The 135,201-nt window shown below is 50.3% G+C and overlaps 2 protein-coding genes across 11 annotated transcripts; one reads left to right on the forward strand and one right to left on the reverse strand.

Annotated features, from left to right (window-relative positions):
- The first annotated feature begins 57,891 nt into the window (after window positions 1-57,891).
- On the forward strand, window positions 57,892-109,434 carry LOC133386163 (tumor protein p63-regulated gene 1 protein-like). Of its 9 annotated transcripts, none has more exons than XM_061629765.1 (9): window positions 57,892-58,085; window positions 69,567-69,834; window positions 70,484-70,581; window positions 71,805-71,845; window positions 72,154-72,194; window positions 83,070-83,279; window positions 86,465-86,556; window positions 93,618-93,794; window positions 107,092-109,324. In XM_061629765.1, the coding sequence occupies exons 3-9, from the start codon at window positions 70,505-70,507 to the stop codon at window positions 107,168-107,170; spliced, it is 717 nt and encodes a 238-aa protein (XP_061485749.1). In that variant the 5' UTR covers window positions 57,892-58,085; window positions 69,567-69,834; window positions 70,484-70,504; the 3' UTR covers window positions 107,171-109,324. The 9 variants fall into 9 exon arrangements, with proteins under 9 accessions (XP_061485749.1, XP_061485750.1, XP_061485754.1 ...); XM_061629766.1 differs by having other exon boundaries at window positions 70,487-70,581; XM_061629770.1 differs by lacking the exon at window positions 107,092-109,324 and adding an exon at window positions 109,333-109,434 and having other exon boundaries at window positions 57,894-58,085.
- On the reverse strand, window positions 98,895-115,240 carry LOC133386162 (Golgi-associated RAB2 interactor protein 5A-like). 2 transcript variants are annotated; one of them, XM_061629764.1, is made up of 8 exons: window positions 115,185-115,240; window positions 113,842-114,293; window positions 110,412-110,569; window positions 108,495-108,664; window positions 108,128-108,395; window positions 105,008-105,051; window positions 104,795-104,892; window positions 98,895-99,583 (listed from the first exon to the last, which is right to left on the reverse strand). In XM_061629764.1, exons 2-7 carry the CDS (start codon window positions 114,272-114,274, stop codon window positions 104,853-104,855), a joined length of 1,113 nt encoding a protein of 370 aa, XP_061485748.1. In that variant the 5' UTR covers window positions 114,275-114,293; window positions 115,185-115,240; the 3' UTR covers window positions 98,895-99,583; window positions 104,795-104,852. The 2 variants fall into 2 exon arrangements, with proteins under 2 accessions (XP_061485748.1, XP_061485747.1); XM_061629763.1 differs by having other exon boundaries at window positions 114,883-115,224.
- Between the last annotated feature and the right edge of the window lie 19,961 nt (window positions 115,241-135,201).

The following is a 135,201-nucleotide window of genomic DNA, read 5'->3' on the forward strand; positions in this document are numbered from 1 at the left end:
GCCTGACTCACCGGAAGTCACCGTTCCGTGCTGTTTTACGTTGAAGAGTATTAAAGCCCGGAACGGGTAGCGGGACGTGGTTTTCGTGGGCGATTGGGGCCTTTCGGCGTGCCCCATGTTCCGTCGTGTGGGACTGGTGAATTTGGTGGGCCTGGCTGGCCGGGAAGTCGCCGTTCTGGGCTGTTTTACGTTGAGGAGTATTAGAGCCCGGAACGGGTAGCGGGATGTGGTTTTCGGGGACGATTGGGGCCTTACGGCATGCCCCGCGATCCGTCATGTGGGACTGGTGCATTTGGTGGGCCTGGCTGACCGGGAAGTCGCCGTTCCGGGCTGTTTTACGTTGAAGAGTATTAGAGCCAGGAACAGGTAGCGGGACGTGGTTTTCGGGGACGATTGGGAACTTACGGCGTGCCCAACATTCCGTCGTGTGGCACTGGTGAATTTGGTGGGCCTGGCTGGCTGGGAAGTCGCCGTTCCGGGCTGTTGTACTTTGAAGAGTATTAGAGCCCGGAACGGGTAGCGGGATGTGGTTTTCGGGGACGATTGGGGCCTTACGGCGTGCCCCGGGGTCCGTCGTTTGGGAATGGTGAATTTGGTGGGCCTGACTCACCGGGAAGTCGCCGTTCCGGGCTGTTTTACGTTGAAGAGTATTAGAGCCCGGAACGGGTAGCGGGATGTGATTTTCGGGGACGATTGGGGCCTCACGGCGTGCCCCGCGATCCGTCGTGTGGGACTGGTGAATTTGGTGCGCCTGACTCACCGGGAAGTCACCGCTCTGGGCTGTTTTACCGTGAAGAGTATTAGAGCCCGGAACGGGTAGCGGGATGTGGTTTTCGGGGATTATTGGGGCCTTATGTCGTGCCCCGCGATCCGTCGTGTGGGACTGGTGAATTTGGTGGGCCTGGCTGGCCAGGAAGTCGCCGTTCCGGGCTGTTTTACCGTGAAGAGTATTAGAGCCTGGAATGGGTAGCAGGACGTGGTTTTCGGGGACGATTGGGGCCTTACGGCATGCCCCGCGTTCCGTCATCTGGGTCTGGTGAATTTGGTGGGCCTGGCTGTCCGGGAAGTCGGCGTTCCGGGCTGTTTTACGTTGAAGAGTATTAGAGCCCGGAACGGGTAGCGGGACGTGGTTTTCGGGGACGATTGGGGGCTTACGGCGTGCCCCACGGTCCGTCGTGTGGGAATGGTGAATTTGGTGGGCCTGACTCACCGGGAAGTTGCCGTTCCGGGCTGTTTTACGTTGAAGAGTGTTAGAGCCCGGAACGGGTAGCGGGACGTGGTTTTCGGGGACGATTGGGCCTGACAGCTTGCCCCACGATCCGTCGTGTGGGACTGGTGAATTTGGTGGGCCTGACTCATCGGGAAGTCACCGTTCCGGGATGTTTTACCTTGAAGAGTATTAGAACCAGGAACGGGTAGCAGGACATTGTTTTCGGGGGCGATTGGGGCCTTACAGCGTGCCCCGTGTTCCGTCGTGTGGGACTGGTGAATTTGGTGGGCCTGGCTGGCCAGCAAGTTGACGTTCCGGGCTGTTTTACGTTGAAGAGTATTAGAGCCCGGAACGGGTAGCAGGACATGGTTTTCGGGGACGATTGGGGCCTTACAGCATGCGCCGCGATCCGTCGTGTGGGACTGGTGAATTTGGTGGGCCTGACTCAACGGGAAGTCGCCGTTCCGGGCTGTTTTAAGTTGAAGAGTATTAGAGCGCGGAACAGGTAGCGGGACGTGGTTTTCGGGGACGATTGGGGCCTTACGGTGTGCCCCGCGTTCTGTCGTGTGGGACTGGTGAATTTGGTGGGCCTGGCCGTCCGGGAAGTCGCCGTTCCGGGCTGTTTTACATTGAAGAGTATTAGAGCCAGGAACAGGTAGCGGGACGTGGTTTTCGGGGACGATTGGGGACTTACGGTGTGCCCAACATTCCGTCGTGTGGGACTGGTGAATTTGCTGGGCCTGGCTGGCTGGGAAGTCGCCGTTCCGGGCTGTTGTACATTGAAGAGTATTAGAGCCCTGAACGGGTAGCGGGATGTGGTTTTCGGGGACAATTGGGGTCTTACGGTGTGCCCCGCTTTCCGTTGTGTTGGACTGGCGAATTTGGTGGGCCTGACTCACCGGGAAGTCGCCATTCCGGGATGTTTTACGTTGAAGAGTATTAGAGCCCGGAACTGGTAGCAGGATGTGGTTTTCGTGGGCAATTGGGGGTTACGGCGTGCCCCGTGTTCCGTCGTGTGGGACTGGTGAATTTGGTGGTCCTGGCTGGCCAGGAAGTCGCCGTTCCGGGCTGTTTTACGTTGAAGAGTACTAGAGCCCGGAACGGGTAGCGGGACGTGGTTTGCGGGGACGATTGGGGCCTTACGGCGTGTCCCGCGATCCGTCATGTGGGAATGGTGAACTTGGTTGGCCTGACTCACCGGGAAGTCGCCGTTCCGGGGTGTTTCATGTTGAAGAGTGTTAGAGCCTGGAACGGGTAGCAGGACGTGGTTTTCGGGGACGATTGGGGCCTTACGGCATGCCCCGCGTTCCGTCGTCTGGGTCTGGTGAATTTGGTGGGCCTGGCTGGCCAGGAAGTCACCGTTCCGGGCTGTTTTACGTTGAAGAGTATTAGAGCCCGGAACGGGTAGCGGGACATGGTTTTCGGGAACGATTGGGGCCTTACGGCGTGCCCAACATTCCGTCGTGTGGGACTGGTGAATTTGGTGGGCCTGACTCACCGGGAAGTCACCGTTCCGGGCTGTTTTACGTTGAAGAGTATTAGAGCCTGGAACGGGTAGCAGGACGTGGTTTTCGGGGACGATTGGGGCCTTACGGCATGCCCCGCGTTCCGTCATCTGGGTCTGGTGAATTTGGTGGGCCTGGCTGGCCGGGAAGTCGGCGTTCCGGGCTGTTTTACGTTGAAGAGTATTAGAGCCAGGAACGGGTAGCGGGACGTGGTTTTCGGGGACGATTGGGGGCTTACGGCGTGCCCCACGATCCGTCGTTTGGGAATGGTGAATTTGGTGGGCCTGACTCACCGGGAAGTCGCCGTTCCGGGCTGTTTTACGTTGAAGAGTATTAGAGCCCGGAACGGGTAGCGGGATGTGATTTTCGGGGACGATTGGGGCCTCACGGCGTGCCCCGCGATCCGTCGTGTGGGACTGGTGAATTTGGTGCGCCTGACTCACCGGGAAGTCACCGCTCTGGGCTGTTTTACCGTGAAGAGTATTAGAGCCCGGAACGGGTAGCGGGATGTGGTTTTCGGGGATTATTGGGGCCTTATGTCGTGCCCCGCGATCCGTCGTGTGGGACTGGTGAATTTGGTGGGCCTGGCTGGCCAGGAAGTCGCCGTTCCGGGCTGTTTTACCGTGAAGAGTATTAGAGCCTGGAATGGGTAGCAGGACGTGGTTTTCGGGGACGATTGGGGCCTTACGGCATGCCCCGCGTTCCGTCATCTGGGTCTGGTGAATTTGGTGGGCCTGGCTGTCCGGGAAGTCGGCGTTCCGGGCTGTTTTACGTTGAAGAGTATTAGAGCCCGGAACGGGTAGCGGGACGTGGTTTTCGGGGACGATTGGGGGCTTACGGCGTGCCCCACGGTCCGTCGTGTGGGAATGGTGAATTTGGTGGGCCTGACTCACCGGGAAGTTGCCGTTCCGGGCTGTTTTACGTTGAAGAGTGTTAGAACCCGGAACGGGTAGCGGGACGTGGTTTTCGGGGACGATTGGGCCTGACAGCTTGCCCCACGATCCGTCGTGTGGGACTGGTGAATTTGGTGGGCCTGACTCATCGGGAAGTCACCGTTCCGGGATGTTTTACCTTGAAGAGTATTAGAACCAGGAACGGGTAGCAGGACATTGTTTTCGGGGGCGATTGGGGCCTTACAGCGTGCCCCGTGTTCCGTCGTGTGGGACTGGTGAATTTGGTGGGCCTGGCTGGCCAGCAAGTTGACGTTCCAGGCTGTTTTACGTTGAAGAGTATTAGAGCCCGGAACGGGTAGCAGGACATGGTTTTCGGGGACGATTGGGGCCTTACAGCATGCGCCGCGATCCGTCGTGTGGGACTGGTGAATTTGGTGGGCCTGACTCAACGGGAAGTCGCCGTTCCGGGCTGTTTTAAGTTGAAGAGTATTAGAGCGCGGAACAGGTAGCGGGACGTGGTTTTCGGGGACGATTGGGGCCTTACGGTGTGCCCCGCGTTCTGTCGTGTGGGACTGGTGAATTTGGTGGGCCTGGCCGGCCGGGAAGTCGCCGTTCCGGGCTGTTTTACGTTGAAGAGTATTAGAGCCAGGAACAGGTAGCGGGACGTGGTTTTCGGGGACGATTGGGGACTTACGGTGTGAACAACATTCCGTCGTGTGGGACTGGTGAATTTGCTGGGCCTGGCTGGCTGGGAAGTCGCCGTTCCGGGCTGTTGTACATTGAAGAGTATTAGAGCCCTGAACGGGTAGCGGGATGTGGTTTTCGGGGACAATTGGGGTCTTACGGTGTGCCCCGCTTTCCGTTGTGTTGGACTGGCGAATTTGGTGGGCCTGACTCACCGGGAAGTCGCCATTCCGGGATGTTTTACGTTGAAGAGTATTAGAGCCCGGAACTGGTAGCAGGATGTGGTTTTCGTGGGCAATTGGGGGTTACGGCGTGCCCCGTGTTCCGTCGTGTGGGACTGGTGAATTTGGTGGTCCTGGCTGGCCAGGAAGTCGCCGTTCCGGGCTGTTTTACGTTGAAGAGTACTAGAGCCCGGAACGGGTAGCGGGACGTGGTTTGCGGGGACGATTGGGGCCTTACGGCGTGTCCCGCGATCCGTCATGTGGGAATGGTGAACTTGGTTGGCCTGACTCACCGGGAAGTCGCCGTTCCGGGGTGTTTCATGTTGAAGAGTGTTAGAGCCTGGAACGGGTAGCAGGACGTGGTTTTCGGGGACGATTGGGGCCTTACGGCATGCCCCGCGTTCCGTCGTCTGGGTCTGGTGAATTTGGTGGGCCTGGCTGGCCAGGAAGTCACCGTTCCGGGCTGTTTTACGTTGAAGAGTATTAGAGCCCGGAACGGGTAGCGGGACATGGTTTTCGGGAACGATTGGGGCCTTACGGCGTGCCCAACATTCCGTCGTGTGGGACTGGTGAATTTGGTGGGCCTGACTCACCGGGAAGTCACCGTTCCGGGCTGTTTTACGTTGAAGAGTATTAGAGCCTGGAACGGGTAGCAGGACGTGGTTTTCGGGGACGATTGGGGCCTTACGGCATGCCCCGCGTTCCGTCATCTCGGTCTGGTGAATTTGGTGGGCCTGGCTGGCCGGGAAGTCGGCGTTCCGGGCTGTTTTACGTTGAAGAGTATTAGAGCCAGGAACGGGTAGCGGGACGTGGTTTTCGGGGACGATTGGGGGCTTACGGCGTGCCCCACGATCCGTCGTTTGGGAATGGTGAATTTGGTGGGCCTGACTCACCGGGAAGTCGCCGTTCCGGGCTGTTTTACGTTGAAGAGTATTAGAGCCCGGAACGGGTAGCGGGATGTGATTTTCGGGGACGATTGGGGCCTCACGGCGTGCCCCGCGATCCGTCGTGTGGGACTGGTGAATTTGGTGCGCCTGACTCACCGGGAAGTCACCGCTCTGGGCTGTTTTACCGTGAAGAGTATTAGAGCCCGGAACAGGTAGCGGGATGTGGTTTTCGGGGATTATTGGGGCCTTATGTCGTGCCCCGCGATCCGTCGTGTGGGACTGGTGAATTTGGTGGGCCTGGCTGGCCAGGAAGTCGCCGTTCCGGGCTGTTTTACCGTGAAGAGTATTAGAGCCTGGAATGGGTAGCAGGACGTGGTTTTCGGGGACGATTGGGGCCTTACGGCATGCCCCGCGTTCCGTCATCTGGGTCTGGTGAATTTGGTGGGCCTGACTCACCGGGAAGTCGCCGTTCCGGGCTGTTTTACGTTGAAGAGTGTTAGAGCCCGGAACGGGTAGCGGGACGTGGTTTTCGGGGACGATTGGGCCTGACAGCTTGCCCCACGATCCGTCGTGTGGGACTGGTGAATTTGGTGGGCCTGACTCATCGGGAAGTCACCGTTCCGGGATGTTTTACCTTGAAGAGTATTAGAACCAGGAACGGGTAGCAGGACATTGTTTTCGGGGGCGATTGGGGCCTTACAGCGTGCCCCGTGTTCCGTCGTGTGGGACTGGTGAATTTGGTGGGCCTGGCTGGCCAGCAAGTTGACGTTCCGGGCTGTTTTACGTTGAAGAGTATTAGAGCCCGTAACGGGTGGCAGGACATGGTTTTCAGGGACGATTGGGGCCTTACAGCATGCGCCACGATCCGTCGTGTGGGACTGGTGAATTTGGTGGGCCTGACTCACTGGGAAGTCACCGTTCCGGGCTGTTTTACGTTGAAGAGTATTAGAGCCTGGAACAGGTAGCTGGACGTGGTTTTCGGGGACGATTGGGGCCTTACAGCATGCCCCGCGATCCGTCGTGTGGGACTGGTGAATTTGGTGGGCCTGACTCAACGGGAAGTCGCCGTTCCGGGCTGTTTTAAGTTGAAGAGTATTAGAGCGCGGAACAGGTAGCGGGACGTGGTTTTCGGGGACGATTGGGGCCTTACGGCGTGCCCCGCCTTCTGTCGTGTGGGACTGGTGAATTTGGTGGGCCTGGCCGGCCGGGAAGTCGCCGTTCCGGGCTGTTTTACGTTGAAGAGTATTAGAGCCCGGAACGGGTAGCGGGACGTGGTTTTCGGGGGCGATTGGGGCCTTACGGCGTGCCCCGTGTTCCGTCGTGTGGGACTGGTGAATTTGGTGGGCCTGGCTGGCCAGGAAGTCGCCGTTCCGGTCTGTTTTACCGTGAAGAGAATTAGAGCCTGGAACGGGTAGCGGGACGTGGTTTTCGGGGACGATTGGGGTCATACGGCGTGCCCCGCGATCCGTCGTGTGGGACTGGTGAATTTGGTTGGCCTGACTCACCGGGAAGTCGCCGTTCCGGGCTGTTTCACGTTGAAGAGTATTAGAGCCTGGAACGGGTAGCAGGACGTGGTTTTCGGGGACGATTGGGGCCTTACGGCATGCCCCGCGTTCCGTCGTGTGGGACTGGTGAATTTGGTGGGCCTGGCTGGCCAGGAAGTCACCGTTCCGGGCTGTTTTACGTTGAAGAGTATTAGAGCCCGGAACGGGTAGCTGGACATGGTTTTCGGGGACGATTGGGGTCTTACGGCGTGCCCAACATTCTGTCATGTGGGACTGGTGAATTTGGTGGGCCTGACTCACCGGGAAGTCACCATTCCGGGCTGTTTTACGTTGAAGAGTATTAGAGCCCGGAACAGGTAGCTGGACGTGGTTTTCGGGGACGATTGGGGCCTTACAGCATGCCCCGCGATCCGTCGTGTGGGACTGGTGAATTTGGTGGGCCTGACTCAACGGGAAGTCGCCGTTCCGGGCTGTTTTAAGTTGAAGAGTATTAGAGCCCGGAACAGGTAGCGGGACGTTGTTTTCGGGGCCGATTGGGGACTTGCAGTGTGCCCAACATTCCGTCGTGTGGGACTGGTGAATTTGGTGGGCCTGACTCACCGGGAAGTCACCGTTCCGGGCTGTTTTAAGTTGAAGAGTATTAGAGCCCGGAACAGGTAGCGGGACGTTGTTTTCGGGGACGATTGGGGACTTACAGTGTGCCCAACATTCCGTCGTGTGGGACTGGTGAATTTGGTGGGCCTGGCTGGCTGGGAAGTCGCCGTTCCGGGCTGTTTTACATTGAAGAGTATTAGAGCCTGGAACGGGTAGCGGGACGTGGTTTTCTGGGGCGATTGGGGCCTTACAGTGTGCCCCGCGATCCGTCGTGTGGGACTGGTGAATTTGGTGGGACTGACTCACCGGGAAGTCGCCGTTCTGGGCTGTTTTACATTGAAGAGTATTCGAACCCGGAACGGGTAGCAGGACGTGGTTTTCGGGGCCGATTCGGGCCTTACGGCGTGCCCCGTTTTCTGTCGTGTGGGACTGGTAAATTTGGTGGACCTGACTCAACGGGAAGTCGCCGTTTCGGGCTGTTTTATGTTGAAGAGTATTAGAGCCCGGAACGGGTAGCGGGATGTGGTTTTCGGGGGCGATTTGGGCCTTACGGCGTGCCCCGCGATCCGTCGTGTGGGACTGGTGAATTTGGTGGGCCTGACTCACCGGGAAGTCACAGCTCCGGACTGTTTTACCTTGAAGAGTATTAGAACCCGGTACCGGTAGCGGGACGCAGTTTTCGGGGACGATTGGGGCCTTAGGGCGTGCCCCGCGTTCCGTCGTGTGGGACTGGTGAATTTGGTGGGCCTGGCTGGCCAGGAAGTCGCCGTTCCGGGCTGTTTTACGTTGAAGAATATTAGAGCCCGGAACGGGTAGCGGGATGTGGTTTTCGGGGACGATTGGGGTCTTACGGCGTGCCCCGCTTTCCGTCGTGTGGGACTGGTGAACTTGGTGGGCCTGACTCACCGGGAAGTCACCGTTCCGGACTGTTATACATTGCAGAGTATTAGAGCCAGGAACGGGTAGCGGGACGTGGTTTTCGGGGACGATTGGGGGCTTACGGCGTGCCCCACGATCCGTCGTGTGGGAATGGTGAATTTGGTGGGCCTGACTCACCAGGAAGTCGCCGTTCCGGGCTGTTTTACGTTGAAGAGTGTTAGAGCCCGGAACGGGTAGCGGGACGTGGTTTTCGGGGACGATTGGGCCTGACAGCTTGCCCCACGATCCGTCGTGTGGGACTGGTGAATTTGGTGGGCCTGACTCATCGGGAAGTCACCGTTCCGGGATGTTTTACCTTGAAGAGTATTAGAACCAGGAACGGGTAGCAGGACATTGTTTTCGGGGGCGATTGGGGCCTTACAGCGTGCCCCGTGTTCCGTCGTGTGGGACTGGTGAATTTGGTGGGCCTGGCTGGCCAGCAAGTTGACGTTCCGGGCTGTTTTACGTTGAAGAGTATTAGAGCCCGGAACGGGTAGCAGGACATGGTTTTCAGGGACGATTGGGGCCTTACAGCATGCGCCGCGATCCGTCGTGTGGGACTGGTGAATTTGGTGGGCCTGACTCAACGGGAAGTCGCCGTTCCGGGCTGTTTTAAGTTGAAGAGTATTAGAGCCCGGAACGGGTAGCGGGACGTGGTTTGCGGGGACGATTGGGGCCTTACGGCGTGTCCCGCGATCCGTCATGTGGGAATGGTGAACTTGGTTGGCCTGACTCACCGAGAAGTCGCCATTCCGGGATGTTTTACGTTGAAGAGTGTTAGAGCCTGGAACGGGTAGCAGGACGTGGTTTTCGGGGACGATTGGGGCCTTACGGCATGCCCCGCGTTCCGTCGTCTGGGTCTGGTGAATTTGGTGGGCCTGGCTGGCCAGGAAGTCACCGTTCCGGGCTGTTTTACGTTGAAGAGTATTAGAGCCCGGAACGGGTAGCGGGACATGGTTTTCGGGAACGATTGGGGCCTTACGGCGTGCCCAACATTCCGTCGTGTGGGACTGGTGAATTTGGTGGGCCTGACTCACTGGGAAGTCACCGTTCCGGGCTGTTTTACGTTGAAGAGTATTAGAGCCTGGAACAGGTAGCTGGACGTGGTTTTCGGGGACGATTGGGGCCTTACAGCATGCCCCGCGATCCGTCGTGTGGGACTGGTGAATTTGGTGGGCCTGACTCAACGGGAAGTCACCGTTCCGGGATGTTTTACGTTGAAGAGTATTAGAGCCCGGAACGGGTAGAGGGATGTGGTTTTCGGGGACAATTGGGGACTTACGGTGTGCCCAACATTCCGTCGTGTGGGACTGGTGAATTTGGTGGGCCTGGCTGGCTGGGAAGTCGCCGTTCCGGGCTGTTGTACGTTGAAGAGTATTAGAGCCCGGAACGGGTAGCGGGACATGGTTTTCGGGAACGATTGGGGCCTTACGGCGTGCCCAACATTCCGTCGTGTGGGACTGGTGAATTTGGTGGGCCTGACTCACTGGGAAGTCACCGTTCCGGGCTGTTTTACGTTGAAGAGTATTAGAGCCTGGAACAGGTAGCTGGACGTGGTTTTCGGGGACGATTGGGGCCTTACAGCATGCCCCGCGATCCGTCGTGTGGGACTGGTGAATTTGGTGGGCCTGACTCAACGGGAAGTCGCCGTTCCGGGCTGTTTTAAGTTGAAGAGTATTAGAGCGCGGAACAGGTAGCGGGACGTGGTTTTCGGGGACGATTGGGGCCTTACGGCGTGCCCCGCCTTCTGTCGTGTGGGACTGGTGAATTTGGTGGGCCTGGCCGGCCGGGAAGTCGCCGTTCCGGGCTGTTTTACGTTGAAGAGTATTAGAGCCCGGAACGGGTAGCGGGACGTGGTTTTCGGGGGCGATTGGGGCCTTACGGCGTGCCCCGTGTTCCGTCGTGTGGGACTGGTGAATTTGGTGGGCCTGACTCAACGGGAAGTCGCCGTTCCGGGCAGTTTTACATTGAAGAGTATTAGAACCCGGAACGGGTAGCAGGACGTGGTTTTCGGGGACGATTGGGGCCTTATGGCGTGTCCCGCGATCCCTCGTGTGGGACTGGTGAATTTGGTGGGCCTGGCTGGCCAGGAAGTCGCCGTTCCGGTCTGTTTTACCGTGAAGAGAATTAGAGCCTGGAACGGGTAGCGGGACGTGGTTTTCGGGGACGATTGGGGTCATACGGCGTGCCCCGCGATCCGTCGTGTGGGACTGGTGAATTTGGTTGGCCTGACTCACCGGGAAGTCGCCGTTCCGGGCTGTTTCACGTTGAAGAGTATTAGAGCCTGGAACGGGTAGCAGGACGTGGTTTTCGGGGACGATTGGGGCCTTACGGCATGCCCCGCGTTCCGTCGTGTGGGACTGGTGAATTTGGTGGGCCTGGCTGGCCAGGAAGTCACCGTTCCGGGCTGTTTTACGTTGAAGAGTATTAGAGCCCGGAACGGGTAGCTGGACATGGTTTTCGGGGACGATTGGGGTCTTACGGCGTGCCCAACATTCTGTCATGTGGGACTGGTGAATTTGGTGGGCCTGACTCACCGGGAAGTCACCATTCCTGGCTGTTTTACGTTGAAGAGTATTAGAGCCCGGAACAGGTAGCTGGACGTGGTTTTCGGGGACGATTGGGGCCTTACAGCATGCCCCGCGATCCGTCGTGTGGGACTGGTGAATTTGGTGGGCCTGACTCAACGGGAAGTCGCCGTTCCGGGCTGTTTTAAGTTGAAGAGTATTAGAGCGCGGAACAGGTAGCGGGACGTGGTTTTCGGGGACGATTGGGGCCTTAGGGTGTGCCCAGCGTTCTGTCGTGTGGGACTGGTGAATTTGGTGGGCCTGGCCGGCCGGGAAGTCGCCGTTCCGGGCTGTTTTACGTTGAAGAGTATTAGAGCCAGGAACAGGTAGCGGGACGTGGTTTTCGGGGACGATTGGGGACTTACGGTGTGCCCAACATTCCGTCGTGTGGGACTGGTGAATTTGGTGGGCCTGGCTGGCTGGGAAGTCGCCGTTCCGGGCTGTTGTACATTGAAGAGTATTAGAGCCCGGAACGGGTAGCGGGATGTGGTTTTAGGGGACAATTGGGGTCTTACGGTGTGCCCCGCTTTCCGTTGTGTTGGACTGGCGAATTTGGTGGGCCTGACTCACCGGGAAGTCGCCATTCCGGGATGTTTTACGTTGAAGAGTATTAGAGCCCGGAACGGGTAGCGGGACGTGGTTTGCGGGGACGATTGGGGCCTTACGGCGTGTCCCGCGATCCGTCATGTGGGAATGGTGAACTTGGTTGGCCTGACTCACCGAGAAGTCGCCATTCCGAGATGTTTTACGTTGAAGAGTGTTAGAGCCTGGAACGGGTAGCAGGACGTGGTTTTCGGGGACGATTGGGGCCTTACGGCATGCCCCGCGTTCCGTCGTCTGGGTCTGGTGAATTTGGTGGGCCTGGCTGGCCAGGAAGTCACCGTTCCGGGCTGTTTTACGTTGAAGAGTATTAGAGCCCGGAACGGGTAGCGGGACATGGTTTTCGGGAACGATTGGGGCCTTACGGCGTGCCCAACATTCCGTCGTGTGGGACTGGTGAATTTGGTGGGCCTGACTCACTGGGAAGTCACCGTTCCGGGCTGTTTTACGTTGAAGAGTATTAGAGCCTGGAACAGGTAGCTGGACGTGGTTTTCGGGGACGATTGGGGCCTTACAGCATGCCCCGCGATCCGTCGTGTGGGACTGGTGAATTTGGTGGGCCTGACTCAACGGGAAGTCGCCGTTCCGGGATGTTTTACGTTGAAGAGTATTAGAGCCCGGAACGGGTAGAGGGATGTGGTTTTCAGGGACAATTGGGGACTTACGGTGTGCCCAACATTCCATCGTGTGGGACTGGTGAATTTGGTGGGCCTGGCTGGCTGGGAAGTCGCCGTTCCGGGCTGTTGTACGTTGAAGAGTATTAGAGCCCGGAACGGGTAGCGGGACATGGTTTTCGGGAACGATTGGGGCCTTACGGCGTGCCCAACATTCCGTCGTGTGGGACTGGTGAATTTGGTGGGCCTGACTCACTGGGAAGTCACCGTTCCGGGCTGTTTTACGTTGAAGAGTATTAGAGCCTGGAACAGGTAGCAGGACATTGTTTTCGGGGACGATTGGGGTCATACGGCGTGTCCCGCGATCCCTCGTGTGGGACTGGTGAATTTGGTGGGCCTGGCTGGCCAGGAAGTCGCCGTTCCGGTCTGTTTTACCGTGAAGAGAATTAGAGCCTGGAACGGGTAGCGGGACGTGGTTTTCGGGGACGATTGGGGTCATACGGCGTGCCCCGCGATCCGTCGTGTGGGACTGGTGAATTTGGTTGGCCTGACTCACCGGGAAGTCGCCGTTCCGGGCTGTTTCACGTTGAAGAGTATTAGAGCCTGGAACGGGTAGCAGGACGTGGTTTTCGGGGACGATTGGGGCCTTACGGCATGCCCCGCGTTCCGTCGTGTGGGACTGGTGAATTTGGTGGGCCTGGCTGGCCAGGAAGTCACCGTTCCGGGCTGTTTTACGTTGAAGAGTATTAGAGCCCGGAACGGGTAGCTGGACATGGTTTTCGGGGACGATTGGGGTCTTACGGCGTGCCCAACATTCTGTCATGTGGGACTGGTGAATTTGGTGGGCCTGACTCACCGGGAAGTCACCATTCCTGGCTGTTTTACGTTGAAGAGTATTAGAGCCCGGAACAGGTAGCTGGACGTGGTTTTCGGGGACGATTGGGGCCTTACAGCATGCCCCGCGATCCGTCGTGTGGGACTGGTGAATTTGGTGGGCCTGACTCAACGGGAAGTCGCCGTTCCGGGCTGTTTTAAGTTGAAGAGTATTAGAGCCCGGAACAGGTAGCGGGACGTTGTTTTCGGGGCCGATTGGGGACTTGCAGTGTGCCCAACATTCCGTCGTGTGGGACTGGTGAATTTGGTGGGCCTGACTCACCGGGAAGTCACCGTTCCGGGCTGTTTTAAGTTGAAGAGTATTAGAGCCCAGAACAGGTAGCGGAACGTTGTTTTCGGGGACGATTGGGGACTTACAGTGTGCCCAACATTCCGTCGTGTGGGACTGGTGAATTTGGTGGGCCTGGCTGGCTGGGAAGTCGCCGTTCCGGGCTGTTTTACATTGAAGAGTATTAGAGCCTGGAACGGGTAGCGGGACGTGGTTTTCTGGGGCGATTGGGGCCTTACAGTGTGCCCCGCGATCCGTCGTGTGGGACTGGTGAATTTGGTGGGACTGACTCACCGGGAAGTCGCCGTTCTGGGCTGTTTTACATTGAAGAGTATTCGAACCCGGAACGGGTAGCAGGACGTGGTTTTCGGGGCCGATTCGGGCCTTACGGCGTGCCCCGTTTTCTGTCGTGTGGGACTGGTGAATTTGGTGGACCTGACTCAACGGGAAGTCGCCGTTTCGGGCTGTTTTATGTTGAAGAGTATTAGAGCCCGGAACGGGTAGCGGGATGTGGTTTTCGGGGGCGATTTGGGCCTTACGGCGTGCCCCGCGATCCGTCGTGTGGGACTGGTGAATTTGGTGGGCCTGACTCACCGGGAAGTCACAGCTCCGGACTGTTTTACCTTGAAGAGTATTAGAACCCGGTACCGGTAGCGGGACGCAGTTTTCGGGGACGATTGGGGCCTTAGGGCGTGCCCCGCGTTCCGTCGTGTGGGACTGGTGAATTTGGTGGGCCTGGCTGGCCAGGAAGTCGCCGTTCCGGGCTGTTTTACGTTGAAGAATATTAGAGCCCGGAACGGGTAGCGGGATGTGGTTTTCGGGGACGATTGGGGTCTTACGGCGTGCCCCGCTTTCCGTCGTGTGGGACTGGTGAACTTGGTGGGCCTGACTCACCGGGAAGTCGCCGTTCCGGACTGTTATACGTTGCAGAGTATTAGAGCCAGGAACGGGTAGCGGGACGTGGTTTTCGGGGACGATTGGGGGCTTACGGCGTGCCCCACGATCCGTCGTGTGGGAATGGTGAATTTGGTGGGCCTGACTCACCGGGAAGTCGCCGTTCCGGGCTGTTTTACGTTGAAGAGTGTTAGAGCCCGGAACGGGTAGCGGGACGTGGTTTTCGGGGACGATTGGGCCTGACAGCTTGCCCCACGATCCGTCGTGTGGGACTGGTGAATTTGGTGGGCCTGACTCATCGGGAAGTCACCGTTCCGGGATGTTTTACCTTGAAGAGTATTAGAACCAGGAACGGGTAGCAGGACATTGTTTTCGGGGGCGATTGGGGCCTTACAGCGTGCCCCGTGTTCCGTCGTGTGGGACTGGTGAATTTGGTGGGCCTGGCTGGCCAGCAAGTTGACGTTCCGGGCTGTTTTACGTTGAAGAGTATTAGAGCCCGGAACGGGTAGCAGGACATGGTTTTCAGGGACGATTGGGGCCTTACAGCATGCGCCGCGATCCGTCGTGTGGGACTGGTGAATTTGGTGGGCCTGACTCAACGGGAAGTCGCCGTTCCGGGCTGTTTTAAGTTGAAGAGTATTAGAGCGCGGAACAGGTAGCGGGACGTGGTTTTCGGGGACGATTGGGGCCTTACGGTGTGCCCCGCGTTCTGTCGTGTGGGACTGGTGAATTTGGTGGGCCTGGCTGGCTGGGAAGTCGCCGTTCCGGGCTGTTGTACGTTGAAGAGTATTAGAGCCCGGAACGGGTAGCGGGACATGGTTTTCGGGAACGATTGGGGCCTTACGGCGTGCCCAACATTCCGTCGTGTGGGACTGGTGAATTTGGTGGGCCTGACTCACTGGGAAGTCACCGTTCCGGGCTGTTTTACGTTGAAGAGTATTAGAGCCTGGAACAGGTAGCAGGACATTGTTTTCGGGGACGATTGGGGTCATACGGCGTGTCCCGCGATCCCTCGTGTGGGACTGGTGAATTTGGTGGGCCTGGCTGGCCAGGAAGTCGCCGTTCCGGTCTGTTTTACCGTGAAGAGAATTAGAGCCTGGAACGGGTAGCGGGACGTGGTTTTCGGGGACGATTGGGGTCATACGGCGTGCCCCGCGATCCGTCGTGTGGGACTGGTGAATTTGGTTGGCCTGACTCACCGGGAAGTCGCCGTTCCGGGCTGTTTCACGTTGAAGAGTATTAGAGCCTGGAACGGGTAGCAGGACGTGGTTTTCGGGGACGATTGGGGCCTTACGGCATGCCCCGCGTTCCGTCGTGTGGGACTGGTGAATTTGGTGGGCCTGGCTGGCCAGGAAGTCACCGTTCCGGGCTGTTTTACGTTGAAGAGTATTAGAGCCCGGAACGGGTAGCTGGACATGGTTTTCGGGGACGATTGGGGTCTTACGGCGTGCCCAACATTCTGTCATGTGGGACTGGTGAATTTGGTGGGCCTGACTCACCGGGAAGTCACCATTCCTGGCTGTTTTACGTTGAAGAGTATTAGAGCCCGGAACAGGTAGCTGGACGTGGTTTTCGGGGACGATTGGGGCCTTACAGCATGCCCCGCGATCCGTCGTGTGGGACTGGTGAATTTGGTGGGCCTGACTCAACGGGAAGTCGCCGTTCCGGGCTGTTTTAAGTTGAAGAGTATTAGAGCCCGGAACAGGTAGCGGGACGTTGTTTTCGGGGCCGATTGGGGACTTGCAGTGTGCCCAACATTCCGTCGTGTGGGACTGGTGAATTTGGTGGGCCTGACTCACCGGGAAGTCACCGTTCCGGGCTGTTTTAAGTTGAAGAGTATTAGAGCCCAGAACAGGTAGCGGAACGTTGTTTTCGGGGACGATTGGGGACTTACAGTGTGCCCAACATTCCGTCGTGTGGGACTGGTGAATTTGGTGGGCCTGGCTGGCTGGGAAGTCGCCGTTCCGGGCTGTTTTACATTGAAGAGTATTAGAGCCTGGAACGGGTAGCGGGACGTGGTTTTCTGGGGCGATTGGGGCCTTACAGTGTGCCCCGCGATCCGTCGTGTGGGACTGGTGAATTTGGTGGGACTGACTCACCGGGAAGTCGCCGTTCTGGGCTGTTTTACATTGAAGAGTATTCGAACCCGGAACGGGTAGCAGGACGTGGTTTTCGGGGCCGATTCGGGCCTTACGGCGTGCCCCGTTTTCTGTCGTGTGGGACTGGTGAATTTGGTGGACCTGACTCAACGGGAAGTCGCCGTTTCGGGCTGTTTTATGTTGAAGAGTATTAGAGCCCGGAACGGGTAGCGGGATGTGGTTTTCGGGGGCGATTTGGGCCTTACGGCGTGCCCCGCGATCCGTCGTGTGGGACTGGTGAATTTGGTGGGCCTGACTCACCGGGAAGTCACAGCTCCGGACTGTTTTACCTTGAAGAGTATTAGAACCCGGTACCGGTAGCGGGACGCAGTTTTCGGGGACGATTGGGGCCTTAGGGCGTGCCCCGCGTTCCGTCGTGTGGGACTGGTGAATTTGGTGGGCCTGGCTGGCCAGGAAGTCGCCGTTCCGGGCTGTTTTACGTTGAAGAATATTAGAGCCCGGAACGGGTAGCGGGATGTGGTTTTCGGGGACGATTGGGGTCTTACGGCGTGCCCCGCTTTCCGTCGTGTGGGACTGGTGAACTTGGTGGGCCTGACTCACCGGGAAGTCGCCGTTCCGGACTGTTATACGTTGCAGAGTATTAGAGCCAGGAACGGGTAGCGGGACGTGGTTTTCGGGGACGATTGGGGGCTTACGGCGTGCCCCACGATCCGTCGTGTGGGAATGGTGAATTTGGTGGGCCTGACTCACCGGGAAGTCGCCGTTCCGGGCTGTTTTACGTTGAAGAGTGTTAGAGCCCGGAACGGGTAGCGGGACGTGGTTTTCGGGGACGATTGGGCCTGACAGCTTGCCCCACGATCCGTCGTGTGGGACTGGTGAATTTGGTGGGCCTGACTCATCGGGAAGTCACCGTTCCGGGATGTTTTACCTTGAAGAGTATTAGAACCAGGAACGGGTAGCAGGACATTGTTTTCGGGGGCGATTGGGGCCTTACAGCGTGCCCCGTGTTCCGTCGTGTGGGACTGGTGAATTTGGTGGGCCTGGCTGGCCAGCAAGTTGACGTTCCGGGCTGTTTTACGTTGAAGAGTATTAGAGCCCGGAACGGGTAGCAGGACATGGTTTTCAGGGACGATTGGGGCCTTACAGCATGCGCCGCGATCCGTCGTGTGGGACTGGTGAATTTGGTGGGCCTGACTCAACGGGAAGTCGCCGTTCCGGGCTGTTTTAAGTTGAAGAGTATTAGAGCGCGGAACAGGTAGCGGGACGTGGTTTTCGGGGACGATTGGGGCCTTACGGTGTGCCCCGCGTTCTGTCGTGTGGGACTGGTGAATTTGGTGGGCCTGGCCGGCCGGGAAGTCGCCGTTCCGGGCTGTTTTACGTTGAAGAGTATTAGAGCCAGGAACAGGTAGCGGGACGTGGTTTTCGGGGACGATTGGGGACTTACGGTGTGCCCAACATTCCGTCGTGTGGGACTGGTGAATTTGGTGGGCCTGGCTGGCTGGGAAGTCGCCGTTCCGGGCTGTTGTACATTGAAGAGTATTAGAGCCCGGAACGGGTAGCGGGATGTGGTTTTCGGGGACAATTGGGGTCTTACGGTGTGCCCCGCTTTCCGTTGTGTTGGACTGGCGAATTTGGTGGGCCTGACTCACCGGGAAGTCGCCATTCCGGGATGTTTTACGTTGAAGAGTATTAGAGCCCGGAACGGGTAGCGGGACGTGGTTTGCGGGGACGATTGGGGCCTTACGGCGTGTCCCGCGATCCGTCATGTGGGAATGGTGAACTTGGTTGGCCTGACTCACCGAGAAGTCGCCGTTCCGGGGTGTTTCATGTTGAAGAGTGTTAGAGCCTGGAACGGGTAGCAGGACGTGGTTTTCGGGGACGATTGGGGCCTTACGGCATGCCCCGCGTTCCATCGTCTGGGTCTGGTGAATTTGGTGGGCCTGGCTGGCCAGGAAGTCACCGTTCCGGGCTGTTTTACGTTGAAGAGTATTAGAGCCCGGAACGGGTAGCGGGACATGGTTTTCGGGAACGATTGGGGCCTTACGGCGTGCCCAACATTCCGTCGTGTGGGACTGGTGAATTTGGTGGGCCTGACTCACTGGGAAGTCACCGTTCCGGGCTGTTTTACGTTGAAGAGTATTAGAGCCTGGAACAGGTAGCTGGACGTGGTTTTCGGGGACGATTGGGGCCTTACAGCATGCCCCGCGATCCGTCGTGTGGGACTGGTGAATTTGGTGGGCCTGACTCAACGGGAAGTCGCCGTTCCGGGATGTTTTACGTTGAAGAGTATTAGAGCCCGGAACGGGTAGAGGGATGTGGTTTTCGGGGACAATTGGGGACTTACGGTGTGCCCAACATTCCGTCGTGTGGGACTCGTGAATTTGGTGGGCCTGGCCGGCTGGGAAGTCGCCGTTCCGGGCTGTTGTACGTTGAAGAGTATTAGAGCCCGGAACGGGTAGAGGGATGTGGTTTTCGGGGACAATTGGGGTCTTACGGCGTGCCCCGCTTTCCGTTGTGTTGGACTGGCGAATTTGGTGGGCCTGACTCACCGGGAAGTCGCCGTTCCGGGATGTTTTACGTTGAAGAGTATTAGAGCCCGGAACGGGTAGCGGGACGTGGTTTTCGGGGGCGATTGGGGCCATACGGCGTGCCCCGTGTTCCGTCGTGTGGGACTGGTGAATTTGGTGGGCCTGACTCAACGGGAAGTTGCCGTTCCGGGCAGTTTTACATTGAAGAGTATTAGAACCCGGAACGGGTAGGAGGACGTGGTTTTCGGGGACGATTGGGGCCTTATGGCGTGTCCCGCGATCCGTCGTGTGGGACTGGCGAATTTGGTGGGCCTGACTCACCGGGAAGTCGCCATTCCGGGATGTTTTACGTTGAAGAGTATTAGAGCCCGGAACGGGTAGCGGGACGTGGTTTGCGGGGACGATTGGGGCCTTACGGCGTGTCCCGCGATCCGTCATGTGGGAATGGTGAACTTGGTTGGCCTGACTCACCGAGAAGTCGCCGTTCCGGGGTGTTTCATGTTGAAGAGTGTTAGAGCCTGGAACGGGTAGCAGGACGTGGTTTTCGGGGACGATTGGGGCCTTACGGCATGCCCCGCGTTCCGTCGTCTGGGTCTGGTGAATTTGGTGGGCCTGGCTGGCCAGGAAGTCACCGTTCCGGGCTGTTTTACGTTGAAGAGTATTAGAGCCCGGAACGGGTAGCGGGACATGGTTTTCGGGAACGATTGGGGCCTTACGGCGTGCCCAACATTCCGTCGTGTGGGACTGGTGAATTTGGTGGGCCTGACTCACTGGGAAGTCACCGTTCCGGGCTGTTTTACGTTGAAGAGTATTAGAGCCTGGAACAGGTAGCTGGACGTGGTTTTCGGGGACGATTGGGGCCTTACAGCATGCCCCGCGATCCGTCGTGTGGGACTGGTGAATTTGGTGGGCCTGACTCAACGGGAAGTCGCCGTTCCGGGATGTTTTACGTTGAAGAGTATTAGAGCCCGGAACGGGTAGAGGGATGTGGTTTTCGGGGACAATTGGGGACTTACGGTGTGCCCAACATTCCGTCGTGTGGGACTGGTGAATTTGGTGGGCCTGGCCGGCTGGGAAGTCGCCGTTCCGGGCTGTTGTACGTTGAAGAGTATTAGAGCCCGGTACGGGTAGAGGGATGTGGTTTTCGGGGACAATTGGGGTCTTACGGCGTGCCCCGCTTTCCGTTGTGTTGGACTGGCGAATTTGGTGGGCCTGACTCACCGGGAAGTCGCCGTTCCGGGATGTTTTACGTTGAAGAGTATTAGAGCCCGGAACGGGTAGCGGGACGTGGTTTTCGGGGGCGATTGGGGCCTTACGGCGTGCCCCGTGTTCCGTCGTGTGGGACTGGTGAATTTGGTGGGCCTGACTCAACGGGAAGTTGCCGTTCCGGGCAGTTTTACATTGAAGAGTATTAGAACCCGGAACGGGTAGCAGGACGTGGTTTTCGGGGACGATTGGGGCCTTATGGCGTGTCCCGCGATCCGTCGTGTGGGACTGGTGAATTTGGTGGGCCTGGCTGGCCAGGAAGTCGCTGTTCCGGTCTGTTTTACCGTGAAGAGAATTAGAGCCTGGAACGGGTAGCGGGACGTGGTTTTCGGGGACGATTGGGGTCATACGGCGTGCCCCGCGATCTGTCGTGTGGGACTGGTGAATTTGGTTGGCCTGACTCACCGGGAAGTCGCCGTTCCGGGCTGTTTCACGTTGAAGAGTATTAGAGCCTGGAACAGGTAGCAGGACGTGGTTTTCGGGGACGATTGGGGCCTTACGGCATGCCCCGCGTTCCGTCGTGTGGGACTGGTGAATTTGGTGGGCCTGGCTGGCCAGGAAGTCACCGTTCCGGGCTGTTTTACGTTGAAGAGTATTAGAGCCCGGAACGGGTAGCTGGACATGGTTTTCGGGGACGATTGGGGTCTTACGGCGTGCCCAACATTCTGTCATGTGGGACTGGTGAATTTGGTGGGCCTGACTCACCGGGAAGTCACCGTTCCGGGCTGTTTTACGTTGAAGAGTATTAGAGCCCGGAACAGGTAGCTGGACGTGGTTTTCGGGGACGATTGGGGCCTTACAGCATGCCCCGCGATCCGTCGTGTGGGACTGGTGAATTTGGTGGGCCTGACTCAACGGGAAGTCGCCGTTCCGGGCTGTTTTAAGTTGAAGAGTATTAGAGCCCGGAACAGGTAGCGGGACGTTGTTTTCGGGGCCGATTGGGGACTTGCAGTGTGCCCAACATTCCGTCGTGTGGGACTGGTGAATTTGGTGGGCCTGACTCACCGGGAAGTCACTGTTCCGGGCTGTTTTAAGTTGAAGAGTATTAGAGCCCGGAACAGGTAGCGGGACGTTGTTTTCGGGGACGATTGGGGACTTACAGTGTGCCCAACATTCCGTCGTGTGGGACTGGTGAATTTGGTGGGCCTGGCTGGCTGGGAAGTCGCCGTTCTGGGCTGTTTTACATTGAAGAGTATTAGAGCCTGGAACGGGTAGCGGGACGTGGTTTTCTGGGGCGATTGGGGCCTTACAGTGTGCCCCGCGATCCGTCGTGTGGGACTGGTGAATTTGGTGGGACTGACTCACCGGGAAGTCGCCGTTCTGGGCTGTTTTACATTGAAGAGTATTCGAACCCGGAACGGGTAGCAGGACGTGGTTTTCGGGGCCGATTCGGGCCTTACGGCGTGCCCCGTTTTCTGTCGTGTGGGACTGGTGAATTTGGTGGACCTGACTCAACGGGAAGTCGCCGTTTCGGGCTGTTTTATGTTGAAGAGTATTAGAGCCCGGAACGGGTAGCGGGATGTGGTTTTCGGGGGCGATTTGGGCCTTACGGCGTGCCCCGCGATCCGTCGTGTGGGACTGGTGAATTTGGTGGGCCTGACTCACCGGGAAGTCACAGCTCCGGACTGTTTTACCTTGAAGAGTATTAGAACCCGGTACCGGTAGCGGGACGCAGTTTTCGGGGACGATTGGGGCCTTAGGGCGTGCCCCGCGTTCCGTCGTGTGGGACTGGTGAATTTGGTGGGCCTGGCTGGCCAGGAAGTCGCCGTTCCGGGCTGTTTTACGTTGAAGAATATTAGAGCCCGGAACGGGTAGCGGGATGTGGTTTTCGGGGACGATTGGGGTCTTACGGCGTGCCCCGCTTTCCGTCGTGTGGGACTGGTGAATTTGGTGGGCCTGACTCACCGGGAAGTCGCCGTTCCGGACTGTTATACGTTGAAGAGTATTAGAGCCTGGAACGGGTAGAGGGACGTGTTTTTCGGGGGCGATTGGGGCCTTACGGCATGCCCCGCGTTCCGTCGTGTGGGACTGGTGAATTTGGTGGGCCTGGCTGGCGAGGAAGTCGCCGTTCCGGGCTGTTTTACGTTGAAGAGTACTAGAGCCCAGAACGGGTAGCGGGACGTGGTTTTCGGGGACGATTGGGGCCTTACGGCGTGCCCCGTGTTCCGTCGTGTGGGACTGGTGAATTTGGTGGGCCTGACTCACCGGGAAGTCACCGCTCCGGGCTGTTTTACCTTGAAGAGTATTAGAACCCGGAACGGGGAGCTGGACGTGGTTTTCGGGGGTGATTGGGGCCTTACGGCATGCCCCGCGTTCCGTCGTGTGGGACTGGTGAATTTGGTGGGCCTGGCTGGCCAGGAAGTCGCCGTTCCGGGCTGTTTTACGTTGAAGAATATTAGAGCCCGGAACGGGTAGCGGGATGTGGTTTTCGGGGACGATTGGGGTCTTATGGTGTGCCCCGCTTTCCGTCGTGTGGGACTGGTGAATTTGGTGGGCCGGACTCACCGGGAAGTCGCCGTTCCGGACTGTTATACGTTGAAGAGTATTAGAGCCTGGAACGGGTAGCGGGACGTGGTTTTCGGGGGCGATTGGGGCCTTACGGCATGCCCCGCGTTCCGTCGTGTGGGACTGGTGAATTTGGTGGGCCTGGCTGGCCAGGAAGTCGCCGTTCCGGGCTGTTTTACGTTGAAGAATATTAGAGCCCGGAACGGGTAGCGGGATGTGGTTTTCGGGGACGATTGGGGTCTTACGGCGTGCCCCGCTTTCCGTCGTGTGGGACTGGTGAATTTGGTGAGCCTGACTCACCGGGAAGTCGACGTTCCGGACTGTTATACGTTGAAGAGTATTAGAGCCTGGAACGGGTAGCGGGACATGGTTTTCTGGGGCGATTGGGGCCTTACAGTGTGCCCCGTGATCCGTCGTGTGGGACTGGTGAATTTGGTGGGCCTGACTCACCGGGAACTCACCGCTCTGGGCTGTTTTACCTTGAAGAGTATTAGAGCCCGGAACTGGTAGCGGGATTTGGTTTTCGGGCACGATTGGGGCCTTATGGCGTACCCCACGATCCGTCGTGTGGGACTGGTGAATTTGGTGGGCCTGGCTGGCCAGGAAGTCGCCGTTCCGGGCTGTCTTACTGTGAAGAGTATTAGAGCCTGGAACGGGTAGCGGGACGTGGTTTTCGGGGACGGTTGGGGCCTTACGGCGTGCCCCGCGATCCGTCGTGTGGGACTGGTGAATTTGGTGGGCCTGACTCACCGGGAAGTCGCCGTTCCGGGCTGTTTTATGTTGAAGAGTATTAGAGCCTGGAACGGGGAGCTGGACGTGGTTTTCGGGGGCGATTGGGGCCTTACGGCATGCCCCGCGTTCCGTCGTGTGGGACTGGTGAATTTGGTGGGCCTGGCTGGCCAGGAAGTCGCCGTTCCGGGCTGTTTTACGTTGAAGAATATAAGAGCCCAGAACGGGTAGCGGGATGTGGTTTTCGGGGACGATTGGGGTCTTACGGCGTGCCCCGCTTTCCGTCGTGTGGGACTGGTGAATTTGGTGGGCCTGACTCACCGGGAAGTCGCCATTCCGGGCTGTTTTATGTTGAAGAGTATTAGAGCCTGGAACGGGTAGCGGGACGTGGTTTTCTGGGGCGATTGGGACCTTACGGCGTGCCCCGCGATCCGTCGTGTGGGACTGGTGAATTTGGTGGGCCTGACTCAACGGGAAGTTACCGCTCCGGGCTGTTTTACGTTGAAGAATATTAGAGCCCAGAACGAGTTGCGGGATGTGGTTTTCGGGGACGATTGGGGTCTTACTGCGTGCCCCGCTTTCAGTCGTGTGGGTCTGGTGAATTTGGTGGGCCTGACTCAACGGGAAGTTGCCGTTTCGGGCTGTTTTATGTTGAAGAGTATTAGAACCCGGAACAGTTAGCAGGATGTGGTTTTCGGGGGCGATTGGGGCCTTACGGCATGCCCGGCAATCCGTCGTGTGGGACTGGTGAATTTGGTGGGCCTGACTCACCGGGAAGTCACCGTTCTGGGCTGTTTTACGTTGAAGAGTATTAGAGCCCGCAACGGGTAGTGGTACGTGGTTTTCGGGGATGATTGGGGCCTTATGGCGTGTCCCGCGATCCTTCGTGTGGGACTGGTGAATTTGGTGGGCCTGACTCAATGGAAAGTCGCCGTTGTGGGCTGTTTTACATTGAAGAGTATTAGAACCCGGAACGGGTAGCAGGACGTGGTTTTCTGGGGCAATTGGGGGCTTACGGCGTGCCCCGTGTTCCGTCGTGTGGGACTGGTGAATTTGGTGGGCCTATCTGGCCGGGAAGTCGCCGTTCTGGGCTGTTTTACGTTGAAGAGTACTAGAGCCCGGAACGGGTAGCGGGACGTGGTTTTCGGGGGCGATTGGGGCCTTATGGTGTGCCCCGCGATCCGTCGTGTGGGACTGGTGAATTTGGTGGGCCTGACTCAATGGGAAGTCGCCGTTCCGGGCTGTTTTAGGTTGAAGAATATTAGAGCCCGGAACGGGTAGTGTGACATGGTTTTCGGGGGCGATTGGGGCCTTACGGCGTGCCCCGCGTTCCGTTGTGTTGGACTGGTGAATTTGGTGGGCCTAGCTCGCCGGGAAGTCGCCGTTCCAGGCTCTTTTACGTTGAGGAGTATTTGAGCCCGGAACGGGTAGCGGTACATGGTTTTCGGGGACGATTGGGGCCTTACGGCGTGCCCCGCGATCCGTCGTGTGGGACTGGTGCATTTGGTGGGCCTGGCTGGCCGGCAAGTCGCCGTTCCGGGCTGTTTTACGTTGAAGTGTATTAGATCCCGGAACGGGTAGCAGGACGTGGTTTTCGGGGGCGATTCAGGCCTTACGTCGTGCCCAACGTTCCGTCGTGTGGGACTGGTGAATTTGGTGGGCCTGGCTGGACGGGAAGTCACCGTTCCGGGCTGTTTTACGTTGAAGAGTATTAGAGACTGGAACGGGTAGCGGTACGTGGTTTTCGGGGACGATTGGGGTCTTATGGCGTGTCCCGCGATCCGTCGTGTGGGACTGGTGAACTTGGTGGGCGTGGCTGGCTGGGAAGTCGCTGTTCCGGGCTGTTTTACGTTGAGGAGTATTAGAGCCCGGAACGGGTAGCGGGATGTGGTTTTCGGGGACGATTGGGGTCATATGGCGTGCCCCGCGATCCGTCGTGTGGGACTGGTGCATTTGGTGGGTCTGGCTGGCCGGGAAGTTGCCGTTCCGGGCTGTTTTACCTTGAAGAGTATTAGAGCCCGGAACGGGTAGCGTGACATGGTTTTCGGGGGCGATTGGGGCCTTACGGCGTGCCCCGCGTTCCGTTGTGTGGGACTGGTGAATTTGGTGGGCCTGGCTCGCCGGGAAGTCGCCGTTCCAGGCTGTTTTACATTGAGGAGTATTAGAGCCCGGAACGGGTAGTGGGATGTGGTTTTTGGGGACGATTGGGGCCTGACGGTGTGCCCCGCGATCTGTAGTGTGGGACTGGTGAATTTGGTGGGCCTGACTCACCGGGAAGTCGCCGTTCCGGGCTGTTTTACATTGAAGAGTATTTGAGCCCGGAACGGGTAGCGGGACGTGGTTTTCGGGGACGATTGGGGCCTTACGGTGTGCCCCGCGTTCTGTCGTGTGGGACTGGTGAATTTGGTGGGCCTGGCCGGCCGGGAAGTCGCCGTTCCGGGCTGTTTTACGTTGAAGAGTATTAGAGCCAGGAACAGGTAGCGGGACGTGGTTTTCGGGGACGATTGGGGACTTACGGTGTGCCCAACATTCCGTCGTGTGGGACTGGTGAATTTGGTGGGCCTGGCTGACTGGGAAGTCGCCGTTCCGGGCTGTTGTACATTGAAGAGTATTAGAGCCCGGAACGGGTAGCGGGATGTGGTTTTCGGGGACGATTGGGGTCTTACTGCGTGCCCCGCTTTCAGTCGTGTGGGTCTGGTGAATTTGGTGGGCCTGACTCAACGGGAAGTTGCCGTTTCGGGCTGTTTTATGTTGAAGAGTATTAGAACCTGGAACAGTTAGCAGGATGTGGTTTTCGGGGGCGATTGGGGCCTTACGGCATGCCCCGCAATCCGTCGTGTGGGACTGGTGAATTTGGTGGGCCTGACTCACCGGGAAGTCACCGTTCCGGGCTGTTTTACGTTGAAGAGTATTAGAGCCCGGAACGGGTAGCGGTACGTGGTTTTCGGGGATGATTGGGGCCTTATGGCGTGTCCCGCGATCCTTCGTGTGGGACTGGTGAATTTGGTGGGCCTGACTCAATGGAAAGTCGCCGTTGTGGGCTGTTTTACATTGAAGAGTATTAGAACCCGGAACGGGTAGCAGGACGTGGTTTTCGGGGGCAATTGGGGGCTTACGGCGTGCCCCGTGTTCCGTCGTGTGGGACTGGTGAATTTGGTGGGCCTATCTGGCCGGGAATTCGCCGTTCTGGGCTGTTTTACGTTGAAGAGTACTAGAGCCCGGAACGGGTAGCGGGACGTGGTTTTCGGGGGCGATTGGGGCCTTATGGTGTGCCCCGCGATCCGTCGTGTGGGACTGGTGAATTTGGTGGGCCTGACTCAATGGGAAGTCGCCGTTCCGGGCTGTTTTAGGTTGAAGAATATTAGAGCCCGGAACGGGTAGTGTGACATGGTTTTCGGGGGCGATTGGGGCCTTACGGCGTGCCCCGCGTTCCGTTGTGTTGGACTGGTGAATTTGGTGGGCCTAGCTCGCCGGGAAGTCGCCGTTCCAGGCTCTTTTACGTTGAGGAGTATTTGAGCCCGGAACGGGTAGCGGTACATGGTTTTCGGGGACGATTGGGGCCTTACGGCGTGCCCCGCGATCCGTCGTGTGGGACTGGTGCATTTGGTGGGCCTGGCTGGCCGGCAAGTCGCCGTTCCGGGCTGTTTTACGTTGAAGAGTATTAGATCCCGGAACGGGTAGCAGGACGTGGTTTTCGGGGGCGATTCGGGCCTTACGTCGTGCCCAACGTTCCGTCGTGTGGGACTGGTGAATTTGGTGGGCCTGGCTGGACGGGAAGTCACCGTTCCGGGCTGTTTTACGTTGAAGAGTATTAGAGACTGGAACGGGTAGCGGTACGTGGTTTTCGGGGACGATTGGGGTCTTATGGCGTGTCCCGCGATCCGTCGTGTGGGACTGGTGAACTTGGTGGGCGTGGCTGGCTGGGAAGTCGCTGTTCCGGGCTGTTTTACGTTGAGGAGTATTAGAGCCCGGAACGGGTAGCGGGATGTGGTTTTCGGGGACGATTGGGGTCATATGGCATGCCCTGCGATCCGTCGTGTGGGACTGGTGCATTTGGTGGGTCTGGCTGGCCGGGAAGTTGCCGTTCCGGGCTGTTTTACCTTGAAGAGTATTAGAGCCCGGAACGGGTAGCGTGACATGGTTTTCGGGGGCGATTGGGGCCTTACGGCGTGCCCCGCGTTCCGTTGTGTGGGACTGGTGAATTTGGTGGGCCTGGCTCGCCGGGAAGTCGCCGTTCCAGGCTGTTTTACATTGAGGAGTATTAGAGCCCGGAACGGGTAGTGGGATGTGGTTTTTGGGGACGATTGGGGCCTGACGGTGTGCCCCGCGATCTGTAGTGTGGGACTGGTGAATTTGGTGGGCCTGACTCACCGGGAAGTCGCCGTTCCGGGCTGTTTTACATTGAAGAGTATTTGAGCCCGGAACGGGTAGCGGGACGTGGTTTTCGGGGACGATTGGGGCCTTACGGTGTGCCCCGCGTTCTGTCGTGTGGGACTGGTGAATTTGGTGGGCCTGGCCGGCCGGGAAGTCGCCGTTCCGGGCTGTTTTACGTTGAAGAGTATTAGAGCCAGGAACAGGTAGCGGGACGTGGTTTTCGGGGACGATTGGGGACTTACGGTGTGCCCAACATTCCGTCGTGTGGGACTGGTGAATTTGGTGGGCCTGGCTGGCTGGGAAGTCGCCGTTCCGGGCTGTTGTACATTGAAGAGTATTAGAGCCCGGAACGGGTAGCGGGATGTGGTTTTCGGGGACAATTGGGGTCTTACGGTGTGCCCCGCTTTCCGTTGTGTTGGACTGGCGAATTTGGTGGGCCTGACTCACCGGGAAGTCGCCATTCCGGGATGTTTTACGTTGAAGAGTATTAGAGCCCGGAACGGGTAGCGGGACGTGGTTTGCGGGGACGATTGGGGCCTTACGGCGTGTCCCGCGATCCGTCATGTGGGAATGGTGAACTTGGTTGGCCTGACTCACCGAGAAGTCGCCGTTCCGGGGTGTTTCATGTTGAAGAGTGTTAGAGCCTGGAACGGGTAGCAGGACGTGGTTTTCGGGGACGATTGGGGCCTTACGGCATGCCCCGCGTTCCATCGTCTGGGTCTGGTGAATTTGGTGGGCCTGGCTGGCCAGGAAGTCACCGTTCCGGGCTGTTTTACGTTGAAGAGTATTAGAGCCCGGAACGGGTAGCGGGACATGGTTTTCGGGAACGATTGGGGCCTTACGGCGTGCCCAACATTCCGTCGTGTGGGACTGGTGAATTTGGTGGGCCTGACTCACTGGGAAGTCACCGTTCCGGGCTGTTTTACGTTGAAGAGTATTAGAGCCTGGAACAGGTAGCTGGACGTGGTTTTCGGGGACGATTGGGGCCTTACAGCATGCCCCGCGATCCGTCGTGTGGGACTGGTGAATTTGGTGGGCCTGACTCAACGGGAAGTCGCCGTTCCGGGATGTTTTACGTTGAAGAGTATTAGAGCCCGGAACGGGTAGAGGGATGTGGTTTTCGGGGACAATTGGGGACTTACGGTGTGCCCAACATTCCGTCGTGTGGGACTGGTGAATTTGGTGGGCCTGGCCGGCTGGGAAGTCGCCGTTCCGGGCTGTTGTACGTTGAAGAGTATTAGAGCCCGGAACGGGTAGAGGGATGTGGTTTTCGGGGACAATTGGGGTCTTACGGCGTGCCCCGCTTTCCGTTGTGTTGGACTGGCGAATTTGGTGGGCCTGACTCACCGGGAAGTCGCCGTTCCGGGATGTTTTACGTTGAAGAGTATTAGAGCCCGGAACGGGTAGCGGGACGTGGTTTTCGGGGGCGATTGGGGCCATACGGCGTGCCCCGTGTTCCGTCGTGTGGGACTGGTGAATTTGGTGGGCCTGACTCAACGGGAAGTTGCCGTTCCGGGCAGTTTTACATTGAAGAGTATTAGAACCCGGAACGGGTAGGAGGACGTGGTTTTCGGGGACGATTGGGGCCTTATGGCGTGTCCCGCGATCCGTCGTGTGGGACTGGCGAATTTGGTGGGCCTGACTCACCGGGAAGTCGCCATTCCGGGATGTTTTACGTTGAAGAGTATTAGAGCCCGGAACGGGTAGCGGGACGTGGTTTGCGGGGACGATTGGGGCCTTACGGCGTGTCCCGCGATCCGTCATGTGGGAATGGTGAACTTGGTTGGCCTGACTCACCGAGAAGTCGCCGTTCCGGGGTGTTTCATGTTGAAGAGTGTTAGAGCCTGGAACGGGTAGCAGGACGTGGTTTTCGGGGACGATTGGGGCCTTACGGCATGCCCCGCGTTCCGTCGTCTGGGTCTGGTGAATTTGGTGGGCCTGGCTGGCCAGGAAGTCACCGTTCCGGGCTGTTTTACGTTGAAGAGTATTAGAGCCCGGAACGGGTAGCGGGACATGGTTTTCGGGAACGATTGGGGCCTTACGGCGTGCCCAACATTCCGTCGTGTGGGACTGGTGAATTTGGTGGGCCTGACTCACTGGGAAGTCACCGTTCCGGGCTGTTTTACGTTGAAGAGTATTAGAGCCTGGAACAGGTAGCTGGACGTGGTTTTCGGGGACGATTGGGGCCTTACAGCATGCCCCGCGATCCGTCGTGTGGGACTGGTGAATTTGGTGGGCCTGACTCAACGGGAAGTCGCCGTTCCGGGATGTTTTACGTTGAAGAGTATTAGAGCCCGGAACGGGTAGAGGGATGTGGTTTTCGGGGACAATTGGGGACTTACGGTGTGCCCAACATTCCGTCGTGTGGGACTGGTGAATTTGGTGGGCCTGGCCGGCTGGGAAGTCGCCGTTCCGGGCTGTTGTACGTTGAAGAGTATTAGAGCCCGGAACGGGTAGAGGGATGTGGTTTTCGGGGACAATTGGGGTCTTACGGCGTGCCCCGCTTTCCGTTGTGTTGGACTGGCGAATTTGGTGGGCCTGACTCACCGGGAAGTCGCCGTTCCGGGATGTTTTACGTTGAAGAGTATTAGAGCCCGGAACGGGTAGCGGGACGTGGTTTTCGGGGGCGATTGGGGCCTTACGGCGTGCCCCGTGTTCCGTCGTGTGGGACTGGTGAATTTGGTGGGCCTGACTCAACGGGAAGTTGCCGTTCCGGGCAGTTTTACATTGAAGAGTATTAGAACCCGGAACGGGTAGCAGGACGTGGTTTTCGGGGACGATTGGGGCCTTATGGCGTGTCCCGCGATCCGTCGTGTGGGACTGGTGAATTTGGTGGGCCTGGCTGGCCAGGAAGTCGCTGTTCCGGTCTGTTTTACCGTGAAGAGAATTAGAGCCTGGAACGGGTAGCGGGACGTGGTTTTCGGGGACGATTGGGGTCATACGGCGTGCCCCGCGATCTGTCGTGTGGGACTGGTGAATTTGGTTGGCCTGACTCACCGGGAAGTCGCCGTTCCGGGCTGTTTCACGTTGAAGAGTATTAGAGCCTGGAACAGGTAGCAGGACGTGGTTTTCGGGGACGATTGGGGCCTTACGGCATGCCCCGCGTTCCGTCGTGTGGGACTGGTGAATTTGGTGGGCCTGGCTGGCCAGGAAGTCACCGTTCCGGGCTGTTTTACGTTGAAGAGTATTAGAGCCCGGAACGGGTAGCTGGACATGGTTTTCGGGGACGATTGGGGTCTTACGGCGTGCCCAACATTCTGTCATGTGGGACTGGTGAATTTGGTGGGCCTGACTCACCGGGAAGTCACCGTTCCGGGCTGTTTTACGTTGAAGAGTATTAGAGCCCGGAACAGGTAGCTGGACGTGGTTTTCGGGGACGATTGGGGCCTTACAGCATGCCCCGCGATCCGTCGTGTGGGACTGGTGAATTTGGTGGGCCTGACTCAACGGGAAGTCGCCGTTCCGGGCTGTTTTAAGTTGAAGAGTATTAGAGCCCGGAACAGGTAGCGGGACGTTGTTTTCGGGGCCGATTGGGGACTTGCAGTGTGCCCAACATTCCGTCGTGTGGGACTGGTGAATTTGGTGGGCCTGACTCACCGGGAAGTCACCGTTCCGGGCTGTTTTAAGTTGAAGAGTATTAGAGCCCGGAACAGGTAGCGGGACGTTGTTTTCGGGGACGATTGGGGACTTACAGTGTGCCCAACATTCCGTCGTGTGGGACTGGTGAATTTGGTGGGCCTGGCTGGCTGGGAAGTCGCCGTTCCGGGCTGTTTTACATTGAAGAGTATTAGAGCCTGGAACGGGTAGCGGGACGTGGTTTTCTGGGGCGATTGGGGCCTTACAGTGTGCCCCGCGATCCGTCGTGTGGGACTGGTGAATTTGGTGGGACTGACTCACCGGGAAGTCGCCGTTCTGGGCTGTTTTACATTGAAGAGTATTCGAACCCGGAACGGGTAGCAGGACGTGGTTTTCGGGGCCGATTCGGGCCTTACGGCGTGCCCCGTTTTCTGTCGTGTGGGACTGGTGAATTTGGTGGACCTGACTCAACGGGAAGTCGCCGTTTCGGGCTGTTTTATGTTGAAGAGTATTAGAGCCCGGAACGGGTAGCGGGATGTGGTTTTCGGGGGCGATTTGGGCCTTACGGCGTGCCCCGCGATCCGTCGTGTGGGACTGGTGAATTTGGTGGGCCTGACTCACCGGGAAGTCACAGCTCCGGACTGTTTTACCTTGAAGAGTATTAGAACCCGGTACCGGTAGCGGGACGCAGTTTTCGGGGACGATTGGGGCCTTAGGGCGTGCCCCGCGTTCCGTCGTGTGGGACTGGTGAATTTGGTGGGCCTGGCTGGCCAGGAAGTCGCCGTTCCGGGCTGTTTTACGTTGAAGAATATTAGAGCCCGGAACGGGTAGCGGGATGTGGTTTTCGGGGACGATTGGGGTCTTACGGCGTGCCCCGCTTTCCGTCGTGTGGGACTGGTGAATTTGGTGGGCCTGACTCACCGGGAAGTCGCCGTTCCGGACTGTTATACGTTGAAGAGTATTAGAGCCTGGAACGGGTAGAGGGACGTGTTTTTCGGGGGCGATTGGGGCCTTACGGCATGCCCCGCGTTCCGTCGTGTGGGACTGGTGAATTTGGTGGGCCTGGCTGGCGAGGAAGTCGCCGTTCCGGGCTGTTTTACGTTGAAGAGTACTAGAGCCCAGAACGGGTAGCGGGACGTGGTTTTCGGGGACGATTGGGGCCTTACGGCGTGCCCCGTGTTCCGTCGTGTGGGACTGGTGAATTTGGTGGGCCTGACTCACCGGGAAGTCACCGCTCCGGGCTGTTTTACCTTGAAGAGTATTAGAACCCGGAACGGGGAGCTGGACGTGGTTTTCGGGGGTGATTGGGGCCTTACGGCATGCCCCGCGTTCCGTCGTGTGGGACTGGTGAATTTGGTGGGCCTGGCTGGCCAGGAAGTCGCCGTTCCGGGCTGTTTTACGTTGAAGAATATTAGAGCCCGGAACGGGTAGCGGGATGTGGTTTTCGGGGACGATTGGGGTCTTATGGTGTGCCCCGCTTTCCGTCGTGTGGGACTGGTGAATTTGGTGGGCCGGACTCACCGGGAAGTCGCCGTTCCGGACTGTTATACGTTGAAGAGTATTAGAGCCTGGAACGGGTAGCGGGACGTGGTTTTCGGGGGCGATTGGGGCCTTACGGCATGCCCCGCGTTCCGTCGTGTGGGACTGGTGAATTTGGTGGGCCTGGCTGGCCAGGAAGTCGCCGTTCCGGGCTGTTTTACGTTGAAGAATATTAGAGCCCGGAACGGGTAGCGGGATGTGGTTTTCGGGGACGATTGGGGTCTTACGGCGTGCCCCGCTTTCCGTCGTGTGGGACTGGTGAATTTGGTGAGCCTGACTCACCGGGAAGTCGACGTTCCGGACTGTTATACGTTGAAGAGTATTAGAGCCTGGAACGGGTAGCGGGACGTGGTTTTCTGGGGCGATTGGGGCCTTACAGTGTGCCCCGTGATCCGTCGTGTGGGACTGGTGAATTTGGTGGGCCTGACTCACCGGGAACTCACCGCTCTGGGCTGTTTTACCTTGAAGAGTATTAGAGCCCCGAACTGGTAGCGGGATTTGGTTTTCGGGCACGATTGGGGCCTTATGGCGTACCCCACGATCCGTCGTGTGGGACTGGTGAATTTGGTGGGCCTGGCTGGCCAGGAAGTCGCCGTTCCGGGCTGTCTTACCGTGAAGAGTATTAGAGCCTGGAACGGGTAGCGGGACGTGGTTTTCGGGGACGGTTGGGGCCTTACGGCGTGCCCCGCGATCCGTCGTGTGGGACTGGTGAATTTGGTGGGCCTGACTCACCGGGAAGTCGCCGTTCCGGGCTGTTTTATGTTGAAGAGTATTAGAGCCTGGAACGGGGAGCTGGACGTGGTTTTCGGGGGCGATTGGGGCCTTACGGCATGCCCCGCGTTCCGTCGTGTGGGACTGGTGAATTTGGTGGGCCTGGCTGGCCAGGAAGTCGCCGTTCCGGGCTGTTTTACGTTGAAGAATATAAGAGCCCAGAACGGGTAGCGGGATGTGGTTTTCGGGGACGATTGGGGTCTTACGGCGTGCCCCGCTTTCCGTCGTGTGGGACTGGTGAATTTGGTGGGCCTGACTCACCGGGAAGTCGCCATTCCGGGCTGTTTTATGTTGAAGAGTATTAGAGCCTGGAACGGGTAGCGGGACGTGGTTTTCTGGGGCGATTGGGACCTTACGGCGTGCCCCGCGATCCGTCGTGTGGGACTGGTGAATTTGGTGGGCCTGACTCAACGGGAAGTTACCGCTCCGGGCTGTTTTACGTTGAAGAATATTAGAGCCCAGAACGAGTTGCGGGATGTGGTTTTCGGGGACGATTGGGGTCTTACTGCGTGCCCCGCTTTCAGTCGTGTGGGTCTGGTGAATTTGGTGGGCCTGACTCAACGGGAAGTTGCCGTTTCGGGCTGTTTTATGTTGAAGAGTATTAGAACCCGGAACACTTAGCAGGATGTGGTTTTCGGGGGCGATTGCGGCCTTACGGCATGCCCCGCAATCCGTCGTGTGGGACTGGTGAATTTGGTGGGCCTGACTCACCGGGAAGTCACCGTTCCGGGCTGTTTTACGTTGAAGAGTATTAGAGCCCGGAACGGGTAGCGGTACGTGGTTTTCGGGGATGATTGGGGCCTTATGGCGTGTCCCGCGATCCTTCGTGTGGGACTGGTGAATTTGGTGGGCCTGACTCAATGGAAAGTCGCCGTTGTGGGCTGTTTTACATTGAAGAGTATTAGAACCCGGAACGGGTAGCAGGACGTGGTTTTCGGGGGCAATTGGGGGCTTACGGCGTGCCCCGTGTTCCGTCGTGTGGGACTGGTGAATTTGGTGGGCCTATCTGGCCGGGAAGTCGCCGTTCTGGGCTGTTTTACGTTGAAGAGTACTAGAGCCCGGAACGGGTAGCGGGACGTGGTTTTCGGGGGCGATTGGGGCCTTATGGTGTGCCCCGCGATCCGTCGTGTGGGACTGGTGAATTTGGTGGGCCTGACTCAATGGGAAGTCGCCGTTCCGGGCTGTTTTAGGTTGAAGAATATTAGAGCCCGGAACGGGTAGTGTGACATGGTTTTCGGGGGCGATTGGGGCCTTACGGCGTGCCCCGCGTTCCGTTGTGTTGGACTGGTGAATTTGGTGGGCCTAGCTCGCCGGGAAGTCGCCGTTCCAGGCTCTTTTACGTTGAGGAGTATTTGAGCCCGGAACGGGTAGCGGTACATGGTTTTCGGGGACGATTGGGGCCTTACGGCGTGCCCCGCGATCCGTCGTGTGGGACTGGTGCATTTGGTGGGCCTGGCTGGCCGGCAAGTCGCCGTTCCGGGCTGTTTTACGTTGAAGAGTATTAGATCCCGGAACGGGTAGCAGGACGTGGTTTTCGGGGGCGATTCGGGCCTTACGTCGTGCCCAACGTTCCGTCGTGTGGGACTGGTGAATTTGGTGGGCCTGGCTGGACGGGAAGTCACCGTTCCGGGCTGTTTTACGTTGAAGAGTATTAGAGACTGGAACGGGTAGCGGTACGTGGTTTTCGGGGACGATTGGGGTCTTATGGCGTGTCCCGCGATCCGTCGTGTGGGACTGGTGAACTTGGTGGGCGTGGCTGGCTGGGAAGTCGCTGTTCCGGGCTGTTTTACGTTGAGGAGTATTAGAGCCCGGAACGGGTAGCGGGATGTGGTTTTCGGGGACGATTGGGGTCATATGGCGTGCCCCGCGATCCGTCGTGTGGGACTGGTGCATTTGGTGGGTCTGGCTGGCCGGGAAGTTGCCGTTCCGGGCTGTTTTACCTTGAAGAGTATTAGAGCCCGGAACGGGTAGCGTGACATGGTTTTCGGGGGCGATTGGGGCCTTACGGCGTGCCCCGCGTTCCGTTGTGTGGGACTGGTGAATTTGGTGGGCCTGGCTCGCCGGGAAGTCGCCGTTCCAGGCTGTTTTACATTGAGGAGTATTAGAGCCCGGAACGGGTAGTGGGATGTGGTTTTTGGGGACGATTGGGGCCTGACGGTGTGCCCCGCGATCTGTAGTGTGGGACTGGTGAATTTGGTGGGCCTGACTCACCGGGAAGTCGCCGTTCCGGGCTGTTTTACATTTAAGAGTATTTGAGCCCGGAACGGGTAGCGGGACGTGGTTTTCGGGGACGATTGGGGCCTTACGGAGTGCCCCGCGATCCGTCGTGTGGGACTGGTTAATTTGGTGGGCCTGGCTCTCCGGGAAGTCGCCGTTCCTGGCTGTTTTACGTTGAGGAGTATTAGAGCCCGGAACGGGTAGTGGGATGTGGTTTTCAGGGACGATTGGGGCCTGACGGTGTGCCCCGCGATCCGTAGTGTGGGACTGGTGAATTTGGTGGGCCTGACTCACCGGGAAGTCGCCGTTCCGGGCTGTTTTACGTTGAAGAGTATTTGAGCCCGGAACGGGTAGCGGGACGTGGTTTTCGGGGACGATTGGGGCCTTACGGCGTGCCCCGCGATCCGTCGTGTGGGACTGGTGAATTTGGTGGGCCTGACTCACCGGGAAGTCGCCGTTCCGGGCTGTTTTATGTTGAAGAGTATTAGAGCCCGGAACGGGTAGCGGGATGTGATTTTCGGGGACGATTGGGGCCTCACGGCGTGCCCCGCGATCCGTCGTGTGGGACTGGTGAATTTGGTGCGCCTGACTCACCGGAAGTCACCGCTCTGGGCTGTTTTACGTGAAGAGTATTAGAGCCCGGAACGGGTAGCGGGATGTGGTTTTCTGGGATTATTGGGGCCTTATGTCGTGCCCCGCGATCCGTCGTGTGGGACTGGTGAATTTGGTGGGCCTGGCTGGCCAGGAAGTCGCCGTTCCGGGCTGTTTTACCGTGAAGAGTATTAGAGCCTGGAACGGGTAGCAGGACGTGGTTTTCAGGGACGATTGGGGCCTTACGGCATGCCCCGCGTTCCGTCATCTGTGTCTGGTGAATTTGGTGGGCCTGGCTGGCCGGGAAGTCGGCGTTCCGGGCTGTTTTACGTTGAAGAGTATTAGAGCCCGGAACGGGTAGCGGGACGTGGTTTTCGGGGACGATTGGGGGCTTACGGCGTGCCCCACGATCCGTCGTGTGGGAATGGTGAATTTGGTGGGCCTGACTCACCGGGAAGTCGCCGTTCCGGGCTGTTTTACGTTGAAGAGTGTTAGAGCCCGGAACGGGTAGCGGGACGTGGTTTTCGGGGACGATTGGGCCTGACAGCTTGCCCCACGATCCGTCGTGTGGGACTGGTGAATTTGGTGGGCCTTACTCATCGGGAAGTCACCGTTCCGGGATGTTTTACCTTGAAGAGTATTAGAACCAGGAACGGGTAGCAGGACATTGTTTTCGGGGGCGATTGGGCCCTTACAGCGTGCCCCGTGTTCCGTCGTGTGGGACTGGTGAATTTGGTGGGCCTGGCTGGCCAGCAAGTTGACGTTCCGGGCTGTTTTACGTTGAAGAGTATTAGAGCCCGGAACGGGTAGCAGGACATGGTTTTCGGGGACGATTGGGGCCTTACAGCATGCGCCGCGATCCGTCGTGTGGGACTGGTGAATTTGGTGGGCCTGACTCAACGGGAAGTCGCCGTTCCGGGTTGTTTTAAGTTGAAGAGTATTAGAGCGCGGAACAGGTAGCGGGACGTGGTTTTCGGGGACGATTGGGGCCTTACGGTGTGCCCCGCGTTCTGTCGTGTGGGACTGGTGAATTTGGTGGGCCTGGCCAGCCGGGAAGTCGCCGTTCCGGGCTGTTTTACGTTAAAGAGTATTAGAGCCAGGAACAGGTAGCGGGACGTGGTTTTCGGGGACGATTGGGGACTTACGGTGTGCCCAACATTCCGTCGTGTGGGACTGGTGAATTTGGTGGTCCTGGCTGGCTGGGAAGTCGCCGTTCCGGGCTGTTGTACATTGAAGAGTATTAGAGCCCGGAACGGGTAGCGGGATGTGGTTTTCGGGGACAATTGGGGTCTTACGGTGTGCCCCGCTTTCCGTTGTGTTGGACTGGCGAATTTGGTGGGCCTGACTCACCGGGAAGTCGCCATTCCGGGATGTTTTACGTTGAAGAGTATTAGAGCCCGGAACTGGTAGCAGGATGTGGTTTTCGTGGGCAATTGGGGGTTACGGCGTGCCCCGTGTTCCGTCGTGTGGGACTGGTGAATTTGGTGGTCCTGGGTGGCCAGGAAGTCGCCGTTCCGGGCTGTTTTACGTTGAAGAGTACTAGAGCCCGGAACGGGTAGCGGGACGTGGTTTGCGGGGACGATTGGGGCCTTACGGCGTGTCCCGCGATCCGTCATGTGGGAATGGTGAACTTGGTTGGCCTGACTCAACGGGAAGTCGCCGTTCCGGGGTGTTTCATGTTGAAGAGTGTTAGAGCCTGGAACGGGTAGCAGGACGTGGTTTTCGGGGACGATTGGGGCCTTACGGCATGCCCCGCGTTCCGTCGTCTGGGTCTGGTGAATTTGGTGGGCCTGGCTGGCCAGGAAGTCACCGTTCCGGGCTGTTTTACGTTGAAGAGTATTAGAGCCCGGAACGGGTAGCGGGACATGGTTTTCGGGAACGATTGGGGCCTTACGGCGTGCCCAACATTCCGTCGTGTGGGACTGGTGAATTTGGTGGGCCTGACTCACCGGGAAGTCACCGTTCCGGGCTGTTTTACGTTGAAGAGTATTAGAGCCTGGAACGGGTAGCAGGACGGGGTTTTTGGGGACGATTGGGGCCTTACGGCATGCCCCGCGTTCCGTCATCTGGGTCTGGTGAATTTGGTGGGCCTGGCTGGCCGGGAAGTCGGCGTTCCGGGATGTTTTACCTTGGAGTATTAGAACCAGGAACGGGTAGCAGGACATTGTTTTCGGGGGCGATTGGGGCCTTACAGCGTGCCCCGTGTTCCGTCGTGTGGGACTGGTGAATTTGGTGGCCCTGGCTGGCCAGCAAGTTGACGTTCCGGGCTGTTTTACGTTGAAGAGTATTAGACCCCGGAACGGGTAGCGGGACATGGTTTTCGGGAACGATTGGGGCCTTACGGCGTGCCCAACATTCCGTCGTGTGGGACTGGTGAATTTGGTGGGCCTGACTCACCGGGAAGTCACCGTTCCGGGCTGTTTTACGTTGAAGAGTATTAAAGCCTGGAACAGGTAGCTGGACGTGGTTTTCGGGGACGATTGGGGCCTTACAGCATGCCCCGCGATCCGTCGTGTGGGACTGGTGAATTTGGTGGGCCTGACTCAACGGGAAGTCGCCGTTCCGGGCTGTTTTAAGTTGAAGAGTATTAGAGCGCGGAACAGGTAGCGGGACGTGGTTTTCGGGGACGATTGGGGCCTTACGGCGTGCCCCGCGTTCTGTCGTGTGGGACTGGTGAATTTGGTGGGCCTGGCCGGCCGGGAAGTCGCCGTTCCGGGCTGTTTTACGTTGAAGAGTATTAGAGCCAGGAACAGGTAGCGGGACGTGGTTTTCGGGGACGATTGGGGACTTACGGTGTGCCCAACATTCCGTCGTGTGGGACTGGTGAATTTGGTGGGCCTGGCTGGCTGGGAAGTCGCCGTTCCGGGCTGTTGTACGTTGAAGAGTATTAGAGCCCGGAACGGGTAGAGGGATGTGGTTTTCGGGGACAATTGGGGTCTTACGGCGTGCCCCGCTTTCCGTTGTGTTGGACTGGCGAATTTGGTGGGCCTGACTCACCGGAAAGTCGCCGTTCCGGGATGTTTTACGTTGAAGAGTATTAGAGCCCGGAACGGGTAGCGGGACGTGGTTTTCGGGGACGATTGGGGCCTTACGGCGTGCCCCGTGTTCCGTCGTGTGGGACTGGTGAATTTGGTGGGCCTGACTCAACGGGAAGTCGCCGTTCCGGGCAGTTTTACATTGAAGAGTATTAGAACCCGGAACGGGTAGCAGGACGTGGTTTTCGGGGACGATTGGGGCCTTATGGTGTGTCCCGCGATCCGTCGTGTGGGACTGGTGAATTTGGTGGGCCTGGCTGGCCAGGAAGTCGCCGTTCCGGTCTGTTTTACCGTGAAGAGAATTAGAGCCTGGAACGGGTAGCGGTACGTGGTTTTCGGGGACGATTGGGGTCATACGGTGTGCCCCGCGATCCGTCGTGTGGGACTGGTGAATTTGGTTGGCCTGACTCACCGGGAAGTCGCCGTTCCAGGCTGTTTCACGTTGAAGAGTATTAGAGCCTGGAACGGGTAGCAGGACGTGGTTTTCGGGGACGATTGGGGCCTTACGGCATGCCCCGCGTTCCGTCGTGTGGGACTGGTGAATTTGGTGGGCCTGGCTGGCCAGGAAGTCACCGTTCCGGGCTGTTTTATGTTGAAGAGTATTAGAGCCCGGAACGGGTAGCTGGACATGGTTTTCGTGGACGATTGGGGTCTTACGGCGTGCCCAACATTCTGTCATGTGGGACTGGTGAATTTGGTGGGCCTGACTCACCGGGAAGTCACCGTTCCGGGCTGTTTTACGTTGAAGAGTATTAGAGCCCGGAACAGGTAGCTGGACGTGGTTTTCGGGGACGATTGGGACCTTACAGCATGCCCCGCGATCCGTCGTGTGGGACTGGTGAATTTGGTGGGCCTGACTCAACGGGAAGTCGCCGTTCCGGGCTGTTTTAAGTTGAAGAGTATTAGAGCCCGGAACAGGTAGCGGGACGTTGTTTTCGGGGCCGATTGGGGACTTGCAGTGTGCCCAACGTTCCGTCGTGTGGGACTGGTGAATTTGGTGGGCCTGACTCACCGGGAAGTCACCATTCCGGGCTGTTTTAAGTTGAAGAGTATTAGAGCCCGGAACAGGTAGCGGGACGTTGTTTTCGGGGACGATTGGGGACTTGCAGTGTGCCCAACATTCCGTCGTGTGGGACTGGTGAATTTGGTGGGCCTGGCTGGCTGGGAAGTCGCCGTTCCGGGCTGTTTTACGTTGAAGAGTATTAGAGCCTGGAACGGGTAGCGGGACGTGGTTTTCTGGGGCGATTGGGGCCTTACAGTGTGCCCCGCGATCCGTCGTGTGGGACTGGTGAATTTGGTGGGACTGACTCACCGGGAAGTCGCCGTTCTGGGCTGTTTTACATTGAAGAGTATTCGAACCCGGAACGGGTAGCAGGACGTGATTTTCGGGGCCGATTCGGGCCTTACGGCGTGCCCCGTTTTCTGTCGTGTGGGACTGGTGAATTTGGTGGACCTGACTCAACGGGAAGTCGCCGTTCCGGGCTGTTTTATGTTGAAGAGTATTAGAGCCCGGAACGGGTAGCGGGATGTGGTTTTCGGGGGCGATTTGGGCCTTACGGCGTGCCCCGCGATCCGTCGTGTGGGACTGGTGAATTTGGTGGGCCTGACTCACCGGGAAGTCGCCGTTCTGGGCTGTTTTACATTGAAGAGTATTCGAACCCGGAACGGGTAGCAGGACGTGATTTTCGGGGCCGATTCGGGCCTTACGGCGTGCCCCGTTTTCTGTCGTGTGGGACTGGTGAATTTGGTGGACCTGACTCAACGGGAAGTCGCCGTTCCGGGCTGTTTTATGTTGAAGAGTATTAGAGCCCGGAACGGGTAGCGGGATGTGGTTTTCGGGGGCGATTTGGGCCTTACGGCGTGCCCCGCGATCCGTCGTGTGATACTGGTGAATTTGGTGGGCCTGACTCACCGGGAAGTCACAGCTCCGGACTGTTTTACCTTGAAGAGTATTAGAACCCGGTACCGGTAGCGGGACGCAGTTTTCGGGGACGATTGGGGCCTTAGGGCGTGCCCCGCGTTCCGTCGTGTGGGACTGGTGAATTTGGTGGGCCTGGCTGGCCAGGAAGTCGCCGTTCCGGGCTGTTTTACGTCGAAGAATATTAGAGCCCGGAACGGGTAGCGGGATGTGGTTTTCGGGGACGATTGGGGTCTTACGGCGTGCCCCGCTTTCCGTCGTGTGGGACTGGTGAATTTGGTGGGCCTGACTCACCGGGAAGTCGCCGTTCCGGACTGTTATACGTTGAAGAGTATTAGAGCCTGGAACGGGTAGAGGGACGTGTTTTTCGGGGGCGATTGGGGCCTTACGGCATGCCCCGCGTTCCGTCGTGTGGGACTGGTGAATTTGGTGGGCCTGGCTGGCGAGGAAGTCGCCGTTCCGGGCTGTTTTACGTTGAAGAGTACTAGAGCCCAGAACGGGTAGCGGGACGTGGTTTTCGGGGACGATTGGGGCCTTACGGCGTGCCCCGTGTTCCGTCGTGTGGGACTGGTGAATTTGGTGGGCCTGACTCACCGGGAAGTCACCGCTCCGGGCTGTTTTACCTTGAAGAGTATTAGAACCCGGAACGGGGAGCTGGACGTGGTTTTCGGGGGCGATTGGGGCCTTACGGCATGCCCCGCGTTCCATCGTGTGGGACTGGTGAATTTGGTGGGCCTGGCTGGCCAGGAAGTCGCCGTTCCGGGCTGTTTTACGTTGAAGAATATTAGAGCCCGGAACAGGTAGCGGGATGTGGTTTTCGGGGACGATTGGGGTCTTACGGCGTGCCCCGCTTTCCGTCGTGTGGGACTGGTGAATTTGGTGGGCCTGACTCACCGGGAAGTCGCCATTCCGGGCTGTTTTATGTTGAAGAGTATTAGAGCCTGGAACGGGTAGCGGGACGTGGTTTTCTGGGGCGATTGGGACCTTACGGCGTGCCCCGCGATCCGTCGTGTGGGACTGGTGAATTTGGTGGGCCTGACTCACCGGGAAGTCACCGCTCCGGGCTGTTTTACGTTGAAGAATATTAGAGCCCAGAACGAGTTGCGGGATGTGGTTTTCGGGGACGATTGGGGTCTTACTGCGTGCCCCGCTTTCATTCGTGTGGGTCTGGTGAATTTGGTGGGCCTGATTCAACGGGAAGTTGCCGTTCCGGGCTGTTTTATGTTGAAGAGTATTAGAACCCGGAACAGTTAGCAGGATGTGGTTTTCGGGGGCGATTGGGGCCTTATGGCGTGTCCCGCGATCCTTCGTGTGGGACTGATGAATTTGGGGGCCTGACTCAACGGGAAGTCGCCGTTCTGGGCTGTTTTACATTGAAGAGTATTAGAACCCGGAACGGGTAGCAGGACGTGGTTTTCGGGGGCAATTGGGGGCTTACGGCGTGCCCCGTGTTCCGTCGTGTGGGACTGGCGAATTTGGTGGGCCTGGCTGGCCGGGAAGTCGCCGTTCCGGGCTGTTTTACGTTGAAGAGTACTAGAGCCCGGAACGGGTAGCGGGACGTGGTTTTCGGGGGCGATTGGGGCCTTATGGGGTGCCCCGCGATCCGTCGTGTGGGACTGGTGAATTTGGTGGGCCTGACTCAATGGGAAGTCGCCGTTCCGGGCTGTTTTAGGTTGAAGAATATTAGAGCCCGGAACGGGTAGTGTGACATGGTTTTCGGGGGCGATTGGGGCCTTACGGCGTGCCCCGCGTTCCGTTGTGTTGGACTGGTGAATTTGGTGGGCCTAGCTCGCCGGGAAGTCGCCGTTCCAGGCTCTTTTACGTTGAGGAGTATTTGAGCCCGGAACGGGTAGCGGTACATGGTTTTCGGGGACGATTGGGGCCTTACGGCGTGCCCCGTGATCCGTCGTGTGGGACTGGTGCATTTGGTGGGCCTGGCTGGCCGGGAAGTCGCCGTTCCGGGCTGTTTTACGTTGAAGAGTATTAGAGCCCGGAACGGGTAGCAGGACGTGGTTTTCGGGGGCGATTCAGGCCTTACGTCGTGCCCAACGTTCCGTCGTGTGGGACTGGTGAATTTGGTGGGCCTGGCTGGCCAGGAAGTCACCATTCCGGGCTGTTTTACGTTGAAGAGTATTAGAGACTGGAACGGGTAGCGGTACGTGGTTTTCGGGGACGATTGGGGCCTTATGGCGTGTCCCGCGATCCGTCGTGTGGGACTGGTGAATTTGGTGGGCCTGGCTGGCTGGGAAGTCGCTGTTCCGGGCTGTTTTACGTTGAGGAGTATTAGAGCCCGGAACGGGTAGCGGGATGTGGTTTTCGGGGACGATTGGGGTCATATGGCGTGCCCCGCGATCCGTCGTGTGGGACTGGTGCATTTGGTGGGCCTGGCTGGCTGGGAAGTTGCCGTTCCCGGCTGTTTTACCTTGAAGAGTATTAGAGCCCGGAACGGGTAGCGTGACATGGTTTTCGGGGGCGATTGGGGCCTTACGGCGTGCCCCGCGTTCCGTTGTGTGGGACTGGTGAATTTGGTGGGCCTGGCTCGCCGGGAAGTCGCCGTTCCAGGCTGTTTTACATTGAGGAGTATTAGAGCCCGGAACGGGTAGTGGGATGTGGTTTTCGGGGACGATTGGGGCCTGACGGTGTGCCCCGCGATCCGTAGTGTGGGACTGGTGAATTTGGTGGGCCTGACTCACCGGGAAGTTGCCGTTCCGGGCTGTTTTACGTTGAAGAGTATTTGAGCCCGGAACGGGTAGCGGGACGTGGTTTTTGGGGACGATTGGGGCCTTACGGCATGCCCCGCGATCCGTCGTGTGGGACTGGTGAATTTGGTGGGCCTGGCTGTCCGGGAAGTCGCCGTTCTGGGCTGTTTTACGTTGAGGAGTATTAGAGCCCGGAACGGGTAGTGGGATGTGGTTTTCAGGGACGATTGGGGCCTGACGGTGTGCCCCGCGATCCGTAGTGTGGGACTGGTGAATTTGGTGGGCCTGACTCACCGGGAAGTCGCCGTTCCGGGCTGTTTTACGTTGAAGAGTATTTGAGCCCGGAACGGGTAGCGGGACGTGGTTTTCGGGGACGATTGGGGCCTTACGGCGTGCCCCGTGATCCGTCGTATGGGACTGGTGAATTTGGTGGGCCTGGCTGTCCGGGAAGTCGCCGTTCCGGGCTGTTTTACGTTGAAGAGTATTAGAGCCCGGAACGGGTAGCGGGACGTGGTTTTCGGGGACGATTGGGGCCTTATGGCGTGTCCCGCGATCCGTCGTGTGGAACTGGTGAATTTGGTGGGCCTGACTCAACAGGAAGTCGCCGTTCCGGGCTGTTTTACATTGAAGAGTATTAGAACCCGGAACGGGTAGCAGGACGTGGTTTTCGAGGGCAATTGGGCGCTTACGGCGTGCCCCGTGTTCCGTCGTGTGGGACTGGTGAATTTGGTGGGCCTGGCTGGCCAGGAAGTCGCCGTTCCGGGCTGTTTTACGTTGAAGAGTGCTAGAGCCCGGAACGGGTAGCAGGACGTGGTTTTCGGGGACGATTGGGGACTTACGGCGTGCCCCGCGATCCGTCATGTGGGAATGGTGAATTTGGTTGGCCTGACTCACCGGGAAGTCGCTGTTCCGGGCTGTTTCACGTTGTAGAGTATTAGAGCCTGGAACGGGTAGCAGGACGTGGTTTTTGGGGACGATTGGGGCCTTACGGCATGACCCGCGTTCCGTCGTCTGGGTCTGGTGAATTTGGTCGGCGTGGCTGGCCAGGAAGTTGCCGTTCCGGGCTGTTTTACGTTGAAGAGTATTAGAGCCCGGAACGGGTAGCGGGACATGGTTTTCGGGGACGATTGGGGTCTTACGGCGTGCCCAACATTCCGTCGTGTGGGACTGGTGAATTTGGTGGGACTGACCGGCCGGGAAGTCACGGTTCCGGGCTGTTTTACGTTGAAGAGTATTAGAGCCCGGAAGGGGTAGCGGTACGTGGTTTTCGGGGACGATTGGGGCCTTATGGTGTGTTCCGCGATCCGTCGTGTGGGACTGGTGAATTTGGTGGGCCTGACTCAACGGGAAGTCGCCGTTCCGGGCTGTTTTACATTGAAGAGTATTAGAACCCGGAACGGGTAGCAGGACGTGGTTTTCGGGGGCAATTGGGGGCTTACGGCGTGCCCGTGTTCCGTCGTGTGGGACTGGTGAATTTGGTGGGTCTGGCTGGCCAGGAAGTCGCCGTTCCGGGCTGTTTTACGATGAAGAGTACTAGAGCCCGGAACGGGTAGCGGGACGTGGTTTTCGGGGACGATTGGGGCCTGACGGTGTGCCCCGCGATCCGTAGTGTGGGACTGGTGAATTTGGTGGGCCTGACTCACCGGGAAGTTGCCGTTCCGGGCTGTTTTACATTGAAGAGTATTCGAACCCGGAACGGGTAGCAGGACGTGGTTTTCGGGGGCGATTCGGGCCTTACGTCGTGCCCAACGTTCCGTCGTGTGGGACTGGTGAATTTGGTGGGCCTGGCTCACCGGGAAGTCACCGCTCTGGGCTGTTTTACCTTGAAGAGTATTAGAGCCCGGAACGGGTAGCGGGATGTGGTTTTCGGGGACGATTGGGGCCTTATGGCGTGCCCCGCGATCCGTCGTGTGGGACTGGTGAATTTGGTGGGCCTGGCTGGCCAGGAAGTCGCCGTTCCGGGCTGTTTTACCATGAAGAGTATTAGAGCCTGGAACGGGTAGCGGGACGTGGTTTTCGGGGACGATTGGGGCCTTACGGCGTGCCCCGCGATCCGTCGTGTGGGACTGGTGAATTTGGTGGGCCTGACTCACCGGGAAGTCGCCGTTCCGGGCTGTTTCACGTTGAAGAGTATTAGAGCCCGGAACGGGTAGCGGGACGTGGTTTTTGGGGACGATTGGGGGCTTACGGCGTGCCCCGCGATCCGTCGTGTGGGACTGGTGAATTTGGTGGGCCTGGCTGGCCAGGAAGTCGCCGTTCCGGGCTGTTTTACGATGAAGAGTACTAGAGCCCGGAACGGGTAGCGGGATGTGGTTTTCGGGGACGATTGGGGCCTGACGGTGTGCCCCGCGATCCGTTGTGTGGGACTGGTGAATTTGGTGGGCCTGACTCACCGGGAAGTCGCCATTCCGGGCTGTTTTACATTGAAGAGTATTCGAACCCGGAACGGGTAGCAGGATGTGGTTTTCGGGGGCGATTCGGGCCTTACGTCGTGCCCAACTTTCCATCGTGTGGGACTGGTGAATTTGGTGGGCCTGGCTCACCGGGAAGTCACCGCTCTGGGCTGTTTTACCTTGAAGAGTATTAGAGCCCGGAACGGGTAGCGGGATGTGGTTTTCGGGGACGATTGGGGCCTTATGGCGTGCCCCGCGATCCGTCGTGTGGGACTGGTGAATTTGGTGGGCCTGGCTGGCCAGGAAGTCGCCGTTCCGGGCTGTTTTACCGTGAAGAGTATTAGAGCCTGGAACGGGTAGCGGGATGTGGTTTTCGGGGACGATTGGGGCCTTACGGCATGCCCCGCGATCCGTCGTGTGGAACTGGTGAATTTGGTGGGCCTGGCTGGCCAGGAAGTCGCCGTTCCGGGCTGTTTTACCGTGAAGAGTATTAGAGCCTGGAACGGGTAGCGGGACGTGGTTTTCGGGGACGATTGGGGCCTTACGGCGTGCCCCACGATCCGTCGTGTGGGACTGGTGAATTTGGTGGGCCTGACTCAACGGGAAGTCGCCGTTCCGGGCTGTTTTACGTTGAAGAGTATTAGTGCCTGGAACGGGTAGCGGGACGTGGTTTTCTGGGGCGATTGGGGCCTTACGGCGTGCCCCGCGATCCGTCGTGTGGGACTGGTGAATTTGGTGGGCCTGACTCACCGGGAAGTCACCGCTCTGGGCTGTTTTACCTTGAAGAGTATTAGAGCCCGGAACGGGTAGCGGGACGTGGTTTTCGGGGACGATTGGGGCCTTATGGCGTGCCCCGTGATCCGTCGTGTGGGACTGGTGAATTTGGTGGGCCTGGCTGGCCAGGAAGTCGCCGTTCCGGGCTGTTTTACCGTGAAGAGTATTAGAGCCTGGAACGGGTAGCGGGACGTGGTTTTCGGGGACGATTGGGGCCTTACGGCGTGCCCCGCGATCCGTCGTGTGGGACTGGTGAATTTGGTGGGCCTGGCTGGCCGGGAAGTCGCCGTTCCGGGCTGTTTTACATTGAAGAGTATTAGAGCCCGGAACGGGTTGCGGGACATGGTTTTCGGGGACGATTGGGGCCTTATGGGGTGCCCCGCGATCCGTCGTGTGGGAATGGTGAATTTGGTGGGCCTGACTCACCGGGAAGTCGCCGTTCTGGGCTGTTTTACATTGAAGAGTATTCGAACCCGGAACGGGTAGCAGGATGTGGTTTTCGGGGGCGATTCGGGCCTTACGTCGTGCCCAACGTTCCGTCGTGTGGGACTGGTGAATTTGGTGGGCCTGGCTTACCGGGAAGTCACCGCTCTGAGCTGTTTTACCTTGAAGAGTATTAGAGCCCGGAACGGGTAGTGGGATGTGGTTTTCGGGGACGATTGGGGCCTTATGGCGTGCCCCGCGATCCGGCGTGTGGGACTGGTGAATTTGGTGGGCCTGGCTGGCCAGGAAGTCGTCGTTCCGGGCTGTTTTACCGTGAAGAGTATTAGAGCCCGGAACGGGTAGCGGGACGTGGTTTTCGGGGACGATTGGGGCCTTACGGCGTGCCCCGCGATCCGTCGTGTGGGACTGGTGAATTTGGTGGGCCTGACTCACCGGAAAGTCGCCGTTCCGGGCTGTTTTACGTTGAAGAGTATTAGAGCCTGGAACGGGTAGCGGGACGTGGTTTTCTGGGGCGATTGGGGCCTTACGGCGTGCCCCGCGATCCGTCGTGTGGGACTGGTGAATTTGGCGGGCTTGACTCACCGGGAAGTCACCGCTGTGGGCTGTTTTACGTTGAAGAGTATTAGAGCCCGGAACGGGTAGCGGGACGTGGTTTTCGGGGACGATTGGGGCCTTACGGCGTGCCCCGCTATCCGTCGTGTGGGACTGGTGAATTTGGTGGGCCTGGCTGGCCGGGAAGTCGCCGTTCCGGGCTGTTTTACATTGAAGAGTATTAGAGCCCGGAACGGGTTGCGGGACGTGGTTTTCGGGGACGATTGGGGCCTTATGGGGTGCCCCGCGATCCGACATGTGGGAATGGTGAATTTGGTGGGCCTGACTCACCGGGAAGTCGCCGTTCTGGGCTGTTTTACATTGAAGAGTATTCGAACCCGGAACAGGTAGCGGGACATGGTTTTCGGGGGCAGCTGGGGCCTCACGGCGTGCCCCGCGTTCTGTCGTGTGAGACTGGTGAATTTGGTGGGCCTGGCTCGCCGGTAATTCACCGTTCCGGGCTGTTTTACGTTGAAGAGTATTAGAGCCCGGAACGGGCAGCACGACGTGGTTTTCGGGGGCGGTTGGGGCCTTACGGTGTGCCCCTTGTTCCGTCGTGTGTGACTGGTGAATTTGGTGGGCCTGGCTCACCAGGAAGTCGCCCTTCCAGGCTGTTTTACATTGAAGAGTATTAGAGCCCGGAACGGGTAGCGGGACGTGGTTTTCGGGGGCAGTTGGGGCCTTATGGCGTACCCCGCGTTCTGTCATGTGGGAGTGGTGAATTTGGTGGGCCTGGCTCACCGGGACGTTGCTGTTCTGGGCTGTTTTACGTTGAAGAGTATTAGAGCCCAGAACGGGTAGCGGGACATGGTTTTCGGGGACGGTTGTGGCCTTACCGCGTGACCCACATTCCGTCATGTGGGACTGTTGAATTTGGTGGGCCTGGCTTGCCGGGAAGTCACCGTTCCGGGCTGTTTAATGTTAAAGAGTATTAGAGCCCGTAACAGGTATCAGAATGTGGTTTTCGTGGACGTTTTGTGCCTTATTATGTGCCTCCCATGCGGTCATGTGTGACTCGTGAACTTGTTGGGTCTTGCTCGCTGGGAAGTCGCCGTTCTGGGCTATTTTACATTAAAGAGTATTAGAGACGGGAACGGGTATCGGAACGTGGTTTTCATTTACGTTTTGTGCCTTATTGCGTGCCTCACGTGCAGTCGTGTGGGACTGGTGAATTTGGTGGGTCTGGCTCGATGGGAAGTCACCATTCCGGGCTGTTTTTTGTTAAAGAGTATTAGAGCCCGGAACGGGTATGAGAATGTGGTTTTCGTGGACGTTTTGTGCCTTATTGCATGCCTTCCAGGCAGTCGTGTGCGACTGGTGAATTTGGTGGGTCTGGCTCGCTGGGTATTCGCCGTTCCGGCCTGTTTTACGTTAAAGAGTATTAGAGCCCGGAACGGGTATCAGAACGTGGTTTTCGGGGACGTTTTGTGCCTTATTATGTGCCTCCCATGTGGTCTTGTGGGACTGGTGAATTTGGTGGGACTGGCTCACTGGAAAGTCAGCGTTCCGTGCTGTTTTATGTTAAATAGTATTAGAGACCGGAACGGGTAGCGGGACGTGGTTTTCGGGGGTGGTTGGGGCCTTACGGCGTGCCCCGCGTTCTGTCGTGTGGGACTGGTGAATTTGGTGGGCCTGGCTGGCCAGGAAGTCCCCGTTCCGGGCTGTTTCACATTGAAGAGTATTAGAGCCCAGAACGGGTAGCAGGACGTGGTTTTCGGGGGCGGTTGGGGCCTTACGGCGTGCCCCGCATTCTATCATGTGGGACTGGTGAATTTGGTGGGCCTGGCTCACCGGGAAGTCACCGTTCCGGGCTATTTTACGTTGAAGAGTATTAGAGCCCGGAACTGGTAGCGGGACATGGTTTTAGGGGGCGGTTGGGGACTTACGGCATGCCCCGCGTTCCGTCGTGTGGGAGTGGTGAATTTGGTGGGCCTGGCTCACCGGAAAGTTGCTGTTCCGGGCTGTTTTATGTTGAAGAGTATTAGAGCCCGGAACGGGTAGCAGGACATAGTTTTCGGGGGCGGTTGGTGCCTTACGGCATGCCCCGCGTTCCATCGTGTGGGACTGGTGAATTTGGTGGGCCTGGCTGGCCGGGAAGTCCCCGTTCCGGGCTGTTTTATGTTGAAGAGATTTAGAGCCTGGAACTTGTAGCGGAACATGGTTTACGGGGGCACTTGGGACCTTACGGCGTGCCCCGCTTTCCGTCGTGTGGGACTGGTGAATTTGGTGGGCCTGGCTGGCCGGGAAGTCGCTGTTCCGGGCTGTTTTACGTTGAAGAGTCTTAGAGCCTGGAACGGGTACCGGGACATGGTTTTTGGGGGTGGTTGGGGCCTTACGGCGTACCCCGCGATCCGTCGTGTGGGACTGGTGAATTTTGTGGGCCTGCCTCACCGGGTGGTCACCGTTCTGTGCTGTTTTACGTTGAAGAGTATTAGAGCCCGGAACGGGTAGCGGGACGTGGTTTTCGGGGGCGGTTAGGGCCTTACCATGTGCCACGCGTTCCGTCGTGTGAGACTGGAGAATTTGGTGGGCCTGGCTCACCGGGAAGTCGCCATTCGGGGCTGTTTTACCTTGAAGAGTATTAGAGCCCGGAACGGGAACCGGGACGTGGTGTTCGGGGGCGGTTGGGGCCTTACGGCGTGCCTCACGTTCTGTCGTGTGGGAGTGGTGAATTTGGTGGGCCTGGCTCACCGGGAAGTCGCCGTTCTGGGATGTTTTACGTTGAAGAGTATTAGAGCCCGGAACAGGTAGCAGGACATGGTGTTCGGGGGCGGTTGTGGCCTTACGGCGTGCCCCGCTTTCCGTAGTGTGGGACTGGTGAATTTGGTGGGCCTGGCTCGCCAGGAAGTCGCCGTTCCGGGCTGTTTTACATTGAAGAGTATTGGAGCTCGGAACGCGTAGCGGGACGTGGTTTTAGGGGGTGGTTGGGGCCTTACAGCGTGCCCCGAGTTCCGTCGTGTGGGACTGGTGAATTTGGCGGGCCTGGCTCTTCGGGAAGTCGCCATTCCGGGCTGTTTTACGTTGAAGAGTATTAGAGCCCGGAATGGGTAGCGGTATGTGGTTTTCGGGGGCTGTTGTGGCCTTACGGTTTGCCCCGCGTTCCGTCATGTGGGAGTGGTGAATTTGGTGGGCCTGGCTCGCCGTGAAGTTGCCGTTCCGGGCTGTTTTACCTTGAAGAGTATTACAGCCCGGAACGGGTAGCGGGATGTGGGTTTCGGGGGCGGTTGGAGCCTCACGGTGTGCCCGGCATACCGTCGTGTGGGAGTGGTGAATTTGGTGGGCTTGGCTCACCGGGAAGTTGCCGTTCCGGGCTGTTTTACATTGAAGAGTATTAGAGCCCGGAACGGGTAGCGGGACGTGGTTTTCAGGGACGGTTGGGGCCTTACGGTGTGCCCCTCATTTCCTTCTTTCTTTTACCATTTTACGAGTTTCATCAGTCATCCATTGAGGTTTTTCTCTTTTTTACTAAAAGTATCATCTTTTTGCATTCTTCCCTGATAATGTCTCCAATCCATAGTTCTTCTGGTTCTCTATCAGATAAGTTTAAAGCCTCAAACCTGTTCCTTATTTGATCTTTATATTCTTCTCGGATGTTATTTAAATTGTATTTTGGCATTATAATTGCTTTGTTGGTCTTCTTTAGCTTTACTCTGATTTTCGATACGACCAGTTCATGATCTGTACCGCAGTCTGCTCCTGGTCTTGTTTTTGCAGAAAGTATGGAATTTCTCCACCTTCTGCTACCAGTTATATAATCAATTTGATTCCTGTATTGACCATTTGGTGATGTCCACGTGTACAGTGGCCTTTTCGGTTGCTCAAAAAATGTGTTTGCAAGAAACAAATTGCTGGCTTCACAGAATTCAGTAAGTCTTTCTTCCTGCTTCATTTCTATCTCCTAAGCCCCATTTCCCCATAATTCCTAGTTCTTCTCTGTTCCCTACTTTTGCATTCCAGTCCCCCATGATTATCAGCACATCTTGTTTTGGTATGTGATCAATTTCTTCCTGTACTGCTGCATAAAATCTCTCCAATTCCTCCTCTTCTGCGGTTGCTGTTGGAGCATAGACTTGTATGATGGTTATGTTAATGGGTTTCCTGTTTAATCTCATTGATATCAATCGCCCAGACTTTGCGTTATAGTTCTTAATTGCTTTTGGTATATCACTTCTCACTATTAAAGCAACCCCGTTTCTTCTTAATTTCTCATTTCCTGCATAAAATATTTGCCTGATTGAAAATGTCCCATTCCCGTCCATTAAAATTCACTCACACCAAGTATTGTAATGTTGATACGTTCCATTTCTTGCTTGACAATTTCTAATTTTCCCTGGTTCATGCTTCTCCCATTCCATGTTCCTATTGTGTGCGTCATACAAGTCCAAACTCTCCTTTTGCATCTGTGCACATCTGCCTCTGGGCTTCCATTCGGCTTTGACCCAGGGGCATAATTAGTCACAGCGCTACTCGTACTTGTCCATTGTTCTTCCCCAGTAGCTCACTGAGTGCCATCTGACCTGGGGGTCTCATCTTCAGGCACTATCCCGTATTGCATTTTGGATACTCTGTTCATAGGGTTTTCATGGTAAGAGGTATTCAGAGGTGGTTTACCATTGCCTTCCTCTGAGTTTGGATGCATCTTAGTCTGGTGTTTCAGCTTTGACCATTCCACCTTGGGTGACCCTGCTAGGAGTCTAGCCTCTTGGTCTAGACTCCTGATGGCATTGCTCTCAGCTTCTTCAACATTCTCAAACCCAGAGCTTGGAAAAGTTACTTTTTTAAACTACAACTCCCATCAGCCCAATCCAGTGGCCATGCTGGCTGGGGCTGATGGGAGTTGTAGTTCAAAAAAGTAACTTTTCCAAGCTCTGCACCCCCTCACCATGTTAAGGTGTGCATCCTAGAGGAGAAGGCTTGCTGTTATTTTTATTAATTTAGGAACTAATACCCTGCTTTTCAAAGCAAAAAAATCCTTCACAAACTAGCTTAACAATTTTAAACTAGCTATAAATACAGTAAAAATTCACTATCACAATCAATACAGTAAAAACAGATCATTTCCTTAAAAAAAAGTGAGCAAATTGCTACCAGTTACCATGTTAGTGGCCAATCCTATGCATGCACAATATGCTTTACTTCCAATAAACATGCTTAGATTTGCTCTGGATTTGTCATAGGGATAGGATTGCAGGTTCAAGGATGTGCTATGGTTTGACTTGAAGTCATTTCAATATAACCCTCTAGAACAAGGATGGGGAAACTACAACTCGGAGACTGCACGAGGGGCCCTCAGCCTAATTTCAGGTGGGGGGGAGTCCAGAGGCAGAGGAGGATGGAGCAATGAAAGGAGAGAGAAACCCTTTGCAAGCTATCAGTTCAAACCTCTGGCAAGAACTATCAGTCCCAGCCAACTTGGCATGGAGGGAGAGAAAAGGGGGTGTAAAAAAGTGTAAGGTGATGCGCATTGGGGCGATATATCTTCATTTCACATATATGTTCATGGGGTCTGAACTGGCAGTGACTGACCAGGAATGAGACCTTGGGGTAGTCGTGGATAGCTCGATGAAGATGTCGACCCAGTGTGCAGCAGCTGTGAAAAATGCAAATTCCATGCTACAGATCATTCGGAAAAGTGTTGCAAATTAAACTGCCGGTATCATAATGCCGTTATACAAACCTGCAGCTGCATTTGGAAACTTGTGTACAGTTCTGGTTGCCTCAGCTCAAAAAGGATATTGTAGAGTTGGAAAAGGACAACCAAAATGAACAAGGGGATGGAACGACTCTCCTGTGATGACAGGTTGCAGTATTGGGGGGGTTTTAGTTTAAAGAAAAGGCAAGGAAGAGGTGACATGACAGAAGTGCATAAAATTATGCATGGCATGGAGAAAGTGGAGATAAAAGTTTTTCTCCCTCTCTCATAATGCTAGAAGTGGTGAACATCCAATGAAGCTGAATGTTGGAAGATTCAGGACAGACAAAAGAAGGTGCTTCTTCACATAGCACATAGTTAAACAATGGAATTCGCTCCCACAAGAGGTAGTAATGGCCATCAACTTGGATGGTTTAAAAGGGGATTAGATTAATAGAGGATGAGATGATGGTGGTGGTGGTGGTGGTTACCCACCCTTCCCCAGTAGGTCCCAGGGTGGGTCACAATGATTTATTTATTATTTGATTTATATCCTGCCGTTCCTCCTGGCAGGAGGCCAGGTCGGCAGGTATTTTATAATAACATAAAATACATTATGAAAAACAGCTTAAAACGCTAGCTACAATTCTTGAAGGCTATATTTCCTTCAGTACCAGAGGCACCATGCCTGGATACTGGTCAGTGGTGACTGGTGGCTCCATGTCAGTAGGGCAGTGAAATCCACTCCAGGTTTTTAGTCTGAACTCTCAAGAAGCTGTCCAAGGTGCTGATCCATCAGCCAGACTTTTATGTTAGCCTAGTTTACACTTTTTTTTCTGGCTGATAGTAAATAACTGGGAATTCCTTCCTAAATTTGGGTACGAATTCCTAAGTGGTGCTACTGCTCAGTCTCTTTCTCCCCACAGCTATTTCTTTGTAGCTGTGAGAGGCTTGGGGGATTTCACCACTACTGAATGTCTGATAGACCAATCTTATCATATGCCTGATAGACTAATCTTATGCAGAGGTGTCTTTAAATTATTTGAAATTGGGGCCATTTAGGGGAAAGGCTGTGGCTCAGTGGTAGAGCATCCGCTTTAGGAAGCTGTCTTACGCTGAGTCATACCATTGATCCATCTAGCCCATTACTGTCTACGCTGACTGGCAGGGGCTCTCCTAGATTTCAGGCAGGGGTCTCTTCCAGCCCTCTCTGGAAATGCCATTGGGGATTGAGCCTGGGGCCTTCTGCCTGCATTCTGCTTTGCATGCAGAAGGTCTTTGGTTCAGCCCCTGGCATACCCAGGTAGGGCAGGGACAGACCCGTGCCTGAAACTTCTGCCAGTCAGTGTAGATAGTACTGACTGAGCTAGATGTACCCAATGGTCTGACTTGGTAGAAAGCAGCTTCCTGTGTTCCTAAGGGACTTAGAATGTGAACAACTCTATATGGCAATGGGTTGCAAAGCAATTAACCCATTAAGGAGAGATCAACTGCAAAACCTACATGTTTACTCAGAAGTAAGTTCCATTATGCCTAATCATATTCTGATTAGCAAGCTGGATGGAAGAACTATCAGGTGGATCCACAGTTGGCTCCAGAATTGTACTCAAAGAGTGCTTATCAATGGTTCCTTCTCAAACTGGGCGGAAGTAACGAGTGGGGTACCACAGGGCTTGGTCCTGGGCCTAGTGCTCTTCAACATTTTTGTTAAAGACTTGGATGAGGAGGTACAGAGCATGCTTATCAAATTTGCAGATGATACAAAATTGGGGGGCATAGCTAATACCGTGGGAGACAGAAAGAAAATTCAAAGGGACCTTGATAGGCTGGAGCATTGGGCTGAAAACAACAGAATGACATTCAACAGGGATAAATGCAAAGTTCTACACTTAGGAAAAAGAAACCAAATGCACAGTTATAAGATGGGGAATACTTGGCTCAGCAATATGACATGTGAGAAGGATCTTGGAATTGTTGTTGATCACAAGCTACATATGATCCAACAGTGTGATGTGGCTGCAAAAAAGGCAAACGCAATATTAGGCTGCATTAACAGAAGTATAGTTTCCAAATTGCATGAAGTACTAGTTCCCCTCTATTCAGCACTGGTTAGGCCTCATCTTGAATACTGCATACAGTTCTGGGCTCCACACTTCAAGAAGGATGCAGACAAACTGGAAAAGGTTCAGAGGAGGGCAACAAGGATGATTAGGGGACTGGAAACCAAGCCCTATGAGGAGAGACTGAAAGAACTGGGCATGTTTAGCCTGGAGAAGAGAAGACTGAGGGGAGATATGATAGCACTCTTCAAGTACATGAAAGGTTGTCACATTATAGAGGAGGGCCGGGATCTCTTCTCAATCGTCCCAGAGTGCAGGACACGGAATAATGGGCTCAAGTTGCAGGAAGCCAGATTTCGACTGGACATCAGGAAAAACTTCCTAACTCTTAGAGCCATACAACAATGGAACCAATCACCTAGAGAGATAGTGGGCTCTCCGACACTGGAGACATTCAAGAGGCATCTGGACAGCCATCTGTCGGGAATGCTTTGATTTGGATTCCTGCATTGAGCAGGAGGTTGGACTTGATGGCCTTATAGGCCTCTTCCAACTCTACTATTTTATGATTCTAATCAGGCGTAGTCCTTAGTGAACATGTTTAGGATTGCAGCCCTCGAGAGCCTTTGCTAACTGGTCTAGTGCAATGGCACATACGGACATAAGAAGAGGCCTGTTGGATCAGGCCAATGGTCCATTTAGTCCAGCATCCTCTACTCACAGTGGCCCACCAAGTTGCCCATGGCAAGCCCACAAGCAGGACCTGAGTGCAAAGAGCACTCTCCCCTCCTGTGGTTTCCAGCAACTGGTATTCAGAAGCATACTACCTCCGACCCTGAAGGGAGACCATAGCCATCATGGCTAGTAGCCATTGATAGTAGGGTTGCTTTTGAAGCCGTCCAAGTTGGGGCCATCACTGCCTCCTGTGGGAGCAAATTCCACAGTTTAACTCTGCGCTGCGTGAAGAAGGACTTTCTTTTGTCTGACCTGAATCCTCCAACATTCAGCTTCATTGGATGTCCATGAGTTCTGGTGTTATATGAGAGGAAGAAAAAACTTTTCTCTGACTACTTTCACTACGCCATGCATAATTTTATCCACTTCTGTCATGTCCCCTCTTACTCGCCTTTTCTCTAAACGAAAACCCTTTCTTGGAAGTCAGCCCCGATTATGTTTAGTGGGGTTTACTCTCTAGAGTACAGTACGTCTTTTTAGGATTGTAGTCTCAGAGGGCAACGCTCAGAAGTGAGTCCCAGAGTTCAGCTGAGCTTCCTCCCAAGCAAGCGTGTCTATAGGGCTGCAGCCTGTGTGTGTGATCAGGGAGGTCTCTGGCGCAAGCTAAAGCTCACGCAGCGCAGGGATTAAGAGTTCGGGATTACGCTCAGATTCAAATCCCTAGGCTGCTGCTTAACATCATTGGAAAGTGGTCTCAGCGTAAACTACCTCACAGGGTTGTTGTGAGGATAAAAAAGGAGAGGGAGGAAGAGCCACGTGTGTCACTTTGAACTCCTTGGCTCGGAGAGGCTGGAGGGGAGGGGAGATAATACATTAATGTCTTTTTCAATAGGGCGTTCATTGGTGGGCCTGGCAAGCTGCTGTTTCTCACCCTCAGCGCCCCTCATCCGGCATTAACCGCACAGATTTGCCCTGCAGAGTTGTAGACTAATGTTAAATGGGGAAAAGCACTCTGTGTATGGCCAAAGGCACTTTGGTTTCAACATTCCCCTCCCAAAGGGGAGGGCACCTTCTCTATATCTCACACTGTAGGCGCCCCTCCTCTCTGTTCCCGTCTCCTATTTAGGGGGGGTGGGGAAAACCAACCTCACAGGCTCTAAATTCCCCCTCCCCCTTTCCCGCTCCTCTTCTTTTCCGAGCGATGAATTCTGCGCTCTGCTCGCCTCCCCTTTCTCAAGCCGCCGCGATCGGTGACTCTGCTCTCGTTTGCCGGCTCTCACACCTACGCCGCCGCCGCTTGCTCGCGCATGTGCACTAAGATGGCGGCCGCTGCTGGAGGGCTGTAGGAGGCGGCTCTGCGGCGGAAGGAGCGACTCAAGGCTCTGCGGGAGCGCACCGGAGCGGCGGCCAGGCAGGTCGGTTGGGCGGGAAGCAGGGTTCGGGGCAAGGGAAAGGGCGGGAGGCTGAGAAGGCTCTTGGGTTTCCTCCGAGTGTGAAGGTGGTGGTGGGGCTTGTTGGGGGAGCGGCCAGCTGACGCCATCATCCTGACGTCATCCTCGCGTGGCGTAAGAACCGAAGAGGAGGCCTGGCGGGTCGGGCCCCGCAGAGGCCAGTTTGGGTGCCTCTTGGAATCTGCTTCCCTCCTCTGCCATCCGCTGCTCGGAGGTAGACTGCTCCTGTCCATGCACGTTCTGCGTCAGGGGCGAGGAACCTTCGGCCGTCCATCTGTTGCGTGCTAAACTACAACTCTCGTCAGCTCCAGCAAGCAAGGCCAACGGCCGGGGAGGGGATGGCAGTTGCATTTTAGCAACATGTGAAGAGCCAAAGGTTCTCCACATCTGCTCTAAAGGGAATGACCAGACACCATGAGTTAGAAAGGGGATTTTAATTGGACATTAAGAAGTTTATGGCGGCATGAGCTGTTCAGTGGGAAAGGTTTAATGTACAGAGTGCTGTGGGCGATAGTGGACTCTCATTCATTGGAGCTTTTAGAGTAGAGACTATATGGCCACCTAGCAAGAACAGATTTCCTGGACTGGCAAGGGGTTCGACTAGAACTCCCTCCCAGCTTTTAAGGTTCTGCATCTTCAAACTAGAAATGTTTTTTTAAAATCTTAAATTGAATGAGAATGCAAAAACCTTTGTATCTGCAAACCTCAGTTATGAGATTTGGGGTCTTGGAAGTGGGTATGCGAGTATGGGCGGGGGGCTTGGATCTGCTGGAATCTTCAGAAATGAGATCTAAAGTGTGGGGGTGGGGTGAGAAAGGTGTAAGAGCTTTTGGAGGTCTAGAGCAGCAGATTTGGAATTGAGGAGCACAAGGACAGGTTAAGAGGCCACAAGGCAAAGGATCTGAAGAGGCAGCAGGAATGTCTGTATGGGATTCTTTTGCTATGTATATGGTACCAAAAATGTTTTTTGATTATAAAATGCATACCATGCATTTGCTGGAGTGGGGCTGTGTAGCAGAAGGAATGGGGTTTGTGTTTGAAACCGGGGACTGAGTACTGTGGTGGAAAAGTTGAGGTCATATAGGTAGGAAGATGTGACAGCGTGGCTGATGGGGTATGCTTTTTGTGAAGTCTTTATTAAATACATTTAACAAAGTAAAACCATTCTCATATAACTAAACACAAACATTCATATTTTAAAGTAAAAAAATAAATGAAATGAAAAACTATGGAACTGTGTTATATTCCTTTTATTCTTTTTCCCTTTAAAGTGAAGGGAATATCCATAAAGAAGATGGATAAATTTTGTCCTGTAAACTGTTATTTCAGAACATAATAATGACCAGTGCCTCTTAAATAAAGCCTCTTAAATCTTTCGACTGCCTTGGTTTGTCTGTTCTCTGGCTAACCTGAATCTAGTCTTATTCTGGCACTGGGCAAATGCTTCATTCGCAGCACAACAGATAAATCTCTTTGTTTGCCCTTTTTTCCTTTTCTGAACTATGTCACTCTCAGCATTAATGCCATGTTACAAATTTTATCAAACCAATCCGGAATTAATGAAGCTCTTTACTTTTTCCATGCTTTTGCAATGTTTTTTTTTTTAATGTAGTTTGCTTTTGAGCTGATGGTGAATGGGGTCAAATGTGCAAAGTGCACAGAGTTATTGGAATGGTAGAAGATATCCTGAAGGGTTTAATGGGACTGGCTTTTGGGACTGTAAGATCTGGCAGCACCAGCGGGTGATAAGGATTCAAACGTTTGAAAGCTGGAGTGCAGGCCATAAGCGTCCTGGGACGTAGCTGAGTAGCTTGGTGTCTGTTAGGGACTGTCTTAAAACTGGGAGAGGTTGCAGACACCATATGCAGAAGGATGTGTCATGCATCTCTGGAGATTAACCACCGCTGTTTTTCATACTCCTTCTGAATGTTCTTTTGTTGGACCCCTAAGTTCTCCTCCCTTGCAGAAAGTAAGCTTAAGTACATACAGTTGAACATAGCACCTTCTCCATTTATTTTTCCCTTATCAAACAGGAATCTGCAAGCTCCTCAGGGCAGAAATAAATTACGGGACTTGTGTGTTTAGATAAAAAGTGGGCAATGTTTAGGTTGACAGGTAGTCAACTTGAGAATACCTTTAACTTTTAAGAAGGGATGTTGCCCTCATGGTTATGAAGATGAAACTTGATGTCCTCCATTCCTGAGAGCAATCTCCTTTATAATTTAACACACTGATATTTGTCCTGTTTTCACACATTCTAGCCAAATCTTGTTTTTAAAAAAAGAGTTCAAATTTGCATTTACTGCTAGGGGACTGTCTGCACAGCCCAAGGCAGGAAAAATGAGAGTGTAGTGTAGGGGCTAAGAGGCTGTGTTATGAACCAGACATCCTGGGTTCAAATCCCAAGTTGGCTCTGAACTGAGTAAGCAGCCTTGAGAAGGTCTGAGCATGCTCAGCCCCTGTCCCCAATATGGGGGTGATAATACTGATCAATACCTTACAAGGTGATAGTTTATAGATATCATTGGCGCAATGTGCATGGACCACTTTAAACATTCTATGTAAATGTTAAGTAGTATTTATTGGACATTTTCCTTATGATGGAAGGCTTAAGCATTTGGGACTTAACCTTGGCTGGGGGTATGCTTAATGATTATAAATGACGTTGAAAGGCAAAAAGAATATATTTGCTGTGAACCCAGCAGTGAAAATATTTGGCAGGAGGTTCAATTGACATTGAAGAATACAGCTGTTAGTTCCTTTAACAAGAATGTGCCAGATTCATGATCTGTCAGAGGCTGTTCATGTAGAGGGAAGCCTCTGTGTTTAGAACACTTTTGAAAATGAGTTAATAGGCACTAACAAGAGCCAGCTATTTCCATTGTTTTGTTACCTGTGTTGGGAGCATCTGGCCACCTACTGTTAGAATATTAGGCTAGAAAATATTAGGCAGTCCATATTCGTGATTTGAATGCTTTCTCCAGATCTCAGGGCATATCTGTATAGATTTAGCATTGGACGGTTCATGTATAACCTGTGTCTCATGTTAATATCCACACTAAATCCCAAAAAAACCTGACAGTGTGTACTGAATTGGCAATAATATAAGGAAGGAATATTATTGGCCAATCTCAGCTGAGGCCATTTAGTGCTTGGTCTCTCACATAGTTTTGTATACGTCAAATCTTCCCTTGTCATTGAAAGCCATTGCTTTCGTCCCTTGGAAGCCTTTTGTTTCTTAATTAAGATTAATTAATTAATTAATTAAGAAATAAGATAGCTGAAGGTTTCCTGGCACTTTTATTGCCGCCAGTGCCCCACGAAGTTGCGGCTCTATGAATTATCCATGTTAAGAATAAAGCGATCTGTCTGGCAAGATAGGCCGTCTACCACACAGCTCATGCTTTAGTAATAGTTTGACTAATAAAGTTTCTGACAGCTCAGGAAAACGGATTGCTGTAGACGAGGCTCACCTCTATAGTTTTGACAAAATATGCTTTGGAGAGTTCCAGTTTGCATCTTGGGTGACCTTTTTGGCACTGAAAGGAACAAAATAAGGTCACAGTCTTTACTGGGATGGTTTCCTGTACAAGCCCTATTGAAATGGAGAGAGTGGATAGAGAAAAGTTTTTCTCCCTCTCTCATAACACTGGAGCCACGTTGGTGGAACCGCAATGGTGGTTCTCTGCCTCCACGGTCAAAGGCAGTATGCTTCTGAACACCAGTTGCTGGAAACCGCAGGAGGTGAGGGTGCTCCTGTGCTCAGATCCTGCTTGCAGGTTTCCCATAATGGGCATCTGATTAGCCACTGTGAGAACAGGATGCTAGACTAGGTGGGCAATTGGCCTGATCTAATAGCCTCTTATGTTCGTATGAAATGGATGTGATTTGCACAACAGCATATTCATTAACCTGAATATGCTGCCTCTCTGTGGAGGCTCCATCTCAGAAATGGGGCAAAACAGTAGGTGATGGTCAGGGCTAGATGGGCCTTTCGTCAGATCAAGGTGAACAGGGATGTTCTCTCCATGCAGTTGTTTAATGTGGATTGTGCTGGACAAAGAAATGAGTTACATTGCACACTGGTGTCCTTGGTTGCAGTGATCAGAAAGGGAGAGGCTGTGAATGGCATGGCAGTTCATGAACCAAGTGACGAGGAGGGCTTGGCAGTTCCACTAACAAGTGGTTGTACTTGTTTGGTACTCTGTTCCAACTCTGAAAAACCAAATAGCCACATATTTTTGCAAGCAGATAGTCGATGGTGTTCATGTACAAGATGGCTGTGTTTGGACAGATGTAGATAAGCCTCTGCGTGCAGTTGTGCATTTCCTGTTTTCATGCCACATGAGGAAGTAGAACAGCATCTTTACCCCACATTAAGCACAATATCTTTCAAGGCCCAAAGAAAATTAGGAAAGAAAACACTTGTGCTGATGTGATAAGGTCTGTGGTTTGCTCTGGCTGAGATAGGAAGTTTAACTCTTGTGTTTCTGCTGAAATTCAGAATACAAAAGACATATCTTCATTTTAACAACCAGAGCCTGGTTTCTCTGGCTCTTAAAGTACTTGCTGCTGTTTTAGCAAATGGTCACTATCAAAACTCAGACTGGATGGTTTTCAAGGGGAGGAAATCCATTATTAACAAATGGATTTTAAATTGTATTTTTGAAACATGGAAGTTATAGTAACAGCTCTTAAAAATGCCGTGGCTTAAAATGATACAAAATTCATTATGAACATGAATATTGAAGCTTACGCAATATCTTAAAATTAAACCTTAAAGGACTTTTAAACCCCATCAGTCAAACTTATATGCACACTTTATTTTAAAGTAGGAGAGAGAAGCATGTGCTAAACCTTTCACATGGAAGCCGTGGCTTGAAATTGCTTCACTTTGGTCATATCCATTGAACTCAAAGCCTGCCTTTTCTATGTAAATAAACAAGCTGAGGCAAAAATATGTGGCTTCCTAGGTCAAGTATTGTAACCCATGGTCTACTGTGGTGTTATCTTAAAATTATGCATTCAGACTCTCATGCAATGGCATGGACATTTATTTGGCTCAGTCATTAGCTACGTTTGTTTCTGAAAAGTCCTGTGCTCTTTGTGTTAGAGTAAGTGATCTGGTTTGGTGTCCTTACATAAGTGTACAAGGCACGCCAGAGAGAAACCCTTCATTTCACAGTTGCTCCTCTAAGCATATATTAGTTCTGAAGGTTAAAAGGTATGTGAACTGTATGACTACATGTTTTGTATCGTGCTCCTGGGAAGTATGGAAATGGACTGCCTTCAAGTCAATCCCGACTTATGGTGACCCTATGGATAGGGATTTCATGGTAAGCGGTATTCAGAGGAGGTTTACCATTGCCTCCCTCTGAGGCTATTCCTCTCTAGCTGGCCAGGACCTGCTCAGCACAAGCCAGCCCCTTCCTTAAAGACCTTCAGCTCTCATTTTGTGACACCGAACATGCCTTTTGGCCATGTCCCCAAGTACAGACATATAGCTCTTCTGGGACCAGTAATGTGTTTTGGATTGTGAGGAAGAACTCGACAGCCTTTCTTATTCATGCTGTAGCTGTGACTGGAGGGGTGTGGCCAACAGGTCAGTAATTTAATTTGGTCCTCTTTCCTGGTGGATTTCAGTCAATCCAGTTTGTCAAAGCGGCTTCTTGCAGTTTCTGTTTCCTGAGCGCATCAGCTCTAGCAGTGGTCCTGACCTGTTGGTCCCCTGTTGAAATACGAGTGGTACTCTTGACTCCCACAGCTTGTCTTTCTGGTGTGCATGGCGTGTGTGAGACAGGAAATTGAAATATGCAAGAGGATCATAAGGGTTGAACTCAAGCCTCGTTGAACAAGGAACTGTTGAGCTTTCTAGCAAGGTCCACCCCAGACCTTAACCACTAATGCATCCAGTTAACCGTGCATGAAAGCACTGCATGAAATAAACTTAAAATAGCAGCACTTGGTCCCACAGGAGATTTTCAGAGAGCTTTGTGAATATTGCCTGTATCAAATCTCTCATGGGACGTAACAGCTCATGAACAGATGCAAGAACTGAGAAGTGCCGTGTGAATGAAGAGAAAGGAACCAGACTAGTAGTAGCCACTGTGGTGCTCTCCAGTTGTTGCTGGACTATAGTTCCCATCATCCCTGGCAGTTGGCCATACTGGCTGAGGTTGACAGGAACTAGTCTGCAGCAACATTTGGAGTGCACCATGTTGGCTGTCCCTGAGCTAGACTGTCAGAGTGCTGGCTGCCTCCATGTTGAAGGCTTCTGTCTCTTGGGCTTTGGGGCTGAGCTTGCTCTCTCTGTCTCCCATTCCACCGAGGCTCCAGTTCGGGGATGGGGAACGTCAGGCCCAGGGGGCTGAATGCAGCCATCCAGGCTTCTCTGTCTGGCCTTTGGAACTCTTCCCAGGCCATACCCCCGCACCGGTCCTGCTTCTCACCCCGAGTGTTTTTGGCTAGCTGGAATGTGTTTTTGAACGGTGACCAGGCTTCTTGCTTGTCTTCATGGAGGACAGAAATGGGTGTGCAAGTGTGTGTAAAAACTAGTGCACTGTACAATGGTAATATTTGCACTTATTGCTCTGCCCACTTTTTCCTCTGGCCCCACTCACTACTGGCTTGCAACCCTTGGAAGGGATGTTGTCACTTGCTATTCCCTCTTGGTGTGTAGAGTCTTGCAGGGCCCAAAGGGAGTCTTGCAGGGCCCAAAGCCTTGTTCTGCCAAAACTTGGTCAGGGAGGTTTATGTCCCACTTGAGCCCCCATGCTTTAGCATCAAGAATCATAGTAGAGCTGGAAGGGGCCTATAAGGCCATCAAGTCCAACCCTCTGCTCAATGCAGGAATCCAAATGAAAGCATTCCTGACAGATGGCTGTCCAGTTGCCTCTTGAATGCCTCCAGTGTCGGAGAGCCCACTACCTCTCTAGGTCATTGGTTCCATTGTCATATAGCTCTAACAGTTAGGAAGTTTTTCCTGACATTCAGCCGAAATCTGGCTTTCTGCAACTTGAGCCCATTAATCTGTGTCCTGCACTCTGGGATGATCAAGAAGAGATCCTGGGCCCCCTCTGTGTGACAACCTTTCAACTACTTGAAGAGGGCTTGCAGATCTCCCCTCAGTCTTCTCTTTTCAAGGCTAAACATGCCCAGTTCTTTCAGTCTCTTCTCATAGGGCTTTGTTTCCAGTCCCGTAATTATCCTTGTTGCCCTGTTCTGAACCTGTTCCAGTTTGTCTGCATCTTTCATAAAGTATGGATGAGGTCTAACCATTGCTGAATGAAAGGGATAGTAATGAATAGTACTTGATGCGATTTGGAAACTATACTTCTTTTGATGCAGCCTAAACTAGCATTTGCCTATTTTGAAGGGATCGATGTCGGGCTGACTGGTCTGTAGTTCCCAGGTTCCTCCTTTTTGAAGATATGGACAACATTAACCCTCCTCTTTTGGAAGAAAACTGAGCCAAAGTAGGAATTGAGTACGCCTGCCTTCAAGTTCATCCTGTTTGTTTCCCATACTCTGGGCATTAGCATATAGACATCATAGGCCATGTGATTTATCATCTGGATTCCTTCCTACCTTTTTATGAAGATTATTATTGGGCCCCATTAGAGCTGTTCTCTCAGTTCCTGCTACTGTGCACAAGCTGTTGTCTGTCGTTACTGCCATGTTTACTTCTCCCTCCCCCTTAAGATTCATTTTAAAACTCTCCTGACAAACTCTCCACGCACCCAGTGAGCTTCATGGCTGTGTGGGGATTCGAATCCTGGTCTCCCAGGGCGTAGTCCAACACCTTAACCACTACACCACACTGGCTCTCACTGTAAAAGCCTAGCATGGTGGGGTAGGGGAGTCTAGTGGAACCAGGTAAACCGCATTTATTTATTAAATTTATATCCCGCCCTTCCTCCCAGAAGGAGACCAGGGCGGCAAATAAAACACTAAAAACAATCTAGAACATCTAAAAGCAGACTTTAAAACATAGTAAAACAAAACATCTGTAAAAGCATCTTAAAAAGATTCCAACACAGATGCGGACTGAGATAAGGTCTCTACTTAAAAGGCTTGTTGAAAGAGGAAGGCCTTCAGTAGGCACCAAAAAGATAACAGAGATGGCGCCTGCCTAATATTTAAGGGGAGGGAATTCCAAAGGATAGGTGCCACAATAACACTCAAGGCCTGATGCCTTTGTTTTGCGGGCCAGACCTCCTGATAAGATGGTATCTGCGGGGCCTTCACCTGCAGAGCACATTGATCGACTGAGTATAGAAGGGGTAAATTTAGGTAAAATTTGCCTTGGGGTCCAGCACAGAAGAGTAGGTGGCATGTGGGGTATGCATGCATTCACCTTATTTTTTTAACTTCCTTCTGAAGTGCTTTCCCCGTCCCAAATTGTCTATATTCTTTGAGCCAGGCTTGTGGTGCTGCATGTATGTTAGGTAATGGGATTTTTTTCCCTGCTGTGTCACTTCTTAGATGGTTCCTAATTATTTTTAAATGTTGTTAGATTGTTTTAAATATGTTTTGTTTTATTTTGAGTTGTGTTGTTTTAACACTTTGATGCTTGCTATGCTGGGCTCCTTTGGAATACAAACTTAATAAACAGATGAATAAATTTCTTTGTGAGCTGGTGGTGGTGGGGTTTGCTGACTCTCTTGGAGTAAACGCCTCCCGATCCAGTAGTTGCGCCAGCTATTTCTTGAACAAAGCTGAAGCTATTATTCAAATCCCCCCCTCCTCCGCCCCCCCTCCAGAATCTGGCTCTTGGCAATAGAGTGTTGCTCAGAGTCAAAGAGGCACTCGGGCTCTCCATGATGTCTCCGGGCTAGCAGAGGGCAGGAAAGGTGGTGAAAACTCTCCTTCAGTGCAGACGACGTGACAGCTTTGAAAAACTGCTATCATGTTTTTAAATCTGTTGGCGCCAGTCTGCATGCTGGTATAAATAAAGAAGCAAAAGAGGATTAATTGTGGATAACATATGTGGAACAAGACTGTGAGAGGACTTTCTAAACACATTTTACAAGTACTTAGAAAATAAGGAATTTTATAGCAAAATACCTTCCCTGCATAAGCGTGCTGTGTTTTTCTTCTCTTCTCCTCCTCCCACCTTGCCCTCAACTTTTTCACTCTTGGCTACTTCTCTCTCTGTCTTTCCTTGTAGTGATTATTTATAAGGGGTCACACGAAGGAACGAAAATTTAGCCCACACATAGCCAACGTGGTACCCTTCAGACAGGGCTGGCCCCAGACATGCAGGGGCCCTTGGGCACAAGCCTGCCCCGGGCCCCAGCAGTGCCCTTCCACTATTCATGGCAGGATCGCTGCCGCAGATCGCACAGTGAGAACTTTGGAGCCCCCACCATTCCCATCTTGGCTCATGGTAGAGATGCATGAGTGTAGCACGCATGCGTGCCATTGGCTAAGATGGCAGCAGAGGCTTCAGCCGCCGTCTGGGTTAAGGGCAGTGCTGCGTGCCCAACCGCACAACAGCCAAGAAAGGTAAGTTAAATCAAGGGAGTGGAGGGGGCTCCGGAGCTCTCGCTGTGTGATCTGAAGCAGCGATCCTGCAGCGAATTGCAGAAGGGGAGGGCCCCCTGTAGCCCCAGGGGCCCTCAGCCAGGACCCCACCTGGTCGCCCTTTGGAACCGGCCCTGCCAGATTTTGCTGGGCTACCTTGACTACATTGGCTGTGCTGGCTGGGGCTGATGGGAGCTGTAGTCCAACAGCTTTTGGAGAGCACCATTCTGGCTTCACCCTCTGAACGGGGTAAGTATTGGTTACCTTAAGATGCGTTGTGCTGCTTTTCTCTTGCAGATTTAATTTGCCTCAAGCCAAGACACAGCCATTGTTTTTGTGTCACAGCTCCCCTCTTCTTTGGTGACTTGGTGCATGATCTAATCCCAGGTGGCTTATTTATATTTGCTGCTACTTGCGACTTGGTTTTTAAGCCCTTTGGGCAAGAAAGCCTTTTAAAATGTTAGATGTGTGGGAGCACATGGGGTCACTCCTCTAAGAAGTCAATAGCTGGGGTGGGAGCCCCTTGGGGCGGCAAAGGAGAAGTGCCCACAGAGGCAGGGAGAGGCAGCTGGCTGAGGCTGGAGGTCAGGCCTGGTAGGACAAGTGAGGGAGCTAAATCACCTGTGCTGGCTTGGCTGGATGGGTTGAGCCTTGCAAGTCAGGTTTCCAGCTGCAGCAATGGAGCGGGGAAAGAGACTCCTTGTTCATTAGCTGGGTGTGGATGCTGTCCACAGGAGGAAGCAGCTGTTGGCTAGTTCCCCCAAAGGTCGTAAAAACTTAAGAAGAGCTTGGCTGCTGTATCAAAGGCCCACCACAGCCGCCTTTTCAGCGACGACTCCTGCAACTCTCTGGGAGGCTTGCCAGAGTCTGGGTGAAAATAAATAGACTGCCTTCAAGTCGATCCTGACGAACAGGGTTTTCATGGTAAGCGGTATTCAGAGCGGGTTTCCCATCGCCTTCCTCTGAGGCTGAGAGGCAGTGACTGGCCCAAGGTCACCCAGTGAGCTTCATGGCTGTGTGGGGATTCGAACAGTGGTCTCCCAGGTCATAGTCCAACACTCTAACCACTGCACCGCACTGGCTCTCAGAGTCTGGGTGAAGAACAGTCTGTTTGATCAGGCCAGTAGCCCATCTAGTTCAGCATCTCAGTGACCAACCAAATGCCTCTGGGAAGCCTGCAAGCAGGACAAGATCGCAGCAGCACTCTCCCCACTGGCAATTCCCAGTAACTGATATTCAGAAGCATACTGTCTCCCACAGTGGAGGTAGAATATAGCCATCATGGCTAGTAGCCTTTGGTAGCCTTTCCCTCCATGCATTTGTCAAATTCCTTGAAACTTTGGCAGTGGCTACCCCTTTCCTTTGCAACCTGAGCCAGTGTGCCCTTTACCTGCCACTCATTATCAGAAGCATTGACTGATTTCATGTTGGAATATTAACCAACCTCCTTGTTTCTGTAGAATTCGTTTTTCCTGGTGTTAGCCAAGAGGTCAGTTGTACTCTTCTGTAACCGCTTGATGATTCTGTGTTTCTTGAGTGACTTGCTGCCCATTGACCGTATCTCTGTTGTGTTTGGCTGGGCAAGAGTTGCTCATATTCAAAGTCACTTTTAATGATTGTTGGATTTCCAACCAGAGTTTAGTTTCCCTCTCTTGTTTCCAAGCTTATCATTCAAAGATAACAGCATTGAAAGGGATCTCTTAACTCCCTTTGTGAAGAACTAAGCCTCTTCAAGAATGATCATTCACAGATGATCATTGCCCCAGTAAAGAAAGGTGTCAAAATCACAAAGGCAAAGGTGAAAGACCTGGAGATCACTCGGTGAGATTGGTGCAGTCCCCCATTCTGCCATCCCTCACTTTCCCGGGAAAACCCCACCACCTGGGAGGTTCCTAGGCTGAGTCCTTCCTTCCCTCACAGGTTGATCCCTCTACACCTGGTGGAGATTTTTGTGCATAACGTGAATGAGCGACAGCTGAAAGTAAAGTTGGCAACAGGGCGAAAATATTATCTGCAACTCTGTGCCCCCAAAGGGGATGAGAACTTCCTCTTTGAGCGCTGGATTCACCTTGCTTACCTGTTGCACGTGGCCAGCAGCAGGATCAGTGCTCCAGTCAGCTTCACCTCGAAGGAATCGGGGCTTCACACGATATGGACGAGTGCTAGCTTGCGTGCTACATCTGAGAAGGTGAGTCTCATGAAGCAAAGCTACCCAAAAGCCTTCCTTCTTTGTCCTTTACCATATCTGCCTGCCATCATCACACTGCTCAGTCTTACCCTAGCCCCTCCCCCACCTCTGGCATCCCAGCTTGTCAACAAGCCTGCCCCAGACAAAGTGTGGAAGGATCTTCCATTTCACTTCTCCCAATTTCTCATTTTCCCAATTTTTGCCGTTTAAAAAATTCTCATGAAAATTCATCAGCAGTTTGGTGTGATTTCCCCCCTAATTTCCCCCCTCCTTCTCTTTGTATGCAGTTTTGACTTATGAACACATTTTTGCAAGCAATTTCTCCTAATATAATGCATTTTTGTATGTTATGTTCACTAATATATTCGTTGTTATGCACACTTTCCTGTCAGATGCATTTTGATAAACACTGTCTGGTTGGACAACTGCATTGCCAAATTGGAATGAGTGCAAATGGCAATGGAGGGCTGTCTTTCAGTTCTTGTACTGTTTCAGAAATTGCCAATTTGATTGATTTGCCTTTCAGTGTGAACAGAATCAAACTTCTCCCCCATCCCTACCCCAGACACATCCCCCGCCCTCTTGTCCCTCCCGGCCATCCTTACTAGAGCATCCTTACACATCTGCATGACGTGCTGTGTTTCTCCAGCAGCCTTGGCTCCCAGGCACCATGGGTGCACAGTCCGCGGAAAAGCTGAAGGAGCAGCTACGTCAGGCCAGCTTGGCCAGGAGCATGTCAAGATCCACGTACGTACATGCTGTGCTTTGGGTTGAACAATCCTAAGTGTTGTCTTGTTTAAAAATAACGCAAAATAATTAATTTACTGTTGTTGGTTTTGGCAAAACATCATACAGATATGAAGAGAAACAGAAAAGAGCAGGGTAACCCCTGAGAGATTAGTCTATTGAGGTAGTACTAGCCGGGGTCTACCCTGTTATGTAGCAACAACGCATCTCTTTTCCCTTCACCTTGCATCTCAGTGCAGCTGCACTGGAATGCAGAAGCAGCTGAATTTTCATTCATTCTCTTTGCACTGGCTAGCTATATTGGCTGTTTAGGGGGAGGGGGAGGAAGAGCTTGGGGGTTGCCTAGCAACCGCTCAGGTTCCCCCCCCATGGTTGGCCCAAAGCCAAGTGCTTTCCCCATATAGCCCAACAGTCCCTATTTACCAGGGATTGTCCTTTTTTCTTGGTTTCCTGGTCCTTGGTAAATCATTGTGCCTATTGGGGGGGGGGCATTTTTAGTGCAAATGGCTAATCATTCTTCAGGGTTCAGCTCCTTCCTTGGGGTTAAATGTCTAGGTGTATATATGTTTACGTACTGTGTCTCTGGTACACGTGAATATCTGGGCTCCTGCTGGGAGGAAGGGCAGGATATAAATCAAATAATATAGAAATAAAATAAGCCATGGCCTCCCCCAAGACACCATGCAGGGCTCAGTCTCCCATTTCATACACTGCAGCCGCTGTATTTGGAGCTGTTGGTAATGCATTGTTAGACTACTAAGTTTGGCTCTGTAACTAAAAGAACAAGCACCTTTTGGCTTTCAAGTTGGTGGAGATTGGGATGGGGGGGAATTCGATCCATTTTGCATTTCAAGGTGAAGCTATCAAATTTGCACTTTCCGAAACAATATGAGAACCCAAATACAGCCCTCCTTCGAACTTTACACTTATCCAAATTTTGCCATGGAGTTCTCCAACCAAATAGTGTTTACATAAATTAGGGGGAAGTACACGTAGGCGGCCAGGCTACTCCAGCATAAATTAATTCACACATACAGAGGTGGAGACTGAATCTTGAACAATGTGTAATTGGAAGGGGAGGCCTTGTCAGCGACCTTTGCGATGGAACTAGGGGTGTTACAAATATATCCATGTTTCCACCTGTGAAATGAGAAATTGATTCCGCTCTGGCCAAACTGTGGCAGTTGTGTGGTCAAATTCTCATCCACGCCTTTCCATTTCAGGGAAAGTGACCTTGCTTCACAACACAGCATCCTCAAATCAGGTAAGGATGGAGGAACTGAAGGCAAGGCCATGCTCAGGTTAAACTTCAGCCCTGCTCCCTGATATGTCTGAGGTGGGCACAAGAACAGCCCTCCAGCCAAACATCTCAGCATGGTGCCCCCAGTCTTGAGATGCCAGGATGGCGCATCTTGGAGCCTTTTATACAGCGGAGTGTCTGAAGTAGCTGAGTGGGACAGCAGGGGTGCATCCCCCTTAGAACCAGGTGCCTGTCTCTACAGACCACTGACAGGACCCTTTGCGGCCTCCACAGCTTTCACTCCCTTCCTCCTTTCCTCTTTATTTCAAAAGGTTTTGCTTCTCAAGGATCAGTTGGAATCTCACCCAAAAAGGTAAGGAGACTGGTCTTTTCCTTCTCCAGCTCTGTGGATCCTGTTATCTCCCAGAGAACCCAGTGGCTGGACTTGGCATACCTTATGACACACAGGGCATTTTCCCAAGGTGCTAGTCCCTGTCAGCAATTTTCTTGACTTGCAATTTGGTTGACCTGTGTGGTCAGAAATGTGAGAAAGGGGGAGGGAAGGGATGCAGATTGAAGGCAGAATCGCAAGGGGGGTGGGTGGAACTGGTGATTCTAGAATGCCCATTTGTGAGGGGAGAAAGACATTTGACCCAGAAGGCACAGAATAGGAGTGGAGGGACTTGCACAGGAAAGGTCTCAGGTACCATTCTTAAAATCAGAGATGTGGGCTTGTGAGCCTTCTTTATCTAGCATATTTCATTGCTGATAATGCGCTGATAATGTCCAAGAGGATAACGTGGTCAACGGTATGGAAAGCTGCTGAGAGATCAAGGAGGACAAGCAACTGGACCGACCAGGCTCCAGACCACTTGGAACAGTCTCCTGGGACAGCACTCTGCAGATGCAATAGAGGCAGCATAAAAATCTTTTTTTGCTGCCCTTATTGCCACATGATAGGCTGCCGCAGCCGCTCTAACATATGTCCGATCGTCGTCAGAGCGAGATTTCCGCCACCGGCGCTCTAGCTGTCTCACCTCCCGCCTCAGAATTCGCAACCGTGGGGTGAACCACGGTGCCGTCTGAGCTCTATTCAGGGGGAGAGGGCGTTTCGGAGCCACCCGGTCTAATGCCCCGGCGATTGTGGCATTCCACCCCTCCACCAGGGTCTCAGCCGAGTGGCTGTGTTCATGCTCCAGAGAGTCCCCAAGCGCATTCAGGAATCCATCAGGATCCATCAGACGCCTGGGGCGGACCATCTTAATAGGTCCTCCACCCCCACGGAGGGTTTGTGGCACCGAAAAGTCCATCCTCACCAAGTAGTGGTCTGACCATGACAAGGGGGTGATGGATGTACCCCCAATTTTCAGATCACTCCCCTCCTCTCCCGAGACAAACACAAGGTCGAGTGCATGACCGGCTACATGGGTGGGCCCCATTGTAATAAGGTGCAGCTCCCAGGAAGCCATGGTTTCCATGAAGTCCTGAGGCGCCCCAGTAAGGATGGCCTCTGAATGTACATTGAAGTCCCCCAATACCAGCAGGTTTGGGGACTGTACACGCACAGCCGAGACCACCTCCAGCACCTCGGCCACGGAGTCCGTCGTGCAGCGGGGTGGACGGTACACGAGCAGAATCCCTAGACTGCCCTAATAATTACTTGATTATTAGATCTGGAAATGTCTTGGCTTCCATCAAAGAACCCACATTTTAGCATGTGTTTTTAAATTGCTTTTTAAAAAAATGTGTTTTTAAATTTGTATTTGTTTTTAATGTTTTTAATTGTTGTAAACCGCCCAGAGAGCTTCGGCTATGGGGCAATATACAAATGAAATAAATAAATGGGAACAGTAGTTTAAGGGAACTGACCTCACAGACCTACAATTCCCATTACCCTTAAATAATTATATCTACAATTGCCATCACCCGTAACAAACTACAGTTCCCAGGATTCTCTATTAAAGTGTTATAAGAGTGCTTTAAATGTATTATGTTGATGTGACATCAGTGCTTGATGGATGACATCAGAATGTGTGTTTGAGATGACAGTGGGCAATGTAGACATTCTGTCATTGGTGTTCGATCTATGATAGCCCCTACACATGTGCAATCCTTTACTTGATGGTTCATATATGAACCAGCTCATAGTGCAGAATTCTTCCATGCCTCAAGGATGCCTTCTTTCTTCTAGAAGTTTCTTTCTGCATTTCTGCACCATGGTAGCTCCAATGGAGACTTGCCCTAAGGTGATGCTTTTCAGGCCCCCTCCCAAAACCACATTCCAATTCCTTACTCAGTCTATTACTCTGTTTATAGACACATATCTGTTCATGCAAATGTACACCTATTCTTACACCAGCAACATGCAAATACACAAACCCCAGCAAGGTTTGAGAAAGAATTCAGTTCCAAGCCTCAGCTAGGGTATATGTGAAGAAATAAGATAAGAGAGCCTCTGAGCATATGTGGAATCCTTTTTGCCACTAACCACACCAGTTTGGGATTCATTAGCCAGCATGATGTGTGGGTCAAAGGGCAGGTTTGAGTCCTAGGATTTCTTTACCCTTTCTTTCCAAATTTAAACCCTGCCCAGTGGTGTCAAGGATTGTCACTGCATAATACAAATTAAGACCTTGTGCTTGAATTTTGGACAGCCCTATCAGAAGGGAGAGGCAGTCTCATAGGGGTGCTCAAAAGGGAGGGAAGGACTAATTTATGTTGTGAAGATTGCCCAATCCATTCTGACCAATGCTCTTTCTCAGGGGCAAAGGGTCTTTCTGTGTCTTATTCTCGTACACCCTTGAACACAACACCCTCAAGAATATACTTTCAAACATTTAGCAAGTGTACTAGAATAAGACACATTAAAACCCTTTGCTCCTGAAGAAGAACTTTGGTCAAAAAGGATTGGGCAGTCATCACCACAAAACAAATTACTACTTTTAAAGCACCAAGTTGAGGCTTACCTCATCTTATGCTCTAGTGCAGCATTTCTCAAATAGTGGGCCTCGACCCACCAGTGGGCCTAGGGCCACTTTCAGGTGGGCTTCAGTGCCACAGCCTGACTAGTGCCTCTTCACTTGCCTGCCCTGCACCCTAGACATGCCACATAGCCTTTTGGTTGGACCAATGCCAGAAATGTAAAGGTAGCTGGGAGACAGAGAAGTTGTGGGGAACAGAAGGGAAGGAAGGCCTCTCTCCGCAGAAGGAAAAAGACATGAGTGGAACATGAACAGGCAGGAGGGATGAAAGAAACTGGCAGTTGGGTGTGTGTGGATAAGGTACATGTTAAGTGGAAGAAGAAATTACAGGAGATGGGTAAAAATACTTTGAGAGGCATGGGGGGATGGGATGGCATGGAGAAAATATTAAAAATATAAAAGAAAAAGCCCTTTAAAGCCACTGAACTGCACATTCTGAGTGAAACAGGGAGGCTGTCACAGTAGCTCGAGCAAATACCTGTACTTAGGAAAGCAGAGCTATGCAACTCCCTGCCACAAGGAAAACACCGTGGCAAAGAATTTAGCAATTTTTCAAGATGGTTTAGAGATCAATAGAAAATGATATCAGTAATTGCCAGCTGATTATACCAAACTTCATCTGCCACAAGTCTCTGACTGGTTCTGCCCCTGCACCACCATTTTGTGACTGGTGGGCTTCAGTAATTTTCAGTGGGCCCTGGGGGTGTAATGTTTGAGAACCTCTGCTCCATTTTTTTAATGCTGTCCCCCCCCACCAAGTTTTCTCCTGCCTCTCCTATAGCCGCCCATCTCTTTTTCCCCACTCTCTTCTCTCTCTTTGCTCTTCCACAGCAGGTGGCTGTCAAGCCTTCCAAACGTGTAACAATCTCAGGCGTGATTGGCCCATCAGTGTTTGTATGCAGAGAAGAAAGGAACAAATAAATCTGCCTGCTGCTGTCTCTGAGTTGCACTTGGTTGTGGAAGTAATGCATTCTTGCTGAGCAGTTCCGTAGCAATCCACTGCCATACAGGGACCATGTCTACCGGGAAGGGGATTGGAGAGCCACTGCGCAACACATGCGCAAACAGACATACAAACACCCCACAGTTGGAAGAGTCCTTTTGAACTGGTATGTCGAGAGGTGCATGAATGATCCACTCTGACCAATTCATTGCTGAAGCTGACTGCATCTCTATACATGTTTGCAGCATGTTGGTGTACTTGGGGAGATGCCATGGTTGGAATCAAGATACAGAATAATTTTCCACTTGAAGAACACTATCATTAGTACCCAATGAGAACTGTGTACATTGGTCGGGATGAGCCAGATGTCCTTCATCACAACATCCAAGTTTGTGCCAAAGTTATGAACACTTGTTGTGTATCCCTGTAATTCCATGGACCGCATAATAAATGGGCTGAAGACACACACGTCATCATCTGTACTTGTCACAGTCTCTAGATTTGTTCTAGTAATTAGGAACCCCTCAATTACAGTGTCAACTAACCAATCTTGATTCAGAAGAGACTTCATGTCATCTGCATTGATGCAGACCCTTTGTATGGTTGAATTTCTCATGCGTGGATAGCATGTTATAGATTCCCATGGAACATGTTCTTTTTTCCCCATCAGCTTTCCTTGAGTAGGTTTTTGAGGGGTACTTGAAAAATAGGGGGCTTCCTGCTCAAGATCAAAGGCAAAGGATGATAATTGGCTTTCCTTGCTAGCAGCTTGATTTTCATTTTTCTCATTTCTCTCTTGGGAGGCATCAGTTGTAGTATAACCGTGCATCAGAAGGGAATCTGATGCAGCCAATATGGTTAACTCATCTTTTTGTCTAGGTTTCTTTCTTCCAGATTTTCCTTTTCGTCCACTCATCCTCAATTTCTTCAGAGAATACATTACCTTTGTCCGATGAAGACTTTTTCCTACAAACATCTGTGCTGCCATAATATGGTAGCATGTCCTGGAACTGTTGCAAGAACATGTTTCTTTTGGAAATAATTTCACCACATATTCCTTCTCACGTAATCCTCTGATAAGGAAACAGCCAGACTGTGCTTGTTAAGAATATGCAGTTTTGCTTTACAATTAAATCTGCTTTAACCGCTGGAGGAAGGTGATTTTATAATCTATTAAAAGACAGGCTTGTTATATATTACAGACTTATAGCTGAACTACGACAAATCGGAAGTCAATAGTTTTTATTCTTTTTTTCCCTTTTTTATTGTATTGATCTGTGTTTTGTTTTTGTATTGTTTTGGTTTTGAAAATCTGAATAAAAATTAATTGGAAAAAAAAACAATTAAATCTGCTAGACTTTCCATAGTCTTTGATTTATGGTCTTTTCTTTGAAGTTCAGGCACATGGTCTGTGTCCATCTTTCCCTGCTTTATGAAATGCACAATGTCATCTACAGGAACACAGTCTACTGGAAACTGTGTAGTATCAGGATTTAATTTTCTGATATTATGTTCTGCTAAGAGATGGTAATTTCCAATTCCACACAATCCTCTTAAAATTTCTTTTAGATAATATGTCTGAAGGAAATAAAAACCCCAAACCATTTCATCCATGTTCAGTTCCTTCTCACTGCATAGCCTCTTGAACACAGCATTCATGCTTTCAGACACATTTGTGGTGATGCCGCTGGTTCCCTTATAGATCCCTCTTTTTTCCAAGAGCCATCTTCCACAGCTTGTCATAACAACTTTTCTCAGCTTCTGATCAAAATAATTGAGGAAGCCTGCACTCCACTTTACTTTCAATTTGTGCAGCAATTTCAGATACTCCTCTTCACTCTCACTATCCAGAAGCTGAAGAATATTGTTGGTGTAAACTTTCTGATCACCTTTCCCTCCTTCATGTGCAGAGACCCAGAATTCTACATCTTTTTTAATATGGTTCCAGCAAAGGACATGTGCATAGCCTGGAATAGCTCAATAGCATGCACAATGGCTGCTTCTCTGTCTGTGACTATCACAGTGGAATCATTGTTGATCTTGGGCACACGTTTTCCTATAAATAAAAAAAACCGCTCATGCACATTTGTTGTGCGCTTATCATGGATCAGTATGGCCAAAGGAATTGCTGGGTTCTCCTCAAAGAAAGCACACTGGAAAATTAAAGGTGACACATAGAAGTCTCCAAGCTGAAAGGTTGTGTCATAAGACAAAAGTGTGTTTGGCTTCAACATTATCACCTCTTCAAATATGCTAATAATTTCTGGAAGTGCCAAAATTACAGACACTTCAGGGACAAGAGTGAATTCACATACAAACCCTTCCAGAGCATACTGAAGCTAATACACACCATATAAATCATCATGGCTGATTCTGTTTTTCTGTTTCTCATACTTCAGTTTATTTTTTATTTGTTGTGTATCTTTAGGCAGCATTACTTTCATATGTTCAGCTGAAACTATTGTTGTTGCTATTTTAGGCTGGTAAACTTTGCATGGGCCAAAGTGTTTCTGCCCCATAGCTTCTGACAATACAGAAGGCATGCTACGTACATGACATCTCCTGGGATATTTTTTCATATTTCCATGAGGCACAGATGGTTCAGGTCTCTCATCCTGTCCAAGGTAATGGACAATTACTCTGCCTACACTTCCATCAGGCACTTCATATGCGTATCTGTGAAACACTTGTTCTGTGTTAAATAGTCTTTGAAAGTATATCTTTCATACCAGAGGATCCCCCCTTGGCAACAAATGCCTTCCTTTTTGAATCCATTTGTACTGATCACATCTCCAGTCATCTTTTTTATGTTTGTGGCCTTCGTAGCTATAGACAAACAGCTGCCCACATTTTGGCTTAGCAGCTGGGAGAGTTGATTTTCCCCCTGCTACTGGGTTTTCCAAACTCTCAAGAGCTTCAAATGGTGAAAGTTGCTCAAACTTACGCATGTATACTACACTCATGGCTTTTCTGCTGTAGGTAATGCCACTGAGCCACCTCCACAGTATAAATATAGCATACCTGGGCTGCTGCCTTTTTGGTCTGAAAAAAGAAGGGATCATCCTGTCTCTGCAGAGACCAACAGATCTTATAGTGCCCCTAGTGGGAAGAAGAGTAAACTGCAGCTATTCTCTAGCACCAAAAGCTATCTGTAGTTGCATTCAATACTAGTATAGCTTACTACAAAAACCTTGCTAGGAAAGAAAAACAACAATGTACTATATTGTTTACAGTATTATAGCCCGGAACGGGTATCAGAACGTGGTTTGCACGGAAGTTTTGTGTCTTATTGCATGCATCTCATGTAGTCATGTGGGACTGGTGAATTTGGTGGGTCTGGCTCACTGGGAAGTCGCCGTTCCGGGCTGTTTTACGTAAAAGCGTATTATAGCCCGGAATGGGTATCGGAACATGGTTTGCACGGAAGTTTTGTGTCTTATTGCATGCATCTCATGTAGTCATGTGGGACTGGTGAATTTGGTGGGTCTGGCTCACTGGGAAGTCGCTGTTCTGGGCTGTTTTACGTAAAAGTGCATTATAGTCTGGAATGGGTATCGGAACGTGGTTTGCACGGATGTTTTGTGTCTTATTGCATGCATCCCATGTAGTCATGTGGGACTGGTGAATTTGGTGGGTCTGGCTCGCTGGGAAGTTGCCGTTCCGGGCTGTTTTACGTAAAAGCATATTATAGCCCAGAACAGGTATCGGAACGTGGTTTACGTGGAAGTTTTGTGTCTTATTGCATGCATCCCATGTAGTCATGTTGGACTGGTGAATTTGGTGGGTCCGGCTCTCTGGGAAGTCGCCATTCCGGGCTGTTTCATTCCGTTCCAGAGGGCATTTCGGTTGTTAAAGGGTTAATAAAATCCTATCGGAATGGTTTTTGTTACTAAATGTTGTTCTCAAGTTAACACATCCCAGTGATTTTGGCATCAATTTCTTTTATAAAGGGCCCGTTCCGGCCTGTTCCATTCCGTTCCGGCTTTGACACCATCCAGAGATAAAGAAATGTGCAGGTGAAAGATGACTCTGTCTGTGTGTGTGTGTGTGTGTGTGTGTGTGTGTGCAAGGCCGGCAGCAAAGGGCAGCCAGGTTGGGCCCAGCTGATGGCCCCACAGCTCACAGGGGCCCTGAAGGGCCCCTCATTAGGGTCGGGGAATAGTGCTCCCCTTCTGCGGTCTGCAGCGGGGTCCCTGCCACAGATCACAGGGAGGGAGCTTCCAGGCCGCCTGCCCATTTGTTCACCTACCTTTCTGTCCTGTCTTCTGCTGCAGCGCGCGCTGCATGCACAGGGCTACCATCAACCAAGGTGGCGGCTGAGGGTTCTTTAAGGGGCTGATGTGCCTACCGCCAACTTGGCAGGAATGTGTACATGCGTGCACGTAGCATACTGCGCATGTGTGCCATCAACCAAGATGGCAGCAGGGGTATCAGTCCCTTAGAGAAGCCTCCATTGCCATCTCGGTTGATGGCAGCCCTGTGCACACAGCATGCACTGCAGGAGAGAGAGAGGCAGAACAAGCAGAAGCCGCGCAGCTAGGGCAGGGTGGTGCCCAAGGGCCCAGTCATGCCTAGCTGCATGCGTGCAGGTGCTGGGCCCCAGGCAGGCTGGTGCCCAATGACCTCGGCATGCCTAGCGCTAGCCCTGTGTGTGTGTGTGTGTGTGTATGAATACTGTGTTTGCACTCAGTGTCCAACGCAGCCTCTGCCGCCCTCCATGGGTACTTTGCTGCATTTGCAGTTTTTTTTAACTTTTTTGCATCTCAGGGGGAAATGTTTGCTTGGGTGAGTGTCCTTTAGTTGGTGGCAGGGCAGGGTCCGGGAGGTGGTTGAGTGAGAGAGATTATGCTTGTTGGCTGAGAGTGTGTGTGTGGGGGGGAGTTGCACTTGGTTTGATGTGCAAAGATCTGAGCAGTGGCCTCTGCCTCCCTTACCAGCAGAGAGACCACCACTGCTATCTTATGGATAAAAAGAATTATTCTACTACCTCTGTGTAATTGCAATGGTATTTTATTCCTTTGTGGGGCCATGTAACAGTAATTGTAATTTATTCCTTTTCCAAAATAATCTTCTAAACTCTGCCTTCTCCACTATGGGGAGTGAGATGCACTGCATTTATCTTGAAATAATAATAATATTTCTAAACTTGCCTCTATACACATCAATTAGGATATGCAAATCAGTCTTCTCTTTTGTCTTCTTTTTTTTTTGGTAATCCATTTCTTGTTTGTTGGCGAGGCACAAGTGGCTGCATTTGGGTGGAGGTGAAACTTTGCAACTGATCTTGAAACAAATGAGCAGGGAGAAGCCTTTATATACAACTCTCTCTCTCTCTGACCAATTGCATCAGGTGGTGGAAGATTAAGTGAACATGTCCATCTGATTATCCCTTTTTCTTAGTAAGTTGGGGCCTTTCCACAAATAAATTATGCTATTGTCTCTTAAAAATACCTTGTTTTTAAAAAGTAGTGGAAGTTGAGCACAAAAGGGGTCCTGCTGGGATGAAGGGTTCACTCTGGACTAGGGATGGGAGAGAATTTCGATGCAGTTTGCATTTCAAGCAGAATTTATCAAATCCGCACTTTCCGAAGCAATATGAGAACTGAATCACAGCCATCCTTCGAAATTTGCATTTATTCAAATGTTGGGATGCAGTTCGCCAACTAAACAATATTTACAAAAACGCATATATTAGGGTGTGCATAAAAATGAATACATGCGTGAAAATAACATGCAAAAAATATGATATGATGAGAAATGGCTTGTACCTTTGTCAAGATTACCCACAAAAAAGGGTTTATTTGGAGAAATTTGCACTAAAATGGTGGAGCATTTTCATGAGGAATTTTTAAAAAAAAAATCGCAGAATTCTGCTGCAGAAATGTAGAGGACTGAATTTAACACTGGAAAACTGAGAAACCGAGAGAAGCAAAACTGCCAGATCTTTCCATCCTTACTCTGGACTTTGAGTGCACCACTGGGTCACCCTTTGCTAGGATGGTTTGCATGCAGAGAACCCTCTTTGATAGGGAGTGCCAGAGAAGATGTAATTCTAAAAGTTGCTATAGTCATAGTAAAACATAAGCCTCTAGTTAGGTGTGTTATTTAAAACTTATATTTATTTCTAACCTTTGTTTCAGGGCCCTCTGCCCTTACAAGTCAGCTTACAAAATTTTGATAAAATATGCCACGTTTTTGAGCATCTGATGCCTTTGTGCGTCCTCCTGAATCTTCCAACATTCAGCTTCATTCGAGTTTTAGTGTTATATGAGAAAGAGGGGGGAAACCCTCTCTCTACCCATTTTCTCCGCATCATGCATACCTTTATGCAGCTCTGTCATGTTGCCTCTTACTCATCTTTTCCGTACACCAAAAAGCCCCAACTGTTGTAACCTTTGCTCATAGGGGAGTTTCTCCATCCCCTTGATCCTTCTGGTTGCCCTTTTCTGAATGATCTGCAATATCCTCTGAGGTGAGATTAACAGAAGTGAACACAGTATTCTAAGTGTGGTCACACCATATATTTGAACAGTGGCATTATGATATTGGCAGTTTCATTCTCAGTACTATTCTTAATGATCCCTAGCATGGAATTTGCCTCTTTCACAGCTGCTGCACTCTGGGTCAACATCTTCATCGAGGTATCCACTATGACCCCCAAGGTCTCGTTCCTGGTCATTCATCACCAGGTCAGACCTCATGAGCATATAAGAAAAATGTAGGGTTGTTTGTATCCAGTGATGCCATCCCATTTGTGCAAAGACTTCCACTCGTGCAGTGGAACTTCCTCTTCCTCTCCTCCTCCCCAAAAACTTCTGCTCTGGAGGGTTGAAGGAACCCCCTAGAAAATATGCTTTAACTTGGATTCCTGCATTGAATAGGGGGTTGGACTTGATGGCCTCGTAGACCCCTTCCAACTCTACTGTTGTACGATTTTATGGAATGCAGAGAGAGGAGTGAGAAGTTAATTCATAATGTTTCCAAAAGATGTAAGCATCCCTGAATACTACATTTCACAGTTAAAAAGCGCACACCTGAAAATGAACATTCCAAATTTTAGACTGTGGTTTTTTAAAAAGTCAATACTTCTAATTGAGAAATTATGTATGGGTTCTGCCAATAATACAGAAAGTGTAACTCCAAAACTGGACAGACTTGACCATCGCTGGCAGGCAGAGGTGAGGGGAGTTTCCTTCTCTCCTTCCCCTTATGGCTTTAAACGTCCCTTTGCCTCTACTAGAGAAATAGATGAAAAGGTGCTCAAGGCGAGGTCCAGGAGAGGCCACTGCATTAACCCTTTGGGATGCCTTTGCTTGGCTTCAAGGCTGTCAAAATGTCAGGTAGTGGAAACTACCAGGAGTTCCAGACTGTCGAAATGCGGAAGGAGCTGGAAGAGTCAAACAAAGAGAATTCTGATGCTGGAAGTGCCTCAGGACCAAACTCTACAACTGCTCCACCCTCTGCTTCCAAGACCATGCTCTACCCACGACCTTACGCTGACCCCTACAATTCAAGGAAGTATTTTGCCACAAGGGTGAGTCAACCCAAATGCAATCACCTTTTTGCTTTGGGGTGGGGGTGGGAGCATGCAAAAGAAGGCAGAGACCAGAAAGACCCCTCTGTTACAGAGGTGGGACATCGTGCATGGTCTTTCTTGGGGGGGCATTTAACAATCTTCTCATGATCTTCTGTGTTTTAATTTTTCAAAGCTGGAGTGCATTCTTGGGATCTTCGCTATGCAGTGAAGGCAGGGGTGGGGGATCAGTTCCAGCGTGGAACGTAGGAATCTGCCTTGTGGTGAGTCAGACTTGGTAATGCTGGGAGAGACTCCTTGTTTGAAACCTTGGAGAGCTGCTGCCAGTCAGTATAGGGAATACTGGGGAAGATGCGCCAGTGGACTGACTCAGTACAAGGCATCCTCCTATGTTCCTAGAAGGAAGGATTGAGAGGTGAGGAAACTCCCCATCACACACACACACCTTGGGGGGAGCCCTCTGCCCTGCTGAGAATGGACTGCATCATATCCACACCGAGGGCTGGAGATGTAACATCATCGTCCCTATTTATAAAAAGGGCGATCCCTCTAACCCTGCCAACTTCCGGCCAATCAGCCTGCTGAACGTAGTTTCTAAACTCTACGCCAAATTTCTTTTAATTAAATTAGAAGACTGGGCTCTTACACAACAGATCATTCACCCAGAGCAGGTAGGCTTCTGTAAAGGCTCCTCCCCGATCGATCACTGCCTAACTCTCCATTTTTTGGCAAAACAGTCCATCGCCGGTCCCACCCGACATTTATACGCAGCATTTGTTGACCTGGCCGCAGCGTTCGATTCGATTGACAGGAACGCTCTGTGGCACAAGCTGTACAAACTGAACATTGACCCCCGCCTTCTATATTTAATTCGTATTCTATATGTCAATACATTTGCACTGGTAAGAATTCCCTTTTCTGGAGCCCTAACCGACCCGATCGAGGTAGAGAGAGGTGTTAAGCAAGGTTGCTTGTTAGCCCCCCTGCTTTTTAACCTGTTTTTAAATGATATTATCCCTTTCTTATCAGGACCTCAATTTTTCCCCCCCTCTATTGGCCAAAGGAAAGTCTCGACACTTCTTTACGCCGATGACATGGTCCTCCTTTCCTTAGTCCCTATCGGACTTAGAAAGTTATTGAGATCTCTACAGACCTATTGTTCAAAGGAAAACTTGAACGTAAACTACGCTAAAACCAAAGTTTTAGTATTTGGGAAGAAATTCCAAGGCCATCGTTGGCATATAGCTGAACATCAGCTAGAGCAACCTCGTGAATTCAAATATCTAGGAATTTACTTTTCGGACACCCTCTCTTGGCAATACCATCGACAATATACTAAACTGCTCGCGTCTAAGACAGCAGGGTCAATACTAAAAATTTTTCGCACTATGGGTGGCAATCAGATCCACCCAGCATTAAAAATTTATAATGCCAAGGTGATCCCACAGATCTTATATGGAGCCTCAGTTTGGGGTTGGGATAACCACATTGTTAAAGCCCTAGAAACTATACAAAACAGTTTTCTCAGGCGCTTACTATCTCTCCCGATGGGTACCTCAGCAGCAATGATACGAGCTGAGACTGGCTCCCCTCCCCTTATAGCACACATACATTTCACTCTTTTGAAGTTTCTAAGATCTACTAAAGAGCCTCAGTCTAGGGCATTACTTCAGCTGTGCCTTAAACACTCTTTTGCTTTTGCCCTATGGGGCTCTAAGCTAAATAACTTGTTACCTACATACCATCTCTCAGCATTGGAGTTTAACTCAGACCTAAACAACAAATCTTTACGTGAACGTATATTTCTTTACTCCCTGAAATTAGATATGCTAACTCTTACCAACTCAAAGGTTTCTCCTTGGTTCTGGCGTTTTAAATTCGTCCCTCAATGCGCTACGTACCTCACACAACCTACACCCTCTGCTCTTCGACAGGCTTTTACAGCCTTACGCTTTTTCCCCCTACCAAATGCTGATAGGGAAGGTCGATTAGCTGGTGTCCCTAAGGATCAAAGGGTTTGCGTCTGTGGTTCTCCAACACTGGAGGACCTCCCTCATGTATTGCTCTATTGCCCAATATATATCCAACCAAGATCTAGATTCCTTAAGAAATGGCTAGACATTCCCTGGCTTAGCTCACCTGATGAAAAAATTATTTTCTTAATGGCTGACCATATCCGAGAAGTAACCCATAATGTATCCCTTTTTAGAATAGCAGCCAGAAAACTTTGGGCAAATCACATCGCCTCAACAAATATCATCTAGGCACGTTTTTAATTCCCCTTGTTTGATTATAAATTATTGTATTTATATCATGTTTGTATTGTATTTTTACTGTATTACTTGCGTTGGCCTCCGGCCCTGCAATTCAACTTAATAAACTTGAAACTTGATATCCACACTTTGTACAGCACCCAATGTAGTGCCCTCCAGAAGGTGTTGGGCTCCAAGTCCCATTAGCCTTCATCGTTGGCCATGCTGGCTGGGGCTGATGAGATTTGTAGTCCAATGACATTGGGAGGGCACCATCTTGGCTGCTCCTGACCTAATCAAGTACATGAAAGGTTGTCACACAGAGGAGGGCTGGGATCTCTTCTCGATCGTCCCAGAGTGCAGGGCATGGAATAATGGGCTCCAGTTGCAGGAAGCCAGATTTTGACTGGACATCAGGAAAAACTTCCTAACTGTTAGAGCCATACGACAATGGAACCAATGACCTAGAGAGGTAGTGGGCTCTCCGACACTGGAGGCCTTCAAGAGGCAGCTGGACAGCCATCTGTCGGGAATGCTTTGATTTGGACTCCTGCATTGAGCAGGGGGTTGGACTTGATGGCCTTAGAGGCCCCTTCCAACTCTACTATTCTATGGTTCTATGATTCTTCTAATGCCAACCTGGAGCGGTGAGAATTGCAGACAGGAGCCATGGGCTACCCTGCACCAGAGTCCACTTGGCCTTCTTCAAACTGAAGTCAGGAGAGGGGCCTTCCCTCAGAGATGGATGCAGCCTGCCAGGTCTGGAGTCCTCGCCCAGGGCGGCTGCTTTAGGCTTACCCACAATGGTCTTGACAAGGGGCAGGGAAGTGGGCAGGCAGAGAGACCAGGCAATATCAGCGCCTTGCTGTCGCATTGTTTTCCTCTGCAGCTGCCTCCCTAAGATCAGCTCCCTTGGTTTGTTTTCATTTTTAGCCCGGCGCATTTGATCAAGCCATGGATGACCTGAAGGCCCATGTGATGTCAAATATGGGAGAGACTGCCCACAGCTTCTGGCTTCTGGCTGAGTAAGCCCCTCTGATGACTTTATTATTTAAATTTATATTTATTTATTTATCTATTTATAATAATAATAATAAAATTTTATTTTTGAGTCGCCTATCTGGCCGAATTAACGGCCACTCTAGGCGACGTACAATAACAGGGTAAAATACAATATAAAACCATAACAACAACATTCAATAATTAAGCTACCCACTCTTACATGTAATCAGCAGCATTAAAAACTAACCCACCCCAGAAACCCCATAGGCCTGCCTGAACAGCCAGGTCTTCAAGGATCAGCGGAAAGCCATCAAGGAGGGGGCATGGTGGAGGTCTAAAGGAAGGGAGTTCCAGAGGGTGGGGGCCACAATCGAAAATGACGTCTCTCTGGTCCGCACCAGCCTAGCTGTTTTAACTGGTGGGACCGAGAGAAGGTCTTGTATGGCTGATCTTGTCAGGCGGCATAATTGGTGATGCTGGAGGCGCTCCTTCAGATAAACTGGGCCGAAATCGTATAGGGCTTTAAAGGTTAATACCAGCACTTTGAATTGGGCCCAGTAAACAACTGGTAACCAGTGAAGATCTATTAATACTGGAGTGATATGATCACGGCGATGGCTGTTCTTTATCAAACGTGCCGCCGCATTCTGTACCAGCTGTAGTTTCCGGACCGTTTTCAAGGGCAGCCTCACGTAGAGCGCATAACAGTAGTCTAAGCGAGGGGAGACCAGGGCATGTATCACTCGTGGGAGAAGATGGACAGGAAGGTAGGGTTGCAGCCTCCGTATCAGATGGAGTTGATACCAAGCTGCCCAGCTCACTGCTGATACTTGAGCCTCCATAGACAGCTGTGAGTCAAGAATGACCCCGAGGCTGCAGACCTGGTCCTTCACGGGCAATCTTACCCCATTAAACACCAGGTTTATATCTCCCAGCCTTCTCTTATCTCCCATGAGTAACACCTCAGTCTTATCAGGGTTCAGCTTCAGCCTATTCCGTCCCATCCATCCACTTACGGCCTCCAGGCACTTGGACACGGTATCTACAGCCAACTCTGGTGAAGATTTAAACGAGAGTTAGAGCTGAGTATCATCCGCATATTGGTGACACTGCAGCCCAAACCTCCTGATGATAGCCCCCAGCGGCTTTACATAGATGTTGAATAGCATGGGGGAGAGGATAGAACCCTGTGGCACTCCACAATTGAGAGGCCAAGGGTCTGAAACCTCATCCCCCAATGCCACCCGTTGGTGCCTGTCTGAGATATAGGAACAGAGCCACTGTAAAACAGTGCCCCCTATTCCTAATCCCTCCAGGCGATCTAAAAGGATACCATGGTCAACGGTATCAAAAGCCGCTGAGAGATCCAGGAGGACGAGGAAGGTATATTCTCCTCTATCCAATGCCCTCCTCATATCATCCACCAGGGCGACCAAGGCTGTTTCAGTTCCATGTCCAGTCCTGAAGCCCGATTGGAATGGATCTAAATAATCTGCTTCATCCAAGTGTGTCTGTAACTGTTTGGCCACCACTCACTCAATCACCTTGCCCAAGAATGGTAAATTGGAGACTGGACGAAAATTATTTAGTTCTTGTGGATCCAAGGAGGGCTTTTTCAGAATAGGCTTTATTACTGCCTCCTTGAGGGCTGATGGCAATGCACCCTCTTCCAAGGATGCATTTACCACTGCCTTGATCCTTTCGTTCAGTCTCTCTTTACAGCTCATAATGAGCCATGATGGGCAAGGATCCAGTAGACAGGTGGTTGGCTTCACAGAAGAGAGCACCTTGTCCACTTCCTCAGAAGGAAGAGGCTGAAACCGATCCCATTGAACCAGAATATTCAATATTTATTGAATTTACATCCTGACTTTCCTACCAAAAGAGCCCAAGGCAGCAAACACACAAGTGATAAGCCAATAAAAACATCTTTTTTTTAAAAAAAACAAAAAAACAGTTCCAACACATATGCAGACTGGGATTAAAGTCTCTATTTAAAAGGCTTGTTGAAAGAGGAAGGTCTTCAATAGGTACGGAAAAGATAACAGAGATGTGAGAGGGAATTCCACAGGGTTGGTGCCACAACACTAACACTCTGTTTTCTATGTTGTGCGGAACAGACTTCCTGATAAGATGGTATCCACAGGAGGCCCTCACCTGCAGAGCGCAGTGATCCACTGGGTATAGAAGGGATAAGATGGTCTTTCAGGTATCCTGGTCCCAAGCTGTAGAGGGCTTTGTACACCAAGACTAGAACCTTGAACTTGGCCCGGTAGCAAATGGGCAGCCATTATTAAACGTTTCCTCTGTAGAAACGCTTTCTAGCACGTGCTCATTTTCATTTCCAGTATCTAGAGTGTTGCTAACCAACCGGGCTATTCCCAGGCTGACCTTTAACAGGTAGGGTGTGTCAGGCAGCCAGGATTTTGGGGAAGGGCTGTAGCTCAGTGGTAGAGGATCTGCTTGCATGTATAAATCCCTGGCCTCTTCCAGGTTGAGCTGATAATGCCCCTTGCCTGAAACCCTTGAAATCCTCTGTCAGTCAGTGTAGCGAGTTAGACGCCATGCTAGGTGGACCAATGATCTGACTCAGGAATGCTTTGTCTCTGACTACATAAGCCCCAGTGCCAGCGCAATGGAGTTCCCCTCTTCTCCCCCCATGCATGTCCTGCACCACCCCCAAATCTGCTCTGAATGGTTGGGGGAAAGCCCAGAACAGACACAGAGGGAGGAGAGGGAAGAAAGTCCCATTGTGCTAGCACGAATCCTTGCGCTAGTGCCATTATTTATTAGGACCACAATATCTGATGGACCACCTCTCCCGACACGAACACACCCGTACATTACGCTCAACATCCAAGGCCCTCCTCCGGGTGCCTACTCTAAGGGAAGCTGGGAGGATGGCAACAAGGTAGAGGGCCTTCTCAGTGGTGGCCCCCAGATTATGGAATGATCTCCCTGACGAGGTGTGCCTGGCACAAACACTGTTATCTTTTCGGTGCCAGGTCAAGACTTTCCTCTTCTCCAAGGCATTTTGGCATGTGTTTTAAATTGCTTTTTAAAAATGTGTTTTTAAATTTGTATATTTGTTTTTAATGTTTTTAATTGTTGTAAACTGCCCAGAGAGCTTTGGCTATGGGGCGGTATACAAATGTAATAAATAAATAAATAAATAATCATTAATTTACCATTCACCTTCTACAATAATCTCAAGATGATGTACAAAAAAAAAAATTAAAACACAAAAGAGAGCAGATATATTTAAAACAAAGCAAAATTGACAGCCATGACGGAGATCCATTCACCCAGCTAGGAAAGCCTGTTGCAACAAAGGTGTCTTCAGTTGTTTCCGGAAAGTGCAGATAGTAGGCATCTGTCATGCCTCAAGAGGACTGTTGGTCCATAAAACTGGAGCAGCCACACTGAAAGCCCTGTTCCGAGTGACTGGAGAGTGGGATTCTGATCTGTTTGGAACTTGCAGGAGAAGCTGATCAGTCTTGGTGTCATGGTAAAATGAACAATGAATGTATCCTTTCAAAGGAGAGCGGCAGCAAAAATCCCATGCTAGGGATTACTAGGAAAGGGCCTGAAAATAAGAGCCATTATCTCCAAGCCTTTTCACAAATCTGTGTTGTAACTGCATAAAGTTCTGGGCACACAGTATCAAAAAGGATATTGTACAGCTGGAAAAGATATCGAAAAGTGCTGCTAAAATGATCAAAGGATAGGTGAAACTTTCCTTTTAAAAAAAAAACTTAAGAGTTTGGCACCTCTTAAAACAACAGGGTGGGGATGACCAAAGTTAATAAAAATGATGTATAATGTGGAAACAGTGGATAGAGAAAAGTTTTTAATGCCTCTTTTAGGATACTAGTTCTCAGAGTCGTCTGATGAAAGTGATTTCCAGGAGTTCCCAGTACAGGCAGAAGAAAATGCACTGATGGTCACTGGCTTAGATGACTTTAACGGGGGATTAGGCAAAGCGATGGAGGACACACCATCCATGGCTATGAGCCCTAAGAATGAAATGAAACCTCTTTGAATTGTGCCAGTATACCACTGCATACCAACTGCTGGAGAGCAAAGGGACAGGGGAGAGGGTTTGCCTTCATGCTCCCTGCTGCCTTCCAAAAGGCAACTCTCGGCCACCGCTGAGTACAGCATCCTGTCTGACCCAGAAGTGATCCTTTCATGTTCTCATGCACTACCATTTCCATATACCTAAAGAGCCTGACACACGACCTCCCCCAAACCCTGAAAGTTAGATGCCATGCATTCACTCCAGAATCTCTTGCTCTTGCTCCAGCCCCTCTACACCTGAATCACTCCCATCTGCAGCCCCTGACTTTTGCAAGAACTCAACCCTTATTTCTTGCTTGCTGCTGCACTCAAACCACAGAACCGCCCTAATTCCATGGGGCATCAGCTCTCGGCACCATCCCCTCCCACCAACCTGACAACCCTCTCTTCTACTTGCCATCACCCTCTTTCCCCTTCTTATTGCCACCCCAGACTTGCACCCTACACTACTTTCTCCACATCCACCCATGGCCTGGCTTCTTTACCGTTCTGGCAGAGCCCTACACTGTCTGGGTCTCTGAGGCTTGTAGAGCCTGCACTGAGACTTCCTGAGGAGGAGGAAGCAGTGAGGCGAAGGGCAGCGGGGGGCACCCTATGGGGGCACCACCCTCATGGTGGTATTGGCACTGCTGCTGTTCCTTACGCTTCTTCTTCAGCTACTCATCACTTGAGAAGGCAAGGGGTGAGGAGACAACTGCTGTCAATGGAAACTACTCTGGAAGGAATGTGCCAGGGAGTTGCAATTTCATTCCTTGGAAATCACTGCTGCTGGGTGCACGGTTGGAAGGCCCACCGTCATCTCTGCCTACAGCACCGCACCCAGCACTAAGGGGCACTTCCTGCTCAAGATACTCCCAGTGCTGCTCAATTCTGCGTCACCCACCAGCCTTGTTCTATAGCCCAGGCAGAGAGAGCGGCTTCCTTTCTGTGTCTACCCTATATGTATTAACAGTACAGTCCTGGGCATGCTTACTGAGTAGTCATAGAATCCTAGAATGGTACAGTTGGAAGGGGTCTACGAGGCCATCGAGTCCAACCCCCTGCTCAATGCAGGAGTCCAAATTAAAGCATGTTCAATTAAAGCATATTAAATCCAAATTCAAGTCCGCCTCTAAGGAGATGGATATGTGACATTGCGCTTAAAAAAAAAAAGTGCCGGAACTCTGTACCGTTGAGTACCCCCAGGGGAAAAAAAAGCTCTGGAAAGAATTATGTATACAGATGGTGCTGTATATAAATAACAAAAAACCCTCCCAACTTTAAATTTTTCTTGAGCTTCCTGCAAAACTCCTCACTGCTGCTGCTGCTGCTGCTGTTTTAATTTAAATTTATCAGTTGCCTTTGTACAGGAAGCAAAACACAACAATGGTGAGAAAGAACACCTTAGCAGATGTGGTTTCTCTGGAGACCGTTTAATTATAAACCATGCAAGTCTCAGTCACATCTAATGCGATATGAAAGGTGCTGTAGATAGAATCGATGCCTGGTGAATTATTTGACCAGGATTTATTTTCTGTTTGATGCACTGCCCCCTGGTGGGTGCAAAGTGAATTCTCTCATAGAAGTTGAGATGAGGAGTTTTGCAAATACTTCCCCAACCTGGTCCTCCCACCCCGCTTTGGATAGTCATGCTACTGGGGCTGATGGGAGTTGTAGTCCAAAGAATCTGGAGGGCGAAGCCTGATGTATGTAAAGGATAAGTTATTATGGGAAAGGCAATAAAAGTATTTACAGCCTCTCTCTTACACACAAATATTTTTAAACACTGTTGTTATGTGCCTTCAAGTCAATTACAACTTATGACGACCCTATGAACCACCCTGTTCAGATCTTGTTAAGTTCAAGTTTTAAACACTAGCAAAATTGAATAGATGTTGCTGAAAATGCTAATTATGCCAAATGAAGAATCTTTTCAAGTATATCAACTTTAAAAGATTTTGTAGGAAGGCTTGGTTTTCACAAAGCCTCAAAGGCAGCCTTTTCTGAGCTGGCATGGGAAAGAAATTCAGTTTGGTTCACATTTTTATTTGGTCAAACCTAAGTTGCACTTCACAAACCAATACCTGGACCTAAAAGCATTTATCCGTTGAAATTCACGCTTCTCCAAATTTCGCAATGTGGTTCTCCAAACAAAGAATGTGTACAAAAGTGTCTATTAGGGGAAAATATAAATGCATATATTAATGGAAATAACAAAGAAAAATGCATTGTATTTTGTTTGCAAAAATGTGCATATTTCATATGCTTACAAAATGTGTATATTAGGCAAAACTAAAACTAGAGGTGGCACTGCCTTATACTGAATGAGACCATTATTCCATCTACCTCAGTACAGGCCACTCTGATTTAGTAGCACAGGTGTGGGGAAACCTTTGTGTTGCTGAACTACAGCTCTCATCATCCCTGGCCATTGGCCATGCTTGCTAGGGCTGATGGGAGTTGTAGTTCAGCAACATCTGGAGGGCCAAAGGTTGCCCACACCTGTAGTAGGGTTGCTTTTTTTCTAGCCTTGCTCCAGAGATCCTTTAGCCAGAGATATCAGGTGTTCAACACGGGACATTCTGCACATAAAGACTGCATTCACACTGTACTTTTATTCCACTATTATGCCACTTTAGACAGTCATGACTTCCCCCAAAGATTTCTGGGAAATGTAGTTTGTGAAGGGTGCTCAGAGTTGTTAGGAGACTCCTAATCCCCTCACAGAGCTACAATTCCCAGAGTCCCTTGGGAAGAGGGACTGATTGTTAAACCACTCAGGGAATTGTAGCTCTCTGAGGAAAACTGGAGTCTCCTAACAACTCTCAGCCCTCTTCACAAACCACACTTCCCAGGATCCTTTGAGGAAGCCACAAATATTTAAAGTGGAATGATAGTGTAATAAACGTCTGGTGTGGATGTGGCCTCTAAGTGTGTGTGCTCTTAGATTCCCATGTCAGGAGCCCGTTCCTTTGGTCTGCCAGATGTTAACTGTGCTGTTTGTCCTCTCCCTGCTCTGCTCCAGGGTAGATCACTGGAACAACGAGAAGGAGCGTGTTGCGGTCATCACAGGCTCTGCCCTCCTCATCTGCAAATATGACTTCATCATGCTCAAGTGCCTTCAGCTGCAGAGGATTCCCCTGAGTTACATCAACAGCGTCTGCCTGGGTTCTTTCACCTTTCCGGAGAGGTCATTGGACAAGTGAGGCACACATCTGCTGGTAGTCAGCATGTTTCTGGGGATGGATTGTGATGTTTTCAACCTGCTTTTTTAATGCACACTAGCTAAGTGGAACCTCAACCGCACTCTCCCCAGTTGTGATCCTCAGCAACTGGTATTCACTGCCTCCATCAGTGGAGGCAGAAGATAGCCATCGTGGCTAGTAGCCAGGGCTAGCATTACCCTCCATGAATTTGTCTAATCTGCTTGTAAAGCCCTCCAAGTCAGTGGCCATCGCTGCACCTTGTGGGAGCGAATTCAATAGTTTAACTCTGTGCTGTGTGAAGAAGTATTTTCTTTTGTCTGTCCCGAATCTTCCAACATTCAGCTTCACTGGATGGCCTCAGATTTTAGTGTTATGGTAGAGAGAAAAACCTCTCCTTTCCCCCTTTCTCTGCACCATGCATGATTTTTTTACATCTTTGTCACCTCTACATGCCCGCTCTTACTTGCCTTTTCCCTCTCACTTGTCCCAAGTGCTGCAACCTTTCCTCACAGGGGAGTTTCTCCATTCCCTCTACCATTGTGGTTGCCCTTTTCTGAGCCTTGAGAAGTCTAGGCGACAGGTAAAGGGTGCAATCCTGCTGGCCAAGGGAATACAGGATGTGGCAGATCTCTAGCTGAGCCAGCTGAGTCCAGCTCAGCAGGGCTATGGTGGCATAAATCCCTCATTCTAGCCAAGCCTGGCCGAAACGTGGCTCAGCCGAGACCAGCATAAATTAAGCTGGCATAAGTAAAAAAAAAAGGGGGTGTGATGGGGCAGGGCCAATGGGATGGGGACTTTCACCATATCCTACTTCCATTCCATTCCACTTGGTATATGACCTGCAGGCCTGGCTTAAGTTAAGACAGGGGAAAGTTCTGCGGGCTCAGCTGGTCTTCCCCACACACACACACACCAAGGGCTCCTGAGCAGAGTTAGAATCTGGCATACTTTCAGCTGGTTTACGTTAACCTATAGGATTGTGCCGTTATTATGCTGGCTTCCTCAATGTAGGATTGCTCTCAAAGTGAGTGAAGCCAGCAAAGTGTTGTTGTGTAAATTTGTATATTTGTTAAGCAGAGATTGTCAACGGTCTGAGATGCGAATGTGCCAGTGTGTGCGTTTACCTAAGTGGCAGGCTTTTACCCTGCATTGAGATCACTGAGACTTAAGACTTAGTAAAAGAAGAAATGCTATTTTATTTATAGAAATACATAGTAGATAGAAAGGCATACCTGGTTCTAACTAACTAACTAAGTTGAAGGCGCAATGCCCAGGCGTGGGAGGTGCCCCCATGGCTCAGGAGAGAGAGAGGAGAGACAAAGGTGTCTCCTCTCTCTCGGACAGTTGGAGAAGAGAGGAAAGGGTGGAAGGAGGAGGGGCAGATCAGCTCCCTAAGACATATCAGTCTAAGACAGAAGGAAGTCAGTCAGAGCATCACAGGGAAAGGTAGTCAAGCCTATCCATCTGGAGGACCCGAACTCTACCTCCATTCTGGAACACAAACAAAAGAACAAAACAGGAGTTGCTCTTGCCCCACTTCCAACACAAAGAAGGCAACAGCCTTCTTATTCAATGGGGCAAACTCTCTCAGGTTCCACTCCCAATGTTTTCTGGGTTTATCCTCTGCTGTAATTATATGCCATCCAAGGAATCATGAGGTTTGCTTTTAAAATATCTATTAAAAAGATCATCTTCATCATAATACAAGGTCCTTAAGAAAATAATTGCTGAGGTTCTTATGAATGGCTGCATGTGAATTGAGCAGGCAAGTTTGAACACAACTTACATTCCAACTGTGGAAGAGCCTTCCTTATATTTGTTTCCAACATCCAGCTCCTTGTGATTTTTGCATTGCTGCTCTTTTCATCCCCCACACCTTCCTTTTTGCTTTTGTTTTTAAAGGCCAAGCTACATTTCGTTGTAGGCATCTCAGTACAATCCTTTCCAGTGAGAGATGTCCAATTTCAAGGAAGAGTTCTACAGACTGTTAGGTAGAGTCCCCACTTTAGAGAGATAAGATATCTTCCAGTACACATAACGATCAAGCCTTTGCACTTTGCTTTTAATCTTCTGTCTGGACAGTGCTAGTTGGTAACCACTGTGCAAAGCAGTTGTGACTAGAGATGTAAGAAGGCATTGTCTCCTGTTCCATGCAGCAGTGGGCCTCTTGGGAGTTGGTGAAGCAAGCCTTAAAAGGAGGGGGGGGCTTGGTTTGGCTAGGTGGACACCCTCCCCCCAAGCAAGGCACCCTCCTGAACGGGCTGGTCCTCCTCCTTCTCACCCTGCCTCTCTCCAGCCCCATCCTGTTCCTCTTCTTCCAGCGCCAGACCTGGATTTAGAATATTGGTCAAAATGTTTTCTAGTTTAAAGAGGTGGGACTATGAGGGACTGGTGTGGGGCACAATTAGATAAAATCTAAAAGATACGGATCCTAAAACCACACAACCGTCATGACAGTTGTACCATTAATGGTACAATAGGCAAGCAGAGTATGAGTGTAGACAAACAGACATTCTCACCAGGCAGTAGATTCCTCCCACCCCCATAGCAGCTTGCGCTTCTCAGCTCTCTCGGTTCCAGCTAAATCCAGGCAGAACATTTTCATCCCTCTCTCTCCACCATTCATAACAACAATCCTAACCACCATGAGGGAGAGGGCCAAGCTGAGCATCTGGGCAGGGACTTCCAATGCCTTGGGGCCACCATGGAGAAGGCCCTGCTCCTGTATTCCTGCCCATTGTACTTCTGATCTGACAAGGGTGGGACATGAAAGAGATGGGCAGGATCAGGATCATGTATGAGGAGATGGTTCTGGCCTTACTATTCCAGTACCACCAATGGGATTTATTTATTTATTCGTATGCAAAGAAATGTATGCCCCACCTTTCCTCTCCAGAAAGGAATTGCTCAAAACAGCCTACAAAACATGGGGGGAAAGGATGAAAATAACGATCATTAAAACACAATTGAGAGACAATGCACTTCGCAGAATAACATACACTCAAAAGGCTAATCCCTGCCCCAAGGACCTTGCAGTTTAATAGAGGAATGGAGAGTCTGGGGCCTTCTAGATGTTGTTTGTCTCCAACCCCTCTTTCTCCTGGCCAAGGACCCTGCAAAATTGCCCCCATGATGCCAGTCACCACTGGTTTCCTTCTGTTGGTGGAAAGGAAAGGCAGGAGGGTATAAAGACTATTGGCTTGAGGTCACCATTCCCGTTCGCAAATTGCTGTGCCCGCCTCATGCCAAAGTCAGACTCCTCGCATTGTCTCTCCTTGGAACGTGCCCAAACTTGGTTTCCAAGGAGCGAGGCCACGTTGTTGGGGTTGTTGTGGCTGTGTTGTGCTAAGGTGAGAGGGAAAGAGGGGCATCCTGTCTACATAATGGAAAGGAAACAGCCCGCTTGGCACACCTGCCAAGATCTGAATGCTGCAGAGATTAGCTTATTCAAACACTTTACCTCATCTCAGAGGTGACCTTAGACTGACCTTGTTTTGCCTGGAAATGGGCTCAAAACTGAAAGGTGTTTGCAAATCTTCCCAGCTGGATACCTGGGCAACTGGAGATTCTTTGGGAAGGATGTCTTTGTTGTGGAAGATGTTTGTTTATTTATTTCCTTTATAAACTGCTTCCCATCAAACATCCCAGAATGATTAAACAATTTAAAGAATCAACAATAAAAGCATATATTTAAACAATTTGAAATCTAATACAGTTACAGAGTGGGATAAAAAAATCTCCACTGAGAAGGCTCATCAAAAGGGAAGGTCTTCAACAGGGGTCAAAAAGACAACAGAGGTGGCACATGTAATGGGAGGGAGTTCCAATGCGTAGATGCCACCACACTAAAAGCCTGATTCCTACATCACATGGAAGGGACCTCCTGATGGGGCTATGTTTTTTATCCCCTTCTCATGGTCAGATCACTACCTGGTGAGAGTAGACCTTTCGATGTCACACACCCTCCGTGGGGGTAAAGGAAGACGCGGGAAATGCAAAAGGGGTGTTTGAAACCTCTCGTGTGAAAACGGCCCCGGGAGTTGCATGCAAGCTGCCTTGGCACTGGGTCGACAAGCCGAAAGGAGTTCAACGAGGCTAAGTGCGGGAGAAGGAGAAGGGCACGCACATATACACAAGAGCCTTCCCCATCCCGAAAGCAGGCAGGGGCTCCCGGCCGCTTCCCTCCCGGAAAACGGCTGACAGGCCCAAGGCGGTCCTTCTCCTCCTCCTCTCACCTGCGACCGGCTTCAAGCACCGGCTGCCTTTCGCGCAGAGTTCCAGGTCGCCGAGCACCAATCTCGGCCTCGCCAGCCCACGTGGCAGAAGGCACACGCCCACCCGCCCTGCCTTCTTTGGGCCGAGGAGAAGGCGGAGGCCTGGCGCGCCCGGGAGGGGAAGAGCGGGTGGTGGGGTGGAGGCTTAGGTTTGGGAGAGGCGCCTCAGCCGTCGCCAGCCTCGGGGGGGAGGACGGAGCCTTCCCCTCACCGTTTCCTGAAGGGACCCCCCCTCAGCAGCAGCCCCTGCCCGCTGCCGAGCGGCCTGCCAGCTCCGGAAAGGACGGCCGGCCGCTTCACCCCTCATGCTGTGGGGAACCGGCTCCGGGGCTAAGAAGGAGCCGGCTGGCCGGCCTCCACTCCTGCTGAGGCTGGCAGGCCGCTCGGCAGCGGGCAGGGGCTGCTGCTGGGGGGGGGTCCCTTCAGGAAACGGTGAGGGGCAGGCTCCGTCCTCCCCCCCGAGGCTGGCAACGGCCGAGGCGCCTCTCCCAAACCTAAGCCTCCACCCCACCACCCGCTCTTCCCCTCCTGGGCGCGCTGGGACTCCGCCTTCTCGGCCCAAAGAAGGCAGGGCGGGCAGGCATGTGCCTTCTGCCACGTGGGCTGGCGAGGCCGAGGTTGGCGCTCGGCAACCCGGAACTCTGCGCGAAAGGCAGCCGGCGCTTGAAGCCGGTCGCAGGTGAGAGGAGGAGGAGAAGGACCGTCTTGGGCCTGTCAGCCGTTTTCCGGGAGGGAAGTGGCCGGGAGCCCCTGCCTGCTTTCAGGATGGGGAAGGCTCTTGTGTATATGTGCGTGCCCTTCTTCTCCCGCACTTAGCCTCGTTGAACTCCTTTCGGCTTGTCGACCCAGTGCCAAGGCAGCTTCCATGCAATGACGGCGGCAGCTCGAGTCTTCTTGAGGCACCTGCTGGCAGCCGCTTCGTCCTCCTGTGTCTGCAGTCCCTGGCTGACTGAGAAAGGGCGGGAAGGCGGCCAGCCACAGCCCAACGTATGCGTGTGTCAATCACGCATGCGTGGCTGAGGGGGCTGCTGAAAAGCAGGACATCCACCTTTTTAAACGCCGGAGACGGCTCCTTTTCCCCTGAGACTCCAGAAGGAAACCGGAGACCTGGCAACCCTGATCCTCCAGGCGGGGAGTGCTGGGCTGTCCCACATCCTTGATCTGGTCAGACTTCTGGGAAGTCACGTTTGCCACACCAGGCTCCCTGGCAATGATCTGGCTGCCTGGCCTTGAGAATTCAGCTGCTTCTGAGTTGCCACCCCCAACTGCAGGACTCTTTGCCTCAGGGGCTCCTTCTCCCATTGAAGCGTGGGACTGTGGGGGTGGGCGGTCTGTATCTGCCCCATCATAGCTGCTGCACTGGAGCCTGCATCCATCCTCAGATTGTCAACTGTGTGGAGCTCAGGATTCCCTGCCTCTTCTTCCTCCTTCTTCTCCTCCGGGACACTTTTCCCTGATGGGCCAATCACGCCTGAGATTGTTACACGTTTGGAAGGCTTGACAGCCACCTGCTGTGGAAGAGCAAAGAGAGAGAAGAGAGTGGGGAAAAAGAGATGGGCGGCTATAGGAGAGGCAGGAGAAAACTTGGTGGGGGGGGACAGCATTAAAAAAATGGAGCAGAGGTTCTCAAACATTCCACCCCCTGGCCCACTGAAAATTACTGAAGCCCACCAGTCACAAAATGGTGGTGCAGGGGCAGAACCAGTCAGAGACTTGTGGCAGATGAAGTTTGGTATAATCAGCTGGCAATTACTGATATCATTTTCTATTGATCTCTAAACCATCTTGAAAAATTGCTAAATTCTTTGCCACGGTGTTTTCCTTGTGGCAGGGAGTTGCATAGCTCTGCTTTCCTAAGTACAGGTATTTGCTCGAGCTACTGTGACAGCCTCCCTGTTTCACTCAGAATGTGCAGTTCAGTGGCTTTAAAGGGCTTTTTCTTTTATATTTTTAATATTTTCTCCATGCCATCCCATCCCCCCATGCCTCTCAAAGTATTTTTACCCATCTCCTGTAATTTCTTCTTCCACTTAACATGTACCTTATCCACACACACCCAACTGCCAGTTTCTTTCATCCCTCCTGCCTGTTCATGTTCCACTCATGTCTTTTTCCTTCTGCGGAGAGAGGCCTTCCTTCCCTTCTGTTCCCCACAACTTCTCTGTCTCCCAGCTACCTTTACATTTCTGGCATTGGTCCAACCAAAAGGCTATGTGGCATGTCTAGGGTGCAGGGCAGGCAAGTGAAGAGGCACTAGTCAGGCTGTGGCACTGAAGCCCACCTGAAAGTGGCCCTAGGCCCACTGGTGGGTCGAGGCCCACTATTTGAGAAATGCTGCACTAGAGCATAAGATGAGGTAAGCCTCAACTTGGTGCTTTAAAAGTAGTAATTTGTTTTGTGGTGATGACTGCCCAATCCTTTTTGACCAAAGTTCTTCTTCAGGAGCAAAGGGTTTTAATGTGTCTTATTCTAGTACACTTGCTAAATGTTTGAAAGTATATTCTTGAGGGTGTTGTGTTCAAGGGTGTACGAGAATAAGACACAGAAAGACCCTTTGCCCCTGAGAAAGAGCATTGGTCAGAATGGATTGGGCAATCTTCACAACATAAATTAGTCCTTCCCTCCCTTTTGAGCACCCCTATGAGACTGCCTCTCCCTTCTGATAGGGCTGTCCAAAATTCAAGCACAAGGTCTTAATTTGTATTATGCAGTGACAATCCTTGACACCACTGGGCAGGGTTTAAATTTGGAAAGAAAGGGTAAAGAAATCCTAGGACTCAAACCTGCCCTTTGACCCACACATCATGCTGGCTAATGAATCCCAAACTGGTGAGGTTAGTGGCAAAAAGGATTCCACATATGCTCAGAGGCTCTCTTATCTTATTTCTTCACATATACCCTAGCTGAGGCTTGGAACTGAATTCTTTCTCAAACCTTGCTGGGGTTTGTGTTAAAACCTTTCTCTTCTCTATGGCATTTTAATTTAAGTTATATATGTAAATATTGTAATTTTTATCTTAAATGGTGTATTTTGTATATTTGATTTATTGATTTTGTAATTTTATTATTGTATATGTTGCTATGTTTGCCACCCAGAGAGCTGTTTGCTAGTCGGGCGGGATATAAGTTGAATAAATAAATAAATATAAATATAAATAATTTGCATGTTGTTAGGTGTAAGAATAGGTGTACATTTGCATGAACAGATATGTGTCTATAAACGGAGTAATAGACTGAGTAAAGAATTGGAATGTGGTTTTGGGAGGGGGCCTGAAAAGCATCACCTTAGGGCAAGTCTCCATTGGAGCTACCATGGTGCAGAAATGCTGAAAGAAACTTCTAGAAGAAAGAAGGCATCCTTGAGGCATGGAAGAATTCTGCACTATGAGCTGGTTCATATATGAACCATCAAGTAAAGGATTGCACATGTGTAGGGGCTATCATAGATCGAACACCAATGACAGAATGTCTACATTGCCCACTGTCATCTCAAACACACATTCTGATGTCATCCATCAAGCACTGATGTCACATCAACATAATACATTTAAAGCACTCTTATAACACTTTAATAGAGAATCCTGGGAACTGTAGTTTGTTACGGGTGATGGCAATTGTAGATATAGATAATGATTTAAGGGTAATGGGAATTGTAGGTCTGTGAGGTCAGTTCCCTTAAACTACTGTTCCCATTTATTTATTTCATTTGTATATTGCCCCATAGCCGAAGCTCTCTGGGCGGTTTACAACAATTAAAAACATTAAAAACAAATACAAATTTAAAAACACATTTTTTTAAAAAGCAATTTAAAAACACATGCTAAAATGTGGGTTCTTTGATGGAAGCCAAGACATTTCAAGATCTAATAATCAAGTAATTATTAGGGCAGTCTAGGGATTCTGCTCGTGTACCGTCCACCCCGCTGCACGACGGACTCCGTGGCCGAGGTGCTGGAGGTGGTCTCGGCTGTGCGTGTACAGTCCCCAAACCTGCTGGTATTGGACTTCAATGTACATTCAGAGGCCATCCTTACTGGGGCGCCTCGGGACTTCATGGAAACCATGGCTTCCTGGGAGCTGCACCTTATTACAATGGGGCCCACCCATGTAGCCGGTCATGCACTCGACCTTGTGTTTGTCTCGGGAGAGGAGGGGAGTGATCTGAAAATTGGGGGTACATCCATCACCCCCTTGTCATGGTCAGACCACTACTTGGTGAGGATGGACTTTTCGGTGCCACAAACCCTCCGTGGGGGTGGAGGACCTATTAAGATGGTCCGCCCCAGGCGTCTGATGGATCCTGATGGATTCCTGAATGCGCTTGGGGACTCTCTGGAGCATGCACACAGCCACTCGGCTGAGACCCTGGTGGAGGGGTGGAATGCCGCAATCGCCGGGGCATTAGACTGGGTGGCTCCGAAACGCCCTCTCCCCCTGAATAGAGCTCAGGTGGCACCGTGGTTCACCCCACGGTTGCGAATTCTGAGGCGGGAGGTGAGACGGCTAGAGCGCCGGTGGCGGAAATCTCGCTCTGACGATGATCGGACACATGTTAGAGTGGCTGCGGCAGCCTATCATGTGGCAATAAGGGCAGCAAAAAAAGATTTTTATGGTGTCTCTATTGCATCTACAGAGTGCTGTCCCAGGAGACTGTTCCAAGTGGTCTGGAGCCTGGTCGGTCCAGTTGCTCCGGAACCAATGGAACATGCTAAGGCCTCCTGTGACGATTTTTCTGAACACTTTGCGGAGAAAATCGATTGTATTAAGAGTGCGATCCCGTGCGCTGTGGACACAGTGAGCGAGCCAGAGGTGACCAGTGGTGCTCTGGTGGTGTGGGATCGGTTCCAGCTTCTTCCATCTGATGAAGTGGACAAGGTGCTTTCAACCTTAAAGCCAACCACTTGCTTACTCGATCCTTGCCCATCGTGGCTCATTATGAGCTGCAAAGATAGACTGGGTGAGGGGATCAAGATGGTGGTAAATACATCTCTCGAAGAGGGAGTAATGCCATCAGCGCTCAAGGAGGCAGTAATGAAACCAATCTTAAATAAGCCCTCCTTGGATCCCCAAGATCTGAACAACTTTCGCCCAGTCTCAAATTTGCCATTCTTAGGCAAGGCGGTTGAGCGGGTGGTGGCAAAGCAATTGCAAGCGCACTTGGAGGAAGCAGATTATCTGGATCCATTTCAATCGGGCTTCAGGCCTGGACATGGGACTGAAACAGCCTTGGTCGCCTTGGTAGATGATATGAGGAGGGCGTGGGATAGGGGCGAATGCACCTTCCTTGTCCTCCTTGATCTCTCAGCAGCTTTCGATACCATTGACCACGTTATCCTCTTGGACCGCCTGGAGAGGTTAGGCATGGGGGACTGTATTGCAGTGGTTCCATTCCTTCCTCTCTGGTAGGTACCAAAGAGTGGTATTGGAGGATGAGGTCTCGGATCCTTGGCCTCTCACTTGTGGGTTGCCACAGGGTTCCATCCTCTCCCCGATGCTGTTCAACATCTATATAAAGCCGCTGGGGGCAATCATCAGGAGATTTGGGCTGCAATGTCATCAGTATGCGGATGACACGCAGCTCTATCTCTCATTTAAATCTTCACCGAGGTTGGCTGTAGAAACCCTGTCCAAGTGCCTGGAGTCGGTGAGTGGCTGGATGGGAAGGAATAAGCTGAAGCTGAACCCTGACAAAACCGAGGTACTGTTTGTGGGAGACAAGGGAAGGCTGGGGGATGTGGACCTGGTGCTCAATGGGGTACGATTGCCCCTGAAAGACCAGGTCCGCAGCCTGGGGGTCATTCTTGACTCCCAGCTGTCCATGGAGGCTCAAGTCTCGGCTGTGAGCCGGGCGGCGCTGTATCAACTCCATCTGATACGGAGGCTGCGCCCCTAACTTCCCAACCATCTGCTCCCACCGGTGGTACATGCCCTGGTCACCTCTCGCCTAGACTACTGTAATGCGCTGTACGTGAGGTTACCCTTGAAAACGGTCCGGAAGCTGCAACTGGTACAGAATGCGGCGGCTCGTCTGATTAAAGGCAGCCGCCGGCAAGATCACATCACTCCAGTGCGGAAGGAGTTGCACTGGCTACCGGTTGTTTACCGGGCCCAATTCAAGGTGTTGGTTTTGACCTTTAAAACCCTACACGGTTTTAGCCCAGTCTATCTGAAGGAGCGCCTCCAGCATCGTCAGGGATGCCGCTCAACAAGATCAGCCTCAGAAAACCTTCTCTCGATCCCACCGGTGAAAACAGCTAGACTGGTGAGGACTAGAGAGAGGGCTTTTTCAATAGTGGCCCCCACCCTGTGGAACTCTCTCCCAAATGATCTCCGCCATGCCCCTTCTATGATGAGCTTCCGGAGGGCCTTGAAGACCTGGCTCTTCAGGCAGGCTTTTGGGTGGGTTAGGTTTTTACTGTTACGGTTTTAAATTTTAACGTTTTAATGTATGGTTTTTTATCTTGTACATCGCCCAGAGTGGCTGGACAGCCAGCCAGATGGGCGACTAATAAATTGAATCAATCAATAAATAAATAATGATGTACATGCAATTATGAACCAGCTGTAGTTGTGAATAGTGAGTAGAGAAGATCACCCTATTGACCTCACACCTGCCATCTTATTTTAGGAACAGGGAAGCATATGACAATCAGATGCACAGAAGAGCATCTCTGACTCACAAAATGTTTCATTCAAACCGCACCCTTGCTCTGCCCCAGTACCTTAGAATCTTCCCTGCTTTTTGACAGTTTCAGTTTCTCCATAGATGAGGACAGGACACTATAGATGGTTCCAAAAGTAAGGCTGCTTGTTTGTCGAGCTGCAAAGCAAATGGAGCAATTAGCCAGCGACATGGCTTCCAGACAGGGGCATGGTGGTGGGGGATATGGGAATCAAGCATTCATATAGGCCATCTAATTGGCATTTCTTCCTACCTGAACTCAGAGCCTTTTTCAGTTTGTTCTTGGACATCTGGCTCCTGTTTAGATACAAGTTCAGTTAGTCTAATTTGTTAAAGGAGTTCAGAATAAAAACACAGCTATTGATTTTTATTGTTATTCCAAGGTTCATAATAGTACCCGAGACCACTTCCTGGCCCTGCCTGGAATCCCAGGAATCAAATGTTTTAAATGGAAGAAGTATGTTTCTAGGTCTCATGGATGCAGCAGTTAGACAAAAATATGATGGCATGCTTAACTAATGGAGTCAGCAGTTATACATAACAGGAATGCATGAAATGGGGGACATTATGGCAGTAGGCTGCCACAATGTGTCTTTGTTAGAGAACCCTCGCATGCGCAGGATTTGTGATCATAGGAAGAGAGGGCCTCCTACATGGACAGCTGCATATGTGAGGTTCTCTCACAGATTCTAATGAACATGCATAGGTTACAAAGCTCGTCTTCCGCACCCCTGTCGTTAATGTAGCATTGTATAACGTTTGATCTGAACAGGGTGGTTTATAGCAGATGCCACTGGAGGTCACTGATTCATAGGGTCACCATAAGTCGTAATCGACTTGAAGGCATATAACAACAAAATAGCATTTGAAAAGGGCTCAGGTGAACAGTTAAAAAGCCCAAATGCATTACATTTTCCACCTTTTGAGATTTCATACTCAAGATTTCTTAACCTGACTCTGGGGTTATTGCTTTGGGAGCAACATTTTTTAAAAATAAGAACATGCAGGAGGACTAAGCACAACATGCCCACTAACTCTAGTTTGATATCTAGGCAGTTCAGGAGAGCAATATGCATACTTTGCAGCTAAAACTTGCAGAACTGTATATTTCCCATAATACCTAGGGATGGACCTGAGTTGCACAGGTCCAAAACCACAGCTATGGGAGGAGCCCTATTCCTCCTGAGCCAGGAGCCAAGTGAGAGAATTTTAGTTGGTGTTCCTCAGCCCAGGAACTGCTAACTCTCCAGCCCAGCAACATGAGAGCTGCTTCTCCCACACAGCCCTTCTGTCCGGATGGAGGAACGACATGGATGGGGGAAATTATGTGGTTCATTTCCATACAAGCTTCCTTGAAAGGGTGGTGCTGGCATGGGAAGGAATTGCTTCATTTCCCCGCATGAGTTCTTCTATCCCAGATGTGGGGAATCAACCAACCCACCAACGAAAACAGCTAGGTTGGTAGGGACTAGAGAGAGGGCATTTTCAGTGGCGGCCCCCACTCTCTGGAACTCCCTCCCATTCGATCTTCGCCAAGCCCCTTCCCTGGATATATTTCGCCGGGCATTAAAAACTTGGCTTTTTGGACAGGCCTTCAGGAATTCCAGGGAGGGCTAACTTTTTTGGGATATTTTATTATCTATTGATCGCCCTAACTGATTTCATGCTGCTGTGATTAATGATCGTACTGATTTTACTGTATTTTATCTGTATTGTATTGTAATTTACTGAATTTTAGTGTGTACGTCGCCTAGAGTGGCTTCGGCCAGATAGACGACACAAAAATTGAATTTATTATTTATTATTATTATTATTATTAATCTTTGGCCCTCCAGATGTTGCTGAGCTACAACTCCCATCAGCTCAACCTAGCATGGCCAATGCCCATGGTAGTTCAGCAACATCTGGAGGGCCAAAGGTTCCTCGCACTCATTCTATCCAAGCAAAGTGGTGTGGAGCTGGACTGTAGATAAACAATTTACACAAAACTGTGGCAATGTATAAATTAGGCTCCCACCATCTCATTTGGAGCTATTGGTTGACAAGGTTATAGTCGATCACTTCACACCCCACAGAATATGACATTCGTGTCTTCTTCACTCATTTGAGCATTTTATCCCAGAGATGCTAACAGATCTGCTTGCCTTTGTTCAGCTGGGCTTCAAAGGAAGCGCACCAGGCAGCTGGTTCTCTTATCTTGCCCAACCCAGATTGCTGAGACTGTACTTCTCACCCTGAACATCTGCCATTTGGTTCTCCCAGCCAGCATACCTGGGGGGTTCCTGTTTCCCTGCAGCACTGCTTGGCTAGTTCTTTACTTTCTTTATCTGTTCCCAGCGCTCCGCTCTGGGGCCTGCTTGTAATCAGGCCAACCACCATGGAGGGCCCCACACCCACAGTCTTCCAGCCTTGTTGAGAAGGCCCCACTACTACTGATGCTGTTGTCCTGTGGACTTGTAGCCCAGACTTCTTTTCCTTCCGTGATGGGCTCCAAGAAGTGGAGCGCCCCTTCTTTGGGGAGCGGCTTGAAGGCGTCTGTGGCCTGGTACTCTGTGCCTTGCTAGGCTCCTGGGATTTCACATTTGCTGTCTGTGAATGTGCGGCACTTTCCTGGCCCCGACTCCCTGGCTCAGAAGGAGCAACTGCGGCTGCAGGTTTCTCAGAAGTCATTTGAGCTGGCTGACTGGTTGGTCTGGATGGGCCAGCTGCCATTGACTTGGCACCCACTTCAGAAGATCCAGCAGCCACTGAAACATCAGCCTGTCTTTCTTCCCTATTTAATTCAGACTCACCCTTTCTGGGGAAAATCTGCCAAATTAAAAAAAAAACTGTTGCCAATAACCAGTTTGAAATAACTGAAAAATCATTTACAATATTAAGCCCCTATCTAGAAGTGCCCCAAGTTGTGTAGATAAGATGCAGATGTGATCTAAGGACAGATGTTCTCAATGCTTCTAAATAAATAAATTGCATTTTGGGAACAAGAAGAAATGAGTGGCTAGTGACTTGAGGTGTCAACTCCTGACAAAGCACACTCCCTCCTTCCCCTTTCAGATGGGAAAGGTGAGGGGCAGGGGATGCTTTAGAAGCCAATAAGGACAGCAGTGGGCATGTGGCCAGCGGAAGACAGGAGAAGGAATGAGGCCAAGGAGGACAGTCTACAGGACAGATCGAAAGGCTGCAGAGGTTTGCAGTTCCCCATCCCTGGGCTCATCAAAATAGGGAATGCAGGGAAATATTTGGACCTTGAGGGTTCTTTTTGAGAAGGTGGGGGAGGGGCTAGGGTAAGACTGAGCAGCGTGATGATGGCAGGCGGATATGGTAAAGGACAAAGAAGGAAGGCTTTTGGGTAGCTTTGCTTCATGAGACTCACCTTCTCAGATGTAGCACGCAACCTAGCACTCGTCCGTATCGTGTGAAGCCCCGATTCCTTCGAGGTGAAGCTGACTGGAGCACTGATCCTGCCGCTGGCCTCGTGCAACATGTAAGCAAGGCGAATCCAGCGCTCAAAGAGGAAGTTCTCATCCCCTTTGGGGGCACAGAGTTGCAGATAATATATTTGCCCTGTTGCCAACTTTACTTTCAGCTGTCGCTCATCCACGTTATGCACAAAAATCTTCACCAGGTGTAGAGGGATCAACCTGTGAGGGAAGGAAGGACTCAGCCTAGGAACCTCCCAGGTGGTGGGGTTTTCCCGGGAAAGTGAGGGATGGCAGAATGGGGGACTACACCAATCTCACCGAGTGATCTCCAGGTCTTTCACCTTTGCCTTTGTGATTTTGACACCTTTCTTTACTTGGGCCATGATCATCTGGTCAGGAAGTAGTAGAGATGGGCTGCTGGCTAAAACACCCATGGTGATTACATTGGGCTGGTCGTGGATGCCAACGTATTCACCCCTCTTGGTTACCTGCGTGAGAGGAGAGGAGAGGGGAGGGGAGTCTGCTAAGAATGGAACAAAAGCTGTGGCAATAGGAGCCCCAAACAAGCTACAGCATCTGAAATCATTTGGGCAATGCAGGGTCTGGCTGACAGTAGACCTTCCTTGCTGTTCCTTGCACTGTGGCTCCTACGCCTCTTCAGGCCTAGAGTCTCTTCAGCCTACCATCAAAGCCTTTGTTTCTTCCCCCTCTCATATATAATCACATGAATCTCATATATAATCACATATATAATCAGGATAGGCCACAGGTCGGTTTAGTCCAACACTGTCTGTTCTGCCTGGCAACAGCTGTCTGTATGGGCTTTGGTGGAAGCAACAGAAGTGGCTCCTTTAAGGCATATAGGCCACTGTCCAACCAACAGCAGCATGGCCATAGCTCAGTGGCAGAGTATTTGGTTTGCACGCAGACTGGCCCAGGTTCAATCCCCAGCATCTCCAGACAGGGCTGGGAGAGGCCCCTGCCTAAAACCTTGGAAAGCTGCTGCATGTCAGAGTAGGCAATACTGAACCTCCTCAGTATTGTTGGCAGTAAAGCACCAACCCTTGCAACAACAAGTAACCTGAGCCAGTAGGGGGCGATAGACAGAAAGGCCACCTATTTTCCCCTTACTGATTCCTTGTTTGTTTTTCCTCAGGCTTTGCTTCCTCCTGGCTCTGCAGTAGCCACATGTATGTCTGTTGTCAGAATGATTTTATTCCCCAGTGGTAATAAACCTTACATTTGTTTACCCTTTCAACCAACAGCCTTTTGAGACTATTTTTGCATCAGGCTATTTGTGGCAATATATGCCAACTTACTTAGGCTCAGACTAAGGCAGCTCCCTATGATCGATGACTCTTAGTCTGCCTTCAGTCAGCCCTCACTTGCCCTGCCTTCTTACTTGCAAGCAATCCAGGGGGTGGCACTGCCTTTGAGCTTCCTCCCCCTTAGTCTCCTGAGTGTTGCCCCTCATTGAACTCAGCCGGGAAGAGGAGGATAGAGACAACTAGAATGAGTTGGCTCTGACTGTCTTTGGCTCTGGTTCCACCTCCCATTGGGGCTCCCTGCCTTTCTGCCCCAACAGTCCCAATGGGCTCCAGCCACCGTTGGATAGAAGCCTTTCCCATCACCCACTCCCTGAGCCTTTCAACTAGAAGTCGGAAGCAGGGCCTTCTGGGGCACTTTGCTGCAGTCGGTTGTCGATGCAACCATCTGCCCCCTCCCATGCCTCTTTATGAGCACTTCCATGCAGAGAAACACAAGGAGACACAATGGCCCAAACTGGCATGCGGGCAGACTGAGCCAGCAGGCACATGGGAACAGGATGGCTCTTAGCGGTAATTGCGAAATGGTTTGCCTGCCGCCGCAAAGCATAATGGAAACTGCCATTTGTAAAGTTTTCTGGGAATTTGTAGCTCGGTCGGGAGAAACCACAGTTCCCAGGATTCTTTGAGGGAAGAAGTCACATGGTTTCAATGGGCTTCTGCTGGGCGGATGGGCGAGATATAAATCTAATTAACAACACCAACAACAACAGCAGTAATCATGTGTGTTGGATGTGCTTTAAATGTATGGTATTGGTGTGGTGTGGATCTGCCTTTAATCTACGCTGGCCAATATGGTGCACATCCTTGTACGTTCGTGGGGGGAGGGCAGGCTCCAACAGGGAACACTGCTGCAGAAATCTCTGTGCCGTAAGCCACACTGCCCAACCAAGGGCAGCATTCAGTTCACCTGCACAAAGGTGCCCTCGAACATTGGTGCATCTCCACATGGATAGTATTCAGGCTGCCGCAACACCTCCTGCAGACTGCCAGTTGCTGGGGCCCAGCCAGGGAAAGGCTGCTCACGGATACCTTTGGTGAGATTCTGCAAGCCCTTCTGCTTAGTCCCTGGGAGACTGGAAAATAAAAATTAACAAAGAGGATTCATATGAGAAATGACAGGGGAAGTCCAGGGTCAAAACCTTCAGTCTGCAGGACCTGGCTTTTGTCTTGCAGCAGGACTCAGGGACCCTTCCCTTTTGCAGTTCACTCCCTGTGTCAAATTATCAGCAGCGGCTTGTGGTTCCATGTCAGTGGAATCTGCTCTGGGTTTTCGTCTGAACTTTTGAGCGCTGTCCAAGGTGCTGAAGCCTGACCCCAAATTTAGATTCAGCACCCTGGACAGCTCCTTGAAAGTTCAGAGTGAACCCCGGAACAGATTCCACCACCCCACTGACATGGACCTATCAGCCTCCATTGCAAATTATAGGTTGTAAGCCTCTTGGGGCAGGAACTTCTTCATAAAGCCGGTGTGGGGAACTTTGGGCCCTCCTGATGTTGCTGAACTATAACTCCCATCAATGCCATCAAGCATGGCCAATGTCCAGGGATGATGGGAGCTGTAGTTCAGCAACATTTGGAGGGCCAAAGGGTCCCCACACCCACAGTAAAGCATCACACACAGTGATGGTGCAAAAATAAAGCCTCATTATACCCCCTCCCACATATGTTAAAGTTCACTAAAGGCCTCTAACTTAAAATCATAGAGTTGAGAGATGACAGGGACCCAAAGGCTATATAATTCAACCTCAAAATCAACTGGCTGCCAGTTCTTCCCAATAGATTTACATTATTTATTTATACACCACGCTCTTGCAAAACATATTGGGTGGTGTACAGCAACATAAAAGCATTTGGCTGCAGACCACAGCGCCTGCCAAGCGAGCAATGGCTCTGGACAAATCAAGCAAGTGAGCCAAGCCATGTGTGCAGGTGACAGGCAACACTATGCCTGCTTGCTCCTCTCAGATAAATGAGCCAACATGATCTGAGGGGAAATTCCTTCCTGTCCTCAAACACGGCCATCTGTTAGCTCTTGAACATGAGCAAAACCTTCCATCTCACAAGCCTTTCCCTTGAAATCAAGGCAGAATTCCGTGGAACTCAATTATCTTCCTCCCCTCTCAAGAACCTGGGCACCCTAGGTCCTACCTGCAGGGTACGTGTTCATGGCTGTGGGACTGAGTGGAGACTCAGGAGTTATAGGGCCTTGCTGGTTAACATGGCACAAGGCATCCCTTGGGTCACAAAATACTGGCTCATGATTCCAGGTGGGGAAGGGCCCCCCCATGTCCTTTGTGCCTCTGGGGCTCTGTGCCCATGGAGGCCTCTCTTCTCTGCAAGTGGCCCCCATCAGCTGACAGGGTGTAAAATGGCAGTAAAATGGCTGCTTATATGCCTGCACATTATGGCATCATAAGGCAATTCAAGCCAGTGCCTGGAAACTGGCAGTAACAAGGTTATTGCTGCCTACAGCACTAGAGCTCCTGGAGTGGGGGCACTGTGGCTTTTTGTGCCTTGGGACACATCCTCAGTGACCAGAGTCAATGGCTCCCTTCATGGGCATCATCACTGGCACTGCATGATTGGTGGGCCTTGGTGGATTGTCCATGGAAGTTTGGTGTGTGTGTGTTCTTTTTGTGCCATGTAGGATTTTCTGTGGTGTTTTCCCCTCCCAAGCTGAGCATGTGTAAGATACGGCTGCTGTTCTGCCAGTGTAACCCCCCCCCGAAGCGTTGGAGTAGAGCAGGAAGGGCTAGCCTGTGGCCTTCCAGATGGTGCTGGACCACAAGACCGAACAACCCCAACCATTAGCCATGCTGCCTTGGGCTGATGGGAGTTGGAGTCCAACAACATCTGGAGGCCCAAAGCTTCCCCATCTCTGGATCATAGGTCTGTAAACACACTAGTCACCAGATCAAAGCTTTTCCATTAGCCACAGCTGGAGGGAACACAGGTTGATCTGCTGTGAAATCTCTCTCAAGCTGAATTTTTTTTAAAAAAAATGCATTCAAGCTGCTCCCACCAGATTTTACAGGGAAAGAGGCAGGGTTTGTCTAGCGTTGTGTGGCCCTAGTTTCAGAAGAGAGAAAAATGGAGACATGCTGAAACCACTGAGTGTGTTTCTACCCTAGGAGTGCTCTGTTCAGTTAAGAGTTGAAAGAGATGTTGATGTTGCTTTCAGTTGAGTACCCTTTGCTTCTGTCAGCCATGGAGCATATTTTTGAAGAAAGCCAGGTAGTATTGTACACACCTGCTGGCTTTCAAAACCACTATTTACCATTTTTTTACAACCTCTGTTGCAGGTGCCCATCAAGAATTTCAAGTCCCATGGCCTTTTTTGTTCGTTCCATTAATTAATTGCAGGGGGAATTTTTTATTCTGTGCATTCAGCATGGATTTAGCTGAATCCACGATGCTTTGCTACCGGAAGCTGAGCCCATCTCTTTCATGCACTCTCCTAGGGCCAATACCTTTTTAAAAAACAGTCGACTGTCTGAGATCCCAAAGAGCCACTGCCAGACCACCCTTCCTTACCTTGGTACCTTCCAGATGTTTTGGACGACAGCCCCAGTCCAAAACATCTGGTGAGCACCTGGTTGGGAAAGACAGGAATAATTATACTGGGCTAGATGCAGCAATAGTTTGATTTGTTATGAGACAGGTTCATCTGTTTAAAGCAGGCCCTCCAGATGTTGCTGAACTACAACTCTCATCATCCCTGGCCATTGGCCATACTTGTTAGGCTGTATGAGCAGCCAAAGCAGTCTCTAGCCCATCCGACTGGTGCAGGACTGGACCGCCTGAAGTACTTCCCTTTCCTTCAGAGGTTAGAATATTTGTAATAGTTCCATGACATCACAGCAGTTCAGGTAATGGCTAGGAGCTGCATCCTGAGAAGTTATACATGAACCAGCTTCTAAACTATCAAATTTGGGGAGTAGTTTCCCTCATCCCACGTTACTCTTCCTCAAGAGGTGGCAGAATTTCTTCATCCTTTGGCTCAAAGTCCCCGCCCAGTTTGATCCCGAATTTCTCGTGGAGTACTGCTGGGATCTCAGAGGTCTGCAGGGCAGTCTCTGTACGCTTCTCTCCCATTGTGGAAATGAGACGCCAACCCATGTAAATGAGGCGCCAGCCATTTTCTTTGTGCAGGGAGCAGAAAGATTTGCACGTGAAGATGGAACTGGGTGAAGTCTGGTGGTAGAGGCACACGCTGGTGAAATCGTCCAGTTTCTTCTCCTCTAGGGTGAATTGATATAAGGGTCTCCCCTCCCTCCCAGAGATTTCCCGGCGCTCCAGCACCCAGATTTCCCCTGTCAGGTCCAGCCAAAAAATACCCCCTTCCTGGACTTGCTCCGTTGCGAGCTTCAATTCTAACGGCTCCATAAAACCTTCACCAAAGCCAACGTCGCAGAGCAGCCGTTGCCCATCCAGCTGCACCAAAATAACCATGTGGTCCAACGGGGGACCATAACGCCCCGTGAAACGGTTCCGGACACGCCCAGCCACAGCTTTGGCATCAAATCCTAACACCTGCAGTAGCCACAGGAAAAGGCCGTTCAGCTCGAAACAGAAGCCTCCCCGATGGCGCCGGATGATCTTGTCGTAGAGAAGGGGCAAGTCCAGGACAATGAGCTCCTTGCAATGGATGCCGAGGCTCTCAAAGGGCACAGAGAGGAGGTGGCAAGGGTGGAGATGGCACAAGGTCTCCAGGGAAGGCTGGGTGGGGCCCCGGTACCCGATCCTCTGCAGATAATGTCCAGTGTCCATACTGGACCGGTTTCAGGAACTAGAGGAGGAGAGTGAAGAGGTAAATCAGGATTCCTATTCTCTCAGTTCCCATAATTCACTTTTGACAGTTACTGTCATTGATGGGGAACCTTTTTCAGCCCAAGGGCTACATTCCCTTCTGGACAACCTTCCAAACTCTGGGGTGGGTGGGTGGGTGGGTGGGGGAGATAAAAGCCAGTGGAGCAACAAATCTAAATGTCATATGTGCACCAGTTTCTACACACACTCACAGACCTGTCTCTATCCTTCTTGGCAGACAAGAGGCATTAATCAGGGTTCAAAGGCACATCCCGGCCAGGGCAAAAACGCTTGGTGCAAAGCTGGGCTGGTAAGGGGTGTGGCCTGGAGAGAATTCCGAGGGCCAGAATCAGACCACTTTCAGCTTCCAGACCTGAAGCTCCCAACCCTCCATTTGTTTATTTAAAAGCATTTGTAAAATGCTTAATGTTTTTTAAAAACTCTCGTGTACTCTGTGCACAATCTAAAGACAATATCTATAGGTTACAATGAATGGGGGCAGATCCACACTATACAACCTTTAATTCTTCACATTTATTTATTTATTTATTTATTTATTTATTTCTCACCTTTCCTCCAAGGAGCTCAAGGAGGCATACATAGTTCCCCCCTCTCCATTTTTATCCTCACAACAACCCTGTGAGGAAGGTTATTTAAGGCAGTGTGAGGCAGTGACTGGCCCAAGGTCACCCAGTGAGCTTAACAGCTGGGTGGGGATTCGAGCCCTGGTCTCTCAGGTCAGGGTCCAACCATGAAGCCATGTGTTCCTCCTCTCCAAACTGTATTCCAAGCTCAGGACACTCAAGAATCTTGGCTGTCACCCTGTTCCTGCTTGCTGGCCTGGTTCCAACTCCCCTGCTCTGGAAAATACCTTGATTGGAATTTCTGTGGGTAAAAGCCGGCGGTTTTGCTGTGTCAAGAGAGCGAGAGAGGAAAGCAGAGCTGTCACATGACCATTGGCATACCACACATACATGCGCAAAAGACTTCCCACTAGCTCCTATTTCAACTCTGTGGCAGCATATTAACCCTTAGTAGCCTCTGGCCAATTGAATTCACTAGGGACCTGAATCAATAGTGTAACAGAGCAATGAAAGCTGGTGTTTTATGTACGTGTGTGTATGTGTTATGTGTACAGCAACCAGCCAGATACATATACTACAAATTTAAACCAGTTGCAAATAGGAATGGGGGAAAATTTGATTCAGTTCACATTTAAAGCCAAGTCTATCAAATTTGCGGATCCTGAAATAATATAAGAACTGAATCACAGCCATCTTTCAAAATTTGCAGTTCTCCCAATTTTACAATGTAGTTCTCCAACCAATGTTTACAAAAATGCATCTATTAGGGGAAAGTGTGCATAAGATGAATGTATTTGTGAAAATAACAAAAGTACATTATATTAGGAGAAATTGCTTGCAAAAATGTTTACATCAATCAAAACTGCATAAACAATTGTGTTTATTGGGGGGAATTTGCACTAAAATGCTGAAGAATTTTTATGGGATTTTTTTTTAAATTGCAAATTGTTTCAGAAGTGTGGAGAACTGAATTTAATATTGGAAAAAATGGAAAGAACCAAAATTGACAGAGCCTTACATGCATAGTTGCAAATCAGTTTAACTGTTCTAAACAAGGACTTCAAGACTAGTTCTGTGTAGACTGTGGCAGAGATAGGGAATCTGTGACTCTCCAGGTGGCAGAGGACTCCATCAGCCCCCCAGCAAGCATGGCCGATGGTCAGGCTTGATGGAATCTGAAGAGACACAGATTCTCCATTCCCAGATTGGCACTTTAAAAAAAATGCTGACAGTCTGATGACACTACCCAGAATTCCTAGAGGAGAGCTATGTCCATCAAACCAATTTAAATATATAGCATTGTGTTCTGAGGTTCCTTCAGTTGACAGTCACATCTCCTTAAGAGGAATTAGTTAATCATCAGGAAACTTGTTGATGTCATCCAAAGTGCAGTAGTGTTAAGTGGACAGCACTAAAGTGCAATGAAGAGCATCCAATCTTATTTCAAAAGACTGCAAAACTGTGACTGTAGAATCTTGAAGGTGGCCAAGTGTCCATAATGTGCTCCAAATGGAAACAAAAAGGGGGGGGCAGACAAAAAGGGATGTGTGAGGAAAGACTGAATGAAATGTACTTATTTATTTAGCTTAGACAGAAGACAATTTCAAAAGGATTTTGAAAGGAAACAGCACAGTAAAGACCAGGTCCGGCACCAAAGGGTGGCCAGGTCAGGCCTTGAAAGGCCCCTCGTACAAGTGGGAGAGTAATGCTCCCCTGCCATGATCTACAGCAGAATTCCTGCCATGGATCGCAGGGAGGCAGCTTCTAGGCCATTCACTCGCTCCACCTATCTCTCTCTCCTGTCTTCTGCTGCTGCTGCGCACTGTGCGTGCTGTGTGCACTGTGCACACCAGACTGCCATCAACCAAGATGGCGGTGGAGACTTCTTTAAGGGGCTGATGCCCCTACCGCCATCTTGGTTGATGGCAGGCATGCGTGTGCACGTAGCATACCACACATGCGTGCCATCAACCAAAATGGTGGCGGGGACATTAGTCCCTTAGAGAAGCCTCCACTGCCCTCTTGGTTGATTGCAGCCATGCACATACAGCAGTAAGAGACAGGAGAGAAGTGGGATAGGCAGGAGCCACGCGGCCGGGCACGCTGGTGCCCAAGGGCCCAGTAATGCCTGGTGCCGGCCCTGGTAAGGACAGTGCTGGAATGCAGCCCCTTCCCATCCCCAGCTGTTGACAACCATTATGACTTACTTATCTATTAACTTATTCCTTATTTACTTACAATCATTTATTGAAAGCAGGCTTCTTCAATCTAATGCCCTCCGGCCGTGCTGACTTGGACTGATGGGAATTGTAGCCTAAAACATCTGGAGGGCACCAGATTGGGGCAGGCTGATTCAAAACATTTATCCCTTGTCTTTTGGCATCAGTTTGTCTTTTTTAAAAAAACAAAACAAAAAGCTGAAATCTGTATTTCATCACAAAATGCACATTTACATACATTTTTTATTGCCACGTATTGAATTTCTACATGTAGTTTACTCTAAAATGCGTCTTTCAAAATGCATTTTGGCATATTATTTCAGCCTAGAACTGCATCCCAATTCCCGAAGCATAGTCAATATTGGGAAGGGCGGTAGCTCTGCGGTAGAGCACCTGCTTTGCATGAAGGAAGTCCCAGGTTCAATCCCCAGCAAGTCGGTAGGGCTGGGAGATGTTCTTCCCTTGCTCTGCTCTTGCACTACAGCCTACACTGAGCTAGATGGACCAATAGGCTGAGTCAGTATAAGACAACGTCCGGTGTTCTATGGCCCCAGCAAATTGATACACAGAAATACACAGTATGTGAATGTAGAGCTTCCTTCTTAAGCTTGCATGGATGGAACGGTCAGTTTTGATTCTCTCCATTTCTCCTTTTTCCAATCTTAAATTCAGTTCTCCAGATTTCTGCAGTAAGCAGCGATTTAAAAAAATCCTCATGAAAATTCTTTAGCATTTTAGTGTGAATTTCTACTAAAAACACATTTTTGTATGCGGTTTTCCCTTACAGAATTCTGCAAAGCAATTTTCCCTAATATAATGCATTTTTGCATGTTATTTTCACGACTATCTGCATTTTATGCACAATACAATATGCATTTTATGCACATTACTTGGTTGGAGAACTGCATTGCAAAATTTGAAGGTGTGTAAATTGTGAAGGATGGCTCTGTTTTGGCTGGTGTATTATTTCAGAAAGTGTGAATTTGGTAGGTTCGCCTTTAAATGCAAACTGAATCACATTTCTCCCCCATCTGTACATCATGGAGAACTGAAGCCTCTTCCATCAAGGATGTTTCTAATTCTTGTCACGGTTCCATCATCTTTTAAAATGTGTTCTGACTGTAAAAAGTGCCGTTCCCAAATGGCATAGGCCAAGGTCACCCACAGGGATTCAAATGCATTATTTGGTTGTTTATAATCCAGATGGATATAGAGAAATGGTCTTTGGGGGAGAAGATGATGCATCCCACATGGAACAGGACCAGAATTGTTACTATTGCACAGAGCTCATAAATAGATGATAGTTACGCATTAGACAAGGACTCGCGGAAAGGAAGCATTCAATCCATTTTTTCTTCATGGGACAACAATGGGCCAATCGAATCCATGGCTGGAAGCAGGTGGTAGACTCCCTCACTTTAGAACTGGCGGGAGGGATTTCTTGAAGGAGCTTGAAGCTCAGCTAATCCTGCTTTCATTTTATTCACACTTTCCTCTAACATATGCATTTTTGTAAACATTTTGTGAATGTTGCCATTTGGATAAGTTTTCCTTGGGAATATGTACAGGCAAGGTTTGAAATAGATACAGGAAAGGAATTTTGGGAGAATAGACATCTTAATAGCAGCTATTTTCCCTAACCAAATCAAGTTCAAATGGCTCCAACTGCTAAGTTCCCTCCAGATCTATTTGTACAGAGACCCAAAATTTCTATTCCTCATCTGTTGCAAAGTGCGTGGAGCAACAAACGTTTACTCATACAGCCCTCTATATCCTCTGTCCAGCCAAAGCAAAAGCATTAGCAGAGTTCAAGGACGTACTTCACCCAGGCAAAAACACTCACGTTGGGTGCAAAGCAGGACCAATCAGAGATATGACCTGGGGAGAGGGCGTGGGCTTGGGATAGTCCCGAGAACCAGATAGAGACGGCTGGAGGACTCCATTTGGTCCCTGGGCCTAAGGTTCCCTTATGTATGTATGTACTGCCTTCAAGTCGATTCCGACTTATGGCGACCCTATGAATAGAGTTTTCATGAGGCTGAGAGGCAGCTTCATGGCTATGTGGGGATTCAAACCCTGGTCTCCCAGGTCGTAGTCCAACACCTTAACCACTATGCCACACTGGCTCTCACCAAGGTTCCCTTAGCCCTGTCTTAATGTGGAAGATACTTGGAACTCAAGCTTTGGGTATTCATTTGTATGTGCATGTACACACTAGGAATGTGCTAGAATTCCGCCCAATTGGGATTTGGTACCAAATTTTCCATTAATTTGCTTATTCTCAGTGATTGTGCTGATGCGCGTTTCACTTGTATAGAATCGTACAAGTATCCTCCTTTATAAACACAATTTATAAAGCAGAAGGTTTGCCATGTTCTTTGACATCCTATGAAGCCCTGTTTAAACAGGGAACTTCTGGCCAAAAAGGCACTATCTCTATAATTTATAGCCTCCTTTAGGAGTTTAAATATGGAAAAGAAAATTTGGCACATAAAGCTTGGGGTAAAGATCTGGGGAAGGGGGAAATTACAGAAGAGGAATGGAGTGATGTATGGATAGGCCCACACTCAAAAGCAGCCTCAGTCCTCAATCAAAGAAAATGCATTGAAAGTTATACATTGGTGGCACCTCACTCTGGTCAAACTGGAGTATATCATCTTCTCCATCTCCCCTCTGTGCTGGAGGGGATGTCCGATCCGTGGCTCTTTCCTACATTTATGGTGGAACTGTAATAAAGTGAGACAATTCTGGAGTGATGTTTTCCAAATAGTAAAGTTCTTGAAGCTACAATTATCCCGGATCTGGCATTGGCACTTCTTTTCCTTAAAGGGGGTTCCATTGTTCCTAAGACTCAGGTGTTTGTCCTATCTAGATTCCAACTTGCAGTGAAGCTTGAAATAGCCAAAAATTGGAATGGGGCAGAACATTTATCGTTAAAAAATTGGTTTACTAGACTTTGACAACTTGCACTAGATGAAAAATTAGCTCGAGTGAAGAAAAGCTTGGGGGGACACATCCTCCAATAAATTTACTCCAACATGGTATCCCTTATTATTATTATTATTATTATTATTATTATTATTATTATTATTATTATTATTTGATTGATATGCCGCCCTTTCTCCCAGCAGGAGCCCAGGGCAGCAAACAGAAATGCTAAAAACACTTTAAAACATCCTAAAAAGACCTTAAAATACATTAAAACAAAACAACATTAAAAACATTTTTAAAAAGCTTTAAAAACATATTTTTAAAAAGGGTTAAAAACATATTATTAAAGAAAACATATTAAAAGCAATTCTAACACAGACACAGACTAGGATGTTATGTTATGCTATCGAAGATGGGGCAGAAGTGAGACCACCCTCATCATTAACTTTCTTTTGGTGGGATGTGTGGGAGCTGTCTCGGTTGGTCTACATGTGAGAACATGTAAGCAAGCCAGCTTTCTGAGAGTGAGCGAACAGGGAGAGCAAACAGGAGTTTGACAAAGGCGTTTGACAGGGGATGTCAAGGGGGAGGTCCCTAAAAGAAACCAACCAAAAATTACTAATTCTTCTTGTACAGCACATCGCACACCAGTGGTACTCTCAAGTCTACCCTGTAATAGGAAGGACAAAGCACAGGCCAGTCCAAAACAAGTAGTTAGAAAGAAACAAAAGGTAGAAGAGAGGATGAATGGAAAGGATACTCCAGTGGTTGTGACCTACAAGATGTGTGCCGTGTTTGTTTTCTTGCTTAAGAACAACATGGCATACATGTGCAACAAGTGCAAGCTCGTGGCACTGTTGGAAGAAAAGGTGAGAGGCCTGGAATGGCGGGTGGCCACACTGAGGACTATAAGAGAAGATGAAGAGTTCTTAGACAGAACGCTGGAACAACTGCAGCAAAGAGAAGTGGAGGTGGAGGAGCAACAGCATGTGGTAGCAGAAGAGGAGACTGCTCTGGAGAGGAATAATGAAGTGGAGGAAACTCCATGGGAAAGAGTGACAGTTAGGAGCAGAAGAGCTAGAAGACACCCTTCACCAGTGGAGCTATGGGACTGCTTTCAACCACTCAAGGATGAGATTGGAGGACACCCTGTGGTGGAAGCATTACAGGAGACACCGTGCAATGAGCAAGAGGCTGAAACTCAATCAAGCAGGGGCAATAAAACCACGCCCCAAAACAAGAAGTGGAGTACTAGTAGTAGAAGACTCCCTACTGCATGGGATTGAAACCCAAGTATGCAGAGAAGATCCATGGACTCGCCAGGTATCCTGTCTACAAGGATGATGGATTAGAGATGTGATGGAAGGGTTTCCATCACTCATAAAGCCCACCGACAGGTATCCCTTTCTCCTCATCCATGTAGGAACAAATGATACTGCCAAACAGAGCTATGAAGAAATCACATCAGACTTTGAAGCTCTGGGAAGGAAACTCAAGGACTTTGGGGCCCAGATAGTTTTTTCATCCATCCTTCTAGTACTTAAAAGAGGAGTAGAAAGGGAAAGAAAAATACTCCATGTGAATGAATGGCTACGAAGGTGGTGCCAACGTGAAAGATTTGGATTCTGGGACCACGGGCTATGGTTCCTGGAAGATGGATTGCTGGCAAGTGATGGGTTGCATCTCACAAGGACTGGGAAGAATGTGTTTGGCCACAGCATGGAGAACATAAGAACATAAGAAGAGCCTGCTGGATCAGGCCAGTGGCCCATCTAGTCCAGCATCCTGTTCTCACAGTGGCCAACCAGGTGCCTGGGGGAAGCCCACAAGCAGGACCCGAGTGCAAGAACACTCTCCCCTCCTGAGGCTTCCGGCAACTGGTTTTCAGAAGCATGCTGCCTCTGACTAGGGTGGCAGAGCACAGCCATCACGGCTAGTAGCCATTGATAGCCCTGTCCTCCATGAATTTGTCTAATCTTCTTTTAAAGCCATCCAAGCTGGTGGCCATTACTGCATCTTGTGGGAGCAAATTCCATAGTTTAACTATGCGCTGAGTAAAGAAGTACTTCCTTTTGTCTGTCCTGAATCTTCCAACATTCAGCTTCTTTGAATGTCCACGAGTTCTAGTATTATGAGAGAGGGAGAAGAACTTTTCTCTATCCACTTTCTCAATGCCATGCATAATTTTATACACTTCTATCATGTCTCCTCTGACCCACCTTTTCTCTAAACTAAAAAGCCCCAAATGCTGCAACCTTTCCTCGTAAGGGAGTCGCTCCATCCCCTTGATCATTGTGGTTGCCCTCTTATGAACCTTTTCCAACTCTATAATACCCTTTTTGAGATGAGGCGACCAGAACCGTACACAGTATTCCAAATGCGGCCGCACCATAGATTTATACAACGGCATTATGATATCGGTTGTTTTATTTTCAATACCTTTCCTAATTATGGCTAGCATGGAATTTGCCTTTTTCACAGCTGCCACACACTGGGTCGACATTTTCATCGTGCTGTCCACTACAACCCCGAGGTCTCTCTCCTGGTCGGTCACCGCCAGTTCAGACCCCATGAGCGTATATGTGAAATTAAGATTTTTTGCTCCAATATGCATAATTTTACACTTGTTTATATTGAATTGCATTTGCCATTTTCCCGCCCATTCACTCAGTTGGAGACGTCTTTTTGGAGCTCTTTGGAATCCCTTTTTGTTTTAACAACCCTGAACAATTTAGTGTCGTCAGCAAACTTGGCCACTTCACTGCTCGCTCCTAATTCTAGGTCATTAATGAACAAGTTGAAAAGTACAGGTTCATCAGGAGGACTTTAAACTGAATCCTAACGGGGAGGGAGACATAAACTTGGTGGTAACGACTGATGAAGGCTTGTGCACAGTAATGGAAACAGATAGATTGGCTGTAATAGGGACCAGTAAAAGTCCTCAGAAAAATGTAGTAAGGAAGCCAAGCCATGAATCATATGGTCTTTGATGTCTGTATACTAATGCACAGAGCATGGGAAACATTCAGAACGAACTTGGACTCTTAATACAGGAGGGCAATTACGACTTGATAGGTATAAGTGAAATTTGGTGGGATGACTCCAATGACTGGAATACAGCAATTGAAGGATATAACTTGTTCAAAAAGAACAGAAGGAATAAAAAGGGTGGAGTCACATTATATGTTAAAATATATATATCCCTGCACAGAAATACAGGAAGATGAGCTTGGTAGCTCCACTGAGAGTATCTGGATTAAAATTAATGGGGCAAGTAATAAAAGGAATGTGGTGCTTGGAGTCTGTTACCAACCACCCAATCAAGGAGAAGATGAGAATGTAACTTTTGAAAACCAAATTGCCAATGTTCCGAGGAGGCATGATGTAGTAGCAATGGGGGAGTTTAATTATCCTGATATCTGTTGGGAGACCAATTCTGCCAAACATGGCCCCTCCAAGAAATTTCTGACTTGTGTTGGAGATAACTTTCTCCTACAGAAAGTGGAGGAAGCAACCAGAGGATCAGCTGTCCTTGCCTTTATTCTAACGAATAGAGATGATTTGGTGGATGAAGTGGTAGTTGCGGGAACTCTGGGGGAAAGTGACCACACCATACTTGAATTCTTGATTTTAACAGAAGCAAAAGGTGAAAGTAGCCATATGCGCACCCTGGACTTCAGGAAAGCTGATTTTAATAAACTTAGAACAATTGTAAGTACCATTCCACCCTAATGAGAAAAGGAGTCCAAGATGGGTGGGAGTTTCTAGAAAAGGAAATTCTAAAAGTGCAATGGGAAGCAATTCCAACAAGGAAAAAGGGGGGAAACAACAGAAGAAGCCAATGTGGCTTCACAAAAAGCTTAGAGATGACCTGAAAACAAAAAAAGACACATACAGGAAGTGGAAAGAAGGCCAGGCCACAAAGGAAGAGTACAGGCAGGTATCACGGAATTGCAGGGATGATGTCAGGAAGGTTAAAGCTGAGAATGAGCTGAGGTTAGCGAGGGATGCTAAAAGCAACAAAAAGGTTTTCTTCAGGTATGTCCATAGTAAAAGACAGAGAAAAGAAATGGTGGCACAGCTACTCAATGAGAATGGCAAAATGATAACAGATGACAAAGAAAAGGCAGAAGTCCTCAATTCCTACTTGGGCTCAGTCTTCTCCCAAAAAAGGGTCTGTGACCCTCCCGGGAAACATGAAGTAGAAGGGGCAAGATTGGAGCTTGAGATTGATAGACAAATGGTCAAGGAATACCTAATCACTTTGAACGAGTTCAAATTGGCAGGGCCTGATAAACTGCATCCTAGAGTATTGAAGGAACTGGCTGAAGAACTCTCAGAACAGCTGCCTATTACCTTTGCAAAATCATGGAGGACTGGTGAAGTGCTGGATGACTGCAGGAGAGCTAATGTTGTCCCTATCTTCAAAAAGGGCAAGAAGGAGGAACAGGGGAACTACAGACCTGGAGAAACTCTGGAGCAGATTATAAAGCAGTCAATCTGTAAGCACCTTGAAAACAATGTAGTGATTACTAGGAGCCAACATGGATTTATGAAGAAGAAATCCTGCCAAGCTAATCTTATCTCATTTTTTGACCGGGTAACCTCCCTTGTAGACTGTGGGAATGTTGTGGACATAATATATCTCTATTTCAGCAAACAAAGTGCCCCATGATATTCTGATTAGCAAACTAGCTAAATGTGGGCTGGATGGAACAACTATCAGGTGGATCCACAGTTGGCTCCAGAATTGTACTCAAAGAGTGCTTCTCAATGGTTCCTTCTCAAACTGGGTGGGAGTAACGAGTGGGGTACCCCAGGGCTCGGTCCTGGGCCCAGTGCTCTTCAACATTTTTATTAACGACTTGGATGAGGAAGTACAGAGCATGCTTATCAAATTTGCAGATGATACAAAATTGGGGGGGCATAGCTAATACCGTGGAAGACAGAAACGAAATTCAAAGGGACCTTGATAGGCTGGAGCATTGGGCTGAAAACAACAGAATGAAATTCAACAGGGATAAATGCAAAGTTCTACACTTAGGAAAAAAGAAACCAAATGCACAGTTATAAGGTGGGGAATACTTGGCTCAGCAATACGACATGTGAGAAGGATCTTGGAATTGTTGTTGATCACAAGCTGAATATGAGCCAACAGTGTGATGTGGCTGCAAAAATGGCAAATGCTATATTAGGCTGCATTAAGAGAAGTATAGTTTCCAAATCGTGTGAAGTATTAGTTCCCCTCTATTCAGCACTGGTTAGGCCTCATCTTGAATACTGCATCCAGTTCTGGTCTCCATACTTCAAGAAGGATGCAGACAAACTGGAACTGGTTCAGAGGAGGTTAACAAGGATGATCAGGGGACTGGAAACAAAGCCCTATGAGGAGAGATTGAAAAAACTGGGTATGTTTAGCCTGGAGAAGAGAAGACTGAGGGGAGATATGATAGCACTCTTCAAGTACGTGAAAGGTTGTCACATAGAGGAAGGCCAGGAATTCTTCTCGATCGTCCCAGATTGCAGGACATGTAATAATGGGCTCAAGTTGCAGGAAGCCAGATTTCAAGTGGACATCAGGAAAAACTTCCTTCCTGTTAGAGCCATATGACAATGGAATCAATTACCTACAGAGGTAGTGGGCTCTGACAGTGGAGGTATTCAAGAGGCAGCTGGACAGCCATCTGTCTGGAATGCTTTGATTTGGGTTCCTGCATTGAGCAGGGGGTTGGACTTGATGATTTATAGGCCCCTTCCAACTCTACTATTCTATGATTCTAAGATTCTATGCCTCACCAGGATTCAGCTTCCGTTTATTGGCCTTCATCCAGCCCATTACTGAATCCTGACATTGGTCCAAGACTTGCACAGCCTCACCTGATTCAGATGTTACAAAGAAGTAGGGTTGAGTGTCATTACATACTGGTGACACCTTGGTCCAATTCTCCTAATGACCACTCTATATAGTTTCACGTAGACATTTAAAAGCATTCAGAACAAGAAGGTACATTGAACCATAGAACAAATGCCAGGAGGCCAACAGACAGTTATCCAAACCCACTCTTTGTTGAATGGTCCTGCAGGTAGGAACAGAACCACTGGAGTACAGTGCCACCAATTTCCGTCCCACAGACCAATTTCCATCCCATTCCAGTCCAGGAGAATACCATGGTTGATGGCATCAAAGCCACTGTAAAAGCAAGTAACAGCAACAGGGTAATTCGTCCCTCTCACAATAAAGGTTATCCATCAGGGTGACCAAAGCCAACTGAGTCCCCAAATTAGGTCTGGAGTCAGACTGAAATGAATCAAGAAAACTCATATCTTCCAAAAATGTCTGTACTTGCACCACCATTACGTTCTCAATCACTTTGCCCAAAAAAGGAATATTAGTGAGTGCCCAATAATTGTCCATCAGAGTTTGATCTAAAGTTATCCTCTTTAGCAGTGGCTATATAGTAGCCTGTTTTAAAGCATCACTCCCTCTTGTCATGAGACCTTCACTACTATCTGAACCCACACAGTCAAACCTCCCCCGCTAGCTTTCATTGGCCAAGGCAAGGGTTGAGAGTGCATGTGGATGGCTGCATACTAGCAGGCCCCTTGTCAATGTCCTCAAGTTGCATGAACTAAAACTGATCACCTAGATGGTGGACACCTAATGGTGTCAAAGTCATAGTGAAGTCAAGCAATTTTATTCTCAATGTGTCTTGCAAATAGGCACAGCAGGCAACTGAAGGATCTAGTGCTTCATTGACGGATGCAGACATCAAAAGACCCTAGACAACCTTAAAAAGCTCAGCTGGATGACTACTTGAGGATGCAATAAGAGCAGTGAGATGTAACTGTGTTGCCTGCACTGCCATGCAGTACATGCAATTATGTGTACCTGTGTGTGTTCAGTCAACTTCACTCTGCAAGGGTGCACAGAAGTGATCATGTCAATAACCCACCGCATCTTGCTATTCCAAAATGAGATTAGAATAGGGATAGGATCTGTTGGGTAGTGCTACTTAGAAAGCATTCCATCAACCTAACAGGCAGCATAAATTTGAATTTGTTTTGTCCACTTGCTGCTGCTTTTACTGATCTATTTACCCCCTTGGGGAAAAAATGAAATAATGATATTCTCTTTCAAAAGATCGATGTCTTCTTTCAAATTATCAATATTTTCTTTCAAAAGATTTACATTTTGAAAGGAAATATTGATAAATAAAAATATCAATTTTGAAAGAAAATGTCAATATTTTGAAATAAAATATCTGTATTTTGAAATAATATTTTCAAAGTGGGAGGAAGCAAGCCAAGTCTTGCCCATGTTAAGGACTCTCACATTAAGAATCTAGGCTTGCCGAGGAGGAGGTCGAGGGGGGGGAACTGAAAGTCGGTCCCTGCTTGCCAATGTGAAAACTGACCAGACTCAGTCACAGCGGAAGAGGCAGCAGCAGAGCTGCTTTCCTTTGCTTTCTCATTTTTTTTCAAATTAGAAATATTTTGAAAGAAAATATTGATAAAGGAAAGTGGTTTCACTGTCTCCTCCTCTACTGTGACTGGGGCTGGTCAGTTTTCATGTTAGCAAACACAGAGAAAACAGCTGTTTTCCTTTTGGAAAGGAAAGGAGGAAAGCAGCTTTCAGTGCCCCCCCCTCCTCGTCAAGCCTAATCCTTAACATGGGCAAGACTTGGCTTGCTGCCTCCTCCTTGGAACTTGGATTATTTGCATAGAGGGTGGTGGCAGAACAAGCAAAAGAGAGAGCTGTACTACTGTGCTGTAAGTAAAGCCAATAAAACAACAATATATTAGAGGGGGTGGGGAAATCCAATGTTGGGGAAAGCTGCTGACGTTCTGACCAAACAGGCTCACTGTGCAAAGATGGAGAATATGCGAACCATTGAAAAATCTGGTGCAAAGTCCAAATTTAGCAAAATTCCCACCTATCTTTAGACTACAGTGTCTTTTGGCTCTGTCCACTGGAAAGTCCCCTAGAGCATTCAGGAATCTACCTGATTCCATCAGACTAAGGGTGGACTATCCAACTAGGTCCCCTACCACTGGGGGGGGGAGTAGAAGCTGTTATTCCAACCCTCCCCAGGATATAATCAGTTCTTCATAAACATTATGGTTTCCACATGGGGTGCCTATGTCACCCTTTTGTGTTTAACGGGTACATTTGTCAGTTGCTGTGGACAAGTTTAACTTTTCTCTTAGCTCCCCTTAACAGACCCTGAATGCTGAAGTCTGAACTGTGAGCCTTATCAAATTATTAATAATTAAAGCAGACATTGCAAAAACCTTCCAGCAGCAGCCATCCACTTGAAGATGGCATTTAGTGACAGAAATGGCCATAGCATCAGAAGTCAAATGATATACAAATTCATAATTGCTTTAACACTTTATGATTTATTTATCAAGCACATTTGTATCTCATCCTTCCTCCGAGGAGCTCAGAGTGGCTTATGGCAGGGTTTCATTTTATTCTCACAACCCTGTCTTGGTCTGGTTCCCAAAATAAAAAAAACCTGGAGATACTAAGCATTCTTCAGATATGATTGGGGAAGAAAGTGAGAGCAAGCGGCACAAATGCCTTAGTCACATCTCAAATAGAACATTTTCACATCTCTCACCCATGTAAATCATCTCCACAGGAACATGTGCATCTCTCCACAAAAGATGATTCAGGATTTCTCTTTTGCAACCACACAGTTGTCTCATTAACACTATATATTTTAGGTGTACATTTGAAAACAGGTATAAATCTAAAAACATAATATGTGAGGTGGTCCCGAGAAAGATAAACATGCCAGAAGGGGACAGCAGGGAAGATCACAAATAAAAATAGGTTTAAATCAGTGTTGGGGTAACTGTAGCCCTCCAGATGTTGCTGGACTCCAACTCTTATCAACCCAAGCCAGCATCTTAGTTGCCAGCACCAAAACCGGAAGGGACACTGGACATCTGGTTGGTCACTGTGGCAACAGGATGCTGGACTAGACAGGCCACTGGCCTGAGCCACCAGACTTTTCTTATGTTCTTACTACACAAGTTACCCACCCCCATTTAAATGAAATTATGCTACATTTTCAAAAGTAATGTTTCCTTTCTAGTGTTTTTTCAAATATATATTAGTAAATTGAAAAAACCCTTCCTGCTGAGTGCAGCTCAAACAGAGCCTGTAACCACGAGAACAGTGATTGTTATGATACTATAGGAAAGACTAAAAACAATCTGAATTTGTTTTTGGGTCTGTAATCTGAATCTGCTCCCATATCAGAGTAGATGACTACCCCACCAGTCCTATACCTATTATTGCTATGGCATTCTGGTGCTTGAGTATGTATGCACTACTAAAGAAATACTGTAAATACAATAACGGTATACTCCTGCTTTCAATAATAATGCTTACACATGGCTACCCTGCAAAGAATAAAACAGGTCTACTGAAAGGGAGATACAGAAGACACTTCTACTGAGCCCAGAAAAAGCAGGGACCTATTCTCTGAGCTGGTTTACAACTCACGAAACTGACTTGTGCAGGAGAGCAGACTAAGGCAGAAATTCAACTGGGTGGTTGTTTTCTAATATGGAAATAGGAAAAGCTTCACCTACTGACGTTCTCTCTGTCAGACATCTTATTACTTGTGTGTGGCCCCCAAATTATTTTTGGGACCGCTTTCCCAGCCACAAAAGAGGACACAAATTTGAATATAATTTGTTTATAACAGAAAACATATACCAATTCTATGCAAATTTGTATCGTCTTTTGTGGCTGAAAAGAGATCCCAATCTACATACAGTGTACTGAGTCCAGAAAATTCTGTTGGCACCTATGAAAACCCTAGTAAGTAAAATACAAATTTTTGCCTGTAAGCACAGACCTGATAATTTATGAAGTCATGTCATCTTAAGGAATTGTATCATTTACATAGCTGTGTAGATAGGAAGAGAGAGAAGACTAATGCGGGCAGCCTATTGACCACAGCAGCACTGCTGCTTTGACTGGCTTAAATCAGGGTTTGAGTAATCCCTTCACACTAGAATGCCCAATATGCCCTGAATACCCAGTCCTAGAAGTGAAACAGGATAGCAACAGGGTGGGTCAGTGGCGTTTTCTTTTTTTGCTTATTTCTTATGTTCAAGGTTTGTTAGTTCCTCCCAATATAGCATTCCTTATTTCATTCTTTGAAATCATCATCACAGTATTCTTCAGTATCGCATGTGTCAATCTCTTTTTTAAAAAAAACAAGACACACTTCTCTCCTTTTGAAAGAGATTTTTTCTTTTTAAAAAAACCAAAGTGGAAAGGAAATTACTACTCATATTTAAAATCTCTAAGAATTATAATGACTACAGAAGGCTCCTCCTAAAGGTGGTGGTGGTGGTAGCGATTTAGCTGCCATCAGGTTTTTGAAGCATAACCCTGGAACCCCTTTTGTTATCAGCTGAGTTTCACAGGGTTTTTTTCAGGATTTGTTTCTGAAGTGTCCAATGTTGCAAGTGTAGCATAGCATCCTGTGGTCTGCTGGAAAACCAAGAAGGTGAGCATATAAGAGTTCATTGAATGCCGTCAGTTATTACTAGATTAGCAAACTACATGTCAGTATGAATCGGTTGTAAATTCTTTCTCCCATAAAAGTCAATAGCTATCATAATTTCTATGACAGAAGATACAATTTAGAACTTCTACACAGAGAGAGCGAGAGAGAGATCAGTGTTGGGGTTAGAGTGATACCCTTCACTGCTCCCTCAAATATCTTTCCAATAGTAGCCTCAGAAATGTTTTCCATAGATGTTAATGAGAGCTATTCTTTTCCATGGGAGATTAACAGGATTCATGGGACTTCTTGCAAAGCCATATGAGTGGGGAGAGGCAATGGGTCTGTGGTTATGAAGATGAATGTTGTACAGTGGATTTAACATATAATGGCAACCATTGAACATAAATGGTTTGGGAAAGTTCCATTATGAAAGGTACATCAGACAAATAGGCCATCACTGCACTTTATCAGGCTTTGTTTTTAAGTTTTCTTAAAGAAGTCCTGATATTTATTAAAGTATAGTTTATTTGGATGTAATTCAAGGTTTTACCTGAAGAAAACATGTATGGTCTCCCTAATGAATGACACTGTCATCTAGTGGCAAGCGCTGAAGGCAGAGCAAAAGTGTATTCATTCCCTGAGACTCCTGTATAGGGAGACTATGTTTGAAGAGTGATTGTTAAAAGTGACAGTGATTGAAAACCTGCATTTGAGTCTTCTCTTGTTGCTTTGCAAATGTGCAGCTGATGCAGCAAGGCTGTGTTCAGAGTGAGCGTGTTAACATTATACTAGGCTGCACTGACAACTTTTAATGTCATTTCCATTTCATTACCTGTTAGAAAGCAATTTAGGTCACCTCTGATGGCACTCTTTCAGCTGACAACATGCCGCATTCATGCCACTCAGACATTTAAAGACGGATGACTAAGGTGGAGTTTGTGTTTCCTACCTGCTCTAAAGTGTTGCTGTTAGTAAATGGAGAATTGTAAATACAGCATCATTTCATATTCAGCTTTTTTTGCAAGGGCCTTAGATTAATAACCTGACAGTGAAGTGATACAATTCACTATTATGTATATGCTGCATTTAATCTGAAAGAATGAAGTGCAATGAAGAGTAAATTTTCTAGGAAAAAAAGGACTAGATCTCACATCAGTCTTTATGTTCAGTGGCTTCATCCTGGCTGCTTTTATTGTATATATGATTATTTCCCATACCAGTTTTACTCTCTGAGTAATTCTGTCATGTGCTTTTGTCACAGGATCTCCCAGTTGGTGAACAAAGGACAGATAATACCTCTTTCATTCTGAAGGAGGGATGCCCCCTACCCCAAAAAATCCATCTCAGGTTGAAATGGGCTCATCTCTTCTAAGAATTTTTAAAAGAGGGAATTATCAGGGCAAAGTTTCCTGAGAGTTGTATTTTATCAGAGATTTCACGATCCAAGAACCCAGAACCTGGCAAACGCCCATGGATCTTTGTGCTAATAACTTCCTGTTAGCAAGAGTTTAGGCCCTAATGAAAGCTTGAGCAGCACACAACCCTCTTTCCCGTTGTTGCTATTAAGATAAATTTGGGGGAAAGCAGAAGTAAATAGGTGCAGCTTGGAATGGGGCTGAGCTTATTTACAAGCTAAGCTAAAATTCAGATTGGATCTGGATGGTTAAAAATATGTTATTTTTAATCTGAGGAAGGGTCATTTTCTTCATGATCATCACCCCCAAATTTCCAAGTTCAGCAACTTGTAGTCCTTTATCCACCATACATGTGCTTGGCTTGCCTCTTATTTGGTAGCTTTGTGTAAAAAGAGGGCACATATAATTTGCAGAAAGCAAAAAGCTTATTATTCATTTATTGTTATAATATTTTCAGTGATCACAGAGGCAAAACATCAAGGAGCTTGGATTTGGGTGTATTGCAGTACTGAGACAAGTAATTTGCTACTTGAGTCATCATGGAATTAGTAGCAGTGAAAAAAAAAGAACTATTCACTTTCCAGTTACTGTTTTGGACTCACACAAATCCTTTAAAATCTAAGTACTGTTTCATGTAAACTTCCCACAAGATATTTATTTAATTTTAATAAGTACTCCAATATATGTGTATGTATTTTACAATATTCCCTGTAATCCTGGACTGTTTGTAGTGCAAAGGTTTCACCATTCCTCTCCCAGAAATGTGTGAAATGTCAAACTTAGTTTAATAGTTCATGCTTCTTCTTTTTTAGCTTTTTTGGGTCATTTGCGGTCTTTAGAACCCATCCACACAAACACACCTGCATAAAACCATGTGGTCGGACTGTCTGTAAATCCTGCCACACCTCACCTAGCTTAATTTTTCCTATGCTTCTACATGGAAAGTACCCTATGTGCCCTACCTGAATGAACCACAGACACTCCTTGGTGAAACACTGGTGGACTTCTGTTCAATGTGAACTGCTTGGTTGCATCAGGGTTATCTGGCACATCAAATGAAGGCCTTCTTGGAGCTTAACCTCAGCATTTCAGTGCTCACTCTTCCCCTATCTTCTGTGCATGGCTCTTCCTTTCCTCTGCTCCTGCTTTGTGGGAATGCTGAAGCTAAGATGCAGATGGAGGGCTTCAGCTGGTCATATGTGGCCTGGTCAAGTTGCAGCATACTCAGAAGACCAGTGGTGCACTGGTTCAGACACAGCTAGTTGGAGAGAGAGAGGCATTATTAGAGTCCTTATAGGATCTGCCTCACACCCAGGTTTGCATGTGAACAAGGTGAAAATCATTATGATCACTTAAGACATAGATGGCCAACCTATGGTCCTCCAGATGTTGTTGGAGTATCTCCCATCACCTCATGCTGGCTGGGGCTGATGGGAGCTGGAGTCCAACAAGAGCTGGAGGGCCATTAGGCACCCCTGACTCAAGGTATGTTTTGACTTCACTCTTCCTAGTTGCTCTCTACTCATTAGAAGCAACAGCTGTGTGTGAGTATATTCATTATTTTCACTGCAAATTAACCACATAATTCATTCAACTTTCATAGTTGCAATTCATTTTTAATCTTTCTTTGACATTTCCCTTCAGTATTTACTTTTGGAAAGGTAAATAGGCATTAAAGCCAGAGAAAACTAAGGGATACTTTCTAAACATGTAATTAGCCATATTGACTCTTCAAATGGAACATTTCAAAATGCTGCCTTTAAGAATTATAAATATACACAGATTGTGAAAGTTAAAGAATAACAATTGCTTAGATGCCAAAATCTAATATTCAGATAAACAGTGTCACCATTATAAAATCACAATGCTACTGGGTTGTAGTTCTCCCTTTTGTGAATTTTATATGTCAGGTTTTACTTAAGGATGGATGAGTGGATAGGTGTAAAAACCAGGAAATAACTTTGCATCTATCTCAGTTGAAAACAAATCTGATTAATTTTTAATATTCAGTATTGACAGTGTAGTCACTAGTTCATAATTTATGTAAATTAAATGATTATATTGAAAGAGCCTGTCCTGATGCTCTCCTAAGCAGTGGCAACATGTGTAGGAACAGTCACCAGGGAGCACCTTTTGTTTGGGAGCCAGCCTCAGCCTCTGTGCAAGGACAACAGCATAGCAGCCACCAGCCACCAGCACTGCTGGAATGGTGCTAGGAGAGAACCACTGCACAATGTAGAAGCACTACAATGCATCTATGGATGTAAGGCCATTGAAGAGATTGCTCACTCTTTGCTCCGCTGTCCGCTTTATGCTGATCCTAGACAAAAAAATGGATCCCCTTTCCTTAACTTATTAAGATATAGTTCCGACAGTGAGATGGTAAATAGGTTTTGATCGGATGATTTTAATTTAATGACTGTCGCTACTGCCCATTTCGCAGTGGCGGCTCAAAAATGAAGAAAAACCTTCGTCACAAAATTGGCCGGTATGCCGATCCCTACACAAGATGTTTTAACTTTGGATGTATCCGTTGAATTCTAAAGTAGGATTGAATCTCGTCTATTCCATAGACAACACATCCTAGTTTATGCTACGTTATCCAATTCTAAAGGTCTCTTTGTACTTTGCACATGGCTTATGGCTAAGTCGGCAATAAAGTTCTATTCGTATAACCGTTAGGCGAGGCTGCCTCATTGCTTTTCGAGGGATAAGTGCCTTTCGGAGGGTAAGATGGAATAGTTAAGCTCGTCACGCTCTCTTCTGCAGCTTGGACACGTGCCAGAGACCTAGTTTGTTAGAAGATGAGGTTGCGGAACAGTCAATGTCCCTCAGCTGGGCCTTATCTACGAGGAGGCTAGATGCAGCCTCCGGGACACCGCTCTGAAGCTCATCTAGAGTAGGGTTGCCATATTGCCCAGTTAGCCGGGTTTTGCCCGGATTCTAGGCATGCCACCCGGTGCCCGGCTAGCCCCTTAGGTGGCCCGGATTCTCAGCTTGATTTTTAAAACAAGAATGAAGCATCTAGGTGGTCCAGTTCTCGAGATATGCATAAAAACGTCAGCCACCCCCCCGACTGTTAAATCTTTCTTTAAACAGTACCGTATGCACTTCCTAGCTTTAACCCCGCCCGTTCAGGATTGCAGCCAATCAGGGATTGTGTTTCAGTTTCATCGATCTGAGGCAGCGCCTAGAAAACAAAAC

The sequence above is a fragment of the Rhineura floridana genome, chromosome 5, assembly GCF_030035675.1.
Source record: "Rhineura floridana isolate rRhiFlo1 chromosome 5, rRhiFlo1.hap2, whole genome shotgun sequence".
Taxonomy (NCBI): domain Eukaryota; kingdom Metazoa; phylum Chordata; class Lepidosauria; order Squamata; family Rhineuridae; genus Rhineura; species Rhineura floridana.

What these genes read in the sequence shown, in the direction of transcription:
- LOC133386162 (XM_061629764.1), bottom strand. Translation starts at nt 114,274, where the DNA reads ATGGACACTGGACATTATCTGCAGAGGATCGGGTACCGGGGCCCCACC. An exon ending in GGAGCAAGTCCAGGAAGGGG is followed by an intron (nt 110,570 to 113,841) that starts GTATTTTTTGGC and finishes CCAGTCTCCCAG; the next exon opens with GGACTAAGCAGAAGGGCTTG. An exon ending in TCGAGGGCACCTTTGTGCAG is followed by an intron (nt 108,665 to 110,411) that starts GTGAACTGAATG and finishes CCTCTCACGCAG; the next exon opens with GTAACCAAGAGGGGTGAATA.
- LOC133386163 (XM_061629765.1), top strand. Translation starts at nt 70,505, where the DNA reads ATGGGTGCACAGTCCGCGGAAAAGCTGAAGGAGCAGCTACGTCAGGCC. An exon ending in GGAAGTATTTTGCCACAAGG is followed by an intron (nt 83,280 to 86,464) that starts GTGAGTCAACCC and finishes TTTCATTTTTAG; the next exon opens with CCCGGCGCATTTGATCAAGC. An exon ending in AGCTTCTGGCTTCTGGCTGA is followed by an intron (nt 86,557 to 93,617) that starts GTAAGCCCCTCT and finishes GCTCTGCTCCAG; the next exon opens with GGTAGATCACTGGAACAACG.